Source organism: Vipera berus (genome assembly GCF_964194415.1).
Source record: "Vipera berus genome assembly, chromosome: 1".
NCBI lineage: Eukaryota > Metazoa > Chordata > Lepidosauria > Squamata > Viperidae > Vipera > Vipera berus.
In genome coordinates this window covers 158,485,227-158,629,405 of record NC_138202.1, presented here as the reverse complement: position 1 = coordinate 158,629,405, position 144,179 = coordinate 158,485,227, and the positions used below count along the sequence as shown (strand labels likewise).

Here is a 144,179-nt window from a genome sequence, read left to right as displayed (position 1 = left end):
TTCCTGCTTAGGTGAACAAATGGCAATTGACTGCATTATCAACACTTCCGAGTGAGGCCTTGTGGTGGTAGTAGGGACACTGGCACAGCACAAAAAGTACAAAAGTTGAGGCCCATCCCAGGCCCATCTTTCTTTCCTATTTCTCCGCCATCTTTTTATCCAACTATTTGAAATCAACTTTAGCTCTTAGTGTTTCCGAGATTCATTATTTATTAAAATAGCATTTATATACCAGAGGACCCCTAGTGGCACAGTGGTTAAAGTGCAATATTGCAGGCAAACTCTGCTCACAGCCTGGAGTTCGATCTGGACAGGGCTGAACATTGACTCAGCCTTCCATCCTTCCAAGATCAGTAAAATGAGGACCCAGACTATTGGGGACAATCTGCAAATAATGCTTACATTTGTAAACACAGAGGGAACAATGGAAAATATATGTCTGAAAGGACCGATGTTCATATTATGCTACAATTTAAAAAATATTTTTTATAAATGATGTACCCTTTCTATCTGATACTAGAAAAACTATCTGGAATATATAAAGGTATTTCAAATTTATGTTGGATATGTGTAAAACATGAAGGGTAATTTTATTATGGTTGCTAAAGCTTGGTTAAAAAAAGGTAAAGGTAAAATTTTGAGTTCAAATACATATAGTGGTACAAAGAATTCTAAAATTAATATTCAGCTGAAAAGAGAACTTTTCTTGTTGGGACTCGTAGACAGGGCTTTTTTTCTCATAGAACGCTCAGAACGGAGTTCCGGCACCTTTTTTGGATGGAACCTTGTAGGGTAGGCAAGGCAGGTTGTATAACATGTGTGAGTTCCGGCACCTTTTTGTTTTACAAAAAAAGTACTGCTCGTAGATAAATAGAAAGAACGTCTGCAGGACTGTTTTTGCATATTCCAATGCCAGAATTTGAAGAAATAGCAAAATTGACTTGCTTGATTAGGGGAAAAGATTATTTATTTTATTTATTTATATGCTGCCTATCTCACTATCAACTGACTCTGGGCAGCCACCTATGTTCGTGACTGGAGATCCCTTATGGAATTTTTGCTGAAAATGGGGGTGGGGGGGGAATGAACTGGTGATTTATGAGTTTGATGATTAGAAAAAGTAGAAACTGGAAAAAAAGGAGCCCTGGTGAAACCTTAGAAAGAAAAGATAAAATATAATGCCATAAAGAAGATAAGAAGCCACTCCTTGATTTTTGTCTTTCTCCTTCTTTTCTCTCTCTTTCTTTCTTTCTTTTCTTTCTTCTTTCTTTCTTTCTTTCTTTCTTTCTTTCTTTCTTTCTTTCTTTCTTCTTTCTTTCTTTCTTTCTTTCTTTCTTTCTTCTTTCTTTTTCTTTCTTTCTTTCTTATTCACTTATCATGTTTCTTTTTACTTTTCTTTACTTTTTATTTTTTATATCTCTGCTGTTTTTATACTGTAAAAATATATACTAAAAGTACAAATTAATTAAAAAAACAAAAGAGAAAGCCCAGGATAGCATATACCTAGCACTTCTTCCTTTTCTTCTTCCTGGCACTGAGTGTGTGCTTGAACCTGGTCTTTCCAGGGCCACCCCAACAACTTAATCATTATACCACACTGGTTCTCATTCACACATCTTGGCATAAGCAGGAAATTGGAAGAGAATCTCAGGAAAATGGAATCCTGGGTTTGTCTTAACTGCAAAATCAGTCCCTAGGTGTGAATCTATAGGTGGCCAAAGCAATGCTGTCTGCGCATAAAGTGGGCTGTGGGGAAGTTTGCAAACTACTATAATTTTACTGAAAAGGGATGCGGGCCAGGCTTTCTCGAAGGGAAGGGGGCAGCAAAAATTGTTTTGAGTTTGTACAACGAGATAGTAGAATCTCCCTGAACAAGCTGACAACAAAATCAGCTTTTCCCACAGTTGGTGCTATAAAGAGAAAATACAGATAAATGTGGAACAAGAAATAAGGAATTCTATCAAACCATGCAAGCCCGTCCTTCCCACCATAAATATTAAATTTAATTCTTTCATTGTTTATGTGGACCGAAGTGGTTTTATTTCATCAAACTGGGTAGTTCTATCCTTGCTTTATTGAAACAAAATGTCACGTTAAAACCTGGTGTATTTATTTCTTCCTGACTCCTAACCTTAATGAAACCATTGACAGATTAGCCATGGAGAGATTTCACACCAGTTCATTTACTATTTTAGAGGGTCATGACATTTCTAATTCCTGGTTTAAAGGAAGGAACTGCCCCCACCCCAAAGAAAACTGGGCATCAGCCACAATACTTGGAGTGTCTTTTGGGTCGGGCATACAGGTAGTCCTTGACTTCAGACCACAATTGAGCCCAAAATTTCTGTTGCTAAATGAAACATTTGTTAAGTGATTTTTGCCCCATTTTATGACCTTTCTTGCCACAGTTGCTAAGTGGAGTTGTAAAGTTAGTAACACAGTTGTTAAATGAATCTGGCTTCTTCACTGACTTTGCTTGTCAGACAGTTGCAAAAGGAGATCACATGACCCTGGGCCAATGCAGCCGTCGTGTATACATGCCAGTTGCCAAGCGTCCAAATTTTGATCACATGGCCATGGGGATGCTGCAGGGATCCTAATTGTGAAAAATGGTCCCAGTTTTTTCAGTGCCACTATAACTTTGAATGATCACTAAATGAACTATTTTAAGTTGAGGGGAAACCTTGGGCTTGAGTTAGGTTGGCTGCTTAAATATTTACAGATAGTCCCTGAGTTATGAACATAATGGTGCCTGTTTATCACAGTCATAACTTGTGATAGTTGTCCCTGTGGTCCAGTTGCCGAGTGCCTGAAGCATGGTCACATGACATGGGGGGAAGGCAATTGTCAGAACTTTGAATCTGGATCATAATTAACCCTGGGGAGACAAGTCAAGGCTTACCTGTAATTGCCTATCTCACATTATTATTAATTTGCAGCTTCCACTTCTTTCAAGGAGAAACAATGGAGAAGCTAGAATGTCTTAAAATGCTGGGTTTACCTTGTACGGGTGGCACTGAAGGAGGAGAGAGGATTAGGATACAGAGAAACTCACTTCCTGTACTGTTAAACATTATACAGGTGTGTAAGAATGACCCATCTTACACATCTGTATCAGTTGTTGAATTAGTAACATGGTTGTTAAGTGAATCTGGCTTCTCTGTTGACTTTGCTTGTCAGAAAGGGACTGATTTTACAATTTTGCAAAAGGTAATCACATGACCCCAGGACACTGCAACCGTCATAAAAATGAGTGAGTTGCCAAGGGACTGAATTCTGAGAATTCCAGTTGCAACACATTGGTATGGCATTTGGGTGGGGAAGCCTGATAAACAGGAAGCTTATCAAGAAAATAAAAGGTTGCAATGTAATGTTCTCCACCACTGGACAAGTTACAGCAGCCCTGCCCCTCTTTTCATTGATGGACGCCCAGTGTGAATTTCACCCAACTCTGCGAAGGATAGGTCACTGAAGATTTGGAGAGAGGGAATTGCTCCCCTGTAGGACTGCTGGCAGAAACTGCCCACAGTTTCATTAGGTGGCCGTTGGCGGCCTGTCCCTCCTTCACAATGTTTCCAGTTGTGCCAGCAAGGAAGCCATGAACAGTTTCTCCACGGAGCAACCCATGGGGAAGCCACCTGTGGTTTTCTCACAAGGTTGTAGCCCATGTTTCTTCATCACATCACTGCTTCTGCCTTGCCTGGTCACTTTACCACGGAGCTTGCAGAGGAACCCCTGAGGCACCCTAGGCAGGTTTATTGGGGGGCTGTCACTTCCACCCTACATCCTTTCTCTGTGGGAGAGGAAGCAGTGAAAATGGCTTTTCTCAAGGAGCAGGGGAAAGCCGGCCTGACATAAAAAAAAGGTAAAGGTAAAGGTTTCCCTTGCCAGTCATGTTTGACTCGGGGGGGAGGGGGGCCGTGGTCATCTCCATTTCCTAGCTGAGGGAACCAATGTTGTCTGAAGATGCTTCCATGGACATGTAGCCAGCATGACTATAAGCTACGGGTGTCAAACTACCAACCCACGGGCCGGTGGCATGATATGGAGGCCGTGCCCACCCCAGCTCCGGCAATGCAAAAAAAGTCACGATATGTCGCGACACGTCACGTGACATGGCGAGTTTGACACCAATATACAGAATGCTGTTATCTTCCCACCATAAATAGTGGTGCCTATTTATCTACTTGCGTTTGCATGCTTTCAAACTGCTAGGGTGGCAGTAGCTGGGGCAGGAACAGGAGCTTACCCCAACGTCAAAAAGGTTCTTTTCCTCAGCTTCCCTTCCTGCTGCTGCTGTGGCCATCTGTCATTGCCAGGTGGAAGGAGAAAAGTAGGGGACAAAAGGTTCTTTGCTGCCAATTCTCTAAACCCAGGGAGGGGAACAAATGGGTGATAGTGGTACAAACACTAAAATAAAACTAACTTGTTTAGGTTCCATGAATGTGACTAGTTACTATATATTTATTAATATTGCAATTAAAAATATATAATTTGGTAGCAACAATGAGAGGTCACCAAATGGCCGGGGAAGTGTGGTCTTGGAAGAAAAATGATTATTTATGCCTGCCTCTAATTCATTTAGATAAAAGAAAAAAAACTGTGGTCAATGAATCCTAGGTGTGGCACACAAACATTATCTTCAGTGGCTACAAAGGCTGGGGCCAGAACAAACCAGAAATGCTACAAATTTAGTAGCTGCATTTGCACAGCATGCTAAGTATCTTTCCTTGGTTGCTTAATCTGATGTTAGATCCCATCCTGGTTCATTAGTTCATGATCAAAGGTGTTGTACAAACCCAGAAAGTAATTAATCCAGTAATCAGGTTCTGTATGTTGACTGAATGTGCTTCATTCTTCACACGTCATGGCTGAGAAATTGTCTCTAAGAAAGTTGATTGAGTAATTATGTGTCATTAAGTCATATTGTAACTTTCAATAAAAACAACAACCTCTAGCCAGCCAACCAACCAACCAACCAACCAACCAACCAACCAACCAACCAGGAGAAACAAAAATAAATATTTTTACAAGCCTTTTCTGTACTGTTTGGGGAAAAAAGTGATGCCCCTTTTCAGAAAACATCAGAAATATGCTTAACAATCATTTATTAGTTTGAAATTGAAATGATGGAGTTTTTAATTGGTTTTCAGGCTTGATCTAAGGTCTAGTTTAAATACTTTTACATCTCAGTTATTTTAATAGAAGCAAATTATCTATGTTATATTATCTTCCAACTGGCCGACCTGGAATGAGGATGGTTTTTTTTAATATTGCTTTAATTTATTGGTTTTAGTAATTAATTATGGGGCTTTGTAATTTAATTCTTTTTTAATATTTGTATTACTGTTTTTTATAGCTGTTTTATTGTTGTGAGCCGCCCTGAGTCCTTCGGGAGATAGGGCGGCATATAAGTCCCATAAAATCAATCAATCAATCAATCAATCAATCAATCAATCTGCAGTAAATTGCTGCATTTCCATAGGGGATTTCACAGCTTTCTTTGAAATGAGGGAAAGTACGATTAGAGCCATGCAGAGGAATCCTCACTCCTGCACTAAATTATCTGAGAAAGAAAGAAAGAAAGAAAGAAAGAAAGAAAGAAAGAAAGAAAGAAAGAAAGAAAGAAAGAAAGAAAGAAAGAAAGGAAAGAAAGAAAGAAAGGAAAGAAAGAAAGAAAGAAAGAAAGAAAGAAAGAAAGAAAGAAAGAAAGAAAGAAAGAAAGAAAGAAAGAGAAAGAAAGAAAGAAAGAAAGAAAGAAAGAAAGAAAGAAAGAAAGAAAGAAAGAAAGAAAGAAAGGGATTTTACATCCTTACTCCCTAGATAATTCTATTGCATTTTACTGTTAAATTGTTTTAACAGTGCACAAAACCAATAAAGCTAGCACTGGCATGCACAACTACCATATATACCAAGATAGTGGTCCTGTTTGGTGCAACCTTTTAGGGAGACAAGAGCAGAATGGGGCAAAAGAGCTGGCCAGGGATAGTAGGGAATGGGTATGTGACAGTCTGAAACAGCCAATCACTGCCTCTTGGTTTCTATTTACAATACTACTAATAACCAGACTTTGATTCTGAAGTGATGGATGTTGAAGTCTGACAATTGTTTTCATATGTTGAGGCCCACCTTAGATGGGGTTGGAATAATCCCAAGAAAACAAATCAAATAAAGAGGTAGAAGTGATGAGAAAAAAAAATCAAACAACAATCAGGAGATACAGGAAACACACCCAGGGACAGACATAAAAGTCTTAAATGTTTATATACTAATGCTCAAAGCTTGGGGAACAAACAGGGTGAACTAGAAGCAATAGTACACGAGGGTGGTTATGACATAGTTGGCATTACAGAAAGCTGGTGGGACAAAACCCATGACTGGAATGGACTGATGGATGGATACAAATTGTTCAAAAGAAACAGAACTACAAAAAGAGGAGGGGGAGTTGCACTATATGTAAGAGAATACTACATATCTACAGAAATGCACTTGATTGAAGATAAAAGCCTTCCAGAATCTATATGGGTCAATATAAAAGGAAAAGCAAATGACATTGCAATAGGGGTATACTACAGGGCAGCCAACCAATAAAAATAAATAAATAAATGGACTCTTTGCCAACCAGTTAACAAATGTATGTAGAAAGTATACCACAGTAGTAATGGGAGACTTCAACTACCCAGATGTCAGCTGGGAGACAAACTCTGCAGCAAGCGGGACCAAAAGGTGGAGGAGAGAACTAGAAGTAAAGCTATACTGGACCTAATTCTTACTAATAGAGAAGAAGTGGTCAAGGGAGTTGAAGTTGCCGGAACCTTGGGGAAAAGTGACCATGTCATACTGGAATTCAATATACTGCAAACACAAACAATAGAAAATAATCCAACCAGTCTTAAACTTCAAAAGAGCTGATTTTAACAAACTCAGAGAGAACCTAGGAAAGACTCCATGGATGAAAATCCTAAAGGGGAAAACAACTCAAGAAGCATGGAGAACTCTGAAAAATGCTATCATAAAAGCCCAGTCCAGCACAATACCACCGAAAAAGAAAAACAAGAAAGGCGGGAAGAAACCAGCATGGCTGCACAAAGATCTCTCAGACAAACTGAAAGACAAAAAGGACAAGTACAAAAAATGGAAAGAGGGACACATAACTAAGGCTGATTATCAGCAGACAGCCAGAACATGCAAAGACGAAGTCAGGAAAGCAAAGGTACACAACGAACAAAGACTTGCAACAGAAATCAAGTTTCTTTAAACATATTAACAACAAGAAAAAAGGTCAATGAAACTGTAGGTCCACTAAAGAGAGAAGATGGCAAGGAAGTAACAAGAATAGGGAGAAAGCAGAGCTGCTTAACTCATTCTTTGCATCAGTCTTCACACAAAAAGAAATTATACCAAAAAAAAAAATACTGAGAAAGACAAACTAGAAACAGAAATTAAAATAAGCAAGAAAATGGTAAGAGAACCCCTATCCAACCTTGACGAATATAAATCACTGGGACCTGACAGATTATATCCCAGAGTTCTAAAGGAGCTGGCAGTTGCTATCTCAGAACCATTGCACCATATATTTCAAAAATCCTGGACCACCAGGGAAGTATCTGAGGATTGGAAAAGGGCTGATGTGGTTCCCATATTCAAAAAAGGAAAAAAGACAGACCCAGGAAATCACACACCAATCAGTCTAACATCAATACCTGGGAAGATCCTGGAAAAGATAATCAAAAAACAGATCTGCGAACAACTAGAAGCAAACAAAGTTATAACCGGTAGCCAGCATGGGTTTGTTAAAAAACAGATCATGCCAAACCAACCTTATTTCATTTTTTGATAAAGTGACCAAATTAGTAGAGCAGCCAAACGCTGTGGACATAGTATACTTAGATTTCAGTAAGGCATTCGACAAGGTAGACCACAATCTACTGCTTGGTAAGCTAGGAAAAGGTGGAATAGACAACATCACCACCAGATGGATCTGTAGCTGGCTGACAAACCGTACTCAGTGAGTAGTCCTCAATGGTACTACATCCACATGGAGAGAAGTAAGCAATAGGGTACCACAAGGCTCCGTCTTAGGCCCAGTACTCTTCAATATCTTCATTAATGACTTAGATGAGGGAATAGAAGGGGAACTCATCAAATTTGCAGATGACACTAAACTGGCAGGAACAGCCAACACGCCAGAAGACAAACTTGAACAATGGGCTAACAAAATGAGTTTTAATGTGGAGAAAAGCAAAGCTTTACATTTAGGCAGGAAAAATCAAAGGTACAAGTATAGATTGGGTGAGACCTGGCTTAAAAACAGTAACGGTGAGAGGGACCTTGGAGTCCTAGTGGACGAACACTTGACTATGAGCCAGCAGTGTACAGCCGCTGCCAAAAAAGCTAATACAATCCTGGGTTGTATAAACAGATCATGCGAAATATTAGTACTGCTTTATAAAACCCTAGTGATACTACACCTGGAATACTGCAAACAATTTTGGTCACCATGTTACAAAAAAGACCTTCGAAAAAGTTCAGAGAAGAGCAACTAAGATGATCAAAAGCCTGGAGATTAAAACATATGAAGAACAGCTGCAGAAATTGGGTTTGGCTTGTCTAAAGAAAAGAAGAAATAGGGGAGACATAATAGCAGTATTCCGGTATTTGAGGGGCTGCCATAAAGAAGAGGGGGTCACATTATTCTCCAAAACACCAGAGGGCAGGACAAGAAACAATGGTTGGAAACAGACCAAAGAGAGAAGCAACCTGAAATTAAGGAGCAACTTCCTAACATTAAGGACAATTACCGTATTTTCCGGTGTATAAGACGACTGGGCGTATAAGACGACCCCCTACATTTCCTGTTAAATTATAGGGTTTGGGCTATACTCGCCGTATAAGACTACCCCTCTTCCAACGCACACCAAATAAAAATTAAAAAACATCAGATTTGATTTTAATATGGCAATTTTAATTCAAATGCTTATGACATGCAGGTACTTAGTAGGAAAACTGTCACTTATAAACATAAGGCTGTTTGTCATCAAACATGTAAACATAAAACAGTGCAAGTGGATTAAACTTAATAATAATAATAATAATAATAATAATAATAATAATAATAATAATAATAATAATAATAATAATAATAATAATAATAATAATTTGGAAGGGACTTTGGAGGTCATCTAGTCCAACCCCCTGCTAAGGCAGCAAACCCTATACCATTTCAGACAAATGGCTGTCCAGTCTCTTCTTAAAAACTTCCAGTGTTGGAGCATTCACCACTTCTGGAGGCAGGTTGTTCCACTGGTTAATTGTTCTAACTGTCAGGAAGTTTCTCCTTAGTTCTAGGTTGCTTCTCTCCTTGACTAGTTTCCATCCATTGCTTCTTGTCCTGCTTTCAGGTGCTTTGGAGAATAGCTTGGCTCCCTCTTCTTTGTGGCAGCCTCTGAGATATTGGATCACTGCTATCATGTCACCCCTCACCCTTCTCTTCGTTAAACTAAAGGTAAAGGTAAAGGTTCCCCCGCACATGCGTGCTAGTCGTTTCCGACTCTAGGGGCCGGTGCTCATCTCCGTTTCAAAGCCGAAGAGCCAGCGCTTGTCCGAGGACGTCTCCGTGGTCATGTGGCCGGCATGACTAGACGCCAAAGGCGCACGGAACGCTGTTACCTTCCCACCGGAGTGGTCCCTATTTTTCTACTTGCATTTTTACGTGCTTTCGAACTGCTAGGTTGGCAGAAGCTGGGACGAGTAACAGGCGCTCACTCTGTTACGTGGCACTCGGGATTCGACCCGCCAAACTGCCGACCTTCCGATCGACAAGCTCAGCGTCCTAACCCACTGAGCCACCGCGTCCCTTCGTTAAACTAGACATACCCAATTCCAGCAACCGTTTCCTATTTTCCTAATTCACTTTTTCACTTTTCCTAATTCACTGTAAAGCTTTCCCTGCGCAGAGCCTTAAGTAACACCAGCTGCCTGCAATTAGTGCAGGTTCTCATCCCACCAGGCTCAAGGTTGAGTCAGCCTTCCATCCTTCCGAGGTAGGTAAAATGAGGACTCAGATTGTTGGGAGCAATAAGCTGACTTTTTAATAATGCTGCTTGTGGGGTGTGTGTGAAAGCTCTAATAAGCAGGCATATACATAGAATGAAGGCTATTGCTAAGCACATTGATTTGTGCTTTAAATTGTAAGCCGCCCTGAGTCTTCGGAGAAGGGCGGGATATAAATGGGATTAAAAAAAAAGACCAAATGGGAGATCCGCTCCAGGTTTTCCAGCCAGCCCGCCCAGTTCCTGAGTCAAATGTGTCCTTAGAGCTAAGCAGCTGCTCTGGTATTCCCCACCTGCCTTTCAAGTTGCTCTTGCAGCTTCTACTCCAATTGGTCCTGCTTTCCCTGCGCAGACTAAATGGAAGATCCGCTCCAGGTTTTCCAGCCAGCACTGTCCCTAAAGTTTCAGCACCCGGCGTATAAGACGACCCCTGACTTTTGAGAAGATTTTCATGGGTTAAAAAGTCGTCTTATACGCCGGAAACTACGGTAACCAGTGGAACAGCTTGCCTTCAGAAATCGTGGGCGCTCCATCACTGGAGGTTTTTAAAGAAGAGACTGGACAGTCATTTGTCTGAGATAGGTTCTCCTACTTGAGCTGGTGGCTGGACTAGAAGACCTCCAAGGTCCCTTCCAGCTCTATTCTATTCTAATTCTAATGAGAGAAATATTACTTCAATAGCAGCTCAGCCTCTCATGGCTTCCTTCCATCTCTCTGGTGGGCTGAAAGCAACATCATAAAATGAAAGCAATGCTATAGGGTCAAACAAATAAAAAGGATACCCCCTAAATACCTTTATGCCCTAGTCAGATGCAAGCAAGCACCAGCCTTAGACTCAGTTCTATTAAAGAATGTTCTAATTTTTTTGTTATGGATGTTTAAAAGTAGGAAGCAAATATTTGCTATCTTATTTGCTGAGTAGAACAGGCCTGGGAAAGCAGCGTCTTCAGCAGTAGTCCCTACACCGAAGTAATAAACACTATTCAACTCCACGGAAGAACCCTATAAAGCACAGCCTATTAAATCTGAAGAGAAAATTAATTCATTAATACGATACAGCAAGACGGACTCCTGCCAAACTCATTAGTATACTTTCTTCATTCTTATTCAGTGTCTGCTTATACTTATTTAAAAATTACAGCAGGCAAGCAATTTAACGTTCTCCTTTTGGGTATTAATTTTCCTCTAATAAAAAAAAAACTAACATTCATGTAATGTCACTTAATGCAACAGTACAGAATTTCCTTTAAGAATTAATTAAATGGAGCAGTTCTGAGCACCTTACAGATTGCAGAGGGCCTCAACTGCCTATTAATGAAGCAGCAACCTCTGTCCTTGTAGGCCTGAATTCAAGTACACTTGCCTTAAAAAAAAAAGAAAGAAAGAAAAAAAAGCCAGAGCTTGCTCCCTATTCTTTTGTGTGAAAGGCTCAACTGATAAAGGTTTAAGTAATCATAGCTTTCTGAGAAGAAGAAGAAAAAAAAAACTCAAGCCGCTACCGAACGAAATAAAGCAAGTGATGTGGTTCCATCTAGTGGAGCAACATTATTTTCCCCAAGTTGAAGAAATCGAAAGGAAAAAAAAAGTGCATTTAATGCCAGTGAGTGAACTGAATCAACCATAGGAAGAATCTTTGGCTCTGTGAAACAAAGGAGGTTTCTGGCCAAAAAAAGCCAGAACTGAATACTGTATGGAGTTTTCTGAAGCTTAGGTAAAGGTAAAGGTTCCCCCGCACATGTGTGCTAGTCGTTTCCAACTCTAGGGGCCGGTGCTCATCTCCGTTTCAAAGCCGAAGAGCCAGCGCTTGTCCGAGGACGTCTCCATGGTCATGTGGCCGGCATGACTAGACGCCAGAGGCGCACGGAACGCTGTTACCTTCCCACCATAGTGGTCCCTATTTTTCTACTTGCATTTTTACGTGCTTTCGAACTGCTAGGTTGGCAGAAGCTGGGACGAGTAACAGGCGCTCACTCTGTTACGTGACACTCGGATTTCAAGAATCTACAGAAAAGCAATTACAACAGTTCATTTAGTGACTGTTCAAAGTTACGACAGCACTGGAAAAAAGTGACTGATGACCATTTTTCACACTTACAACCATTGCAGCATCCCCACGGTCCTATGATCAAAATTCAGATGCCTGGCAACCGACTCATATTTATGACGGTTGCAGTGTCTCGGGGTCATGCAATCCCCTTTTGTTGACCCTCTGACAAGCAAAGTCAATGGGGAAGTCATATTCATTTAACAACCTTGTTACTAGTTTAACAACTGCAGGGATTCATTTAACAGCTGTGGCAAGAAAGATCGTAAAATTGGGGCAAAATTCACAAATTTTGGGCTCAGCTGTGGTCATTGAGGACCATCTGTATTATTATTATTATTATTATTATTATTATTATTATTATTATTATTATTATTATTATTATTATTATTATTATTATTATTATTATTATTGAAAAGCGAGTTCATTTTCCCCTTCCTGAGAAATACTAGTGTAAATTCTACTGGGTAATGATGAAGGTGAACATACTGTACATCAGGGAAAGAGCTTGCATCCTATTTATGAAATTCCCTCCCCCCATAAAATCATTTTTTGTTAAAATCTTTTTTTGTTAAAATCTTTTTTTGTTAAAATCTTTTTTTGTAAAATTATTTAATAAATAAAAAAAAAGAAATTCCCTCCCCCCAGAGGCTTAACTGACATCCACACCAGCATTGTTTTGGGACACGTGAAGACCCTTCTACTTTCCCCAGCTTTTAAAGTGGCTTTCATCATGCTTCAACGGCATTTTAATTTATATTGTTTTAGTCTTTGGCTGACCCCCTTGTGGCCGCCAAATTATAGGGTATTTTTACTTTGCATTTGGTTGTGCGTGTTTTTATTCCGACTGTATTTTTATTGAGTTTTTTTATTGTAAACTGTCAGGAGAGCTTTGTCTATTGGGCGATTTAAGTAAATAAATACAGACTTTCTATTACAGAACTTTGTGGATAGATACTGACTCTCATTACAATATATTGTGCAGCTGTTTCTAGACCTCTGTGGTTTGAAAAAAATATTCCATATTCTTGTTTTCATTCATGTCTGTTTATTCTTGAGGTTTAACTCAAGAAAGGAAAACTGGTGCCAAGGAAAGAATGAAGGCCAAAGTCACTTTCTGGAGTGACAGCTTTTCCCTCGTTGCAAAATATACGGAAAATCACCACCCTCTTATTCTTTGTGAAATTAGGTAATTCCTGGAGATGAAATGGAAAAACAGTGGTGGATGTTCTATTTATGTAGATTCTTTTCATATAGGATTAATTTCCAGCATTGGTACATTAATTCACTAACCCAGGAATTAAAGCACTGGTTTAAAAAAGATGTATATAAAAAGATGTTGAGACTCCGGAAAGAGCGCAGAGAAGAGCAACAAAGATGATTAGAGGACTGGAGGATAAAACACATGAAGAAGAGGTGCAGGAATTGGGTGTGTCTAATTTAATCAAATGAAGGACTAGGGGTGACGTGATTACAATGTTCCAATATTTGAGGGGCTGCCATAAAGAAGAGGTGGGGACAAGCTATTCACCAAAGCACCTGAAGGCAGGACAAGAAGCAGTGGATGGAAACTAATCAAGGAGAGAAGCAACCTAGAACTAAGGAGAAATTTCCTGAGAGTTAGAACAATTAACCAGTGGAACGGTTGCCCTCCAGAAGTTGTGAGTGCTCCAGTACTGGAGATTTTGAAGAAGAGACTGGACAGCCACTTGTCTGAAATGGTATAAGGTTTCCTGCCTGAGCAGGGGGTTGGACTAGAAGACCTCCAAGGTTCTTCCAACTCTGATATTCTGATTGATAATTGGATAGCTCACGAGCAGAGTAACTAAGATTCTGTTTCCATCCGGCTTCCGGTTTGCCGACAGCTGTAAATGGACGCCTGGAGGACGGCTCCTGTCTTCCACATCCAGATTTGCATCGCTGGGGGGGGGGGGTCCTAAAAGGACTGAAGAGTCGTTCAGACAGAAGGGGCTTTTGCAGAAATGCGGGGGGGGGGCAGCAACCCCCTTGTTAGTGCCTGCATTCCCTTTGTACCGGCCGACGAAAGACTGACCATAGGAATATGGCCAGCTCTTTGGCTGCAGAGAGCCGGTCAAAGCTACCATCAGGCAACATTCAAGCAGTGTGGAAGAGACGAGGGTAAGATTCCTCTCTTGTTTTTAGGAGGCCAAATAGATATTAAAATAGACAGGATGGTACTGAGACTATGAGAATGTTTTGATGAGTAGATAAAAATATTAACTAATAAAAAATAAAAAAAATAAAATACAAATGTATTAACATTGAAATATTGAGTTTTTCTAAATGATATGGGTTAAGATGTACAAATGATAGAATATAACTAATATATTTGGATGCAGAGACATGATGTTTTGAATGTTAAAATGGAACAAATTTTGGTTAATTTTTAATATGTGGAAACTATAAATGAGAAATAAGAATATCTTATTGCCCTCTTTTTCTTCTTTCCTTTTTTCTGTTTTTTTCTTTCCTCTTTTTTCCCCTCCTCCTTGTAATATGTATTTTAATGACTACTATTTTAAATATTATATAATTGTTATAGATATGGAAATGAGATAAATGAGAACTGGATTACACTACTAGATATTGAAGAGAATTGTATAAAGGAAAGAGATTTTTTAGTGATATGAAATTGAGAAATCTTAAACATTTTAATTTTAATACCAATGTAAAATTAAGCTAGAAAAAATAGAAAAGGTGTTTGATGTTTTAAAGATGGAATGTATATTTAAAGTATATGAAATGGAATGTATATTTAAAGTATATGAAATATACTAAAAGATTGCTGGATATATATTCAAAAAATAAAATAAAATAAACTATTAAATGTTTGATGGATAGCAATAAGAAATATGTTATTTTAGATAAGAGATAGTATATATCGAAGAAAAAAGAGAGAGCCATGCCTTATTTTTTTAAGAAAAGATTTTTTTATGACAAAATCTGGATCTGACACTGTGTCCTTTTCACAAGAAACAAAGTTTCCTTTCTTGTAGTCGTTCGGGTCATCTTGTCAGAACCATTGATCTTGTTAGTTCTTCTCTCTCTCTCTCTCTCTCTCTCTCTCTCTCTCTCTCTCTCTCTCTCTCTCTCTATATATATATATATATATATATATATATATATATATATATTCTGAATTACGTTGTGTTCATTTGATAAAGGGATCAGTATCACTGTTTTATATATATATATATATATATATATATATATATATATATATATATATATATATATATATATATATATATATATATATATATATATATATATATATATATATATATATATATATATATATATATATATATATATATATATATATATATATATATATATATATATATTCTGAATTACGTTGTGTTCATTTGATAAAGGGATCAGTATCACTGTTTTCTATGTGCTGCACCGGTGATAATTTTATTTAATTTCATAGAGAGGAGCTGCTGTATTCTAGGAGTTCATTTACAGATAAAGAAACTGCAAGGAACCCTGGGATAGAAATAGACCTTGGGGGAAAAAAGATGTTTAAACTTTCACACCCTTCAAGGCAAACATCCCGTCACTTGCAAACAGATGATATTTGCAGACTTTGCAGCTTCAACTCAATTCTGCTAAAGAGGTACAGCAGTTGCCACTCCACTAAACGTAGAGCCTGCAATAGCACATCTAGTGATGGTAGAGGAAGAAATACCTTGCTAGCCATTTCTGAGGACGTTTCTGATGTTTTAGAGACAGCATAGACAGTAAGAATCCTGGAGGAAGAAACAGCATCGCATTTGTAACGCCAAGCAGAATCAGAATACGCTTGATTGTTTTACATAGGCAAATGAAGCATTTGATAGGGCCTTCATGGGGTTCCTGCGTGAATATTAGACGTACACTGAAGGTTGTACATCTGGCATTTCTAATTGGATTGGCATTTCTAATTGGATGGCATTTCTAATTGGATTGTCACTGAGAAATTGATATATGTCACTTGCATTTGAAGTCAATGTGAGCTTCGAACTTTGACAACTGCAGTAGAGATTCCTCCTGCCAGAAAGAGAATTTTTGCTGCAACTGGTATCCTCCAGAAATGTACTCCTGAGTTATCTCCAATTTCTTTGGAGTAGATGACAGAGCAGAAGCAACTGTAGCAAAAGGAGAGAATCACAAAAGCTTCTTCCCATTTTGTCGGAAAAGCCATCTTGTGGAATACTACTGTCAAGGGATGCTGTTGCATTTTTTTTATCAGTGCACAGTAGTTTTTAGATGTTGTAATATATTACGAGTTGTGGCCAGAGCATATTCAATTTTTTTTTCTTCCGAGCTTGAATTACTGTAAGATAAAGTATTCTGATTATGATTACCTCCAAAATGGCAAGGATTCATCTACCAGTGTAGTCTTCATTTCAATTCTTTGAGACTGGCTGAAAAATGGCCTGAGTTGTTTTCTACAAGCTGACTCACATCCAGGTTTAATTGTGTAACACTTCTCCTTTCACCAGTGTGAATGCCCTTCTGGCACGGTTTCTGATTCATTAATTTGAACTGCATCTCTATATAAGTGAAACCAATAGTGACACATTCCTGTTTGCTGGAAATCACTTATGAAAGGTTAAACAATGTTCTGAAAACTTGCTCAATTTCCAGAGAAATTTCTGACTAGATGCAGAAAGGGGACCACAATTTTCCCCTTTCCATTCTTGAAACAGGGCATGGCAGTTGCTCCTCTATAAGTAGAGGAACTCAGAACAGTTACTTGGAGACAGTCAGAAGGGACATAGAAAATTTATCAACCCTCCTGCAATGCCAGTTCAAGATCGCAATTCCACAAATAACTAACCTGGAGGTCTTTTGAGGAAACACAAATACCATCATTTTGTTAGTAGGCAGGAAATAGCTCACAAAAAGGAAGCATACTATATCAGTTAGCATTAGATAGCCATTTACCTGTGTTTGGGAGAACACACTGTACTCATTTTCTGCTTTTCAGAGCTAATCATGATCTTGGCCACGATCTCTGCTCTCAGATGTGAGTGTGCACTACCTCTACAATTAATCCTTTTGAAAGTATCAGGAGTAACAGAAAGGCAGACTACTCTTTTTTCTTCTCCCACCATGATAGGAAACAGAGGCCGTCTCTTAAGTAATGCTTTAAAGAGACTAAGCTGTCAAGTGTTATACATGCAATTACGCATGAGAGCACAAGCAGATTCATTGAACAAACTGCTTGCCTACAGAATCTTAATATAGCCTTCCATTCATGTGAGGCTTTAAAATTAAACTTCTGGAGGGACGGTAACAACTAGGAAATCATATACATTATATGCGCTGACATGTTTAATATTTGCTTTAGAACACCAAGATTACATGAAAAGGAAAGCTATTTGTTCAACTGTATTTATTTTTAAGAGTTGTATTAATTATCTGCATTCAATTAATCTAAGGCTCCTTGCTCAGGCCCATACTGAATGATCACAGAATTGGATTTGAAGCTGAATGCTATAACATCTAATTGTCTACTTAGCTGGGCCACAATTAATAATTGAGTTTTTAACAAAATTATTATTTTCTGTAGAATTGGGAGAATCTGTGGCCTTCCAGAAATTCCTGGTGTACAGCTCCCAGCAAGGCCAACAATAAGAAATTTTGGGGGAAAAATATGTGTGCCTGTGAAATGTTTTTATTCTAAAACTGTGTTGCAATTGTTTATTTACTCCTGTTCAGTTTTAATAATTTGCTCACCGAATGCTACAAGATAAAATCCTCAGAATTTATTGCCATTATGTAAGCTCTTTCAATACAACCTGTTTTACAAAAAAAAAAGTCAAAAGCTTCATCTTCCTGTTTTTGAGCCATGCCCAACATTACGAGGTTTCCTTCTGATTTCTTCACAATGCTTTTGACAGTGGGTTTATAAAGCAAATCAGCAGTAGCTAAGTTTAGGCAAGAGCAGTAGCTCAACGGAAAGATCTGCATACAGGGCAGATTTAAAAATGAGGCTGAATTTACAAGTCAGGTTCTGAAGTTTTTAATAAAACGGCTGTAGTTTGAAGATCTTTATACTGCTAAAATGTACAACTTGGACAAAAGTAAATATTTTTACCCCTCACAATGTATTACCAAAATTCTAATTCTTGCAAAGTACCAAAAAAAAGTGTTCATATACCACAAGCGTGAATTACTTGTTCATTCTAAGAGAAGCGAATTTATGGGGGGAAAAAAGTAAGCAAGGTAGCCTACTGAAGTCAGATTACACTTTAAAAAAAAATCTTCAATTTTGGCAGCTGACACCTGCATGTCCTACCTTGATATTTCCTCTTTCTTATTCTTTTTTTAAATATAAGCAGTTCCTTCCCCTTCTCTACCCTACACCAAGCCCACGGTAAAAATCTGGACCCTTAAATCACCTTCTGTATATTTACAAAAACTCTGACAACAAAATACAAACTAACATGAAGGTAATGGTAGTTTGCATATACTGTTGTTGAATAAATATACGAATCCAATCAATCAGTTGAAGTTATGATGATTCAGACACAGCTGTATCTGTGACCAAGGGTGCTGGCTTTTCACTGAAGGGAGTTATCCCATCTCCTCTGTCTTCGGGAGACAATGCCTTAGCAGCAGGGGCACTAGAAGCCGCAGTAGTAACCATGGGGGGAGGGACGGCCGTATCCAGAATGAGTGCAGAGGTTTGTTCCACATTTACAGTTGTGCCAGGATTCGCAGGGAAGCTTGATGTGACGGGAGCAGAAGACAACAGATCTGTAGGCAGGGTGGGTATCTCACTGACCAATGGGAACTTGGCAAGGAATTCCGGTGACAGAGGAGCAATTCCAGAGAGGTTGACTGGAGGCAAGGTGGGAAATGGTGGCAATCCTAGGAACATCAGAAGACAAAAAACAAGCTTGCAGTCCACACGTGTAAGTCACCAGCCTACAGAGCTATGCTATTTGTAAACAGCCATTTTACACTGCGTGTGTGTATTACGAGGAAGATGGTGAGAATATATACAAAGAACCAAAGAGAAGAGGCTTTCCATAAGGGTCCCTACAGACGTGTACTCTGAGCAAGGTCTTTCTACGACAGAGATTAATCTCCTGGAGGTCCCCAAATTTTGCAGTTTCGTTTCCTCCTAAAATAATAAATGAATGTGTGATAACTAATATACTAATTATTTCATCAGGGTTAAGATTGGGCAAGAAATAAACTTTTAGTCATTTAATCCATCTATGATATAAAATCCTGAGAAGACCTCCCAACTTTCTTTTTTTTAAAAAAAAACCAACACAAAACATTTCACTGAAACAAACAGTAAAACAACTTTCTGGCATCAATTTGCTTTGTGTGAGCAAGAAGCAAAAAATGTATTACTTTATTAAAAAGTTCCTCATAACCCTTAAAGAATCATGGCCCATCACTAAAGGACTCCTTGTTGCCTATAGAGATGGCCAGGTGTCATATTATTCAAGAGCACAGCAAAGCTTTAAGACTGCTGTTAACTTCTTATGGCACAAGGTATTTTGTATAAGAATCCTCCCCTCCTGCTTCAGAACAATCACATTCCTTTATGCAGCTTATAGAGTCCAAATGAATAAACAACCATTAGCCAAAAAACATGCAGACAAACTAAAAGGCATATGGTTCTGTTTTCACAGTCCTCTGAATCCTGTCCCATCCAATATCTATTCATGAAGATTACAGGAAAATGACTTGAATATAAAAAATCAATTTGTACACCAGGGTTCACGGTGCTTTTTGCATTTTTAGGCCCTAAAGGTAGTACTGTACTTTACGTTTACATAGGAAGACTTTTATTTCACAGTAATATTGCACCACCGATAACAATGCCTCAAAAAGAGTTAACATTACTTTCTGTTCTCAAGTATGCCAATAAAATATGACATGATAGTTGTTCAGCTGATGTCAAATTGAGTTTTAATTTTTAGCACACAAACAGCATCCTGATTAGCAGGTGAGGTGGCACTCCCCAAAGAACAAGGAAGGAAACTAAATTTAACTTAAAACAATTTAAATTTAAATCTAACTAGCGTTAAATTAAAGAAACAGTTAATCTCCCACCTATTTATTTCCCTTCTCTTTATCAGTTATATTGTGGAAGCAACTTATGGAAGAAGCTAGGAATATAAATGGTGTAATAATGCACAATAGTGTTGGGAATGCAAGAAAAATAAGGAAAAAGCACTCTCCTCTTGCAGGATTCTCCTAGAGGGTCTCAGGGCCTTTTCTTCACCTGTGAATGGGGTCTAAATGTTATGAGACTGAATTAAACAGGGCTACAGGCAAACACAGGAAAGCCCTAATTATTATAAGATTAAGACAAATTTAGCGGTTACATAAATTCATGTGCAACAGGACTGAGCTAAAATCATTAGACTGGGTTATCAAGGGTCAGTTCAGAAATTTTTCAAAACGTACCAGGCTGCCCAATGTCTGCTAATCCAGGACCAGGAATTAAGTGTGGACCAGGTAAATTCAAGTTGGGGATGTTCCCCAGGTTGGGAAGTCCAGCCGGTAAAGTCATCAGTCCTAATAAAAATAAGATGCAAAATTTCAAAAGTTCCTATTACTTGCAGAAGCAGAAAAAAGAAAAGTGACAAAAGACATTTATTGGAGGAACACGTCCGAGTCTTTTCTAATAATCACAATATGTTGAAGAGAGAACATCAGACACACGGATATCCAGAAGATATCCTTGGTCATGTGTATCACTTCAAGGAATGGGCATAATACAGATAAGTTTAAGTTTAAGTTTGTAAACCGCCCTGAGTCCTACGGGAAAAGGGCGGTATATAAATTCAATAAACTTAAACTTAATATAGATATATGGAAATAATCCGTATGTACTTCCTTCCCTCACATAATGTAATATGAAGTTGTCTATTTACAAGACAGACAGCTATAGAGTGCCATTTTTCTATAATGCTTTGTATTATATACCTTTAAGTAAGATTTTCAGAGAACAGTTCTTCTAAGATTTTCAGAAATGTATAAGAATACTGTCCCAAATGTTACAGATAGATGAGGAGCAAAGGTTTTCTTACTCATAAATTGCAAAATATTTCTAATAGTCTTATAGTTTTAATTGCTACACCAATGCAGTTCTTTCCCTATAGGCATTCACAGTTCCCATTTTTATTTACTTTAGTCATGTTAGGGTACTAGGCCACCCCTGTCTTTTTTTGTGTGTGGAATAGTCCTCATATGAGAAGGCTTTTCAGTTATACATATTTTTCATACATATTTCTCCTTCAAATTGTAAATACTAACCTGCACTAATTTGCTGAGACCACACATTTGATTTCAAAGGCAGATACTAGATAGTATGTATTAAGACTGCACAAAGATACTCAGTCAAAAACTGTTAAAAACATCCTCATGTAGTCTGGATCACTGTGGAGGTAATCCATTCACGCAAGATCTTTAGCGCTAACCTTAAGCTAAGAGTCATTATACTTATTTTTTTAAATTGTTTTTTGTCTTGTATGAACTCATGTTTTAAACATATTAACTTCACAAAGAGCTCGAGCTGAAAAAGAGAGCGGCTATTGCAAAATTCATTTCATGTCAGATTCTCATTAGGGCTCATGCAAACAAAACATCAGCTGAATTGTCCACTGAACATAAACCAGGGAAGTTTTATTGAAATAATTCTTCAATTAAGATTATTTTGGTTCTGGTATATTCATATCATTTTTGTGTAAGTATATATGTGTGCGTGTATGTGTGCCTTCAGGTAAGTGTTGACTCCTGACAACTGCATGGATTGGTCCCTGCAATTTTCCTGGCAATATTTTTGGGCAAGTGATTTGCCACAGCCTCCTTCCTAAGGATGACAGAGAATAACTAGTTAAGGCAGGACTAGAATTCACAGTCTCCCAGTTTCTAGCCTGGTGCCTTAACCACTACACCAAACTGGCTCTCTATATTCATATAATATAAAAAGATGGTTTTCAATTAATTTAAATTGCATATTTAGCCACACATATATTAAATGAAATAAAATTAACATCATTTATTTGGGTAGCACATATAGTTCTCAGGATATTCTTACAGCGACTCCTATCTTCGGCATAAGCAAATGAACATTTACTACATCTAAAATTAATTAGCGATACGACACGATTCAACTATTTGAAAACTTCTACTCAAGTACTGTAGTGATCTGAATGAAGAAAGAAGCTTCACAGACTATTTTTTTTAGAGTGGATATAGAAAGTCTATACACACGCCCGTTAAAATGCCAAATGTGGGGGAAAAAAGTCAGATCAAGAAAAATCACTTCAGAATATTAAAGAGGAACAAGTTGTGGAGTGATTTATCTTGGTCTTAATTTTTTTTGCATCTCAAAAACCTGACATTTTACAGAAGGGTGTAGATTTTCTATATCCACTGTATTTAAAAACACTGTTTTCATTATTACACACACAAAAGTTCATCCACATTTATATCACATACCTGGTAACGGAGCTGCTGAGTTAATTGGAGGAAGAGGTTGATTTGCTTGGGGAGGCAATAACGGTACTGTAGGAACACCTAATGAAAAATCAAGCCATGTTATCTTTCAAATGCTATTTTGAACGTATCCAGAAAAATCTCTAAGCTAGCCCAACCTGTCTACCTTGAAAGATGCCTTTAGGTTTTCCAGCAAAAATCTTTATTATTAAGCACTTTCAAATTTTTTTATTTTATTCTCTATGATAAAACAATAGATGATAGATCGATAGTACTCATCCCCAAGTAATCCTTTTTTATATTCTAAGGCAGATACATAACCCTTGCTATAAAATGATTTGGCAGGAAACAGTGTTCCTCTTCTCATACTTCCTGAGATTCAAAGTGCTCAACACAAGTGGCAAAAGTGCTCATGCAAAGAGCACCAAAGACGGGCAAAATCTTATGAGCCTGAAATCTTCAGTTGTAAAACTTTGCTTCTGTGCTTGTGTGTTTTGAGAAATATCATTTTGTGGGTTCTATCTGTTCCAAGCAATGCAACTAGGCTGTTTTGTGGTTTGTTATTGCTTTGTAAGAGAAATAGGAATTTGCTATAAGCCCTTATTTCCTTGTTTTATCTTAAGGTGACAAAGATAGGTGAGATACAGCAGATGCTGGCTGCTACCGATTACCTATCATGCATAACATTTGGCCAAAGAGACGATCATTAAAATTTTCTAAAACATTAAACATTTACAAAAATATTGGATGAAAAACAAAGCATTAATTAATGTTTTGGATGCATTAGAGAACTCTAATATTTGCTCATTCATTCTTAAGGAAAAGCCCTCAGGATAAAATTACAGCAGGTTCACATGACTAGCAAAAAAAAAAGAAAAAGAATAAGAAAAAGAATCAAGTTGGCAGAATTCTACAGAAATCAAGGTTTTAACATCTGGCCTCTTCTTCAAGAACCAGACCCTTCTCCACCCAGCTCTCCAGTAATGTTCCATTTTATAGCTATACATCACCTTACTGTACATGGCATGTATCTTAAATAGACTTGTCATTCACCCCTGATATAATTACATTTAGAAAACAGAACACTGGCATTAGGATTGCACAAAAGACAAACCTGTACTGAGCACGTTAGGGACAGCAGGAGTTGTGTTAATGGAAAGCCCAGGCAAGCCTTGCTCCACTCCTGTAGGTCCAGGTGGCAATGAAGAAGGGGGATTAACTGAAGACAGCTGGACCTAATTAAAAAGAACACTCTTTTACCAAAGATCTGCTGCTTCGTAAAGTGTTGCAAGGGAATAAAATGCTTAGAAAAGAACATACGTATCGGAATAGTATGTTACAAAAGAAGGAATCTTATCCCACCAGAAGCGGTGGGGAGAGTCACAGTGTAGGCTGCAAAAGGAAAGGATGGCAACTTACTTCTGTGAAGCCATCTTTGAATGGACTAATAGGTGTACTAGACAACTGCCCGGGAAGAGAAATTTTCTTTCCCTCTTCGAAAGGACGAGTAGGTATTCGGTGCAGGTATCCGTAGCCAATGCCACAACCTAGGCTTTAAATAGAAAGAAAGAAAGAAAGAAAGAAAGAAAGAAAGAAAGAAAGAAAGAAAGAAAGAAAGAAAGAAAGAAAGAAAGAAAGAAAGAAAAAGAAAGAAAGAAAGAAAGAAAGAAAGAAAGAAAGAAAGAAAGAAAGAAAGAAAGAAAGAAAGAAAGAAATGAGATTAACCCTAAATATGTTCACGCTTACCTCATGCCGATGGATTGCCTTTGAGGAATTGTATGGACAGAATTTAAACAATATCCTTAAACAGGCACATATCATTTGTGAATGTAATAGCAGCATGGGGTAAGGTATTGAAAATAGCAATCAACTTTAATTCATTGTTAAAGATTATCCTCATTTCCAAGGATATTACACAACTTTAGAGCAATTCAAAACTGTTGCCATGAAGACAGCATTAAAGTAAGGCTGTAAAAAAATAGCTAGAGACATCTGAAAGGCTGGGCGTATAAAATCCCACGACCTAAAGTATCTAATGAACAACTCTATAGCCTTCCTTCCCTCCAAATAAAGCCTTTCGGGGACACTAGATACGGTTACGCAATTATTCTGCTTTTATTTTTCAATCTGCCTTTATAGGAAGTCCTCGACTTACGACTGTAATTGAGCCTGGAATTACAGTTGTTAAGTTGTGCCAGTTGTTAAGTGGGTGGTTGTTAAAGAAATGCCGTATTCATTAAATGAACCCATTGTTTGCTGAAACCAGAAGTAAATATTGTAAAATGGCATAAATCACAGTCATGTGATTGTGGGACTCTTCAAGTGGGCAGAAATGCAGGTTGGCTGACAAGCGCTCAAAATGTGATCACATGACCATGGATGTAGGAGGGGGGCAAGCTGTTGTTGGGACTTCAAATCCGGATCATAAATACTATTTTTGGGTCCATCGTGGTTTCTAAGTGACCAAGTGAAGGATCACCTGTATACTACAAAAAGGAATAAAATGCAGAAATTTGTTTTTCATGATATAGGGGTATATTAATACATTCTGAGCTTGAAGGGGGGGGTGTCATTAAAAACATAATTAAAAACCTACAAGTCACACAGAAAATTATACAGCCAAGAGAAAGAAAGCTGTAGCCATATAGAATTGACATTTATTTTCTAAATTAATGGAAACTTACCTGAATTATAGCATTCATCATATATAGAATTATAATATTCACCCAACACACTAAAAATTTAAAGTACTTTACATACTTAAGTGCTTGTGTTCAGTAAAAGGGAGCGAATAAAATCTTGCAGTATGGGAATTGAATTTTGATGTGAGTTTTACCCTAAGATTTACTGTAAAACAGAAACACTTAGCAAATTATTCCTCTTATATTCTGTCTGTTCAAAATGCAAATGGAGTTCATGGCTAAGCAATATCTTAAAATACTATGAAAAAGATTTAATCTAACTGTCACTGTATCTGCCCAGTCTGGTACAAATCTAATTGTGTGGGAACCACCCAGAAACAGTACTGAAAGGGTGAGTTTAATCACATTTCATATCCCTTTAAACAAAATCAGCTTACCTTCCCTCTCCACCCCACGCGGTATTTGGGGTAATAATGACTTCTCGACAATTATCCGTATCAGTGTTGTATACATAAAGTTTTAACGGCTTGCTTTCATGTGTTTCAATAAGAGAGAAGAAATCTTCAGACTAAGGAAAAAACATATTGAGTTGACACTTCAATTAATTTTAATCAACTGTATTTTGTTTTATTTTAATGTTCTGAAATTCAGAATGAGCTGAATTTCTTACTTTAGCAGATGAGAACGTTCACTGGTTTATTTCTACCGATAAGTAAACATAAAAAAGACACATATGCACGAATTGTAAAATAACCTTTCTTTATTCTTTTCACTTGTTCTTTCTGCTCACCTTTAAATTATTAATACAATTAATAATAATAAACATTAACTTCTAAGTTATGTATATCTACTCAAAAATAAAAATCAACAAGGCTTATCAAAAGCCGATTATAAATAATTATGAGCAACCTGATGAGTCTAAAATGGTCAGAATCTTGATTTTTTTAAAAAAATAGATGAAACAACATATTTACCTCATTCATGACAGTATCTGCCCCAATGATGTAGTCACTATGAGGTCTAAGACCTGCAAGTGCAGCAGGAGAATTTGGTTCAACTTCCTAATTACAAGACATAAGGTGTTTTTTTTAAAAAAAGTGAATACCTTAATCAGATCAAGAAAAGTACAAAAGACAGATAAAAAATTAAAAACTCTCTCAAATCAAGTTCAACTCTGATAACTACATGGTCACATGGACATTATAAGAAGAGATTGGACAGCCATTGTCTGAAATGGTATAGATCTCCTTTTGAGAGGGGGTTGGACTAGAAGACCTCCATGATCCCTTCCAACTCTGTTATTCTGTTATTCTTACTTTATTTGAAAAGAAGGGAGAAAAGGAATGGGGTGGGGGGGAGAAAAAGAGAGAGAAAATGAAATCCCAGGTGTCAATATAGTTAAGATTTGCTCCACACTTTTGCCATACAACCACTAAAATACCTTTCCGTTTCCTTAACAAATGAAATGTGCACTTCAGGAAAGAAAATTCACTGACTTCAAGATAGAGAGGTTGTTGAAACTGTGTATATACAGGTATGTACCAAAAAGTATTTGCACAATGACTGTTGTTTTCGAGGGAAAGGCGAAAATCCCAGATAAGTAATAATGCATTAAACCCATTAATGTGTTGGCAAATGTTATCTCTTCCTTGTTTTTAAAAAATACCCACCACAAACATATAGAAAAGCTTTATTTCTAGATATGCAACAAACTCTATAATAGCCATCACACTGTTTACATTGACACAGATTTTAATTTAATGAAGAAAGTGCAGTAAAGGAAATATATGCAACTAACTGAATTTTTTTCTATGCCACTTGGTAAAAATAAGTGGTGAATTCCTATGGGAAGCATAACTGCTAAAAGGCAGTTAAAGCCAGAAGATTCTACGCGCAGAATGATTTTCTTCTCTTAAAAAAAGATGGAGCTTCTACTTACCAGCACGTGCCACACGTTCTCATTGGCGCCATCAAAGCTGCAAAACCGAATGCTCACGCCCAGCAATCCCTGCCCACCCCACATGTTGCTGGGGGTTACGGATGTCTCTCGGAGCTCCAAGGTTTTGCTGCTATAGACCAGCATCTTAACAGGCTTTTCCACGTTGGCTTTCAACAGATCCTTCAACGTGTCATTGTCTTTATTCTAAGAAAGGTATAAAGATAAAAAAAATCGCTAAGTTCATTTGCAGTTATGCACACACTATAGCAATGTATCAGCATTTCCAAATATTCGATAGAAGAACATTTTGGATAGGACATTTTGGGCTTTCCTAGCAGTAAACTTATGCCTTTCCTAATGTGCCCACTTTTCACTATCTTACAACAAAATGGGCAGAAGCATGCTCTTATAATTTTAATCGTTCTCTCTTCTTCTAACAATTATTTGTTCCTCGTAACAAACCATATACCACGTACTAACTTTCCCTCAGCATTTGCATAATGACTAGACAGCACCAATCGACAATAAATTAACATTACCCCAACTAACCTCCCGACCCCCAGACCCAGAAAATCAGCCAGTTTTTTTAAAACTCTCTGAAAAACCAGGGTGGGTTTTTTTTGCAAGTTACATTTAATATGTACCTCAACTACCCATATACATTTCACAGATGGAGAAGCCAGGGATTTCACACATTATTTCAAAAGAGATGAAAAACCCACCTATCATAATCTTGTCCTCTTTGTACTCATATAACCAGGATAATGTTGCAGGATCTAATCTAGTCAGTCATCAGGACCAGAGGTTTAGTCTTCCGAGCTTTCGGACTTGTCCCGGAGTCCAAAAGCTTGGAAGACTAAATCTCTGGTCCTGGTAACTGACTGAGATTTGATCCTGCAACACTTTCCTGGGACACAATATATTGGCCTTCATTCATCACGTATTCAATCTATATAACGGGTGTACCAAGGTAGGAATTAAACCAAACTTAAAGAAACAGCCTATTTCTTCTTTCATCAACAATCCATCAGCAGGAATTTTGTATCTCAGGAATCTATGCCTGGAACAATCTGTTTCCTTTTACCAACTAAAGTTTCCAGAGGAAACAGATTTGCTCGTGCAAACAGGTCTCAAGTTATTTTTTATGAGTCAAAAGCTCTTTTCAACTGGGAAAAGATTATTACCTCCCCTCTCCAGGCATAAGTCCATAACATTGGATTGTGAAGTTATACATCTGGATTTATGTTTTCAGGTACCCACCCATAACTTTTAATTTGGGGATTCACTTACCAGCCTGGAACCATTAATAGAAACAATAAAATCAAAAAATGGCTCCAATCCAGCTCTATGTCCTGGTGAATTTTCTTGCACCTAGAACATAAACATTACATGGAAAATCAGACAGACCACGCAACAGGTTTGATAATAATCAAAAGCAGCAACAGCAACACTACGATTCCCAGCATGGAAAACCTTAATAAAAACATAAATGCTGTCATTAATTAAAGCCAACAGTACACTACGAACTTTTAGGGAGTCAAACCAATTTAAAAAGACACACATGTCACCTCTTGGAAATAACAGTTAACAAGCCCTGCTATCAGCTGTGGACAATAACTGTGGACATATCTTAGGAAATCCAGTTGTCACATTGGCAATTGCAATTTAAGGGCTGCAGCCTTTGAAATGAGGTTTCAATAACTTTCCAAAGTTTGTGATTGTGTGAGCCTTTGCTCAAACTATACAAACCAATCTCTGCCCAAAAAGGTCTGTTATTATGAATTCATCTACGAATTTGTTTTGAACACAGCTATATTACACGTGGTAAGAAGCATTAGTTATTCCCTTTTTTAAAATAAGAACAAAATTATGGCTATGAAATAAGCAACTACTGCTAGTACAGAAAGCTAGAGTTCCTGATAAAATAGTAAAATGTAATAAAAAGAAAGATAAATGCTAAAGATGTAGATCATATTTTAAATACCACGGTTGGAGTAATAATAGCTCAAAAGGAAATTCCATTAACAGGTTGGCTAAACAGTTTAGAACCAAACTAAGATTGACAGAACAAAAACAAATTTACGGGCATCAGGACTGGAGTTTTTGGATTTGAGGCAAAAATGTGTTCCAGAGCATACAGATGAGAAGGGAGGATCTTCCTGTGACTCATTAAATTGGTCCCATCTTGCATCAGGATTGTATGGCTGCCTTGCACAGCTACACTACAATCATCAGTTAAAAAAACTGTTGAGAAAAACAAATGGCTGCTTTCTTCCTTTTCGGCTAATCACGAGGAAAGCTTGAGACCTCTGATAACTAAAATGTTTTTAGGTTATCAATTAATAATATCCATATATAGCTGTCTACTGATATCATTTAGTCTCTTTTGTGGTTATTTTGCTGGAACAGTATTCCATCACAATCATAAAGCCATAGAACCCAACACAATCGAACTACAAGTAGTGTAATGACTTATGACTATAATGGAGCCCAAAATCTCCGTTGCTGTTAAGTAGTAGAGCCCATTTTATGATCTTTTGTCTGTACACATTACAGGTGGTGCTTGACTTACAGACGTTGGTTTAGTGACTGTTAAAAGGTACAATAGCACTGAATTTTTCCCCCACACTTACAACTGTTGCAGTATCCCCATGGTCACATGATCAAAATTCGGACATTTGATAACTGGTATGTATGGGAAGCCCATTTCACTAAACAACTGTGTTACTAGCGTAACAACTTAAGTGGTTTGCTTAACAACTGTGGCAAGAAAAATCAGGAAATGGTGCAAAACTCACTTAACCACTGTCTTGCTTAGCAACGGAAATTTTGGGCTCAATTGTTACCATAAGTCAAGGACTAACGTATACCTCTCCTCTGCAAGCTGCATTGGTTGCCAGTCTGCTTCTGGGACCAATTCCAGGTGCTGGCTTTGATCTTTTAAGCCCTTCATGGCATGGAATCGGGTTATCTGAGAGACTGCCTTTCCCAGATTACATCTGCCTGTCCCATCAGGTCTAACAAAGAGGCCGTGCTGCAGGTCCCGTCTGCCAGGGAACTTCATCTAGTGGATGAAGTCCCAGGAGGCGGGCCTTCTTTGCCACATTGCCCACCTTGTGGTATCTTCTCCTCCTGGGAGATTAGTTCCATCCCTCTCAACATTCTCCAAGTCCCTCAAGACCTGTTGCAGCATTCCTATGGTCACATAATCAAAATTCAGACACTTGGCAACCGATTCATGTTTATAATGGTTGCAGTGTCCCGGGGTCATGTGATCATCTTTTGCAGCCCTCTGACAAGCAGATTCAATGGGGAAATTTAACAATGGTGCTTCTAACTTAATAACTGCAGTGATTCACTTAACAACTGTGGCAAGAAAGGTCGTATGCGGGGCAAAACTCACTTAACACCTGCCTCGCTTAGCGGCAGAAATTTTGGGATCAATTATAGCCATAGGTTGAGGACTATCTGTACTAAACAGGAGGACTATCGTCGTGCTCCACTCAAAGTTTTGGAAAGTTAACTTTCTCATCTTCTAAAACTGCTGTCTTGTATAGCACATAGTAAATAAAATTTGATTTAATATACAATTTCTAGCATTACTTCAACCACAAATATGTGAGCTGATGGTTTGTAATTATAAGAACGCATGAGAGGCAGGAATCTGGACATATTTGGTCTTCATCTGATAAATTCTAGTTGGCAGAATAGTGATGCAAGAACTGACCTGGATCTATAAGAAGTGATAGGGAAGTTTTACAAATTTCATAGATGCCACTAATAACTTACAGACTGATTCAAATAGATTCATCTGATTTATTGGTAAGTCAGTTCTAAAGTTATTTTCTTAAGTTTAGAAATTTTAAAATTCCCTAAGCACCTAACATTTAAACTATTGTGGATATCATCTTCAATCCAAAACATTTAAGAAGAGCTTTTGATAAGAAGGCCTGCAAAAGTGGCAAACAGCTTATCAACTACAAAATGCTGAAGGCAGAATTTTTTTGATAGTTCAGCAGAGAGATAATGTAATAAAACATTTTAACATACAGTCTGCATTAAAGGCTACGCTTCAGTTCCCTCCATTAAAATTGACTGAGTTTCTTTTTAATTGGCTACCACAAGATTCCACTGAACTATTCAGAAACAACTTTCTTTTTCAGAGAAAAAGCTCTAAGTAAATTGATCCAACTGTTACAAGAAAATAAATCATCTATACACTGAGGAGTCTCACAACTACACAGCTACCTATAGTCGATTGTTTTAGGGTACTGCACTATCATTCATTCTACCAGAGTTATAACCAAACAATAATCTTGATGGTCTTATTGCCAAAATTCAATATTAAAGTTATTTAACATGCAAATAATTTTAGGTAACAATACTTTCCTACTGTAATATGGTAAGTTCAAAACAGAGTGCATAATTATTATTACTACATGAACCATGACAATCTCAGTTTGCTTTCCAATTATATTTGCAGAAATTTAATTTAATTTTAATTTAATTTAAATTTAATTTAATTTTTAAATTATTATTAAATTAGAAATGTGCATAATTAGTCTATTCTGTAGTTAAATGTCACATAAAGCCATACAGTAATGCAAATACACCTTTTTCTGCTTTTACCTCACACAATTAAAAACACTGCCATATCCAAGTTCGCGCCTTAGACAACCTCTAGTTATCTATGAGAAGAAAGGTAAGTTTCATCACTTTGTTCAGAAGGAAACAAGGGAGACAGAATGTGCTACCAAGGACCTTAACAAGGACAGCAAATGCTTACAATTTTTATTTTTTAAAAAATCCCTTATATGTCTCTGGTTTAGTTCTCCATTAACATAACTGCTATTAGATATACTAAAGAGTTCAAATTTCCCTGAGGTTATGTGTCTCTTTGGGGTCTTAAAACACACAGAATTTATTCTAAATCACGGCCTGAGGCAAAAAGTATCTTTAAAAAACACTAACATGCAAGTTATCGTGGAAAAATTAAAACTGACAAAAATGTTAACAAAAATTAGTTTTAACAGGCACACAGGCAAAGAACTAGTAGATTCTATATAAAAGCTTATAAAGAAAATTATTTAACCAATCTCGCATTTTTATTTTGGTCATAGATTAGTTACCAGACTTTTTCAAAACATATGTGGGAAGGAACTACATTTTATTTTATTTAGCTGATGTATCTTTAGCATGATTTTCCCTTTTATATTCTTAATCTAACATTTACTTAATTCACATCTCTCTGACAGATACTTATATATACACCCGATAATACTGTTTTATGTATAAACCTGATGCAATGCTGTTTTCTCTTGCATATTGTAGTATATTCTTGTATCCAACATATATATTCATGTATATTTTCCTCAATAAATCTACATAGGTGAAACACTGACAGATATTCCAGATTTTGAAGTATCTGCTTTTTGAATTTTTCTGTCACATTCTGGAGATCTGCATATCTATACGTCAAATAAGGAATGTATGAGTCTGACATTCCTCTTTTTATGGGTCCTTCCTGGCTACAAGTTCCACTGATCTGAAGTCACTAGATCCAGAGTCAGATTTAGGATAAGTAATGTCAAATGTTTCATATTCCACCAGTTATTTTCGTTCTACTATCCCTTTTGTTTCACTGGCCTGTAACTTAAGTATTTTTCCTGATTTTTAAAAAATATTTAATTCCCTAATATTCCGATACCAATTTAACTGTGCAGATGGTGCTTCCTCTGTCACATGCCTTCTTAGTGATAGCAGGAATGTCATAAGCCATATTCAGGCATTTGCTTGGAAGCAAAGCACTTAAGCTGGATACTTGACGGGACTGCACGCAGTACCTCGTCTTTGCTTTTCCCTATCTCCTTGGACTGACTCAAGGGGCCCAAAGGGAAACTGTACTGTATCTGAGTTTACCTGGACCAGATAGCTTCTATCCATGGCATTCAAGATACTGTTTATTTGACCCCAGGTTGTATGAACACTTTTAAACCTGCCTTCAAATAAGCACAAAATACAGCTTCCCTTGCAAGAAAGACCTAAACAGACTGGGAAAGAAAGATTATGCTGAATGGAAGACGTGGTCAATTCTATCTGGTTCTGGGCCTTATGCGAAGAACTGTGATGTCTTGTCAGATTTGAAACACAGCAGAATCTCCTAGCTTTCTTACTAAATGCAGCTAGTAAAGAATACTTCTGTTTAATGTTATGACTAGCATGCAAAACAAACAAACCAGAAAAAAGGACTGAATTCTATGTCTCCCAATTTATAATAGCAATTTGCTATGCTTAACCTAGGAGTGTCAATGTATCAGACTTGAAGTTATTGAACTAAGTTGGAGAAAAATGGGATAATGCAGTGAAGTGATGGCAACTCATACCCCATTTAGCCACTATCTCACTCAGCAGTACAATAATTTAACCAAGAAGGAATCTACAAATGCTCTTTTACTATATCATAGGATTTTACTGCCTGCTAGAAAAGTATCTTTTAATTATGATATAGCAGGTGTGTCACATTAGGGTTGTGGTTGATCTTGGGGGCGCTGGAGGGGGGCAAAGTGGGGGTGGGCGTGGCCAGGATGGGCATGGCCAGCTCAACGTCGCTCGTATCGGGGGGTGCCTGTAATGGCCCAGGCGGGTCTGGGGGGGGGGATACACTGTCTCCAGCTGAGGAAGGCGAGACCAGGGCAAACACTATACCCTTGTCCACCAGAGGAGTCTTGCTGTCCCTCTCTGGCCATGCAGAGGACCCCCAGTGATGCAGGATGCCCGGAGCCCTGGGCAGTGGAGCGCAAGCGCCCGGTCCAGCCTTTCCCAAGGGGGCACACAGCTGTGCTTACCTCCTCAAGGCTGCTGCTGATTGGTTTGCTCTTCTTGGCCAAGTTGCTCATGGTGTGTGTAGGAGAGCAAAGTGTATGGATCAGTGGGAGGCCTACTCTCTCTCCCCACGAGGAGACCCGGTTTTGTAACCAAAGCATCCTCAGCAATAGGATGGGAGACCACCAGGAGAGGTCAGGCGGAGGGGACAAGACGATGGCTCATGGCCATGTGCTAAGGCAGGACTCCTCTCAGACCCTTCCTCCCTCTCATTATAACCTTCCTTCCTTCCTTCCTTCCTTCCTTCCTTCCTTCCTTCCTTCCTTCCTTCCCTCCTCCCACCCACCTTCCCTTCCTCTCACGCAGGTGGGGCTGGTCCTGGTGAAAGAGAAGCCTAGTGACTGGGAGGTTAGGTCAGCGAGTGGGCCATGGAAGTGCTGGTGGGGGGTGGTGGTACTGATCTACAACCTGGTTGCATTCATCAAAGCCAGAATGCGCTGAGCCTTAGATCCACAGGGCAGCCCTGGAATCAGTGAGGAGCTGTCCTGCTGCCTAGGCCCCTCCCCCTGGGTGTGAGCACAGGAGACGACCAGCGCCGGCATCCTGGGTGAAGTCAGCCTGCGGGGCAAGACAGCCAGCAGGGATGCTGAACTCCACCTGCTCACCGCCTCTTGCGTGCGTGCCAAGGGGGTGGGGTGGGGGCACCCGTTGCTGGTTCCAGAGCTGCCCTGTGGATCTAAGGCTGAGCATGCTCTGGCTTTGATGGCTGGCACCAGGTTGTATATCAATGCCTGGTCGGCCTGGGCCAGGCCGAGGTGCTGTGGGCCGGTCCTTCGCTGTTTCCAGAGCAGGTCCCCAGGCCAGACAGAACCACATGGCCTTGTGTTTGACATGCCTGTATTACAGCATTTCATGCTGGGGAAACCTAGGAAAAGTATCTTCCTTTACTATCAATTCCTGTGAAAAATGAATGACTAAGGAAATCACAGAGAAAGGAGGAAGAGGGGGAAGAAGACAAGTCAAATTGCCATAAATCCAATGCCTTTATATCTGAGAGACCTTAATACATATCTAGTGTTTTTATTCTGTAAGAACTGCCTTATATCTGCCTAAGGAGTCTATATCAATAGCTAACTTCCTAATCAATGGATATACAAAATACTGTACCCTACACTCTTCATAACTCCCCAGTGTTAAATTGCTTGATCATCAAAAAATTGAACTCCCTGAAATAGCTAACTTCAAAATTAGGAGTGTTGAATAAAGTTGACAAATTACAGGCTTTGAGAAACATACATTTTCAAACCAGCATGTAAAAGATAAACTCACGCTTGACCATACTGAAAATTTATTCAATTTACCATATATGCTCCCCATCCCACCTAAAAAAATTACTTTTACCACCTAAGTAAATATTCTGTGTATTAAATACAATACTTTGTTGTTTTAGTGTATTCTACTATACTGTTTAGCATTTTTTTCATTACTTTCTATATACTTTATGTTTTGAGGGTATCAGAAAAAGGGTGATATATAAATGGCCTAAAAGAAATACAATTAATAGTTTCTCTGACACAGAGGCATTACTTTTCATTTGTGTCACCTTTTATTTCTTCTTCAACAGTTAAAATACCAAGAGTATAAATTATTTTCTATCTTGGAGTCATCTGGTGTAGTGATTAAGGGAGACTGTGAGATCTAGTCCCACTTTAGGCACAAAGCCAGCTGGGCGACTTTGCATTATTGATTTTCTCTTAGCCCTAGGAAGGAGGCAATGGCACTTCTGAAAAACCCTGCCAATAAAACTGTGGGGACCTGTCTAGGCAGTCTCCAACAATTGGGCATGACTGAATGAAAGAAAAAAAAAGAGAGAGCTGTATATCAATATAGAAATGTAGAATAAAATGTTAAGGAAGCACTACTACACAAATCCAATTTCCAATTATGAAGCTGACACAAATTTCCTCTAGGGCTACTGTTAAGTTTGGAATCAATCCAACTTGTAATTGACAACATGATTAGTCTTTCTGATATTTATCAGATCTTGAACAAAGTATTCCATATCTCTTGCCTAGAAATCCTTCAAATAGCAAATTACTGAAAATCTTTGTCTCTTGATGTCTATTTATATTGGGGGAAAAATATTTGAACCAACTGAAGTTGTAATAACTCTGGAATCAGATGATGATGAAAGAAATGAGCAAATCTCACTAATGTGAAAGTTTTGACATCTTGACAAGCTGCCGTTTACTATTGTATTTTTGTGGAATTCTCTTGAAGAAAGTGCAACAAAATTGCTCAAACTGCATCATACACTTGCTTTTAAAAACATCAGGTATATTACTCAAAGTAAAAATACTTCCACCAACATGTAACAGAAATAATGTGAACCTTAGAGTGTAGGGAAGATCACAGAAATTGTAAGTTTTAGGGTATGTAAAAGTTAAGACAATGGAGATCAATTTTCCTCTTGCATCTGGTAACAGGCTTCAATACCCTAATGGGTTAACACGCATCAGTTAACTGCCAACATGGCTTATTTCGCCACTCTATGGGGTTAGTTTATTAGCTGATTATGTTTTGAAAGTTCATCTTACGTTTTTAAATTAAACAATTGCTTCTCCCCAAACGGGAAAGACAGAATAGATTTCATAGTGCAGAACTGACAAGATCCCGGATTCTCCCCAGAAGAGATTCATATATTCTACATCAGCACATCTTTTGACTTATCAGCTTTTTAACAAGCAGGTTGATCGAGAAGTAGTAATATAACTGTCACCCGGGATGGCTTGTTCTAGCTAGCATATAAAATCAATAACGTACTCAAAAAACAAACAAACCCAAGGTCAGGAAGAGCATCACGAGATAGTAAGCTCGTGAAACAGATCGTGCACGAAGTGATGATGGGTGCCACTGGATCTTAAGCGAGATTTACTACTGGCTGAAACATTCTCCGAAGTCACCCAGCCCCCAGAGCTGTTATCCCATCTCCTCCATAACGAACACAAACGGGCACTTACTTCCTCCTCGCTTTCTACCTTCTCCGCTTAAGAGAAGCGCTAAGTAGCCAAACTAATTTCTGGCACGGATTAATTTTTTTTTGGCGGGGGGGGGGAAAGGGAAAAGGAAGAGCAGAGATCCCCACGACTAGGGATTTCCCAAGTGGCGACCCGAGGAAGGCTGAACTGATCCTCCGAGTCATCACCCACCCTCCTCCTCCTCCTCCTCCTCCACGGCAGGGCTCGTACACTCCAGCAATCTGGGAAGTCACCCGTGGGACGTAGCCGTAGGGCGCCAGGCAAAGCTCAGTCCCGGCATTCGCGCATTCCTGCACGCTTCGCCTGCCGGGAGCCCCCAACCGCAGCCGCCGAATGCCTCCGTGCCGCCTCCGTGCACGGCCTTCCCACGTGCGCTCGCCCCCCCTTCCCCGGGTCGTCCTCTCCTCTTACTCGCAAGACGTGGTAGCCTTCGGTGCCCCCGCCAGGGATCTCCACGCTCTGCGACGAGCCCATGGCTCAGGCCCAGCGGCGGACGACCAGGGCGCCGAGCGCTGGCAGCGGCTTCTCCGGGGCGCGCAAAAGGACGCGCGGCGCACCCGCCCCTCCCGCGCCAGCCAGCCAGCCAGCCAGCCGCCGTTGCCGCCGCACCAAAGACGTGGCACTCCGTCGGGCCGGGACGCTCGCTGCGCAGGACGCTGGGATACGCAGGCCTCCGTGGCGGCGGCGGCGGCTCCCCGACAGCGCCTCCTGCTGGACCCAAGGAGCGTGAGCGAAAGGGCGAGCCGGTCGAAAGCGCTGCGGCGCATGCGTGCCGCCAGGACGCTCAGGAAAGTTATTTCCCCGCCCGCCCCCCCCTCCCGCTTGCTCGCAGTGCCTTCTGGGATATATAGAGAAAAGACGGAAGGAGAATCAGCATAAACGTGAGACCTGCCTCCTAAGTGGTTCAACGGAGGCCCGTGAGGCACTAAACTGGTGATAACCCGTCGTTATTGCGGTATCGCTTCGGGGCGCCTCGTGCTGCTCTCTGGCGGTGAAAAAGGGAAAGGACTTGTTCGGCAATCGGTCTCTGCCCACGGCGCGCGTTTTTGTGAGCCGCGTTCAAAGCTCCACGCCTAAGGCGACCTTGCTTGCACGGCTTGGAGCCTAAACAGGGGTGTTTTTTTTATTTTAATTCCATTTATATCCCGCCCTTCTCCGAAGACTCAGGGCGGCTTACAAGCTTAGCAGTAGCCTTCATTCTATGTATATGCCTGCTTATTAGGGCTTTCACCCCCCCCCCAAGCGGCATTATTATAAAGTCAGCTTAATTGCCCCCAACAATCTGGGTCCTCATTTTACCTACCTCGGAAGTATGGAAGGCTGAGTCAACCTTGAGCCTGGCGGGACTCGAACCTGCACTAATTGCAGGCAGCTGGTGTTACTTAAGGAGGCATTAGCCCACTGCTCCACCAGTTGGGGGGGCCATTAGGAAATCCCAGGCTATAGGCTAGACCAGGGGTAGGCAACCTTGGCTCTTTTATGACTCATGGACTTCAACTCCCAGAATTCCTGAGACAGCATAGCTCAGCTAGGCTAGACTGAGATTGCTGGGGGGAAAAAAAACTTCTCAGGAAAGTAAAGCAACCTCCGTAGGGTGGCTAAGAAAACCTCATGGAAACCACAGCTGGGTCTGAAGTTTTATTGGGAAAGCTGCTTGGCTTTCCCACTGCAGGGTCGCGTGGTCGCACAGAGAGACGGACACTGGAGCTGGGTAGTACTTCTTTTTATTCGGATCAGGAATGAATCTGGGACAAAGGGGTTTACCTGGTGTTTCTTATACCTGCCCAGGTGAATGATGACCAATAGATTTGAACCTGGGCTTCCCGCCAGTGCGTGTGGCCAATAGGTTTAAACCCTGGCTTCCCGCCAGGGCTGACCACGCCTGGAGCTGTCAGACTTGCTCCATCCGGCTTTTCCCGCCTTAGCGGTTATTGCCTGGAGCTGTCCAGCTCCCTGCTGCGCTGGCATTTCCTGTGTATGCTAGCAGCATACACTACACCCCTTCCCCCATAGTGAGGACTTTCCTCTGTCAAACCATCTCCAACTATATACACATATTTACAAAACATGGTTACATGGATACACTTAGTTGTTCAGTTGCCCCCCCTATGAGCGTACATAGTCAGCGAGGTAGCTTGGCGCTTTGTGTGGCCTACTTGACCTTCTTGGTACAGGTTCTCCAGGAGGTATGGTGGCATGGCTATTCTCTCCTTCCTGAAGCTCCTGTTGAGGAAGTTTGCTGGGTGTCTGTGTGTGTGATTTGCTGATTCCTGGTGACTGCCTGGTTTCTCTGTCGGACTCCTGCCTGTGCAGGGGTTGCCATTGATCCCCCCCTGCCATCCTCCTTGGTGAATGTGTTTGTATTGGCTCTTGTGTTGGGTCTTCCTCCTCATCCCCCAGTGTGTCCTCTGCCACCCTTTCAGGAGACCTTTTCCTCAGTTGGTCCAGATGCCTTTTCCACAGGAGTCCCCCCTCCCCCCTTACTCTGTAGGAAAGGGGCCCTGTTTGCTCTAAAATTTCCCCTGGCACCCATGGATGACCCGTGCTGTAGTTCCTGGTCCATATGAGGTCCCCTGAGGTAAAGTGTGTCTTGATGCTGGGGTTCCTAGTGTCTGCGGCTACCCTGTCTGGATGGAGCCTGTCTAACGTTGTAATGAGGCGTCTCCCCCATCTGAGTTCCGCTGGGCTTTTGCCTGTGGCAGTGCAAGGTGTTGCGTGTTAGTGAAGGAGGAATGTGGCTAGTCTTTGCTTCCAATCTCCCTGTACTATGCGCTTGAGTGCATCTTTTGTTGTTCTCACGAATCGTTCTGCCAATCCATTACTGGCAGGGTGGAAGGGGGCCGAGGTGACGTGTCTAATCCCCAAGGTCCTCAGGAACACCTGGAAATCCGAGGAAGTAAATTTTATTTATTTATTTATTTATTAATTTAATTTGTATACCGCCCTAATCCCTAGGGACTCAGGGCGGTGAATTGCGTTCCATTATCTGACACGATTACATCCGGCAACCCATGTGTAGCAAATATCCCCCTCAATGCTTGGATAGTCCCTGCTGATGTCATGCTGCTTACAGGTACCACCTCAAGCCATTTTGAATGACTATCCACAACTACCAGGAATGTGTGACCTTGGAATGGGCCAGCGTAGTCTATATGCACCCTGGACCAGGGTGAGTGTGTTTCCTCCCACTTATGGACTGGTGCATGTGGTTGTTCTGGCCGTGTCCTCTGGCATGTGTAACACCCCGCTACCTGTGCTTCTATTTCCTTGTCCAACCCTGGCCACCATAGGTAACTCCTTGCTAGAGCCTTCATTCTTACTATCCCAGGGTGTCCATCATGTAGTGATTGGAGAACTCTTTCCCTGAGTCTTGTGGGAATTATGACTCTGTTCCCCCACAAAAGGCACCCTTTGTGTGTAGACAGTTCATGCCTTCTTGAGAAGTAAGCAGTGAACTCCTGCCCTGGTGATTTGTCTTGCCACCCACTACTCACCCACGAATGTACCCTGCTCAGAACCTTGTCTTTTGGTGTCTCTGTGGCTATGTCCCTCGCATTGAGGGGGCATTCTGGCAGTTCCTGAATTGCCAGGATTTGGGCTGCCGGTGCTGGGTCCGGCTCCCTGTCCATTAGGGGCAGTCTGCTGAGACCATCAGCATGCCCCATCTCTTTCCCTGGTCTGTGTATCAATTTACAAGAATATGCTGAGAGAAATATTGACCACCTTAACATTCTGGGTGACAATATCTGTGGTGTTTGCTTCTCTGTTGTGAATAGTCCTAATAAAGGTTTATGGTCTGTGAAGATTGTGAAATCTCTGCCATATAGGTAATCATGAAATTTCTTTACTCCAGCAACCACTGCTAGTGCCTCCTTGTCTATCTGGGCATAGTTCCGCTCTGCAGCTGACAGGGTTCTGGAGTAATAGGCGATGGGAGCCTGAGTTCCATCCTCCTTGAGATGGCTGAGCACTGCTCCAATCCCATAAGGGGATGCATCACACGCAAGACAGATTGGCTGATCCTCCCTAAAATGGGTGACTGTAGCATTGCTTGCTAACATGTTTTTTAGTGTTTGAAAAGCTTTTGCATGTTTGTCAGTCCAGTCCCAAGGTGCTTGCTTGTCAAGCAGCCTGTGTAGGGGTTCTGCAATTGTGGCTTTGTGAGGCAGGAATGCGTGGTAGAAGTTGAGGAGCCCCAAGAATGCCTGCAATTCAGGCTTGTTTTTGGGGGCAGGGGCTTCCTTGATTGCCCTCACCTTTGATGTAGATGGGTGGATGCCTTGAGCATCTATCCTGAACCCCAGGAATTCTGTCTCTGTGACCCCAATCTTGCACTTCTCCCTTTTGAGTTTGAGACCTGCCCCCCTGAACCTCTCAAGGACCGTCCTTAAACGGGTTGCCAGCACGTCAGGGGAGCTGGCTGCGATCAGGACGTCATCAAAATAAGGGCAAACCCCTGGTATTCCCTTAAGTGTCCTTTCCATCACCTCCTGAAAAATCCCAGGCGCTACGCTAACCCCAAACTGCAACCGGTCTACCCGGAACGCTCCCTTGTGAGTTATGATCGTTTGCGCTCTAGCAGCCCCTGGGTCTACCGGCAGTTGCTGATAAGCTTGGGCGAGGTCCAATTTAGCAAACACCGACCCGCCTTGAAGGGACGCTAAGATGCTGCTGACTGCAGGGACCGGATAGGAATGGGCACTTAAAGCTCGGTTTATGGTCCCCTTATAGTCAGCGCAGATACGAATTTCCCCATTTGCTTTAATTGGTGTTACGATGGGAGTTTCCCAATCTGCTCCATCTACTGGTGTTAACACCCCCTGGTCTACCAGCTTATCCAATTCCCGCTCTATCTTTTGCTTTAACGCGAATGGAACACGCCTCGCCTTCATTCTTATGGGTTGCACCTGGGGATCTAGCCTAAATGAGATTGGGGGACCCGTGTACTTTCCCAACTGCCCATCGAACACGTCTGCGAATTCCTCGCAGACTGCTTCTAAGGGCAAATGGCTCCTTGTCTGGTTAATCCCTGTGATTTTGATGCCCAAAGCGTTAAACCACCCTAACCCCAAAAGGCTAGTCCGCTGGCCTTCGACGACCATCACACTTAATTTACCCTTGAATCCCTTGTACTGCACCCACACCAACGCCTCCCCCTGGACTTTAATCGGTGAATTTTGAAAGTCAGAGAGGGTCAGTCTGGATGACCTCAAGGGAACCCGTTGGCCGCTCCGCTTGCAAATGTCTAAAAACGTTCTGGAGGAGATGATGGATATGGCTGACCCTGAGTCCAGCTCCATCGTGCAGGGGACCCCTTGCAGCTTCACCCTCAGTTTTATTTTTTGGGCTAGTGCCGCAGGAGCCCCTGTTTTGAAAATGCCCGGCCGTCCCATCGTGTGACTCACAGTCAGTCCCAGCGACCGCTTCCCAGTACCTGTGGCATACTGGAACTCAGCTTCCATCTCGTGTATGCTGTCCCGCTGCTTGCTTCTGCAGACCGCCGCGATGTGCCCCGTTTTCCCGCACGACCGACACTTTGCCGACTTGAAACGGCAGGTAGACCGGGGATGCTGTCCTCCGCAACTCGCACAACGGGTAGACCGGGAGCCGTTCGCGCCGCAGCCGGAGCACTGGGTAGACCGGGGCTGTCCGTAGCCGCTGTTCTGGGTAGACCGGGAGTTGCAGCCGCATTGCTGGGTAGACCGAGGGCGATTCGCGCTGTGGCCATGAGGCTGGGTAGACCGGGGTCCGCTCGCTCCGCATCCGCACTCCTGGTCTCGCCTGCCGAGGTTGGTCTCGGGTCTTTTCTGTTGTCTCGGTTGGGGTTGAAGGATCGCTGAGGCCGGTTGATGGCATCCACCTCCAGCTCTGCCCCGTCTGCGTCGGTGCCTCGTCTCACCTGGTGGATGGATCCGCCTTCCCTCGCCTCGGACTCCTCAGCTGCATCCCAGGCTAGGAGTTCATCTTGGACGTCCCTCAGGGTCAGTTTCTGCTTGGCAAAAAGTTTCTGGCGCAACCTTCTGTCCCTCACCCCACAAACGAGCCGATCCCGCAGCCTAATTTCAAGATTTTTGAAATTGCAGAGGCGAGCTGCCTGCCTCAGAGCTGCCATGTACTGTTTGGCAGACTCACCTGGTCGCTGATCCCGTTTTTCGAAACGATACCGCCAGGCGATCTCAGACGTCTCGGGCTTGAAGTGTTCAGACAGCTTCGCCAGCAATTCGTTGTAGCCGACGGAGTGGATGTCATCGGGAGCGCAGAGTCCGACTGCCAGCTGGTAGGTTTCTGTGCCGCAGCTGCAGAGCAGTACCGCCGCTCTCTGCCGGTCCTCCTTCACCCCGTTTGCCCGCAGGTAGCATTCTATCTGCCCCACAAAGGCTTCCCACTCCTCGGGGCGGCCGCTATTGAAAAGGGGATACTGACCCAGTTGTGTCATCTCGTCGTCTCGGTTGTCCTGCGTCTGGATCCGGGGCTGCCGATTGGGTTTCGACCGCGGCTAGCGTTGTCCGGTGCAGGATCCCACCTTCGTCGCCAATGCAGGGTCGCGTGGTCGCACGGAGAGACGGACACTGGAGCTGGGTAGTACTTCTTTTTATTCGGATCAGGAATGAATCTGGGACAAAGGGGTTTACCTGGTGTTTCTTATACCTGCCCAGGTGAATGATGACCAATAGATTTGAACCTGGGCTTCCCGCCAGTGCGTGTGGCCAATAGGTTTAAACCCTGGCTTCCCGCCAGGGCTGACCACGCCTGGAGCTGTCAGACTTGCTCCATCCGGCTTTTCCCGCCTTAGCGGTTATTGCCTGGAGCTGTCCAGCTCCCTGCTGCGCTGGCATTTCCTGTGTATGCTAGCAGCATACACTACACCCACTGTGAAGGATAAAGGTTATTCTTTTAAAAATTGTATAAAATGTAATACCAATGAATTGTAACACCAGTGTGTGAGGTTATCTGTTTCCTGCCCAGGCAAAGTGACTTGCAAAAGGTGAAAATTACAAGTAAACATCTTCTAGGGATGTGAAACAACTTCAAAAGAATGACTTAAGCTTCTTAGGGTTGGCGTGTATCGTGAAAGAATATAAAATGCCTAGTGTGAAACTTGCTCAGGGCGCTCTTTGAATCCAATCCAATTTGGGAAGGGTCTAAGAGGCCGCGTTTGCAAACGCTCCCATATTTTTTTTATTATTTTCAATTTTCTTTTCAATAAATCTTTGTTTTTGTCAACCAGACTTGTCTTCGAGTTGTGAGTGTCAAATTTTGGGTTTTTAAATCATACACGTCAAGCTGCAAGTGGGTTTTAATGTTTTGAGGACTCAGCCAAAGTGTTGAGCAAACTACCGTATGTGGCAGAGGGTGTCTTGAAAACCCTGAACGATTCAGTGTATCGACATGAACCTTAAGACGTGCCTGTCTAGGGCAGGGGTCAGCAACCTGAAACAGAGCATGCGGCTCTTTCAGCTGTCTCCTGCGGCTCCCAGTCCTCTGCCATGTGCAGTCCAAAAAAAAAGTGGGACTAAAAAAGTTCAGCCAATCAATTCAACTATGCAGGGTAGGTGCGTATCTCACCTTGGCTCCACTCTTCAGTCAAACCCTGTTCTGCGCATGTGCGCATGTATGCGCATGCGCACACATTTTTTGCGGCTCCCAGTTTTTCCTTTTGTGAGGGAACCGGTTCCGAGTGGCTCTTTCACTGTTTCAGGTTGCTGACCCCTGGCCTAGGGAACCACCATGTCTTGCTTAGAATCCCCCCTGGTTTTTAAGATCTGCAAAGACTTTTTGAAGACGTGGAATTTCCTGTTGAATAAAACAGCAAGCAGGCCAGGTACAGTACACTACATGGTTTGTCAATACTCTCCTTGTTTTCTTTTAAGAGAAAGTGAAGGACTGGCAAAGGCTTCCTAATTCCCTACAGGCCCACAATGTGCCTCCTTTTTGAGGGGATCTTGGTGCTTTCTGAGTTTGGTTGAGCAAACTAGAATGTAAATTGAGAGCAAACCCCACACCTTACTAGCACTGAGGCTGTTACCTAGTTTAGGTAATGAAACGTCTTCAAGAAAGAAAAAGCTCAGGGCACCAAGGACCCCTCATTTCAACTCTCACCTTCAACTATTCTCCTTTATCGCTTCTTCTTTTTCCTTGGCAGCTGCCTTTGGATCTGATCCAGGTCCACATCAGTAGACTTTAGGCTCCTCTTAAACGTGTATGGTAGTGTTGAGCAAACTACCGTATGTGGCAGAGGGTGTCTTGAAAACCCTCTCAGTCATCCAGGTCATAGTTATCCCAAAGATGCTTTTTGACGAAGCAACTGGATTTTCTTGTTTTTCTTTGAAGATGTTTCTCTTCTCACCCAAGAAGCTTCTTCAGCTCTGACTGGGTGGTGGAGGAATGGAAGGACCATCCAGTCAGAGCTGAAGAAGCTTCTTGGATGAGAAGTGAAACGGCTTCAAAGAAAAAAAAAAGTCCAGTTGCCTTGTGAAAAACATCTTTGGGCTCTTCTTAAACCTTCACCTGTGTAGCACTGCCACCTTGTCCAGCTTAGGATCATCAGCCACCAGCACTGCTCTTATTAAAACCAAGAACAAATCAAAACAGTTAACGCTGTTTAGTTCCAACTGTGGTAGCCAGCCTATACATCTCATAGTTGTCTCTTCTTGTATGAGAGAATTGTTCCTACAGGAAGTGGTGTCTTCTCTACTGTCAGGCTCTACAAAAAAATCTGCTGCTTGTTTGAGGACGATAGATTGTTTGAGATGATACATTCACAGCATATCATGGACTCATTTTTCCTAGGGCTTTGCATTCTGATTTAGAGAACTAAGATCAGCTATACATGGAATAAATATTCAACAAATTGTAGATAAGTATTTCCTTTTCAGCCTAGCTTGTTGTATAATGCCAAAGATATTTTTGCCCTTAAGAAGAATTATAAAAGCAAGCAATATTCATAAGAATACATTTTCTAGATTTCTATCATGTAATTATTGATAGTTGACTTATTGATAGTGTATTCAATTAATTACATTTTCTGAGTTTGCAGGACACAACCATGAATTTAGCATACAGCTGGGGTTCACACAAGAGACTAGTTCAGGGGTCTTCAAACTTGGCCCTTTTATGACTTGTGGACTTCAACTCCCAGAATTCCTCAGCCAGGTATGCTGGCTGAGGAATTCTGGGAGTTGAAGTCCACAAGTCATAAAAGGGCCAAGTTTGAAGACTCCTGCACTAGATAAATGTGGTTGTTAGTTCACTGAGTTGTGTGATGAGACCTTTTGTATTTGTTGTTAGCTGCGAAGTCATGTCCGACCCATCACGACCCCATAGACAACATTCTTCCAGGCCTTCTTGTCCTGTACCATCTTCTGGAGTCCATTTAAGCTCACGCCTACTGCTTCAATGACTCCATCCAGCCACCTCATTCTCTGTCGTTCCTTTCTTCTCTTGCCCTCAACCTTCCCCAGTATTAGGCTCTTCTCCAGTGAGTCCTTCCTTCTCATTAGGTGGCCAAAGTATTTGAGTTTCAACTTCAGGATCTGGCTTTCTAAAGAGCAGTCAGGGTTGATCTCCTCTAGGACTGACCGGTTTGATCGCCTTGCAGTCCAAAGGACCCACAGGAGTCTTCTCCAGCACCATAGTTCAAAGGCCTCAATTCTTTGGCCCTCAGCCTTTCTTATGGTCCAACTTTCACTGCCATACATTGCAACTAGGAAGACCATAGCCTTGACTATATGCACTTTTGTTGACAGAGTGGTCTCTGCTTTTTAGTGTGCTGTCTAGATTTGCCATGGCTTTCCTCCCCAGGAGCAAGCATCTTTTAATTTCTTGGCTATAGTCCTCATCTGCAGTGATCTTGGAGCCCAGGAAAATAAAATCTGTCACTACCTCCATTTCTCCCCCATCTATTTGCCAGGAATTGAGAGGGCCAGATGGCATGATCTTGGTTTTCTTAATGTTAAGTTTCAACCCAACTTTTACTGTACACTCTCCTTCTTCACCCACAACAAGAGGCTCTTTCTGCCATAAGAGTGGTATCATCTGCATATCTTAGGTTGTTAATATTTCTCCCGGCAATCTTAATTCCAACTTTTGATTCATCTAGCCCTGCCTTTCTCATGATGTGCTCTGCATATAAGTTAAATAGGCAGGGTGACAGTAGACAGCCTTGCCGGACTCCTTTCCCAATTTTGAACCAATCAGTGGTTCTGTGTCCAGTTCTCACTGTTGCTTCTTGGCCCACATATAGGTTTCTCAAGAGACAAATAAGATGGTCTGGTACTCCCATCTCTTTAAGAACTTGCCACAGTTTGTTATGATCCACAAAATCAAAGGCTTTAGCATAGTCAATGAAGCAGAAGTAGATGTTTTTCTGGAACTCCCTAGCTTTCTCCATGATCCAACGTATTTTGGCAATTTGATCTCTAGTTCCTCTGCCTCTTCGAAATCCTCCCTGTACTTCTGGTAGTTGTCGATCCACATACTGCTGAAGTCTAGCTTGTAGGATTGTAAGCATAACTTTACTAGCATATGAAATGAGTGCAATGGTGCAATAGTTTGAACATTCTTTGGCACTGCCTTTCTTTGGAATTGAAATGTAAACTGATCTTTTCCAATCCTGTGGCCACTGTTGAGTTTTCCAAATTTGCTGGCAAATTGAGTGTAGCACTTTTACTGCATCATCTTTTAAGATTTTGAATAGCTCAGCTGGAATACTGTCACCTCCACTAGCTTTGTTGTTGCTCAGCTTTTCTAAGGCCCATTTCACTTCACATTCTAGGATGTCTGGCTCGTGGTCAGTGACCACCTCATCGTGATTATCAGGGAAGTTAAGCTCATTCTTGTATAGTTCTTCTGTGTAATTTTGCCACCTCTTCTTAATCTCTTCTGCCTCTGTTAGGTCCCTGCCATTTTGGACCTTTATCATTCCCATTTTTGCATGAAACGTTCCCTTCATCTCTCCAATTTTCTTGAAGAGATCTCTGGTCCTCCCTATTCTCTTGTTTTCTTCTATTTCTTTGCACTGTTCATTTAAGAAGGCATTCTTATCTCTTCTAGCTATTCTCTGGAATTCTACATTCAATTGGGCGTATCTTTCTTTTTCTCCCTTGCCTTTCGCTTCCCTCCTTTCAGCTATTTGCAAAGTTTCCTCAGACAGCCATTTTGCTTTCTTGCATGTCTTTTTCTTTGGGATGGTTTTAGTTGCTACCTCTTGTACAATGTTGTGAACCTCTGTCCATAGTTCTTCAGGCACTCTGTCTATCAGATCTAACTCCTTAAATCTATTTGTCACCTCTACTGTATATTCAACAGGGATATGATTTAATTCATACCTGAGTGGCCTAGTGCTTTTCCCTACTTTCTTCAGTTTAAGCCTAAACTTTGCAACGAGAAGCTCATGGTCTGAGCCACAGTCAGCTCCTGGTCTTGTTTTTACTGACTGTATAGAGCTTCTCCATCTTTGGCTGCAGAGCACATAGTCAATCTGATTTCTGTGTTGACCGTCTGGTGATGTTCATGTGTAGAGCCGTCTCTTGGGTTGTTGGAAAAGAGTGTTTGCTATGACCATCGTATTCTCTTGACAAAATTCTATCAGCCTGTGCCCTGCTTCATTTTGTACTCCGAGGCCAAACTTGCCTGTTATTCCGGTTATCTTTTGGCTTCCTACTTTAGCATTCCAATCCCCCATGATGATAAGGACATCTTTTTTTGGTGTTAGTTCTATAAGGTGCTGTAGGGCTTCATAGAACCGGTCAATTTCATCCTCTTCAGCACTGGTGGTTGGGGCATAGACTTGGACTACTGTGATATTGAATTGTTTGCCTTGGATTCGAACTGAGATCATTCTGTCATTTTGGGGATTGTATCCCAGTATTGCTTTTCCTACTCTTTTATTGACTATGAAGGCTACTTCATTTCTTCTGAGTAGTAGTATACCTGATGGTCATCTAAATTAAATTCACCCATTCCTGTCCATTTTAGTTCGCTGATTCCTAAGATGTCGTTGTTCAGTCTTGTCATCTTTTGTTCGACTACATCCAGCTTGCCTTGATTCATGGATCTTACATTCCAGGTTCCTATGGAGAAAAAATCTTTACAGCATCAGACTTTCCTTTCACCACCAGATACATCCACAGCTGAGCGTCCTTTCGGCTTTAGCCCAGTCGGTTCATTCTTTCTGGCGCTACTAGTACTAGCCCTCTGCTCTTCCCCAGTAGCATACTGGACGCCTTCTGACCTGAGGGGCTCATCTTCCAGCGTCATATCATTTTGCCTTTTGGTACTGTCCATAGGGTTTTCATGGCAAAGATGCTGGAGTGGGTTGCTATTTCTTTCTCCAGTGGATCATGTTTTGTCAGAACTCTCTGCTATGACCTGTCCGTCTTGGGTGGCCCTGCACGGCATAGCTCATAGCTTCATTGAATTACGCAAGCCCCTTCGCCACGACAAGGCAGTAATCCATGAAGGGGACCTTTTGTATATTTAATCTCGAAAAAAGTTTCTCATCATAACAAACTTATCCTTGCCATACCTATTCAAAAGTCAGATTACTGAATACTGTTTTTGCTCTCATTGTACCAGGGCTTAAATACAGCAATATTTAGATACATGGCTGCTGACCCAACTTCAAAAGGGCAGTGGATCTGGATGGAATTGAGGATAGGGTCTCTGTATGCTTTCATGGTACACAAAAGAACATTTCAAAGGATCCTGCAGGAGTAAACAATGGGTGGGGGCAGCAAGTTTGCAGTTTTTCTGAGCCATAAACCACAACCTTCAAAACTCTGGGGGCATAAGAGATGCATAACTAAAACATGCTTTCACATGTATTTTTTGACCACAGGATGGCATAAATGTATTCACAGCTTATCAACTAGAGAGTCTTAGAGCCTTGGTGGAGCAGTGGGCTAATGCCTCCTTAAGTAACACCAGCTGCCTGCAATTAGTGCAGGTTCGCATCCCACCAGGCTCAAGGTTGACTCAGCCTTCCATCCTTCCGAGGTAGGTAAAATGAGGACCCAGATTGTTGGGGGCAATTAAGCTGACTTTGTAATAATGCCACTGGGGTGTGTGTGAAAGCCCTAATAAGCAGGCATATACATAGAATGAAGGCTACTGCTAAGCTTGTAAGCCGCCCTGAGTCTTCGGAGAAGGGCGGGATATAAATGGAATTAAAATAAAAAATACAAAAAAAATAATAATACAGGAAATGAGGCTGGAAGGTGAAAGATTAATTAAACCCTCCTCACTCCTCATACAACTTGGGTGAGGCCACTATGTAAGAGTGGACGAGCAAATATAGTAGGGGAAAGGCAAACCTCATAATGCTTTTTTTGAAAGAGATGACTGGTATTTCCCCTTTCTAGCCTACAGCTTTAAGAAAAATCTTGGTGTAGAGGAGAATTGCTGACTGACCATAATCATGTATAATCAAGTCAAGTCGATGCAAGGAATGGATGAAGCTGTCATAACCAGTGGCATCTGCAGCAAACCATGATGTTGCCCATATGATGCACATGTACATACTCATGTCACAGCATCTCATCTAAGTATCCAAGTGACAGCATTGGTACGGTAACGGCATCACACAATTAAACATTGAAAAAGTTGTTACTAGATTCCTGATCATCAAACAAATGTAGTCATTTATTATCCGTCCTATTACCCATGCCAGCTTGGACCTGATTCTACAAGGGTCAAGGCACGTGAGATAGCAGAAATGTAGCGCCCTGTACACTTATTTTCAATCCCTTCATACAGGCAGATATTGTTCATATTGGAATCTTCTATACAGCTTACCCATAGTTCAAGAAAATAGAAGAGCAGCCTTATTTTTTATTCATCAGATCTTTAAATATTGGAGTAGAAAAGAAAGGATTGCCCTATTAGTCTTTGTCATTCTGGCATATTGTCTGCTATTTCTGTTTTATTTTTATTGCTCTATATTTTTATTTGAATCATCTGCTCTGACAGGCTCAGCTGAAAAATGGCTAATAAAGAATTGAAATTAACGCTTGCTTATTTTTGGTAGGATATTCAATTAGTGATGGGGCTGTTCACAGAGTGATAGTATAGATGTTGCTGTAGTAAAAGTTGTTATACTGAATGATATAAAGGCTATGCAGTATATAAACATCTGTAGCTGATAAGGCAATAAAAATGCATATGCAAATTAGTAGAAAAATTAGCATGGCCTATTCTTAAAAATATATGTGGATTAACTCCCCTTTAACATAACTACAAACAAAGTACCAATAACAATATCCCACTAAAATCTACTCATAAGCTAAATGGAACTTTTTAGTCCCATATTTGTTCTGAATATAATTCATCCATCTCCTCCAAAGTGAAATATATCTTTCCTGTGAACATTATGAATTTGGTTAATTGTATATTATGCATAATTTTTATTTAGAATATGATTATTGTAACTATAATCCTGTATTTAGCTCTGGGAAGTGGGTGGGTTTGGGGTCGGAGGGATTTGGGGATATATTGTAAAATTTTGTTTTTGTAAAACTCTTTAATAAAAAAATATATATGTGGATTAAAGATAATATGTGGAAATCTGATGCAGACTCACTTGAATAGAATTTTTCTTTTTGTTGCTGTGGAAAACCTATTTTTTTAAATCAAAGGTTTATAAAAATATTTGGTCGGCTTACAGTGAATATTAAAACCCAAAGTTAATAATACATAAAATGCACAGACAACAGGGAATCTGTAAGAAATGCAATCTTATTGTAAAGTAATAGTTCTGAATTACTGCACTGGACTCTACATGGGGCTGCTCTTGAAGAATGTTCAGAAACTTCAACTGGTGCAGAATGCATGTGCACGGGTAATACCAATTGTGTTGGTTATTCAACACATGTAACATTACTGCTACATGAACTGCAATGGCTGCCAGTGGGTGAAATTCCCACTGCTGGTTATTGTTATGGGTGTTATTCCACATGAAACAATTATCACCTTTAAAGTCCTTCATAGCTTGGGATCAGATTACCTGTCTTCTCCCAGTGGTCTCTCCCCCATCCAATTTGGTCCAGCAGGTTGGGCATTTATGGGTCCTATCAGTCAAGGAATGTTGGCTGAAGGGGACTAGGAGATTTGCCTTCTGTGCTGTAGTCCTGCCTCTGGAACATTCTCCATTCAGAGATTAGGATGATCCTGACCACGTTAACCATTTGGTAAGGCCGTGAAGTAGTTACTATGTGTCTAGGCCTGGGACTGCCACTGTGTTAAAGACCCCATTTCTGGGCTATATTAACATCCATGGCAAGACTTTTACTTGGCAATCATATACATTTATTTGTATTGTTTTAATTGTTTTTATGACATACTTGCCTAGAGTCACTTGTTGAGATGGGCAGTGATATGGATGATGGATGGATAGACGGACGGACGGACAAACAGACTGCTGCATTCTGCAGAAGATAAGATCAGATAACCCAGCAGCCTTTCCAAAGATAAGTGTAAGCAGCAAGAGGGCTAAAGCAGCATTGCCCTTTATTTTTCAGAAAGGAAAATCATATGACATATGGATTGGTATATTTTTTATCCTAATTATCGATTAGTTTTATATCTGATAAAATCAACCAAACTGACTATTTCATTTTATTGGTTTTTTTTTCCAATCAAAACTGGGCTAATTTGATTTTGGAGTTTGGACTGTCTAATGCATTTAACATGAAGACAATAAATCCTTTCATTTTCCTATATTTCAGGAGTGCTTTTTGCTTTTAGCAAAAAAACTGAACACTGCTTGCTGGAGGATAGGGGAAAAGAGTGAGGAAACATGGAATAATAATCATATTAAAGAGGAAAATATCCAATGCTGTCCAGTTCTCAAAGAGTGATTTTAAAAGGAGGAATTAATAAATACAGACCTATGTACATGTATCTGAGCAGCTGCATTTCAGGAATAATTAAAGTTAATCAGCAGTCGTATTTGGTGGAACCATTAAACCTTAATTGCTGTAATTAGTTTTGAATGGGCAGGTGCATTTACTGGAGTAACAGCAAGGCATCATCCGATAAGAATAATAATTAATTTCACAAATAGTTCCCTTTAAAAATGTTAATAAAATAATTAAATGGAAAACATTTCTATGCAAATAAAGAGTTAGTTTAAAAATTACACATGATCTGTCTAATAAGACAGATGGTGGAAGAGCCTTCTTGAATGCTGAGCAACGGTTATTTTCTGAAAGGAACCTATCTGCAGATCTTGTTGAAAAAGATCTGCTATAGACAGAGGTAGTTCCTTTAAGGAATCCACTCATTAACTTTAAAGACTTTTTAAAGTAGTGGCCCCCTTTTCAAGCTTCTGAGGAAAAAAAAAACCTAGCAGAATGGGGCTACACTTGCATGACATTGGAAATATTTCTTCCAAAACATTTTTTGAAGAATGCTCTACTTAAGGTGACCCAATAATAGTTAATTAGAAATAAAGGCCAATAGACCCTCCTATGAGAGTATGCACGGGACTGCAACTCAGCTTTCAAAAATAAAATTAAAAGCAGTGGGGAATAAGCAGACCCTCATTTCTTCTGAGCACTTCGTGAAATGTTAATGCAGCGCCAGCAGGAATAAGGATGGAAGAAAAATCATGTGCAATTAAAAAGCAAGATCACTTGCCGCACTATTTGACAAATGACCTGTTTGAGTTACAGAGCTCAGGAATGAAGAAAGCCATAACTTGAGGATTAATTATGGCAGGGTAAGGGACGTGGTGGCTCAGTGGGTTAATGTTCTGAACCAGCCCTCTTCTGGCCTTGTAATAAGGCAAACCCCTATTCAGAAAGAAGAGACTGGAGAGCGTCCAAGGCTAAAAGGCATCTGCCAAGATTTATTACGCAGTTAACAAAAACACTAGAGCTTGTCTTCTCAAGCGGAAAAGTTGCTTTCAGCAACCAGCCCCTCCCCAAACACTCCTTTTATAGAGAGCTCAGGGCGTGGTCTCCCTGTGCCTCCTCCCGAGGAGTCCCGCAGTCTTTCTTTGTTTGTTCCTGCTCGACTGCCTCCTGCGTCGGGCGTCCTTGAACAGGGCCAGCTGTGGGTCATCTTCCTCCGCACTCTCGGGCTCACGCAGCTGAGAAGAGGTTCCCGGCTGAGGGCTCTGCAAAGCCTCCAAACCATCATCAGCCGGTTCGTTTCCCTCCTCCCCCTCATCTGAGTCATCCGATACATCGGAGCCGGCTGTCGGACCCACAGGCTGGCCCTGAGTCACAACAGTTAAGATGCTGAGCTTGTCGATCAGAAGGTCGGCAGTTTGGCGGGTCAAATCCCGAGTGCTGTGTAACAGAGTGAGCGCCTGTTACTGGTCCCACCTTCTGCCAACCTAACAGTTCGAAAGCACGTAAAAAATGCAAGTAGAAAAATAGGGACCACTACGGTGGGAAGGTAACAGCGTTCTGTGCGCCTTTGGCATCTAGTCATGCCGGCCACATGACCATGGAGACGTCCTCGGACAAGCGCTGGCTCTTCGGCTTTGAAACGGAGATGAGCACCGGCCCCTAGAGTTGGAAATGACTAGCACGCATGTGCGGGGGAACCTTTACCTTTACCTTTATTAAACACGTCATAAAAAGGGGGACATTACAGAGCCTTGGTCTCTGGGATTCCTGAGGCGAAACAGGGTGCTGACAACATGCTCAGGAACACCCTTCTTTTGTGAAAGTTTGGGAAGCCTATAATGAAGGACATACATCATTGCCCCTGAACAGTTCTGGAACAAAGTATTGTGTAGTGGGTCCGACGCAAGAGAGACGCCAGCCGGTGTGTGAGTTCAGCTCTTTATTGGAAGGGGAAGTGAACTGAGGAATGAGGGCTACCTGGCCTCCTTATATACCTGGCCAGGTAAGCTAACAGCCAATAGGGTTGGCCCTAGGTTTCCCGCCGAAACTGTCCAGGCCAACGCCCCCTGATGGCTGTTGCTATGCAGATGCCTGCATACATAACACCCCTCCCCCCTTAGAGAAGACCCACATAACAACAACAACATGCAACTACTATAACTATGAGTATATATATAAAAAAACCAGTGGTGTCCTTGTGTGAGGGTCACTTGCACACATAGTCCGACAGGTAGGCTGGTGTCCTGTGTGGACGGGTAGATCGTCTGGGTGTGCTTGGCCCCTGGGCTTGGACCGTGGGTTCCTGAGGCCTTTGTGCAGGGCTGCAAGGAGCCGGCATCAGGAAGTCCTCCTCCTCTGGTCCCTGCCCTGTGACGTCCTCAGCTGGGTTGACCCCTCCTGGAGTGTGGTCCTCCTGTTGATCGTGTGCGTTGAGTTCAGGGACGTGTGTGACGCACTCAGGGGCATGTGTGACGTGCTCAGGGACTCTTCCTCTGAGCTGATCGATGTGTCGCCTTATGCGTCTGTCCCCCTCCACCCCTACAATGTACGAAAGGGGTCATGTTTTCCCGACCACTGTCCCCGGAACCCAAGGATGTCCAGCCCCATAGTTCCTTGCCCAGACCAGGTCCCCCAGGTTGAGGACCCTGTGTGTGGGTGATGATGGCAATGGTGATGGTAGTGATGCTGGTGGTGATGGTGATGATGGTGATGATGGTGATGTTGCCCTACCGGTTTCGGCTGCTACCCGGTCTGGGTGTAGGCGGTCCAGCTTGGTGATGAGGCGCCGTCCCCATCGCAGTTCTGCTGGGCTCTTGCCGGTAGCCACGCATGGTGTTGTGTGTTGGGTTAGTAAAAATTTGGCCAGTCTGTGGTGCCAGTCCCCGCTGATGATGCGCCGGAGTGCGTCTTTGGTCGTCCTTACCATCCGTTCGGCCTGCCCGTTGGTAGATGGATGGAAAGGTGTGGAGGTGGCGTGCCTAATCCAGTTCGCCTTCAAGAACGCCTGGAAATCAGCAGCAGTAAACTGAGGCCCATTATCAGACACAATTACGTCGGGGAGGCCGTGTGTGGCAAAGAGAGCTCTGAGCACTTGGATTGTTCTCCCCGAGGTCATGTTGGGGACAGGGACTACCTCTAACCACTTGGAGTGACTGTCCACCACTACTAAAAATAGTTGACCCTGGAATGGCCCCGCATAGTCAATGTGAATGCGGGACCATGGCGTGTGTGTGGCCTCCCACCGGTGTACTGGTGCATGTGGCACTTCTGGCCTGGATCTCTGGCACGTATAACAGGCCTTGACCCGATCCTCAACCTCCTTGTCCAACCCGGGCCACCAGAGGTAGCTCCTGGCCAGTGCCTTCATCCTGACCACCCCCGGGTGCCCTTCGTGTAAGGAGTCCAATACCCTGGCGCGTAGTGCGGGTGGAATGATGACCCTGCTACCCCAAAGGAGGCACCCTTTGTGTGTGGAGATTTCATCGCGTCTAATGAAATAGGCCTGAAACTCTGGTCCCGGGGATTTGTCCTGCCACCCTGTGCAAACCCATGAGTGCACCCTGCCCATGATGTTGTCTGTGGCTGTGTGGCTGGCAATGTCCTTGGCAAGAACTGGGCACTCAGGTAGTTCCTGCAGGGCTAGGATCTGTGTGGCTGGTGCTGGGTCTGGGTCGTGTGTGTCTAGGGGGAGCCTACTTAGACCGTCTGCGTGACCCATCTCCTTCCCTGGCTTGTGTACCAGCTTGCAATTGTATGCTGCAAGGAAGATGGACCACCGGAGCATTCTGGGGGACAGAATCTGGGGGGTTTGCCTGTCTGTGGTGAACAGGCCCAGGAGTGGTTTGTGGTCCGTGAAGACAGTGAACTCCCTGCCATATAAGTAATCATGGAATTTCTTGATTCCTGCCACGATTGCCAGGGCTTCTTTGTCTATTTGGGCGTAGTTTCTTTCTGCTCCAGACAGTGTCCTAGAATAGTATGCTATGGGGACTTGTGCCCCGTTGGGCTCAAGGTGGCTTAGGACAGCGCCCACACCATAAGGGGATGCATTGCAGGCGATACAAATGGGCTTGGACTCGATGAAATGGGTTACTGTGGACTTGTCCGACAGCAATGCCTTCAGGGCCTTGAAGCTCTGATCATGGGTGGCCGTCCAGGCCCATGTTGCCTGTTTGTCTAGCAGCCTGTGGAGCGGTTCAGCGATGGCTGCCTTGTGTGGGAGGAATGTATGGTAGAAATTCAGCAGACCCAGGAATGCCTGAAGCTCTGCTTTGTTCTTGGGTGTGGGTGCTAGTTTGATGGCCCTCACCTTGGATTCTGTGGGGTGGATTCCCCTGGCGTCTACTCTGAACCCCAAAAATTCTGTGGAAGGAACGCCTATGCTGCATTTTTCCTTTTTGAGTTTGAGGCCAGCTGTGCGCAGCCTTGCCAGCACTTCCCTAAGCCTCCCTGCCAGTTCCTCTGCTGATGCTCCTGCGATCAGGATGTCATCAAAATAGGGGCAGACTCCTGGAATGCCCTTGAGTGTCTTTTCCATAACCTCCTGGAAAATGCCGGGAGCAACGCTGACTCCAAACTGCAGCCTGTTCACCCGGAACGCCCCCCTATGGGTTACTATGGTTTGGATGTCAGCTGTTTCCCTAGTGACCGTGAGTTGCTGGTACGCCTGTGCAAGATCGAGCCTTGCAAAAATGGCGCCGCCTTGGAGGGAAGCGAGAACGTGGCTGACCACGGGAACCGGGTAAGCGTGCGGGTTTAGGGCGCGGTTCACCGAGCACTTATAGTCGGCGCAGATCCTTATTTCCCCGTTGGATTTGAGGGGGGTCACGATGGGGGTTTCCCACTCCCCTCCATCTACTGGCTCTAAGATTCCCTGGGCCACCAACTTGTCTAGTTCGCGCTCGATTTTGTGTTTGAGCGCAAACGGGACTCGCCGCGGCCGGACCCTAACGGGGGAGACGTTCGAGTTAAGCTTGAACGATATGGGGGCCCCGGTGTACTTGCCTAATGACCCGTCGAAGACGTCGGCGAACTCCCGGCAAACGGCCTCAACGGAGTCCCCCTGGATCCGATGGATCCCGGATACTGAGATTCCCAGGGCCTCAAACCAGTCCAGCCCGACCAGGCTGGCTCTGCGGCCCTCTACCACTACAACGTCCAGGTGCCCTTCGCGACCCTTAAACCCCACTGAAATGGTGGCCTCCCCCTTCACCTTGACCGGCGAATTCTGAAAATCGGTCAGGGTTAATTTAGTAGGCCGTAATTTAATCCGTTGCTTGCTCCGGCTAATTATGTGGTTAAGGGTCTCGTCCGAAATAATCGAGACCGCTGATCCGGAGTCAAGCTCCATGCTGCAAGGGACACCTTGCAAACGGATTGTTAATCTAATTTTGGGTTTGAGCAGCCGGCGGCTACCCGTGTGGTTAATGGCCAGCCGGCTCTCGACATAGCCAATTTTTGTTTTGGTGGGGGCCCCAGTACCTTCGAACGGCGGTTCCTCCGGATGCAGCTCGTGGATCTCCTCTCGGGGGCGGCCGCTACGGCAGACGGCGGCTATGTGGCCTGTTTTCTTGCAGGCCCGGCACGTGGCGGACCGGAACTTGCAGAGGCTGCGCATGTGGTTCCCACCACACCCTGCGCACCTCTGGGGAACGGCAGTGTTGCTGGGAGGCCTGGGCCTGACTGGGCGTCTGGCTCGCTGGCCGGGGGTCGACTTCCACTGGAGGAGGTCGATGCTCAGGTTGTCTTCCTCTGTGGCCCCTTACCGGTGGACGCTGGTTGCCTGGTTGCCGGGCCGGGTTCCCTGGCAGGCTTGGACGGCCTCGCAGGCCGCTTCGTGGGCTAGGATGGCGTCCTCAGCTTCCTGGAGAGAGACCTCCTCTCTTTCGAACAGGCGCTCCTGCAACCGCCTGTCGCGTAGGCCGCAAATCAGCCGGTCCCGTAGTCGCTCCTCCAAATTTGTGAACCTGCAAGCGACGGCAGCTTCCCGTAGGGCAGCGAGGAAGTCGGCGCCGGTCTTGTCGGGGCGCTGGTCCCTTTTCTCGAATTGTGACCGTGCGGCCACCTTGGAGTGCCGGGGCCTGAAATGTGCGTTGAGCCTGGCCACGAGGTCTCGGTACGCGACGGTGTTGATGGCCTCCTGGGGGAACAGGTTCGTGGCGACTTCCAGCAGCGCTGGTCCCCCAAGGCAGAGCAGGGCGGCCGCCTTTGCACCGTCCTCCGATATCTGATTGAACCGCATGTACAGTTCAACGTGAGCCAGGTAACGGGTCCAGGTTTCGGGGCGGCGGGTCTCGAATTCGCGGGGTTGTCCGGCTCTAGCCATGGCGGCAGTTGGTCGTGGATGTGGCGCTTGGCGTTGCCGGTTCGGCTGGCGGTCGTGGGGGGAAGAAGGAAAAATGCCTTTCCCTTCAGCTCGCGGAGCGTTTCCCCAGTGACTTCAGCTCTTGGTCGGCAGCAATCCCATCCTCGTCGCCACTATTGTGTAGTGGGTCCGACGCAAGAGAGACGCCAGCCGGTGTGTGAGTTCAGCTCTTTATTGGAAGGGGAAGTGAACTGAGGAATGAGGGCTACCTGGCCTCCTTATATACCTGGCCAGGTAAGCTAACAGCCAATAGGGTTGGCCCTAGGTTTCCCGCCGAAACTGTCCAGGCCAACGCCCCCTGATGGCTGTTGCTATGCAGATGCCTGCATACATAACACAAAGGGAGATTGTTTAGTGTCTAACTGTTGCCTTCTTCCTGCTTTTTGTAATCAGCTTCTGCACCAGAGAAATTTCATGCAAGTGTGGGAAACATGTACACGGATGGGATTACTGAAGGAGGGAATAAGGGAAAGTACAGGAATGATTGATGTCTTCTTTATGATGTAATGGCTCTGTTGTCTGATTTTCATTAGCTAACAAAGTTCATAAAGCAATGCTACCAACTTTCTAATGGGTGGCACTTCTGGACGTAACTCTGCCGGAGTTCCAGATTGTTGGCCACCCAGCTGCTTCATTTGATCGCATAAAGTGCTGCTTGATCAAGAAGTCACCGCTTGGGTGATCTGATTAGACTGATATGGTATCTCAAGTTTTAAGTAAGGGACTGGGACCTTACACCCCAAATCGCCAAACGCAGAAATGCTGGGAAATAAAGGGTAGGCTTAGGCTTGGATATTTTTCCGCTAAGCCATAAACTTAAGCTTTTGAAACTACAGTGATGGATTCATGCCTCATTCTACATTAAAATGAATCCGATCGTATTGTGGTTTAGCATAATCTGTGAACCTAGGCAGTCAGAGGCAGAATTTCCAAGAAATCACAGCTGATCAAAATCAACGAAAGAGGCAAACTGTGCCTTAATGCATGCTGCAATAGCACTGGAGTTGTTTTTAAACAAGAGCAGAATCTAGTCGAACTAAATAATATAGTTAGCAAAGATCACTGGTTTAAGAACAGTGTTTCTCAACCCGGGGTGACTTTAGCATCTCTGGACTTGCAACTCCCAGAATTCCCCAGCCAGTCACGGGGAATTCAATTTTAATTTTTGGAATTCCCAATCAGTGTAGTCATTGCTAAGAACTCAGCACATTGAAGTCCACGTACGTTTGGAAAGCATCATGATTGGGAAAAGCATTCCAGGGCTTGACTAGGATTCTGATAAAGCTCATCTTATTTTTCCGGTCATGATTTGATGAGAATTCCTTATGGAATACATTGAGCAAAAACGAATTCTTAAGGGATTGAATGACAAACTCTTCTTTCAGATCACATTACCTGAGGTAGACATTATGGTTTGTCAGGATAAAAAGTATATAAATTGAAGAGGAGATTAGTTTATGTAACTGGCTATCAAAGAAAAATTAGAAAAATGATGCTGAAGAAGCTGAAAACTTTTAAGTTAGCCTGTGTCTCTATAAGCCTTACCAGCTGGCTTCCAACAAGCAAAGTCAATGGGGGAAGCCGTTCAACTCACCTCAAACCGCAAGATGGGCAGCCTATAAATTTAATAAATAAGTAAATAAATTAACTTATCTGATTAAATGGAACAATACATTTAGCATGTTAAGTGTAGAGAAATCTGCCTCAGTGCCAAGCATTACAGTGAGTGTCCTGGCTACATTGATTTTTTTTTAAATTCCACCCTGAAAAGGAGTTTCTGGTTTTGAAATTTAGATATTTACCAGTATTTTATTGACAAACGAATCTACTTCTGGTTACTGGCTTTAGAATTCTAGGAAGAATTCCAGCTAAAAACACTAATGATTAAGTGGGGGAAATATATAGTATGTTAACACAGAATAAAAGCTGATTGGCTAAATATTTACTAAACAGGATTTTTTTTTTACATATAAGAATTGTATGCATGGTATTTTTTTCAAAAGACGTAACGTTTAAAGCCATATATACTACCGAGTATGGCTTTACTACAACAACAGTGTGCCTAAGAACCCATTTTCTGTATAAATTAGCACAGGACTAAAGAAATAGCTCCTTAAAGGGAACCCTGCCAGGATTAATTGTGGAGGCTATTCAATAGACAAGAGAAATTAGAACTGGATTAATATAGTGATTATTATCTGAGCTGCAGCTGGCCTGGACCATCTCAAGACGCCATGTCCAAAAGGTTGAATGTAAAAGGGGTTGAATGAAGCTTTTACTCACATTGTTCAAAATCATGCTGTGTTTTTTTTACTGTGCCTGTCTTTGAAGGAAATCTCAGCTGGAGGCTTTGGATTCACATGTTTAATAGACCAACTCCTACAGCAAAAGATTCTAGATCAGATTTGGGGAAAGATATACTGTAGGTACCTTTTCATACAATATGACGAAACTAGTTTGAATCTTGAGTTCTCATATCAATTAGAAGCTGGAAAATTGTGAAAAGCGGATGTCTATTTGCAGGCAGCTCCTCTTTCCTTTATTTGGTGCACTGATTCTGCCATATTTTTAAAGCAAAGTACCAGATGAGTTTTGTTTTTCCTTTTAAGAAGAGAAACTTACAAATTCGGTAGCTAGCGATGACAAATGTTCTGGGAGATGACAAGCCGTGTCCTAAAGACCTGGTTATTCCAACAAGCGGGCCTGGACTGATCATAGTTTTTAAATTTGGTTTTTTATTGGTTTAAATTGTTCTTATTTCTTATATTGTTTAATCCTCTTTTAATTTTTGTATTTATATCTTTTAACTTTTTATTGTTGTGAGCCGCCCTGAGTCCTCAGGGAGAAGGACGGCATATAAATTTAATAAACCTTAAACCTTAAGGTAGAAAAAACAAGTGCTCGTTCTAACAGCCTGTGTTCCCCCTCAGCTGTATCACAGCTGATTTGCAAAATATTAACTATAAAAATGCCATAAAAATATTATTTTATTTATTTTATTACATTTATATCCCGCCCTTCTCCGAAGACTCAGGGCGGCTTACAAGCTTAGCAGTAGCCTTCATTCTATGTATATGCCTGCTTATTAGGGCTTTCATACACCCCCCAAGCGGCATTATTACAAAGTCAGCTTATTGCCCCCAACAATCTGGGTCCTCATTTTACCTACCTCGGAAGGATGGAAGGCTGAGTGCACAGAAACACAACAAATCCATTAGCATAAAAATAGTAATGCAATATAAACTCAGAACTATGAAACTGACCTATCACTGCTTTGAGGTCATATTTACTTTTAATTGATTGATTGATTATATCCTTGCACCAACATGTTGTCAGTGGATTCCTGGCTGGGTGAAGCATAAAACATACTGTAAAGCGCAAAATAAACATTACACGGTAATCTCTTAAATTACCAGACTTACAATACTATAGGCATCTCCCAGTAATAAGATTTACCTCTTGAAAACTCTCTTGAACAGTTCCATTTTCACTTCCTTCCTAAATATTGGGAGGGACGGCATCACATGGTTCTCTCCACAGAGGCTGTTCCAGAGAGAAAGGACAGCACTCATTCCCAATCAGAATCAATTCAGCACCCTCCTCACAACCCAGGAAGCCCCAATCTCTCCATGACCTTCCTCATACAGATGGTCCTCTTGTTACAACGGTTCATTTAGTGACTCTTCAAAGTTACAACAGCACTGAAAAAGTGGCTCATGATTGTTTTTCAAAGTTACGAAAAACTGCCACATCCCCATGGTCACGTGATTTACATTCGGATGCTTGACAACTGGTTCATATTTATGACGGTAGCAGTGTCCCGGGGTCATGTGATCACCTTTTGCAACCTCCTGACAAGCAAAGTCAATGGGGAAGCCAGATTCACTTAACAACCGTCTTACTAACTTAAGAACTGCTGTGATCCGCTTAACGGTTGTGGCAAGAAAAGTCGTAAAGTGGGGTAAAATTTACTTAGCAAATGTCTTGGTTAGCAATGGAAATCTTGGACCCAGTTGTGGTCATAAGTCGAGGACTACCTGTACAAAGAATGAAGAAGAAAAATAATACCACAATAATTGCTTTTGTGGACCCCCTAAAAAATAGTGGGGAGAAAATGTGTTTCCATCGCAGTGTTTTCAGTCTTCTAAAAATCTTCGGACAAACCATTGCAAAGACCCTCATCCTTGTAAGCACCAAGACAGAAGTCTTAGCTCAACTGGAACAATTTTATTTAGCCTCTGGGAAAGCTCTTTTCATCCAGGCTTCCATTTTCTGGATGAGGTTTATCTGTGACATGGCCCCTGAAAGATTTCTTCACTGTGCATTTTCGAAGTGTTTCCCGTCTGCATTTTCTTGAGGGAAGAAATAAATCACAGCCCTTAACTTTCTTTTTGTCTAATATTGTTGGCTTTGTGAAACCTGTGGTGATTAATTCTGTTCTGTCTTACTGGCTGAGATAGCTTCCCCGCCCACCCCTTCTAGACCTGAAGGGGAAGGATCCCTTTATCGTCTCCTACAAGGGTGGCTATTTATTCTCTTATTAAAAAACAGACTATTTGACATTTCACTGATCATCATCACATCCCTCTAAGGCAGCATTGCCTCTTCTGGAAATTGCTATAGCATCTTTTTCATGCTCCAAAGAGTGCTTTTTCCTCCCACCTGTCAAACAAACAATGAACCAGGAGTCTAAAATTCATGGCCTGTTTTCAAGGTGCGATTTAGGACTGCATAACAGAATCAGCGTTTCCCCCCGTTAAACCCCAATTTTCAAATTGCAATTCATAATGTGAATTTTGGCTATTCAGCCCTGCCTTCATTTTCTTTCTGATATAACTAAAAACCCCAATAATTATTGTGTCTGGCTGTATACTTACTTTTCTAAACAAGACCACTCTTCTCTGTTCTCTAATAAAATGATGGAGAAGCAGGAGGAGAAGCGGAAGAAGCAGAAGCAGAAGAAGCAGAAGAAGCAGAAGCAGAAGCAGAAAAAGAAGAAGAATGTAATGTAGTGGGTCCGACGCAAGGAAGAGACGCCAGCCGGAGTACGTGTTCAGCTCTTTATTGGAAGGGGGTAGCGTACTGAGGAATGAGGGTTACCTGGCCACCTTAAATACCTAGCCAGGTAAGCGGACAGCCAATGGGGTTGGCCCTAGGTTTCCTGCCGAAACTGGGTTTCCCGCCAAAACCGTTCAGGCCAACGCCCCCTGGTGGCTGTTGCTATGCAGGTGCCTGCATACATAACAAAGAAGAAGAAGAAGAAGAAGAAGAAGAAGAAGAAGAAGAAGAAGAAGAAGAAGAAGAAGAAGAAGAAGAAGAAGAAGAAGAAGAAGAAGAAGAAGAAGAAGAAGAAATTCATTCAGTCTTTTTATAAACTTGCTGCATAAGTTTTTATCACATCAACGTGCTGTGATTTCTCTTTTGAGATTCTTTGTACTGATGTTAACTTTGGGGCTTCTGCAAGCTTGCTCATATTTCCTCTTTGCATAGATGGGGCACTATCTTTCCGTATACAGACAGCAGCGCTTGCTATCTGAACACTAAAAACAGAAGAAATGAAACCAGATCAAACAGCAACAAGGGCAGTGTCAAGTTTCCAGCGTATGGGAAAATGTCAGAATCAATTGAAGTAAAGCAATGAAATAGCAATAAAAGGGCCAGAAGCGGAAATCTATGTAAGGATAGTTTCTTAATACATAAGAGTCCATATCACTGTGCTAAAAAGCGACAGCTTCTAAAACAGATGGGAGAAAATGCTGTGCATATTTTTTTTAGCTAAGCTGTTCCATATTACAGGGCACTCCCACCAAAGCAGCTATTTCCCTAGTCCCTGTCAACTGTGGTAGAAATAATTTTTAAAAGTGCTTTAAGTATCCAAGAACCGTCCATAAATGTTAAGCATGATTATTAAAGTGTTCCAATGCAGAGAGACTAATGCCTTGTTCTGATTCCAGGAACCCATTTTTTTCTTCCCAACAAACTGTGGAGCTTGATAATATTTCATTAAGGGTAATTGCTGACATTGTGAATATAAGTTTCCATCAGACTTTAGAAGAAGGAAAATTGCCACAATTACTTGTCTATTGATTCCTCCTGTACTGCAGATGTATTCAGATGAGGGTAATTTGGTAAAGGGCTTTGAATTTATTGTAACCTAAATGGGTCACAAGAGAGAAATCCAGGGGGGAAGAAAATCAGGCAAAGACAATAGTCTCCCTCTGAATGTGAATAAACATATATTATTGCAATCTCAGATAGATCTTGCAGGAACAGAAATAATTTTTCACGAGCATCTGAAGCAACAAACATGATTTTACATTTTTCAGGTTAACTTGGTAAGAGCAAACAGCTTGCAAAACATAATCAAGTAGTCATTAAGTATTTATATAACTGTTTGGGGGGGAAAAAGCCTTTTGTATTCCAAATGAAATTCAAACAGAATTCACTTTAGGGAACTGAGGTTAGGTGGGGAAGAATACTGTACAGTACATACAGGTACAGCCTGAAATATCAAATGACTGCTCAGCCTGATATAGTTAACATTCTTTTTTTTTTTTGAAGAATCAGAAAGAAGCAACTGGGAACAAGGAATCAATTTGAGTGCTGTAAATGTTAGAAGGTCCTCTGTGTTCCTTTTAAAACTGAGAATCAGGCAAAAATAAAAGTTTTGAGGGGGTTTTGGTGTTTTTTTGGGGGGAGGGTTACTTTGTTTTTTGATGCAGTGGTGAGCCTAATGCAGACATGTCAAACACAAGGCCCGGGGGCCGGATCCGGCCCGCGAAGTGGTTTCATGTGGCCCATGAAGCCATCCTGGAAACAGTGAGGGAACGGCCCCCACTGCCTTGGCCCTGGCCCAGAGACCCTCCTTCTGCCAGAGACCCTCAGATCTGTCCCACTCCTGCCCAGGCCCTCATAGGCACCCTTGATGTGAACGATGTAGAGCTGGCCATGCCCACCCAGTAGGCCATACGCACTCTAGCCACGCCCACCCATTAGGCCACGCCCACTCTGGCCATACCCACCCGGCCCCTTGAGGGCAACCGCAATGCTGATGCGGCCCTCAATGAAATTGAGTTTGACACCCCTGCCCTAATGGCAATAGCAACCTGTACAAAGAGGAATATGTGTCTTGGGCATGATAGAATTGTGTGATTCATTTCATTGGATGAATGCCAATGGGATAGAAAGAGTTGATGGGAGAGAGGGATGTTTTAGCAGTCTGTACCTTTGTGCATCTCTGCATGCAAAAGAGATAGTTTGATCTTGGAGGGGCTTTGAATCTTTACCTTTCTCTCTAAAAATGGCACACTGGAACTGGAACTGGCTTGTGTCTAAGAAAAAACCAGGCATCTTTGAAAAGTGGCCTTCCATTATATCAGAAAAATATGTTTCATATTTAAAAAAAAATTGGAGAATTCTCTCCTGCTGATATGACAACAAAATTTGCAGATAGAAGTAGAAGTAGAGAAATAGAGATAGAGATGAAACAGAGGAGATATGGACACACACACACACACACACACACACACACCAGTCTAAAGGACTGAAATAACTTGATTTTTTTTTCCTTTTGGATAGTCTTTGGAATAAGACAAGAAGAGGGCCATGTTCTCAAATATACTTCAAGGAGTGAAGCAACTAGAACTAAGGAGAAACTTCCTGACAGTTAGAACAATTAACCAGTGGAACAACCTGCCTCCAGAAGCTGTGAATGCTCCAACACTGGAGGTTTTTAAGAAGAGACTGGGCAGCCATTTGTCTGAAATGGTATAACGTTTCCTGCCTGAACAGGGGGTTGGACTAGATGACCTCCAAGGTCCCTTCCAACATTATTATTATTATTATTATTATTATTATTATTATTATTATTATTGTTGTTGTTGTTGTTGTTGTTGTTGTTGTTTGTTGTTGTTTGTTGTTGTTTTGTTGTTATTGCTGCTGCTGCTGTTGTTGTTGATGTTGTTGTTGTTGTTGTTGTTATTATTATTATTATTATTATTATTATTATTATTATTATTATAATATAGGATCCAGGTTTTTTTAAAAAAATCTTTTCGTGATCATCCTGCTGGGGCTTTGGGATATAACTAAAGACATTTGTTGTCAGCAAGTCCCATCAATCTGCACTAAAGCTCTCAGAGTAGAGATATAGTTTTATTTATGTCAGGGGTCTTCAAACGTGGCCCTTTTATGATTTGTGGACTTCAGTTCCCAGAATTCCTCAGCCAGCGTGCCTGGGAGTTGAAGTCCACAAGTCATAAAAGGGCCAGGTTTGAAGACCCCTGATTTACGTCATGCTGCTTGTAAAATAAATTCTGCCCATCCAGGAGGGACGGTGGAAGTCATATAAAACCGTATACATGGAGAATAAGATCTATACCTCTGCTTTGAGAACTTAAGGGAAGACTGGCTCCCTGTGCCATCTACAGTAAATGTCCCTTATTGCTCCCAATAGTTGTCACTTAGTGAGCATGTGTTCACACTGAGTTACAATGTCAGTCCCAGGTGCTGTTAAGTGAATCACCCACAGTCATTAAATGTGATAACACATGACAGTGACTTCCTGCTGGATTCCTTATTAACTTTTCATGTCAGAAGCTGGTTGTGAAACTCGCAAATGGTGATCAAGCGATTGCAGGATGTTGCAATAACTGCATCTTTGGGGACCAGTTGGAAATCTTTTTTCCCCAGTGCTGTTGTAACTTCAATCACTGAATGAGTGGTTGGTAAGTGAGGACTACCTGTATAATCATCAAAAGCATGAAGGTCTGTGAGTTCAATTCCCAGTAGAGGGTTTGAACCTTGTAGAACAACATCTAGCTAGCTGCATCTGAAGAATCCCAATTAAGAACAAAACTGGCTGTATGGCGCCTCCTGGTGGTCAATGTAACTGAAAAGTATTATCAGTTATCTTAATAAAACTTAACAATGGTACATTAATTTAGAGCCGGCCCACGGGCCGGACGCATCATCCGGAAGCCGCACCCATCCCATTGCCGGCAATGGCAAAACAGTTTGGATACGTCTTGCGATGTCAAGTGACGTCACAAGTTTGACATCTCTGATTTAGAGTATTCAGAGTGCCTCACAAACATTTTCACAGTAGCGATGTATAGCTTCTATAGGTGTGTTCCAGATCAATACTTTAGGAGTGAACTTAGGTGTGTGTAATGCTCTAGGCAGACCAGTCTCAAAAATATAAGAGATCATTCGCTGGATTTCTTATCTTGCTCTTGACAAGCTTTTACCCTGTCAAGACAACCAAAAATTCATATATGCCAGTTTCATGATTTGGAATTGTGGCCATTTTGACAAATGTCAAATGTGCAGCTGCCAGGGGGTTTCAAAGCAAATGACTCACAAAAATTGTTTTGTCTATTTCTTAACCTTCATAAGTTACACCCTAGGTTAAAACAAAAAAGCAGGGTTTTTCTGTCACTGTAATTTGTTGCTTCCTTTTTACAAAATTATCCAAATTCCCCACCAAAATCCCTGCTGTATAATGCTTAGGGCAGCCTTGTCAAACTGCTGGCCCACAGGCCGGTTTCATCATACCAAAGCTGCGCCCACCCCATTGCCAGCAATGCAAAAGGAGTCACGATACGTCCCGCCACGTCACGTGGTGCGGTGTGGCAAATTTGACCCCTGTGGCTTAAGGGAAGTTGTGGGTTAATAATACCTTTTTGGTCCACTGCAGCCCCTATAGTTTGGAAGGGCTGGACTTTGGGGAAGGACTTTTGACAGAATTCTTTGCAACAAGAATTTAGACAGTTCATAAGCCTTTGTGTGTCACTTCAGTTCTTTGCAGTGCAGCTACTGTGTTCAGGGGATGATAGCAGAATTTACAGAGAGCTGAAAGACCAACAGGAACTTAACTGCTCTGATAAGCAAACACTCACTCACTGACACCCAGAGCAGATTCTCAGGTTTGTTTTTTTTACATATGGTTGTCCTTTGACCCCTTGAGGAGTTTGGTACAGTACTGTCTCCTATAGTTTCCATATCTCCTGAAGCCAACAAGATAGCCCTGAACACAAACAAGCTCTCATCTAAACTTTCCATGGGACCCAAACATTTGCTATGATAGCAGCTGTGATAGCTAGATGCTTGACCAAACTTTGAAGATTGACGTTCTCATGATATTAACAGGGAGCCGGTTGGTATAGTACATGGGTAGGCAACCTTAGCTATGCTGACTCAGAAATTCTGGGAGTTGAAGTCCACGAGTCATAAAAGAGCCAAGGTTGTCTACCCCTGGTATAGTAGATAAGATCTGCCTTGAAAACTGGGAGATCATGAGTTCCAGTCCTCCCCTGGGCACCAAAGATGGCATGGTGACATTGTGCAAAGGCAGAATTTAACTCTAATAATAATTTAAAAATTACTGAGGAGCCATTTCTCACCTGCATTGTCAGCCATTATATATAGATTTAAATTTCATAACAAGAGTTTAACAACCAGGAAAAAGTATTGCTGATTCTACTGCAGAGCTGGGTTGTTTATCACAATAGTGAAATTTTGGGCACTTTTTGGATGAGGTGCTGAGAAATCACATTGTATGTGAAGTTTATGATGCTCTGTGGAGATTTTGGTCTGAATCAAAATAGACGTTGGCAGTGAAGCTGCACCAGGATAGTCCAGGATAATGAAGATTCCAGCTGTATCATATTCAGAATGTGTAAGAAGAATTGCTTACAACATTTGGTTTAAAACACAGCAACCCCTCAACACAACAATTCATATCACAACATTTTCACCCATGTGTTTCATGTTACGAGTAATGGAAAGGGAAAAAAAATCTTAGATACCTTAGTTCAAAGAATATTTAGCTAGTTCTCACACCTTGGCAGCCCTTAAAAGTAATCATACATTTGCATTTTCAGCGTAAGGGATCCACAATATGGAACTAAAACCATAACATCTGGAAGGAATAAATAGAAATCCAAATGAGAGAAAACAGGAAAGAAGCTCATGTGGGACTTTTTTTAAAATTGGAAAATTAAAATGTCATCCCATCTATCATTTTAAAAGTTTTTTGTTCGCAAAATGTAGATTTCTGTATTTTGAGTCTATTTTACCATATTTGTCAGAATTCAATTTATGACTGATGTGGAAAAGGCTAGTGCAGGGGTAGGCAACCTTGGCTCTTTTATGACTCATGGACTTCAACTCCCAGAATTCCTGAGCCAGCCGGCTCAGGAATTCTGGGAGTTGAAGTCCATGAGTCATAAAAGAGCCAAGGTTGCCTACCCCTGGGCTAGTGCTTTTATCATTCAGGTTATGCTCTCTTCCCACAGGAAAAGGTGATCTAGGCTTTTCTCAAGAACCGCTCAGTGAGGCAAGAGCAACATTTGGGACAGCTGCTTCAAACTCCATTGTGCTGCCTCATGTTATCTCCTTTTCTAAAACAGCCAAAGAAGCAAAATAAGTGCAGATAAATGAATGTGTTCAGAATGGCCCCTCTGTATCTGAATTACTTTGAATTTGCTCTTCTCTTTAGTAGTTCGGTGTTGCACAATTATTAGTACCACTGATGTTTAGTTTAGCACAATTAGTTTAATAGCACAATTGTTAGCACAATTGATGATCAGGCACTCAGCGGCCTTGCCAAATTTCTTAGGCAAGGTAGGATGGTGGCAGAGCGTAAGGGAAAAGAAATTGATAGAAATTCACTCCCGAGAAAGACTTCCACTTTCATTTCATGATGGAAAAAAAATGTATCCTGAGTCCTAAAACAGGGCTTTTCAACCTTTTCACCCATTGTACCACTTTTAGGATATGGCAACATCCGAGTACCACCAGTCACCTAGCAAGGTGTCAAAAACTTGATGACCAACAAAAAAAGAAAAGAAAAAAGTGATGAAGTACAGGTAGTCCTCGACTTACAACAGTGACTGTTCAAAGTTCCAATGGCTCTGAAAAAATGAATCAGTTGCCAAACATCTGGATGTAAATCACAAGACCCTGGAGATGCTGCAATATTCCAGCTGATCGGTGCTTCTTCTGGGCTCAGCATTGAGCTCCAGCTGGAGCCTGGTGCTGATCCTGGCGCTTCCACTGAGCCCTGACAGCCCTGCAGCTCCAGCCATCTCTCACTCAGGCTTGTGCGGTGCTGCCACCGGTTCAGCTCATTCCCCTCCCCCACTACCACTTTTCTAGGATGGTCGCGTACCACCTGCCAGGTGCCAGTGTACCACAGGTGGTACCCGTACCACTGGTTGAAAAGCCCTGTCCTAAAATATACTTAATTTAGATTACCACCCTGCCTCTTTAATTTACCAGGCAACAGGGAATTCTTTGGTTGGTTTCTGCCCCTTCTCTTCTTACACTGGCTGCTCCTGGGGGTGGGGTGGGGGCTCAAACAAATGTTGTACTTATTTGCATGGCCCCATTTTATAGGCAGTACATACAAGAGGTTTGCTATTCATGGCTCTGTTGAAAAATAATTTCTTCTGTCTTATCTTTCATTAAAAAAATTTATGGTGTAGAATAAGATTAAGAAAGCCTTTTCTATAGTGGAAAATAATTCAGTTGCAGTTGGTTCCTCTCAACCTAGATTTCTCATTTAAGACACAAACAACCAGGCTCAAATGATCCTACTTTAGACACATTATGCAAAGACTTAGATATTTGGGAAGAGTTCTAAAGCTGAGAAAAGTGGAAGGAACGATAAGGAAGGATGACAAGCGGTGATGTGAATGCGCTCAGTTACTGTGGTGATGGGTCCATCACTGGAATATCTGAAGCACCAAGTTAGAGACAGATCATCATGGAGAAAGTCTATTGATGCGATCACTAGGAATTGACACTGCCTTCATGGCACATAGTCAATCAATGCCATTACAGTCTATAATATCCAGATATTTATGTATGTGAAAAGCTGTTCTGCTCATATGAATCTGCCAACAGATTCTGATGCTAGCTTTATAAAATCACCAAAAAAAAGAAAGAAGAAGAAGGTGGGAATACAGTATAAGCCAGGGCCTTTTCTGTGATGTCACTCCAACGATTGAACTTAAAATACAGTAGTCCCCACACTTGACAAATTTCAGGTGGAAAAGCATTTTTTGTTCTGTGTGGTTGCTAATGTCTGTTAGTATGATGCCTATATTTTTTTAAAAAAAATCTGCTTTTTTGTGTTTGAGGGTAATGTCTGCCTTTTATTTTAGTACATCGTTTAATTTTTTAGAGGCTTTATATATTTTGTTAGGAAAAGTATTTCATCTGTTTTGGGTATCTTTCTGAGACTGAGCAGCTGTCAGAAATACTTTTAGAAATAATACCAGATCAGCTACATCCTAGACCTAAATGCAATCTAGATATGCTTTGTGCATATGAGAAATATATTCATACGAAGAGCAATGGGATTGCCTTGTGTAGAGAGGTCATATTCCAGATAAACTCTTAAGGGAAAGATAAGAAATTTGGTTGAGAAATATATACGGGTATAGGTATGTAGGTCGTATTCGGGTCTTTTCCCGTGTAGGATTGAGGGTGTCTTGGCGACGTTTTGACGAGGTCCCACTTGTCAACTTCAGGCTGGTGTATATATGGTGTGTGTGTGTGTGTATATATATATATATATATATATATATATATATATATATATATATATATGTATGTATGTATGTATGTATGTATGTATGTATTTGTATTTGTACACACACACACACACACACACACATACACATATACACATTGCCTTGACCAATTTTTGGAATGGTGATTCTTCCCCACCTGTGTATGAGCGAGTGTTGTCATATAACCACCCAGAATACCAAAAGAGAAATTAATGCCATCACAAACATTGAGTGCTGGTGAGGTGAGGGCTTGGCATTTAAATCTCCTACAATTCCCTGTTGCGACAGTGTGATAAATTATTGCAGGTTCGCATCCCACCAGGCTCAAGGTTGACTCAGCCTTCCATCCTTCCGAGGTAGGTAAAATGAGGACCCAGATTGTTGGGGGCAATTAAGCTGACTTAATAATGTAATAATGCCGCTTGGGGTGCGTGTGAAAGCCCTAATAAGCAGGCATATAATACATAGAATGAAGGCTACTGCTAAGCTTGTAAGCCGCCCTGAGTCTTCGGAGAAGGGCGGGATATAAATGGAATTAAAATTAAAAAAATAAAAAAATAAATTGAAAACATTCATTCATAACTGCTCACTTCTGCCCACCTCACCCCAGGAGCAGCCAATGTAGGAAGAGAGGTCTTCCCACTCAGCCTTGGTGCGCCACACACGCAAGAAGATGATCTGCCCACAAATATAATGGTGAAGCCAGCAGTAAACATGAGTTGCTCTGTGGATAAAGTAACACCTAGAACAGTCTTGGGTAGGGGCCTCCCTGATGATCCTGTTTTCCCTGATGAGAATTAGCTGTAAGAAACAAAGAGACTAATGAGCAGACTCTTACCAGCTCACTGTTGGCAAATAAAACTCTTTAATTTACCAGGCAACAGGGAATTCTTTGGTTGGTTTCTGCCCCTTCCTTGAAGAAACCATTGTCCCTGGGGCAGAAATATTTACAAAGGGAGTCAAAGCCCGCAGCCCTCACACACAGGAAAGGAAGTCTAGCTGGAGTAAGAGGGACAGCTTCTGCATAGGCAAGATTTTGTTTAGATTAAAAGGCACGTTGGCCCTGAGGAGGGAACAGTTCAAACCCAGGAAAGAGTCTTGAAATTCAGGCTGCATCCTCTGAGGCTGTCGCTCCAACTCTTTGGAGACAAATGGATGCTGAAAGCCCAAAGGATGGACAGTGTTCCAGGTTGGAGTGGTGCCTGTGGTTCTGGGGCGATTTATGACATCTTCAGAGCTTAAGAAAAAATCCAAAAACATTGCAGATTTTTTTTAATTAAAAAATATATTTAAAACTTAAAAAAAATGTATTGGCCACTTTACTGCAAACCAAGATCTACTGTAATTGGGGCACAGATGGCTGGGTGGGTAGGAAAATAGAATAGAATAGAGCTGGAAGGGACCTTGGAGGTCTTCTAGTCCAGCCCTCTGCTCAAGCAGGAGGACCTATACCATTTCTGACAAGTGACCGTCTAGCCTCATTTTAAAAATCTCCAGTGCTGGAGCGCCCACGATTTCTGAGAGCAAAGCTGTTCCACTGGTTGGTTGTCCTCACTGTCAGGAAGTTTCTCCTTAATTCTAGGTTGCTTCTCTCTTTGATCAGTTTCCAACCATTGTTTCTTGTCCTGCCCTCTGGTGCTTTGGAGAATAGTTTGACTCCCTCTTCTTTGTGGCAGCCTCTCAAATACTGGAATGCTGCTATCATGTCTCCTGTTATGTCCACGTGCCGTGACAGATGACTCGGAGACAGGGTTAGGGTAACTCTGCTTTATTGCAATCCACGTGGCCGAACTGGCCTTCCTTGCCCAGGTTGCCCTTAAATCCCCGAGGCTCTACCAAGCGCTAGCCAACCCGCTGGCCCCATTCTCCCGCCTTGCAGGTGTCACCCAACCCGGTGCTCAAGAATTCCCGCCGGCCAGGTGGACCAATCAGGTGGCTGGACAGGTGCCTGCAGTACATCTCCCCTATTTCTTCTTTTCTTTAGACTAGCCAAACCCAAGTCCCGCAGCCGTTCTTTGTATGTTTTAGTCTCCAGACCGCTGGTCATCTTAGTTGCTCTTCTCTGAATTTTTTTCAAACTCTCAACATCTTTTTTGTGGTAAGATGACCAAAACTGGCTGCAGTATACTAGGTGAGGTCTTACTAGGGTTTTATAAAGTGGTAATAATACTTCACATGATCTTGATTCTATGCCTCTGTTTATACAACCCAGGATTGTATTAGCTTTTTTGGCGGCTGCTGCACACTGCTGGCTCATAGTCAAGTGATCCTCCACTTGCACTTACTTTTGAATCAGCTGTTTAAAAGGACCGTTGTTAATTGTAATTGGAAGTAAGTCCTCCATGTATGAAAAATAGCAATCTTTGGCCAAAAGAAAAAAAAAAGATAAACAGCCTCAAATAATTCTCAGCTTTTTAAAAACATTAATATCGTTGGAATAATTCAGAAACAAGTTAGTTCTTCCACTATTTTTTTTAAAAAGCCAGTTCTGTGAAAACGGTGACATAAAAATTTTAAAAAATGTGTTATTTTTTTCTCATTCCATCCTTTCTTTAGTAGCTTAGAATAACTACTCCTACAGTTTAAGCTAGTGTGCAATTCTCCCAGCATCACCTGACCAGCTTCATAGCTGACAGTTGGTTTTGGCCTCAGTGAAATGTGACATTCTAGTTTCTCATCAGTGATCTTTGGATCACTATTAATGTTTCTGTTTGGCGACCTCAGCAATTATAGAGCAAGTAATTGGTGGGAAGACCTTTGCTATGCTGCTTGATTTGCTAGCGAGCGAGCTGTCTTAATTTGGATGCCCTAATGAGATTGAAAAAGTAAGCTGACATTTACAAGGTGGTATTCATGAAATAGTTATCAGCTTTGGGATGATATTTTGTCCATGGAATCATCCATTGCTGATATTAAGTAATCAGTTGATTGGATACTAGTGCCAAGTATGGAAGGAAGGAAAGGAATGCCTGAGGATTTTACTCTGCTAGTAATTGTGCATGGTCCATGACCACAAAAGATATTTAAACCGGGGGGTCTGTGATGAAGAAAAGGTTGAGAATCACTGGGGTAGTACTTCTGACTTAGAAAGTCCTAGACCACTGCAATCATGGAAATTCCAGAGGAGGGGGAACCTACCATCCCTCCAGATGTTGCTGTATTAAAATTCTCAACACTCCCAGCCCGCATATGCAATATTTAAACGTATGTCTAGCAACATCAGGAGCCTCAGCCACATGGCCTCAGCTAACGCTATGTGACCAACTGGCAACATAGCCTTATCTAAAGCTGGGATTCTAGAGCACAGCCTTGTGCCCAGAAATAACAGGAATCTCAGATGGATCTTAGTTCTCCATTTCTAAATTGCGATCAGAGTGATCAGTCAACAAAGAGAGGCTAGTCTTGTTCCTATGGCCTTGAATCAATTTTATAGAACGAATCATTTACTAAAACAAGTGGTTTGGAGCCTGGGAGGGACTGAAGGCTATGCAAAGAAAGATGTTTCTAGGCTGGGGGGCGGGGGGGGGGGAAAAGAAAGGCCCATGTCATAGTACATTTATAAAAATACAGATGTCACTCATTTTTTTATTTCCAAGAAAATGCTTCAGTATTTGAACATCAGTTATAGATGGCAGATGTTAGACTCTTCTGAGCAGCTTCTCAATTGTTCCATCCACACAATGGTAAAATACCATATGGATACTTAATACATTGAAAATAGTTTAGTCACAGCACAATTCCAGAAGGGGTCATCACTTCAATACAAAAGAAAGAGCAAGTGAGTGAAGGGGACAGTAATATCAAGATAAAATCAGGTGGATTCTTAAAATAGACTCATTTCACACTTGGAAAAACCCTGGAACCAAAAGATGAAAAGCTACACCAACATTCATTATAATAAAACCCAGGCAATAAAGAACATATATGGTTACCTGGGTTACAATTCTCTCTGATGTACACACATTCTATTTATCTCAGCGGACATGTGTGCAAATATGCATTAACTTAAAGTTTATTATGCATGAGAAATATAAAGCATTAAATGGAAGCTAAACAGCCACTGCAGGAAATTTAGGCTTTAGGTCAGCAGATGTCATTGGTTGGGGATCTTGCCACAGGATTCCTATAAACCAATGGCTGTGGATTATTCTGACATAGAGGGTCCTTTGCTTAAACATTCATGAATCGCTTAAAATGCATTCAGTGTGTAGTCAGATTGCCATATAATTAATAAAGTGACTTTTTTTATTAAAGTGAAAGGAGTTCATTCGGCTTAAATCTAGATTAGATAGAGTATAGTATTAGAATGTAGTACTAGAATTTGATAAAGTAAAATTATCTGCTAAATTATTGTTTTAAGGGTGTATTATATAAATGTGCCAACTAATTTTTAATCTTCTCTTTGGCTCATAACTACACTGAATTACTAATAAACATTATTTAGAACTTTGATAATTATATAAATAGGCTACAATACAAATGGAAGAAAATACAAGACAGCTCTTCAGCATGGTAAATTCTTTGCATATAAAGAAGCAAATAGCACATATACCTAGAAATGAACAGTTATTTTGCTGGAAAACTATTACATTTAATTCCTTTCCCACCCCCATCCCATTTAACAGTAATGTACACAATCTACACAAGTGAATTTCTAAAAAATACATCAATATTATAATCTACTACAACAACTCAGCTACTACTATTCCCCTGATATGACAGCTAAAGAGGTATACATACAGGTAAATTACTTATTTGGATTTGCTTTCTTCTTTCTTTTTCATATATTAGAGAAGCATCAATAAATATTTTTTAAATAACATTCACCATTTACTGTCATTCCTAAGAATCTACATTTTAAAAATGTTTTCTTCACCAGCAATACCAGGGATCTTTATCACCCGTAAACTGGTTGTTACGTTACTTACTTTTTGATAGAAAATACTTACTTCTTGATAGAAAGAATAGGCCTCTTACACTCCAGTCTGAAAAAAAACGCGAGAATCTAACATGCTGGGTAAGTTTATACTGATTTCAGTGGGACTTAAAAATATATCATATGGGGATGGCCATGTCCATTCAAATTAATACAGAGTAGAGATACAGACTCCAGTATTACTGTTGATGATATTTGAATAAAATCAGTAGAATCAATGCTTCAGTACTATACCTGAAATGGGAATGTCGGTCTATCATCTACCAAAGAGTGATCTAGTGAAGCCTCTTTGATATTAATAGAGCTTCAGAAGAGCAGTCCATGATAGGAAACACCTGGAATGCCTGCCATTGTTTATTTATATATTTTATTTATATACATATAAAGTGTTTGTTGTGTGTTTGTTCCGTTAAAATATGTCTACAAACACCATACATTATCACACTGTACATATAGTGCAGATTTCTTAGTTAGCTATCTTAATATAATTTGCTTTCAGGCAAACTAGAGTTACCAGGCCTAAACAGCTGAATGATAAATTTCAAAATAATACCGGTATGTTTATCCTTTGGTAAAATAATATATATCAGTTCCTATATAGTTTTCAATAATCTATGGAAGCGGGCACTATTGTTTTTAAAGAGAGGGTCTCAGAAGAATCAAACACTTAAAAAGCAATCATCTTAAAATGTATTCTACAGAACTGGTTAAAAAACAGCCAGTACTGGAAAAGAGTGTTTTAGAGAAAAACTGTGGTTCAACTCTTGCGGATTACAGATCTTGCCCCAATCGTTCTATTTCCTCAATCAAGAAGTCAATATCCGACTTGGAGGCCGCAGGATTTGAAATCACCATTCTGAAGAAGTTGACTTTCTCTCCCTGAGGCTGATATCCAACCATTGTGGTGCCTGTTTCCATCATCAGAGCTTTGATCTTGGGTGCCACCTTTAGATTCAGACAAGAAAGAAAAGAGGTTTGGGACTCAGGTCTTCCTGTGAGGGAGAAGACTAGCACATCAGCAATGAAGCAAGGCTTGATGTAGAGCAAATGCAGAATGGATGAAGAAGGCATCAGTATATCTGACGGGCAGTCTTTCAATGTTCTCCCGAAATTCTGGTATTTGCGGGGCCAACAGAACGGGAGAGCGCCAAGATATGGAAGACAGCGCTGATGGCACTTTGTTGCTTTTAATTTTTAATGTTTCTATAAAATATAACCAAGTTACGAAGCTACACAAAACCATGTTGGACCATGTCACATTATTTCCTCTCCTGACAAAAATCAGAATCAAGGAGGACCTCACCTCAAACACTGAGAGTGTAAGATATTTTGGTACCTGGGATGGAAAATCTACCTAGCAGATTGGGTGGCGGTAAAAGTACATAAATAAATAAAAACAGCAATTTGCTGGTTTTTAATGGGTCTGACAAAAGCCTTGGCTATAAAACTAAGAAAATAGAGTCAGGGCAAAATAAGCAGACTCTCATCGCTAATATAGGTGAAATAGAGTAATTATTGGTTTGTAATTACAGATCTAACTTTGTAATATCCATCCATTCTGTTTCTTAGTTATTTTTTTAAAAACAATATGTTGCATTTGGAGTTACATCTGAGGCATATTTAAAGCCAAGTAGAAAGAGATAGCTGAGGGGGGTCTCTGATCAGGATCTGTAAATCAACAAAGAAAACCAAGCCAACAGCACTGAGAGTTTGCAAAAGGGCAGAATCAGGAGGGGGGAAAAGAGAGGATCTTGCCACCCTGTCATTTCTTCAAGGTACTCGAGACAAGTAACCAATACCATGAGTACTATCTTTATTGCAAGGTTATAGTAAGAAAATCTTTCAAGTTTGAAAGCAGTTCTCCCCTCCCTTGCCTTCACTTTCCAGAAAACTAGACAAGTCGTTAACGGGTGTTATGTTTACAGCACCCAGTGCGTTCTTTTGTGTGAACCGCATTGGTGGTACTCCAAGTGAAACACAAGGTTCCTTCCATGGTACTTCCTTAGCCTTCATTCCTTCTGTGGGCTGATATATCTCTCTGGTCCGATCATTGGCCTGCCTGTGATTCTTCCATCTCCATTCTCCCAAGGTTATTCTCACAAATGATTACACGTCCCACAAACTCCAGGGCTTGTAAATGAACGAAGGGTGTTCCTATGTTATGAAGTTACAAGACAGTGGGAGGACATTTGGAAGGTGGGAAAAGTCTGGAAAAGTTCAGAAAAATCAGGAAATATGAATTTGAGAAGGAGGCGCAGGCTTGCCTCTGAATTGCTCAACTCACTTCCATATTTATTTATTTATTTATTTATTTAGTTATATTTATATACCGCCCTTTCCCTGAGGACTCAGGGCGGTTTACAGGGAATTAAAAAATCCAACATACAAAAGTTAAAACCGAATTAAAAAATATTAAATTGACCCTGTACACAATTAAAACCCCAATTAAAATTTCTCCTCAGCCTTGGCCCGAGAGCTCAAAGAGCCAGGTCTTCAGGCCCCGGCGGAATGATCGGAGGTCGGAGACTTTCAATCTTTTTTTTCCCCCTAGGTACTGTACTGTAAGGGATCTTAGTTTATATTTTCTGTTTTTGGAGCAATTATTATCTCACTTTGTTTTAGCTTTTTAATGTACATTGACTCAGAAAATCTTTTCGTAAGCGGTTTTACAAAAATAAATAAATTACCCTATGTAGTTTTTCTCTTCTTTCCTCAGAGTCTGGCATCCCTCTGAGACTTGGTGGAATGTACCAGAAACAAACATTTGTGTGTTCAGGCTATATATCATAAAACAAAATAAAGATTTATTTAAAAAAAATCACAAAGACAGTTCATTAATATATTCATCCAAAGGATTAATTTCCCTTGCTTACACAGTTACTTTGTTTGCTATGCCTTCTGATTTTGTCCTTCAAAGCTTAGAAGAATGGAGCAAAATGCAAGTGAATGTGCCCGAAAGCACTTAGGACATCACTCACAGACAGCAATTTGCACAGGAACAAATAGAGATGTTTTCCAATTCATCACCACCGCTTCACCTTTTTCTCCAGATTATTCTCATAATAAAAAAATTCTTGGGAAATATAAACAGCCCATTTGGAATGCCACCTTTTAATTGACAATCCTGTTCATGCCTGACCATAACCTCAAGACAGGGATCTCAAAATCCTGCAGAGGCTCAATCAAGCAGAAAGCCATTTCGGCTAGGATTCAAACCGTTGAACAGCATGTTTTCCTTTACTTAAATAACAAATAATAAGCAGGCCGCTAGAGTGGAACAAAATACATTTCAAGGCTGTAGTGATAACACCTTTTTAAGGGTTATGAATCAACTGAATTTCAGCATTATGTACCTCACTGATTTCAAATGATTTCATATTCTTCACCTGTCTACCAGAGATCAAAAAGATAAAATAACAGTAACAGGGCTGGATGGAAAAATTTTCTATTGCATAAATGTATAATTTAATGGAAAGTGTTTTACGGTCTACAACTTACCTCTCCTTCAAAAACCATCTCAAACTCTTGCCTGTTTTTAATTTTATTATAGAGGTATTCTGCCAATTCAAGACATTTGTTGATCTGACTTTCGAATCCCACTGTACCCTGTTTTGAAAAGAGGGGGGAAGAAGTAATTCACTGTCATATTCTTTCTGCATCCTCTAAATAGTTTGGAGAGTAAATCTTTGAAATTTGGAGTCAGTCTATGTATTTCTTTTGTTAACCAAAGCTGAACAGCAGTGGAAATATGGAATATTTGTAAATGTCGTAAGCATGGAACAACTTCCTTTTAATGTTTTATTGTTGTCCATATTTTAAAAAGAAGTAGTTTGGCCTTTATGTGAGCAAAGTACCATTTTGCTACTCGTTAAAATATCCCTTTTTTGTAGGCTTTTGCATGCGCCCAGAAAAAGATATGGCAGGTAAAAATAGAGTTAAGGAATTATACATCAAATATTGGTAGAATAGGAATTAGGGCCCAAATTTCATGAATTGTTTTGCTTAGATATTTTGAAAACTGATTTCCCCTTTCTCCAAGCTTTTTCACCTGGGAGATATCAATATTTAAATCAACCATACGCGTATATGTTTTCTAAGAATTTAAAGCCGTGTTGAAAGGGTGGGAATTGATTTCTGGTTAAGCTTCTGCAGAAATGTTCTGCATGTTGCTGATCATTTACCTTAGCTTTCCACATCAGCCAGAATTTGAATATATCCACATGGCGTCCACATTGTATTGCTTTATCTCCAGTGTCATAGGTGATGTCATATTGCTTATCTTGTTGAAACAGATATCCTGCACACATCTGGTTGCAACCTTGAAGTATACCCTGTTGTAAAAAAAACATGCCTGTTGAACATACGTTAAACAAGAGATAAATGTAGTGCTGCATGCATTAAACATTAGTGCATATGTGTCTTACTTAAGCTTCTAAAATTGGTGTTACCATTAAATCCTCTTATTTTTCTGAGTCAGTAGAAAGTCCCGGAGACAACAGACTCCACCCTGCAGCCCCATTTTTTTTCTCTCTGCTTCTTCTAGCAGAAAAAGAGATTCTGATTCTAATCAATCCCAGAGAAGCTCACAGCATGAAAAAAAAATCCAGCTGGGAAACACAGATGTCAGTTAGCCATTTGATATTTTACTCAGACCCCAAAATCTGCCATATAGTACTGAGAACATATCCATGGCCCCTTATTTCAGTCCACGCGTGTGGTAAGGGAACACTTCATGGTCAAATGCTAAAGACCCAACAGCTAAGAATGAAGACTAGAGGAACAACATTAATCTTTTCAGAATCTTTGCTACCCTCAAGATTGTGGACACAAACATCTACCTACCAGGAACCTCAGTTCCACTCACTGTAATTGACACTCAGGAGTGTCCCAACAGGAAAGGAATTTTTGCAGCTCATATATGGTAGATGTACTACTAAAAGAAATAGAGAGAGCGAGCATTCCATTTATGAAACAAACCTTTTCCCGAAGAAGAATGGCAGAACACTGCAGTAGGACTCCCATCATCTTGTGCGGATTCCATGTGACGGAGTTGGCTCTGCAAAAGAAAGGAACGTGTTTAGAAGCCATGGAATCCGAGGTGATGAATTCTTATATCTGGCACCAGTGAGATCAGGGTAACCTCCCCACCCATAATGGAGATTATCCCATAGCTCAAATAGGTCAACCATGATCAAATTGACCAATTAAAATTCAATAACCCCATAATTAACACATTTGATAAGGTTAGATAACAGCCTCCTAAGCAGACCAAACAGAAAACATAACAAAATGAATTAATCCTACTTTATTGTAAGGCTATGGTTCGAAAGCATGCAAATGCAAGTAGATAAATAGGTACCACTTTGGTGGAAAGGTAACAGCATTCTGTGTGCCTTTGGCCTATAGTCATATTGGCCATATAACCATAGAAAATTTCTTCAGACAACACTGGCTCCCTTGGCCAAGAAACAGAGATGAGCACCTTGCCCCAGAGTCAGACATGACTGGACAGGGAAACCTTTACCTTACAGTAACAAAATCTTGCAAGTCTAAAAGGACAAATCTTCCATTATCCCCTACTACTATCTGATAAGTTAGAAAGAAGTTTCTTTCTCTGCCTGTTATTCAGCTGCACACTTCCCCCTTTTATCTGATCATTCCTTGGGCAGCATCTTTTTCCAATTTCTCAAGATTATTTACAATAGTTGCATCATCATGTAACCTTCTGAGGGTCATTTGAGACCTTCCTAGCTCAGGCATGTCAAACTGCCGGCCCATGGGCCGGATGCATCACGGCAAAACCGTGCCCACCCCATTGCCGGCAATGGGGAAAAAGTCGTGATACGTTGCGCAACATCACGTGACATTGCGAGTTTGACATGCTTGTCCTAGCTGGCTTCCAACAAGCAAAGTCAATGGAGAAGCCAGCAGTGAAAGCTGCAAGTCGCTGTGACATGAGGTTTTTGCTTAACAATTGCAGCAAAAAGGGTTATGAAATCAGGCGCTCAATTAATGACCATACTGCCTAATGAGAAATGTATTGATCCCCATTGTGGTTGTAAGTTGAAGAGTACCTATATGAATAGGGGAAATATTCCAGGGGTAGGCAACCTTGGCTCTTTTATGACTCGTGGACTTCAACTCCCAGAATTCCTGAGCCAGCCATGCTGGCTCATGAATTCTGGGACTTGAAGTCCACGAGTCATAAAAGAACCAAGGTTTCCTACCCCTGCCTTAGACCTTCTTTGGGACTATCTGTCAACACTTCTATTAATTCTGGAGGATGAATATAGATAGTTGATATAAATGGGGTTTTCCCCCCAAGATTCAGCTGGAGGAACTACAGAATCAAAAGATGATTCCTTAGATTTTTCAAGAGGGAACTGTTGTGGATGCATTTCTAAATTTGGATATATTGTTTGCAAGAGATTCTGTGTGAAAATACAAGAACTGAAAAGCTAGGAGATAACACATTTACTGGCACTGTATCTTATAAGAATCTCGTTTAGGTATTTCTTAATAGTATAATGATTAAATATCACTTTGATCAGCTGGTGCTTTCAAGAAATGAAAATTGCCACACTGCTATTAGAATTGTGTCCATAAGAGGGCTCTCTCAAGAATTAAATTAGTACATCAGCTTACCAGCAGAAAGCTGACAGTAATTAATTGGCATTCATTACACCAACAGCTTATCATTATTGTCTTTTAAATAGCAAAATTAATCCTAAAAGAACAGCTGCCCTGCTTGTATTTCCATCCTTTGGGCAGCTTCTCATATTGCTTCCCCCACAAAATAAAACTATTTTAAGCCTCTGCCACTTTATAGGCAATCCTATTTTGTTCATTTGTCAACATTTTGGTCTTAGTCCTGCAGCAACCTAGCACCAAGTAGGTTCCCAAATAGTTCCAGATAATTAGGACCTAGTGCAGATTAAAGACATTCTCGCAGCCCATTTTTGCCAAGGTATGGATATCCCATTAAAATCATGGTTCACTGCACAATAGGCCATTGCACAATATTCACAATTACTGTAGATTTTGCAAAGCAGATGTAGCTGAATTATAACTTCCAGCACTAAAAAGGTGGCTGAGAGGGGCAGGGCGGGGCTGGGAGTTGTAATTCTAACAACATCTGGGAACTCTCTTCTTCCATCCTTGTTGGGGGAGAGGATACTTATGCTGATATATTTATGAAATGTCATTTTTTCCCTGTAGAATTTTTAAATGATGTACCTTTCTATACCGTTCAGCTTGTGACGATGCTTTCTAGACATTAGTAACCCACCTCCCCAGGCAGCCTGGAAAAGATGAGAAAAATTGGTAAAGTCTTGGGAACTGGGAATTTTTTTAAAAAAAGATACTTCATTTCAGCAGAAAACTCACTGTAATAATTCTCCCGAAAGAAGGAAGGTGTTAGACATGCAACTGGCAGAGCAACACAATAATTTATTTGCATTATAATGCTCTAACCAAGACATCACTACTCAAAAGCCTATCTCATTGGCTGAATTCTCATGACATATCTGATTTATGGGTAAATGACTTACATGATGATCCTGCAAGCAATCTAGGAAAATATAGTTTCCCTGGTCATACAGGTTAACTGCCTTAGACATCACTTTTTGCAGTGATTGGTAGTTTTTTTTTACATTTCCTGCTTTTTAAAAAAAAATAAAAATAAACATGAGGGCAGTAACTGTTGTTGTTTTAATTTGGTAGGGTCACTAGAAAGCTTAGCTTCCTCTCAACTGCCTTGTTTAAGCATGGCACACACCCAACATGAGTTAAAAGAAAAAAACAACACTGAGATATAATCTGACTGGCACAGACTTATTTGCAGAGCTGTTCTAGCCTCTCGTCTCTGTCTAGGGGTGTCAAACTCAATTTCATTGAGGGCCGCAACAGTATTGCGGTTGCCCTCAGGGGGCTGGGTGGGTGTGGCCAGGGTGGGCGTGGCCTACTGGGTGGGCGTGGCTAGAGTGCGTATGGCCTACTGGGTGGGCATGGCCAGCTCTACGTCGTTCGCATCAAGGGTGCCTATGGGGGCCTGGGCAGGAGTGGGACAGATCTGAGGGTCTCTGGCAGAAGGAGGGTCTCTGGGCCAGGGCCAAGGCAGTGGGGGCCGTTCCCTCACTGTTTCCAGGATGGCTTCGCGGGCCACATGAAACCACTTCGCGGGCCGGATCCGGCCCCCGGGCCTTGTGTTTGACATGTCTGGTCTAGAAGCTGACAGGGGAGTTTAAGTTGCTGAATAGTTAACACTGGCTAGTTTGGATATGATCCTATCTTGAAATAATTGGAACCTAACTTTGCACAATACAACTGATTTTGCTAAGAATGTCATGCGGCCATAGCCATTGACTTTAATGGGGTTTATTCCAAGTAAAATGGGAAATTGGGATTATGCAGCCCTGGTTACTTACATCCACATGGAGCCAAAGATTATACTTATCACAGATGTCTGCTATCTCCTGAATAGGATCAAAGGCTCCATAAACTGTTGTACCTGCAGTTGCAGCCACATAAAGGGGAACGTATCCCTGTAAAGAAAAACAGAGTAGAAGCTCTAATGTGAAATACATTTTTTTTCAGATGAGATTTACACTAATTTAAAGTACAACTGATCTCAAGTTCTTTTTAACTGCTGCATGTTCTTCCTTTGACTTCTCCAAAAAAAAACAACAACAACACACTAAAGCAGGCGATGGGGAAATACCTAGTAATTAACAATCAATTGTAAAAGCACTAATGCTCTGGAAACACACTGAACAATTGCAAGCACTGAAGAAAACTTTTCAGAGAATACATGTTATCATCCTTTTGGCAGAACACAAGATCTCCCTGCATTTGCTTCAAATTAAAACATACAAAGGTTTGTTACTTAACTCGAGTCTCTCTCAACTCCCTAGCTTCTTTTATATGACCCTTGCTCCTCTCCACCATTTTAGCATAAGAACATGAGAATTAAACGTAGCCATTTTAAGGCTACACAAGATGGGGAAAAATGCATTGGTAGGGAAGGAATCATCTGGGGGAAAAATTGATGGGTTGAACAAAAATTTGGAGGTTGGGCTTTACTTTGGATGACACAGCCTTTTATTTTTACCATATAGAGATAGTTCTTGGCTTACATCCATTTATTTAGGGACTGTTCGAAGTTACAACAGCAGTGAAAAATAGTGACGTATGACTGATTTTTACACTTATGACCATTGCAGCATCCCCAAAGTCACGTGGTCATAATTTGGACACTTGGCAATCAGCACGTATTTATGATTAGTTGCACTGATCATTTTTAATCTTCCCAGTTGACTTCCAACAAGCAAAGTTGATAATGATGATGATATTGATTTGCTACCCATCTCATTTCGAAGCAACTCTGAGCGGCTTCCAGAAGTCAATGGGGGAAGCCAGATTTGTTTAACAACCCCATGATTCAGTTAACAATTGCAGTGTTTCACTTAAAAACTTTGGCAAAAAAGGGTATAAAATGGGACAAAACTCACTTAGCAATGGCTTGCTTAGCAATGGAAGTTTGGGGCTGAACTGTGGTCCTTAATAGAGGACTCCCTGTATTTATCTTGTTTACTACACAATCCAGAATATCTGAATGTGACTTGCAATCCAATGTGTGCACTCAGGATGTAAAGCCGAGGAGTGCAACTTGTATCAACAGAGGGATCATACAGTATTTTTTTTTAATCCCATTTATATCCCGCCCTTCTCCGAAGACTCAGGGCGGCTTACAATCTAAGCACAAATCAATGTGCTTAGCAATAGCCTTCATTCTATGTATATCCCTGCTTATTAGGGCTTTCGGGGTCCCCCCAAGCGGCATTTTTACAAAGTCAGCTTATTGCCCCCAGCAATCTGGGTCCTCATTTTACCTACCTCGGAAGGATGGAAGGCTGAGTCAACCTTGAGCCTGGTGGGACTCGAACCTGCACTAATTGCAGGCAGCTGGTGTTACTTAAGGAGGCATTAGCCCACTGTTCCACCAAGGTTTCACATGGTGTTATATCAAAGACCCTGGGCTTGAGGCGGTTCAAGGGCACATCTAAAGGCTTCCAGCAGGACACAAGTGAGCCCTGACTACATTTTTGACACTCCTGAAGTAAATTGTAACCTTAAGAATGAGTTTGAGACCTATAGTAAATGCAGCTGCTCCTTTTTTTAAAACAACAACAACAACAACAACTAAAATTGGTGATGAATCTTAGTGGAAGTTAGAAGTATTCAAGAGTTACTCTTGTGAATCTCACTATGAGACAACTGTAATAATGATACAACTGGCAAAGAGAAAATAATCACACAAAACCAATGAAATATGCAAAGGAAAGGACATTACTTTGAGAACTCTTATCTTAGTTTAACAGTATTTTCCTAGGGCGAATTGGCAAAAAAAATATTAGAGGTTCTAATCTTCAATGGTATGTAACAAAATTTCAAGAACCGCACGAGAACTTTGCTGAGGGATCAGGAGAATCTTTTCTAGAATTTGACTTCTAGCATGGAATAAGTTTCCCCTGGAACTTCCCATGTGGAAGGTGGAGAGGGCCATTTATGCTGCTTAGTGTCTACGGTCAATCATCCAGGTCATGATTGTCCAAAAGGTGCTTTTTCCAAAAGGCAGCTGGACTGTCTTGTTTTCTTTTCCCTTGAAAACATTTCACTTCTCAACCAAGAAGCTTCATCAGTTCTAACTTATACTGTTGAGCCTATTAGTTTTTATTAACCTGCCTTTGAATAATGCAAACTGATACACATTTATTTAGAAGTAAGTGCTACTGTGTCCAAATGGTAAGCATATTCTAAATAAAATAAGAAAATTAAGTAAGAGATCTTTTCCTCTCTCTCTCTCTCTTTTTTTTTTTTTAAAATACCTTTTGTTTGGCATCCAGGATTTTGGCTTCTAGATCAGCAGGTATTATTTTGCCCCTGCAATCAAAGTGAAATGTGAAAGCCAAATCTGACATACAAGAAAAAAGAATGAAAAAAGGACTAAACAGGAATGAAACAAGCCAAAACAGTAGGGCATTCACTGATGCTGTTATTAATGTCCTTATCATTGTTCCAGCCTAAATATAAACACAAAGACACCCAGGTAAAGATGTATAAATATCTCACCTTTCATCGCACTTTATTAAAATCACATTTTCAGTACCAAATCCAAGTGCAGCTCCAGCTTTCTTTATTGAATAGTGACTCTGAAACAACAATCAACAGATAATTAACCTCAGTTTGCTATGATTGTCTTTGAATTCCAAAATGCTAAGGAGAAAGAAGGGAAATGAATCAAAATAGACATAGTCTCTCCAGAACAAGGCTGATGACAAAAATCACAATATCCAGTAATTAAAATCATGATAATTGAACTTATCGAGCTCACATGTTCTGAGGTAAAAAGGACCAGTTTAGGCACTGCAGCCATGCCTTTGGTTTTGACTTCTGGGAAATATTTATAGCGGGCAGCCATGATGCTATACATATTGGATACAGCGCCACCTATAATGAGAGGACCCAACAATAAAGTATTAGAAAAGTGAAAATAAGAAATCTGACACAGTAATATGACAAAGGCATTCATGAAATATGGTGCGAATGTAGCCAAAAAAGCATAAATATCCAATGAACCAATAGATAAAGGTTAATGATAATCACCTCTGTTTTACTCAAGGCTAACTCCAATTTTATGAATATTACCTTTTCTTAAGGTGGTTTGCAAAAATTCCTTCAAATTCAACCATGTTCTTCAGGAAGGGATGAACTAGATATGATTTCCTGAAATCTCTGCTTAGATATTGAGACCCAGAAATTCTATTGGGCCCAATAATTTTGCGTTGGTTTGGATATCATCACGGTTACATGCAAGCAAAATATATGTTTGCATTTCTGTTAAAAGAGAAGCCTACTAAGATTTTAGCTAATGTGGTATTTTTAGACTACCTTAAGCCACGTAGTCAGGAAAGTTTAGGAAAGTTAACTTTGCTAATATTGAGGACTGCAATAATTAAAATGAGCAATATTAAAGCATGGAAAATCCATCACCATAAATGTTAGCCCCGTTCAACACAAGTAAGAAGGTGAAAAACCTAAAATTTATGTAAATTCTAAAATAGGAGAATGTTCTTTGTTTGGCCTCTGAAGGAAAGCAATTTAGAGACTATAGCTCAAATCAAAAGGATCTAGTAACACCTTTTCAGAGTAACCAAGCTGAATCAAAAAGCATCACCTTTTGTGAACTAAAGTCCGCTTGAATTGATACCGTGGAGTGCTTCTCTAGAAAAAAAGGCTTCCAAAGCACATTCTGAAGATCTGCCCAGCCTTTCAGGAATGGGCTTCTAGTTTTGTTTTTTTCCTTTCATTTTCTGCCCTATCGTTTCCTCTCTAAATGATGGCTTTTAGTGTTCCGCAGAGAGCCATTCCTACAGTTCCTTCACAATCATCATGGAGCTTAGCTGTTCTAGGCACCAACACATGAGACAGGCAGATAGTGTTCTGGATTCATTACTTCGGCCATTCTCCAGACAGTTCTGTAAAGATGGGCAGGACTTTATCTCACACTACACTACAAGTCTGAATCAATGGGTGAGTGATGTGGTTAAGAGCACCTGCTGAGTTTTTGTTAGAAGTGACATTCGAATCCAGAAAGAAGTACTGGAAGGAAAAACGGCATATTTGGCCCTCTGTAGTTTTTCTTCTAACATTAGTGACCACTCATTGTCTTCCATATTAACAGAAATACTAGCAAAAGAAAAGGACCTATTTTTTTTTATCTGAACACTAAGATTTTCATATTCTTTCTGGATTGTATCTAATGAAGGTAATTTCATTCACAGCACTTTTGAGTTGCATTTATGCCCAAACTAAATACTTTCTCCAAAGTTGGAAAATAGTTCCCCAAATTCCCATGATGACTGAGAACTCTTGGTTTGAAATCCAACACAGTCTGGGGAAGGCTACTTAAAAGTAACTCTTTGCATTCAACAGAACAAAATAATAAAAATTGAAAATCTCACAGGAATGTTTGTGATATAGATTACTTGGCACATAACATTCAGTCTGTTAGAGAAATATTATTTAGAGGGAGCACTGTAGGTACAAAAAAAACCCCACCCCACCCCCATTTCTGCCCACAATTCAGAAAATCAAGTTGGTTTTATTTATATATTTATTTGCAAAAATGATTTCTTAATTATATTTTTCTTTGAGATTGCAGGACTGCCTGTGAATCTGCTGCAGTAAATGTGATATTCAGCTTGACTGATTCAAAGAAATCAATTATCATAAGGCTTAATCATAGGGAATATCTTTGATTATGGAAGCAGTGGCTGATTGGATCTTTGGTGGAGGAGCTTGAACATTTATGTGAAGGAAGCCATTTGAGTAGAAGACATCAAAAGTAAAAAAGAAAATATTTACTTTATATGTTACTTGAGGTCAGCACCATTTTCGACAGTCTGAATTCTCAGTAAGTTCAATCTGAGAACACCTTGGCTATTCAGTAATTAGCTCAAACATAAATTTGGTTCCCATAGAACTCTCAGTTTCCCACTCTGGCGTGTTACATGGATCTAGAAGCCATCTTATTTTATTTATTTATTTTATTTAATCCCATTTATATCCCGCCCTTCTCCGAAGACTCAGGGCAGCTTACAATTTAAGCACAAACCAATGTGCTTAGCAATAGCCTTCATTCTATGTATATGCCTGCTTATTAGGGCTTTCGCCCCCCCCCCCCAAGCGGCATTATTACAAAGTCAGCTTATTGCCCCCAACAATCTTGCACTAATGTTGGCTGTTACTTCTGAATGCTTGCCAAAGTTCTCCATTTGAAAGGATTCAACTACGAGTCCCAGAAACTGCTGGCCTGAACTTTTTTTGTTTTTGCTGAGCTCATGCGCCCTTTGTGAAAAACAGTGAAAAGGAAGATTGTGCCACTTACTCACTTCTCCATCAGCCTCTGAGTGGAAGTATGGACTAGACCCCTGAGGACATGAGGTGGTTGCAAAAGAAAGTAAGAGACGGTCCACTCAGGAAAACAGGCCCATTAAGGCCATCTTGCTCCAAGGCTCCCTTAAACCTCTAGCTAGCACTGCTCTTAACTATAATGCAACCATAATTTCAACTACAGGTAAAAAATTTTTTTAAAAAATGCATTCTCTAAGACAGGGCTTTTCAACCAGTGTACATTGGCACCTGGCAGGTGGTACGCGACCATCCTAGAAAAGTGGTAGCGGGGGAGGGGAATGAGCTGAACCAGTGGCAGCACCGCACAAGCCTGAGCGAGAGATGGCTGGAGCTGCAGGGCTGTCAGGGCTCAGCGGAAGCGCCAGGATCAGGGCCAGGCTCCAGCTGGAGCTCAATGCTGATCCTGGCACTTCTGCTGAGCCCAAAAGAAGCGCCAATCAGCTGGAATGTTGCAGCATCTCCAGGGTCTTGTGATTTACATTCAAATGTTTGGCAACTGATTCATATTTATGACGGTCAGTGTCCCAGGGTCATGTGAAGTGACCAAAACCTGCTGCAACCACCCAGCAGATGGGGGGAATAAAAACCAAACACCCCCCACCCCAACCCCACTGCCAATCCTCAACAGAAATTCTCACAACAATGAAAACCTCGGACAGGAGGAAGAGCACCAACGGGCAGGCATTCATGCATTTATAATCACTATCAAAAAGACCCTTTTTTCTTTTCTTTTTCTGTTTTTTTTCTTACATTCACTATCCTTTTGAATTCCTTTGTTTGTTTCCTAATATTTGTCTTGGCTTTATTTCTTCAATAAAAATTATATATACATACATATATATATATATATATATATATATATATATATATATATATATATATATATATATATATATATATATATATATATATATATATATATATATATATATATATATATATATATATATATATATATATATATATATATATATGTATATATATATATATACATACATACATATACGTGTGTGTGTGTGTGTGTGTGTCTGTGTGTGTGTGTAATGAAACCTACCAGGTGAGAATATTCCATCTCCATCTTTATTAGACCATCCAATAATCTCTCTCATTTTTCGAAGTGTTAATTGCTCCATGAGTACAAAAACAGGTGCAATTTCATATGTAAACCTGTGTAAACAAACATAAATAAATATGTAATTATGAACAAATACCTAACACATATCTCACAACAATGCATATAAACTGGATAAACTTTCAATAGGTACTTTTGAGGTTAGTCTCATATGAGACCTCCAGTTATACTCTTACACTAATCTTGGAATAAGCCTTCAATGGGCCTTATTTCTGGTTTACATGTAGAACATGTAGAATCATATTACAGCTAGAATACCAGTCTATTCCAGCAAGACAGGGGGGAAAAGAGAGTTGTGGAACCATTACTAAGAAATATCCAATAGCAGTAACAGATCTTTCCTTACAATACTGATTATATTCAGATATGTGCAGATTATATCTGCATTGACTGGATGCCATGACTGCACAGTGGGCAGGCAATTGTTTCTAAATGGCCCATTCACCCTCAAAGCAATATCACAGCGTGTTTTTCTGTTCCAGTTCCAAAATAGCAATAGCACTTATATGCCGCTTCACAGTGTTTTACAGCCCTCTCTAAGCAGTTTACTGAGTCAGCATATTGCCCCCAACAATCTGGGTCCTCATTTTACCGACCTCGGAAGGATGGAAGGCTGAGTCAACCTTGAGCCTCATTAGGATTGAACTCCTAGCAGTCGGCAGAATTAGCCTGCAATACTGCATTCTAACCACTGTGCCACCACAGCTCTCAAAATATATATTTCCATATTATATTACTTTAAATGCTCCTATCTGTTTGGGACAAGTACTTCAGTTTGTTGCAAGCTAACTTCAGCAGCTCATTTGCTAGTTTGCAGAGGATAAAACACCCCTTCAACTGAGACTTTACTTACTATAGACTATAATTTCATTTAGACATACCCTGTCCATGAGTGCTACAATAGCACTCTCGCTAGAAATCTTTCCTTGCAAATATAAAATTGCTTATTTGAAACCTGGAAGAATTTATTTTAATTACTGTTTTTCTTTCTTTGGACATCCTGCTTTTCCTTAGGCTTTTAAAACATTTTATTTCCAAATAATCAAGCCATTTGAAAACTGGGGGGGGAGGGATAAAGCCAGTGGTGGGATTCAGCCAGTTCACACCACTTCAGCAGAACCGGTAGCTAATTTTTTGTTGTCCAGGCCCAGAATGGACTTCCAGAAGCAGCATCCACACGGAGAACCAGTTGTTCACATATTTGAACCCCACCACTGGGTAAAGCCTCAGATAACTGGCAAAATGGTAAAATATTTTGGTTGTTGTCTTAAGCAAGGGGAAAAATAGAAAAAATCAAGGAAATGAAATTATTAATTTTAAGAATTTACTATTGGATTTCAAGCTATCTGCCTTCTATTTGAAAGCAAGAGTTAAAGCCTTTGCACTATTGTAGCAATCATAGTAAAGTAGCACTCAAGAGTCATTAGAAAGAAACAGGACAGTAAGAAAAAAAGTTTCAAAAGCAGCTTGTAGTGCCTACGGAATAACACAACATAGTTGGAAGGGACCTTGGAAGTCTTCTAGTTCAACTCCTTGGCCAAACAGAAGACCCTACACCATTCCAGACAAATGGCTGTCCAGTCTCTTCTTAAAAAAACCTCCAGTGTTGGAGCACCCACAACTTCTGGAAGCAAATTGTTCCACTGGTTAATTGTTCTAACTGTCAGGACTTTCTCCTTAGTTCTAGGTTGCTTCTCTCCTGAATTAGTTTCCATCCGTTGCTTCTTGTCCTGCCTTCTGGTGCTTTGGAAGATAAATTGAACCCCTTTTCTTTGTGGCAGCCCCTCAAATATTAGAACACTGCTATCATGTCTCCCCTGGTCCTTCTTTTCACTAGACTAGACATACCCAATTCCTGCAAACGTTCTTCATATGTCTTAATCTCCAGCCTCCTATCATCTTTGTTGCTCTTCTCTGTACTCTTTCCAGAGTCTCAACATATTTTTTAAATTGTGGTGACCAGAACTGGATGCAGTATTCCAAGTGTAGTCTTACCAAGGTATTATAAAGCGGTATTAACACTTCACGTGATCTTGATTCTATTCCTCTGTTAATGCAGCCTAGAATTGCATTGGCTTTTTTGGCAGCTGCAACATATGGATATGTATTTTGATACTTTAATGTGTAAGTGTGTATTCAATTAAACTTCATGTATATTATTCCAGACGGATAGGAGAGCACAGAAGGAGGAGAATTGTCCAAGAGCAGGACATGGTATTCTGCTGTCAAGAATGAATATACAAGGTATTGCCAAAGTGTCTTAGCTCAGACAAGATTTTCTTAAGTCTGCTTAGACTCAAACAAGCATGAGCCTAAGATGGAGCATCTTAAAAAAAGCAAATATCTCTATGCCATAAGAGTAAATCTTTAATATTATAGCTGTACTGTATTGCTACTCAGTCCCAGGAAATAATAGACAATAAATATTTTTACTTGGCAAACTGCTGGCTTTCTGTTTCCCAAACAAAATTATTACCTAACTTAGAGAGTTAGGAAAACAGCATCCTAACATCATCGAAAGGCTACTCAGAAAGAAAATTAGAAATACTAACCCTGCGCTTTAAAAAAAAAGTCATAGTTTACAGAGATGTATTTGACTTAAACTCTTCAAAGAGAGCTAATTATAAACACCACGCTATCAATACCTCTCAGCAGTAATTAAAAAGGGTGATATTCTAATCACCAATTACAGGTAACAAAAGGGCAATTCACTGTTTTGTCCATTTATTGTCTATTTCCCGCCCCCCATGTACCAACATTCCCATATAAGCCATTTTGTTCTCTTTGAGGAACAAGAAAAGGCTGAAGAAGAATTACTTTGGATATCGAGTGGAAAGTTCTCTTTCATTAAGGTTGCAGCAGAAGGCTATTACATCTCACTTAAACTACACTGGAAATAAACCAAAGAGAAGCTAATTGCGGTAATATAATTCTTCCACTCTATTGGGTAACAAAGATCGCAACTAAGTCCTGTCAGCTGTTACGGCAGGACAGTAGATGATTATGCCTCAACAATTAAAACAGTATGCTACATGAGCTGCCAGATTTCAAGGCTCATAACATTGGAAGAGACCATTTAAGGCATGCAGTTCAACACTTACTTGCAGCCAGAATATAAACAAGAACACTTCCAAAGAGGATGCTCATGAACCTACGGATACAACTCATTCTGAATGTACATCGACAGGCCAATCACAACTTTCTGGGCAAATGTATTTGATACGGTTTCTATGAAATACAAAACATTGTGCATTCCTATGGTATTAACACATTGGATTTACATTAATGTTCAATAATGAATCGGTTAATTGCCTTCTTTCCGCTTACCCCAAAGCAAGCAACCATTGCAACAATAAAGCAATAAAAGGAACACACTGCTGTGGCACATCTGATGATTTCAAAAGTCAGCAGTTGTAAGTAAGCAACATAATATGAAAAGGTAGAGTGAAGCAGGCGGAACGAATCCTGAAAATCCAGCAAGGTGGCCCTCCTGATACTGCAACCTCCAGAAAAAGGGCGGGATTTATTCTGTGTTGGGCATCTACCATTAGTAACACAATGCTAGGACAGATGCCGTGTTTCCCCAAAGGTAAGACTTACCCCAAAAATAAGCCTTAGGTTGATTTTGGGGGATGGGCCTAAAATAAGCCATACCCCAAAACTATGCCCTAGTTTTAGGGCAAGGCACACACCTAAAAATCAAGCTAGGGCGGGGGTAAGGGGGGGTGAAGCTGCCCCCACGTGCCCTGGACCCATTTACCTTCCAGCCAGGCCTCTCCTTGCTGGCCCACTTCTGCAGTGTCCCCAGGCCTGCATTTCGCAGTCAGGCCTTTCCAGAAGGCCTCTGCAGCCAAGAACTAAGCTATGGATTCAATCCATAGCTCGGTTCTCAGCTGCATAGGCCTTCCGGAAAGGACTTTGACTGCAAAATGCAGGGCGGAGCTCCATTCTGAGCTGCAAAATGAAGCTGCTCCTTCAGCCACAGAAGAAGGGGGCAGGCTGGGTGGGAATGTCGGTGCTGGAGGTGAGTGAAAAAGACACCCACCCCCCAAAATAAGACCTGGTGCTTCTTTTGGAGGCAATAAATAATTAAGACCCGGTCTTATTTTCGGGGAAAGTATAAGGCCTTGGAAATCAATGCTGAAAATCCTGCATATTTTGGACTTCATTCAACAATATCTGGTGCATTTTCTATTCCCTTGGCATTTCATTTACTTAGGGATCCTTCCCCCCTCCCCCTGCCTGCTTTGGATGGTTTTTCTTTTTTCTGTTTCTTTTTCCATTCTCCATGGTTACTGCAAAAGCCGAGCAGACATCAACAGCTCCTCCCAGTGGGCACCATTTTAACTTTCCCAGAAAGCTCTGCAAAATGTTTGCTAGTACCAAAAAAAAAAATGGTCAGGTTTGGTGAATGAGTTGGTTCAGCTTCCATTCTGCAAAAGTAGAAGGGAGGAACTAACAGCCACCAAAGAGAGTTAACATAGCAATAGCACTTAGATTTATATACGGCTTCACAGTGCTTTACAGCTCTCTCTAAGCGGTTTACCGAATCAGCATATTCCCCCCAACAATCTGGGTCCTCATTTTACCGACCTCAGAAGGATGGAAGGCTAAGTCAACCTTGATCCTGTCAGGATCGAACTGCCGAACTGCTGGCAGCCGGCAGTCAGCAGAAGTAGCCTGCAGTACTGCATTATAACCACTGCGCCACCGGATCAATATAACCCCCCTCCTTTTTCTTGGGGCAGTGGGGGGGGGTACAGAAGTTCTTTTCACTAGCAGTGACAAGGAAATGCACTTGACGGTTTCTCCTGTTCATTTCCCAAGCTCATCCCTACCATTGCATTGTTTGGAGATGTTCCAAGGGAGGGAAAGAGATGGGTAGAATGCAGTTGCCAGTAACAGCTGCCATTTTTATTCTTATTCCTTGGATAACAGTGAAATGGTTGGGGCTGGCCTTAGGGGGCAGATGTGGCAAGCAGTGAATGGCAGCCCCCAGGCTGTCAGAAGAAAGAGTGACATACTCCAGACAAATCATCCTGGGACCTCTGAAGTTGCCTGTCCTGGCAGGGATGGTACGGGGCCTTGTTCCACCTTTGTCTTGAGCCTGCCCTGATTTTCTTTTCCAGCCATATGCTGGAATTATGTAATGTTTATCTAGGAAGAAAACAGGAGCCACAAAACAGTCTGCTAATGTTTGTTCCGCTGCTGCCGTCACTGCAGGCAACAGGGAATAAGAATAAAAAGCAGGACCACAAAGGGAGAAACGCTCTCCAAAGAAAACCAAGTACTGAATAGCCTTTTCACAAAGAAATGAAGCTTCCAGCAAAAAGCAAATTAAATTTATCAAGGGAACCAACATCGTTTCAAAGAACAAACATGTCCATTCTATTATATACGCCAAGTGTATCGTGTTTCTAAAAGGCCATGGTAGAACGTTTAACTTATTTAATAACGGGCTGGTTCCAGAAACGCCCTTCTATAATCAGCAGGCTTTTTCTCTGGGCAAAAGGTCAGATTTGCATACAATACATTCCAGGAATGAATGAAGAATTAACAGAAAAGCACAAAATGGCAAGCTATGGCATCCAGAAGGCTACCTGGCCAATATTATGGCAATATTATGTGCATTTACGTTTTGCTAAAGTGCACAAACTTTGCTGAAGTGCTACAATAGGTAATACACAATTTCAGGTAGGTAAATGTTAAATAAAGGAATTAATGCCTGGGGGAGCCTGGGGTGGGGGTAGGAATTGACAAGTAATAAAATAGGCACTGCAATGCAAGGTATGCTTGTTAGCAATTGTGTTGCAAGGTCACACATAAGCATGGAACTGGCAGCGCTTGTTAGAGATGGCATAGTGCATTAGGAATTTCTTGCCTATTCTGTGCCATACCCCACCATACTACGGTCAGCTGTTTAGATGCACTACACATAGCTCTAGCAATCTTCCAGAGGAGCTCTCGCCCTATCTAGAACAATACCACAGGAGCAGTGACAAAAAGTGGGTTGGGTGATGTGGCAGGAATGTCCATAATGCTGCACTGCAAATGTCTGTCAGCTGTTCAGCTAGGCCATTTTTACACATCCTGGAGCAATTTTTGGTAGGCGACAAAGTTCCCGGTTTAGATATTTATGAGAAGTTTGCAAGCTGCTTCCCTCCATAAGGAGAGCGATTGGTGATGTTTTCTCTCCCCCCCCTCCCCGGTGAAATTTAGTGGAAGGAGAAGAAAAAAAATTCCTTTCCTCCATGTGTCTGTTTGCAGTAAAGAAGGACGGTACCATTTGCTGACAGCATGGCTTTGGCAGAGTAGGAATTGGCAAAGGAAACAAGAAATGTCATGTTAATTTGGTTTTCTGGTAGGTCAGTGATGGGAAAGTCACCCTTTAACTTGGTCATGTGGAGAAGCCTTAAGAAATAAATCTTTAATGCACGTTTCAGTCATTCTTGTGGGGAAAAAAATAGGAATGTTATGTGTACCACCTTGAGCTCCTGAATGAAACACAGGCAATAAATCTAATAAATAATTAGACATACATTTCACTGGAGGATAATGGTAAAAAATACTTCATCTCACTGAATTCCATGGAATATAAATTTTAATAACTTTGTCTGGACTGGGTACTTCTACCAATTTTTCTAGGATACTGTGGAACATAAATCAGTTTAACTAAAAATAGGTCCCTTTGCTGCTTTGAATAGTAGCATTGAATGGAAAAATCAAAAGCGGAAGAAATAATATACAGACTATTGGACACTAAAGTAGAAGAGGAAGCTTCTGTCAGGTCAAAGATCTTGCAGTATTCAACAGAAGGACATACATGTATATGGCAATTCATCAAGCATTATGGCTCAATAGAACCTCCTTAGTGGAAAATTAGACATTTCCTTTTCAATTTGCAAGTGAAATGCCACAATCTTATAACAGACAACTTTTCTGTCTTGTTGCATTTTCAACCACTTACGAATACAGCCATCCTAGCATGTATAGACATACAGGGACACAAAATATATTAAAACAAGATTCTAAATTCACTTTTTTTTTATTGAAAAGTTTTATCATACATTTTATCTTTAACAAACCCCCCTCCCCCTCCCCTATCCCTCCCTCCTTACCCCTCCCCCCCTCCCCCCCCCCCGACTTCCCAGAGCTAAGTACAAGGTATAAAAAACAAAAAAAAAGAATCATAAACAACCATATGCTAACAACCGTAAACTCTAAAATCTATCACTCTCTAGCTCATATAGGATAACTACAAACACTATTAATATAAAATATATAAAAAAAGAGGAAAAAAAAAGAGAAAAGAAGGGAAGACTTATTCAAATGCTACATGAAACTTTTTAGTCCCATATTTGTTCTGGATATACTCAATCCATTTTCTCCACTCCATAATATAACGTTCTTGCGAATGATCTTTCAAATAGGCCGATATCTTTGCCATCTCTGCCAGGTCAGAAACCTTTAAAGTCCATTCTCCTATAGTCGGCAGTTCCTCCTTCTTCCAATACTGACCTATTAAGAGTCTTGCTGCGGTAATTAAATTCAACATCAACTTAGTGTCCACAACTGTAGCATCTGTAATTATTCCCAACAAAAAAAGTTGCGGACAAAACTTTATCCTCTGTTTAAAAATCTTCTGCATGCTCCACCAGACTTTTATCCAAAAAGCCTTAACCTTTTTACAAGTCCACCATATGTGAAAATATGTTGCGTCTTCGTCACCGCACCTCCAACATTTAGGCTGATAGATTCTAAATTCACTTTTGACTGGGATAAATGCAGCCCTATCATTCTTTCTAAAGGTCTTGCAGATCACTCCAGAGTCCCCATCTCCCATTAGGCTGTGCCTAATGAGAATGAGAATAGGCAGAATCTGGCCCTTTGTAGAATTTTTTTTTGCCAACCTCTGCTCTGGTTGGTTGCTTTGTACACTGAGAGCCTATGCACTGGAGAGAAATTCCTTGTGCGTCCAACCATACTTGGCCAATAAAGTATTCTATTCTATTCTATTCTATTCTATTCTATTCTATTCTATTCTATTCTATTCTATTCTATTCTATTCTATTCTATTCTATTCTATTCTATTCTATTCTATTCTATTCTGTTCTATTCTATTCCTATTCCTATTCCTATTCCTATTCCTATTCCTATTCCTATTCCATTGAGGGTGAAGTTTTGTTCTCCAAGCTTGTGGGTTGGTTTCCGAACGTTTCATTACCAGGCTGGGTAATATCTTCAGCGGAGTTTAGGGGGTGTCAGTTAGAACACTGACATTGAGATCCCCTAAACTCTGCTGAAGATGTTACCCAGTCTGGTAACGAAATGTTCGGAAACCGACCCGCAAGCCCGGAGAACGAACCTTCACCTTCATCCTACATCCGAGCTACAAATATTTGCCACGATTGCATTCCATTTCATTCTTTGGCTGTTTCTCCTTTCCTCTGACATACAAACCCATAAATGCCCCCCCATAAATGCCACAGGACAACATAGCCCCAGAGCTGCCTTAGTGTTTCCAATATTTCCTAGTTACAATTGTACCCTAACCTGTACTGAATTCATCTAAGCATATGTCATTATCTCTCTGCCTATAAGAGAGGAGCTTGGACACAGGTGAAAGCAAGTAAAGAGAGCTAAGGAAACAGATTTCCTTCTCTTCTTGTTCACGCTTTTGTAAAATTCACATCGACGTAAGTCTGAAGGTTTACTGCTTGTTTAAAAAGATTTGACTGCTGGCATTTAATTGCCTTGGAGCTTAGCAATTCTCCTTAACTAGGGCTTTCCTGAAGGGCTGGCATACAACTCAACTTTGCCCACCATCCCCTCGGATTTGAATCTGAATTCTGGGTAACAAAGAAAAGCAAGACTGCGCTTACATGTTTGTATTAGCTGTAGATGTCAGCCATTCTCCAGCCAAGCCAATGATATCAAGCCCTGTAGAAAGCTGGTTGAAAAAGCGAGGATGACCTAGAAAAAAAAATACAGCTGCTTGAATATCATAGCTATCAGTCCATCCATATTTATATCCGTTATAGAGAAAATAGAGAAGGGAAAGGAGGGAAGGGACAAATAATTCTACATATTTATCAGCAACATTGTAGAGAAATTATGAGTTCAGAGGACCTTCCTTCTTAACTTTACGACTAGGGGAAAAAATACAGTAATTTTTGTATTTTTTTTAGTAGAACCATTCGTTTAGCAACCGTTCAAAATGATAATGGCACTGAAAAAGTGACTTACAGTTAATCCTTGCACTTAACAACCATTCCATCCCCATGGTCACGTGTGATGAAACTTTAGGCACTTGGCAACTGGCATGTATTTACTGCAGTTGCACTAACCCCAGGGCCATGTCATTTGTAACCTTCCCGGCTGGCTTCAACAAGCAAAGTCAATGGAGGAAGCTGGATTCACTTAATAACGTGTGACTCACTTTACAACTGCAGCGATTCACTTAATCGTGGCAAGAGTCGCAAAACTGGATGGAATTCACTTAATCGCCTTGTTTAGTAATGGCAGTTCTGATCCCAATTGTGATCCTATACTGTATGTGTGTGTACACACACACACACACACACACACATTCTGTTCACTTTTGGTGTCTTACAAATGGCATTTCATTCCTAGAATTCCACAGCCCACATGGCACAGCACAGCATGCTGGGTTGGAGAATGGCAGGTTGGTGATACCTAATCTAGACAATAAATTAGAAAGTTGGAGGCATAGCTTTGAAACATCCTATCTTTCATTTGAAGGTGACTGAAAGGGAAATAATTCTGTCACAACTGTCGGAGAATGTATTCAGCATCAGTAATGACATTTTGTTTTAACTTCGAGCCCTTCCATTTGAGCTGACTGATTATGTATATGTATAGCAAGTTTTTAGATGAGAGCCAATCCCACGCACATTATATAGAAAATCCTTTAAAAATATGTTTCCTTGTTTCTTCAAGCTACACCAGACTGATCCATCAAAACAATCTCTGGAGAGTTGGGGAAGTTCTGACAGCAATAGAGACCACCAACCACCTCATATCCAGATGGGAACATCCCACAGTTGCTGTTTTGGCGTAGTGTTCTATTGTCTGCTGCCTGCTACTCATTCTGATTTTCCCGTATTAGCTATCATCGGCAGCATTACAGGACGAGCAGTAGATCTCTCTATTTAATGAATATAGTTCTTAAAAATACATTTTTATCTACGTATTTCACGACTCTAATGCAGAATTTATCCATGTACATATAAAATGATTGGTTGCCAAATATGTACCGTACTGTATTTAGTCATGCAATATGAACAGTTTATATTATTGTTTCAGTGGTTGCTTTTATAGTGATTTGCCCGTTAAAGGCATAACCCAACCTGGATTTCACATGATAGCCCTTGCCTGCTACTAATGCGAATCTTATTCTCTTTGTCATTTGGAGATGCCAGGAACTGCCCTTAGCAGCAGGGAGAAAAGAAATCCATCCTTCCTTCCTTCCTTCCTTCCTTCCTTCCTTCCTTCCTTCCTTCCTTCTGCCTTCCTTCCTTCCTTCCTTCCTTCCTTCAGCCTTCCTTCCTTCCTTCCTTCCTTCCTTCCTTCCTTCCTTCCTTCCTTCCTTCAGCCTTCCTTCCTTCCTTCCTTCCTTCCTTCCTTCCTTCAGCCAGCCTTCCTTCCTTCCTTCCTTCCTTCCTTCCTTCCTTCCTTCCTTCCTTCCTTCAGCCAGCCTTCCTTCCTTCCTTCCTTCCTTCCTTCCTTCCTTCCTTCCGCCTTCCTTCCTTCCTTCCTTCCTTCCTTCCTTCCTTCCTTCCTTCCGCCAGCCTTCCTTCCTTCCCTCCCTCCCTCCCTCCCTCCCTCCCTCCCTCCCTCCCTCCCTTCCTTCCTTCCTTCCTTCCTTCCTTCCTTCCTTCCTTCCATCTTTTGTCATCTTATTTTGAAAACAAAACATAATCCATTCAAACTTATTTTGACAACAAAACATAATCCATTCAAACTTAGTCATACCTAACTTCCATTGAAATAATGTGGAGAATGAAGTCAAACTGATATGTATGAAGAAAAGTCTGTTTTGGTATTTGTGCCAGAACAATTATATTAAAACAGTTTATCATACTGAAGACTTCATCCCTATGCACATCTACTAGTAGTAAGCACTTTTGAGACTTAATTCTAAAATAAATTATAGATTGCCCTGTAAATGTGAAATAAGCATGTTATTTGTTTTAAAGTGTTTTGGGGTTTTAAGGATTGATATCAAATACTATCTCGTTATTTTAAATGAAAGAAACATATCTTAGCTTCAACGTTAGAAAACAGATTTAACTTACAGAGGGATCTAGCTCTGGAGGAAGACAGTAGATCCTTTTCTCATGAAAGTAGTAGTGCCATTTGCCTATATCTTTCTGTTGTTTTGGCGACTGAACAATCTTTTCCAATCTGCTAGATCTCAACTCAAAATAGTCAAAATACCACACTGGCTGGAGTTCATCCAACACCTCTGCAAAACACCAGATTAAGTAAGGCTGATTCCAAAGATGATATTTGTAGGCAAAGAGCATATTTAGGATCAGCCTTACTTAAGCTGGCATTTTTCAGAGGTGTAGGACTAAGTCCCATAATCTGTAGAAGAAGCATATTTTGCCACTTTTTATCTGTATATCTGCTAGTTCCTACATTCCAAGGCAGGAACAACGCTAGGAGTGACATATACTGATTTAGTTTTAGTAGCATTTTACACTGTATACCCTTTCTAGCTACTATACTTAGTACAGTAGCCAAATGTTCGGTGAGTAGCTAGTTGTACAGAATCAGGACGTGCTTGATAAACACTCCTCTCTTATGACATCTCATGTTCACATTTATCATGCCAAATTCCGACTATCTTGTCGTGCTGCAGCAATACATATGACCAAACTTGGAGAATGATGAAAAGTGATCTCCAATCCAAAGGTTATATTTGTGTTTGTTGTGCCTTGCAGACACTGATTTTTTCTGACAATGATTCAAAGCCCTAGGCAGCAACTCGGCTGCATTTTTCAACATGCCCAAGAATGACATTTGCTTTTTTCCAGCAGACCTCATATGAACAGGGTTTTTAAAGGCAAGCTTCTGAAGTAAAGTAGTACATTACAGTTTTGCCACCTTCCAGATGTGGATTTACACAGGAACATCTCATCAGAAGATCTATTTGTAGGCCACACTCCAAAGCCCAAAACCTACATACTTGAGAATTCAATCTACCTCAGTTGGAATGTCCCATTCCTACTGCAATCCCAGCAGCAGTAATTACATGGTTAACACTGACACTTTACTAGAGTCCAGAATGGGACCTGGGCTAACGCCATTACATTCTTCAGGAAGAAGGAAGCTGTACAAATTTAAGAATCTTGCTAATGAAGAAGCAATCTTTAAGTGTAATCGAAATCAGGGTCCCTTAAAAATATTGGACACATTGCGAAAAACCTCCATGGCTTTTTCCTAGTCCCTAGGAGAGCCCCCTTGGTCTTCATACTTTACAATGCTGGACAGTTCCCTTGAAAATCAGGGCCATGTCTCCTACTTTCATCAAACCACCACAGAACTTCGCTGGTCTCTTTGGATGGCCAATTTACCATTCTCTGAGATTGAAAAGCAGGATTATTGGTCCGAGGCAAATTAGAGAGTAAACCAACCAAATATGAGAACCCTTTTCTCTTGCACAAAGGAAAATGTTCTGCTCACAGATAGGAATTTCCCCATTATGCAGTAAGGAATCTCCCTGCTTATAAAGGAATAAGTAAAGGTAAAGGTTCCCCCGCACATGCGTGCTAGTCGTCTCCAACTCTAGGGGCCGGTGCTCATCTTCGTTTCAAAGCCGAAGAGCCAGAGCTTGTCTGAGGACGTCTCTGTGGGCATGTGGCCGGCATGACTAGACGCCAAAGGCGCACGGAACGCTGTTACCTTCCCACCGTAGTGGTCCCTATTTTTCTACTTGCATTTTTACGTGCTTTCAAACTGCTAGGTTGGCAGAAGCTGGGACGAATAACAGGCGCTCACTCTGTTATGCGGCACTCGGGATTTGACCCGCCAAACTGCCGACCTTCTGATCAACAAGCTCAGCGTCCTAAAGGCTACTGCATGGCAATTAGCAGGGTTTTTTAAAAATAAAAATACCATGGCTTTCCTAATGATGTAAAAGTACATCCTTGATTTGCTTTTTTAACCCCCAAACATTTCTTCTGCACAAAGTCCCCCAAAAGAGGCCAAGCTATAGAGATTTCTATAATTGCAGGGGTAGGAGACCTGGATTGTGTATTTCCAACCTTTGTCCCAAGGCAGCTCTTTTAATGAAGCATCCCATACCTATGTGGCAAATTCTTTTTTTTTCCTTCTCTCCTGTTCTTGCGGGATCAGACTAAAGGTCCATTTCACCCATTCTTTTCGTGAATGGCCAAAGATGCTTCTGGAAGCTTAGAAGGAGGACATAATGGCCACAGTCTTTCTCTGTGGTTTGCCCTCGCCACTTGGTATCCTGAGAGATTACTGCTGAATAGGGAAGATCCTTCATTAGGATTTTTCCTGCATAACTATCCAGAGGAAGAGAGCATTTATTAAATGGAGGAAATGTGTGTCATGCCCCCGAAGGGTGAACTTAACAATGGCTTAAATAGGCACTGTCAGTTGGGCAGATTTGGCTGCCTCTCCTCCACTTGGATTTACTGATAATTGAATTTGGATGAAAAAGATCTGCCAAGAATTTCTAGCTCCCCATTGGATTAATACCTTACTGAAATAATATTCAGTAACCCTAGCTCACCACCCCAATTCTTTCGTATAGGAAAAGGAGGAGGTGACTGCTCTCTTAACTGCTAATCTTTGTAAAAAAAAAATAAGTTCCTCTCCAGAGTTTATTAGTAGTTGATTTCTGTTCCCCTTGCAATGTGGATTAAAAGCATTTCAAGCAATCACTTCCCCTTTGAAACAGATTGTTCTTCAAATACTCTAATTTCTTAAAGAAATCTGAAGTCATTCAAAAATGACTGGAAGCAAGAAATTTCCCTGTGGTAGGATACGTTATAGTTATAGGTAAAGTTGGAAGTATTAATGACTGAAGAATCCACACCCCGCTTCTTCCCTCCCCACCCCTCTTTTTTGTATGAAATGTCTATGGAATATAAAGACAAAAAAGGACAAATTCATTTATGCCCTCATTTACCTAATGATATTGTTCCCTTGGGACACAAGCATCTTGCATTTCATCGGGTAAAAGCAATTAGGATTTTTCATTGTGCCTTTATGTAAGCTGGCTATAGCCAGTGTTGTAAAATGCAAAATATGAGTGACAAATGAATCAGCCAGCAGTCTCCCTATGATAGCAACAAGCAAGGAGCCTTAGCATATGTGTGTACACAGAATACATGCACTGCAAGGTGACTGGCTGGAGTAATAAGTCAGTTCTTTAAATGAGAAGAAGGAAATTGAATTTAAAATAAATTTCCTGCTCATGCTTTTTCATATAGGTCTTAAATAAAAGGTCCAAACCTAACCTCTAAATCCATATGATTTACAATTAAATAGAGTCTTATTTACACCAGTTATTTCTTACTTACAACCAGGTTCTTATAAACACATTTTATATTACAATAGGCCAAATTGATTGGTTGTACTATATTTTTAAAAATATAAAAGATATGCCTTTACAATATTTCCAGTCAGGGTCTGTCTAATGGCCAATTTCCATGAGGTTTTGTAAAGTCAAATATGGGTGTAGAGGCACATAGTTGCCTTCTATTCTTTGTCCAACATCCTTTTCACCTTCACTCTCTATTGATCCCACCCATTCTCAAACAGAAATGAGATGCCTACTATCAAAATCAGGTCACTGGTGGATAAACAAGAACAATTCATCTTCATAAAATAGTGAAAATGTTATACTGTACTTAACAGTCTGAAGTATAAATAACCAATTAGGCCACTACCAAAGATGAGAGAGCTTTATTTAATTTAGCAATGATTTCCCCACCATTATGCTAAATTTAAGCCATATTGTGATCTCTTTGGATCTGGTTTAGTCTGTAGGGTAAACTTAACCAATTATGGTTAATTCAATAAACTCTGTTTAAATAAAGTGTGGATTGCATTGGTTGATGTATGTCTGTGCAGCTGGAAAATTTATTGAAAGATTAATTGTAGGGCCCAAACAATAATACTGAGATGCTATCCTATTAACCTATACATTTTTTTTCATAAAAACACCAAATGGTATTGGCCTTTGCTACTAAAGAATTCAGACAGAGAATTATACATAAAGAAATCTTTTGTTGCTGTTATTTTTGGAAGTAGGAAGAGATTCCTTGAGCCAAGATCAGAGGAAACACGTTCCCTATCACTCTTCTCCCTTCTGTACTATCAGGCTGAGTGGTCAAACTTGACAGACTTATGAGAACAAAAAAAAGTATTTGGGGGAGATTTAATAGACTATTCTGAATCTAATGTAATGAAAATAATATGGTGGCAGAATATGCCAATTTGTTGGCACTAGGAAATCTCTTTTCCCATCGAGCTGTGTGGCTACAGATGTCCAGATTCAGAACCCTTATCTGGATGCTAGGCTGTATTCTGTCATACCAGATTCTTCAGCTGTAAAGATATACTTACAGTTCTTTTTCCATCAAGAAATAAATTAGTTTCTGAAGTAGTCTCCCTACTAGGTATTGACCAGACTGAAACTTGCTTAGGCTGTAATAAAGTTTGTGCATCAGGTACATTCACAAACAGGCAGATAACAAAACTTCTCAACAATCTAATCCATGGTTTCTCAACCTTGGTAGCTTGAAGGTGTGTGGATCTCAATTCCCAAAATTCATACTGGCTGAGGAATTCTGGGAGTTGAAGTCCACACATCTTCAAGTTCTCAAGGTTGAGAAACGCTGCTCTATATTCTTTACTTCATGAATAACCCAACACAGTCTCTCTCACCTGTCCTCACTCCATATTTCAGAGTGTCTCTGCAGTCCACTAGAATCTGTTCAAGGGATTCTGGATTGTCGGAGAGTTCAAGGTTGAAGCCTTCCATGCCTTCCAGTAACTGATGAGGGTGATGGAAATCCAGCACTTTGGTGGACCTATCAAAGGTCTTCTTCACATAGGTCAGGAGAATATCCACCACTTCCAGAAGGAACTGAACTGTTTGCTCCTCACCATTCTTGGCTGGCAGTAGATCTGAACAAGGGAAGAATAAATAACTAACCCAGTTACGGATGGAAAAGAGTCTCCCAGCTCCTCATCTACACTTTATACTCCAATGATAAAATACCCTTCAAAGTAAAATTCTAATTCAAGAAGATGATAAGTCCCACAGATGATGCATAGGTGACATATGGATGACATATCCTTCCCAAGAATTTAATCCTTTCTTTTCCTGTAAGCCCCAATATAATATTTAATGGTTTTAGTTTTCCATGACCATCACCATCACCTTAGGCAAAGAGATGAACCACTCAAAATCTATGACAAACATTATGAGGCTTGTTGTTAATTATATGCATGTATGATATTTATTACTTTTTAAAACAAATCTAAAAAATATTTTCTGCTATTTTTGGTGCACCCTAAAATAATAACAGTTTGGTAGACCAAACTTTCCCTGACTCTTGTTGAATTCCATTCCTGGTCTTAGGTATCGATTCATTTGTTAAGTAAGTTTTTTGTTCTGCTTTCCCCCAAAATAACAAAAAATAGTAACCCATCCAGTTACTGCCAGAATATGCTTGGAAAACAATTAAGGCTGAAACTGTCAGCATGGTCTATAATCATCCAGTGAATTTTTTTTGACCACATAAGAATTTGAAGCTGAATAGCTTCAGTCCATCATTTAATCAATGCTCAGCAGTGCCTCTCCTATATACCCATAAATTAATCCAGCAAAATTACTGTAATTTTCATTACCCAATATTCCTATTCTGAACATTAAATATAGATTAGTTAAGCTTCATGCCGCTTAGCTCACACCAGGGGAAATGTGTGGCCCTTTAGATGTTGTTGGATTACAGTCTTTATCATTGGCTATTCTGACATGAAATGCTGGATATGGAATTTAGGAATATCTGATGAGCAGCTCTATTTAAAAGCCTGCTCTCTCTGTTTGGAAGTGAAAGTTGGACTCTAAAGAAGTAAGACAGAAAGAGTATTGATACTTTTGGACTTTGGCACTGGATAAGACTCCTGAGAACACCATAGCTAGCCAAGAAGACAAGCAAATGGAAAAATCAAGAAATGGCAAGGTTCAAATTATCCTTCTTCCCTGAAATCAAATGTTGCTTGCTAAAGTGTTGCTTTTGGCAAAATTACTAATTTGGCAAGAGGTGACAGCAACACCATTTTCTACAGTAGGAAAGTACCAAGTAGACTTTTCCCCTTGAAATAAGATTCCCTGGTTCACTATTTTCCTCACTATACTCAGCCAAAGATAGCCTAGAATCCTGGAGTTGGAAGAACAGAATTTCTGTCACTGAGTGACTCTGCACTCTGCGGGCATCCAAATTAACCCTTCCTGCACAGATGCTATCTGGCTTCTGCTTGAACAAAACAGCCCTTGATCTGTTGCCAGGCAGTTGGTTCTACCATCAGATGGTTCTTATGGTTAGGAACTTAGGAGCATTTGATGCAAAATGGCCCATGAAGCTTAGATTGCAATGGATCTGTTTGTTTCTAAAGGTACCAGATCAGATTTGTCCTAAATTGGGTATTTAGAATAGAATAGAATAGAATAGAATAGAATAGAATAGAATAGAATAGAATAGAATAGAATAGAATAGAATAGAGTAGAGTAGAGTAGAGTAGAGTAGAGTAGAGTAGAGTAGAGTAGAGTAGAGTAGAGTAGAGTGGGGTTGGGTAGGGTAGGGTAGGGTAGGGTAGAGTAGAGTAGAGTAGAGTAGAGTAGAGTAGAGTAGAGTAGAGCTGGAAGGGACCTTGGAGGTCTTCTGCTCAAGCAGGAGAACCTATACCATCCCAGACAGTGAATGTCTAGTCTCTTCTTAAAAACCTCCAGTGATGGAGTGCCCACGATTTCTGAAGGCAAGCTGTTCCATTGGTTGATTGTCCTCACTGTCAGGAAGTTTCTCCTTAATTCCAGGTTGCTTCTCTCTTTGATCAGTTTCTTTGACAGGCATATACTTTTGACCATATACCGTGTTCCATTCACAACTAACTCCCTTTTCCAAAACAAATCACTTCCTTCTATTTAATACACGCAGTCAATGAAGTTTATTAACTTTAGATATAATATAATTTGTTCACTGCAGAATCTATATGGTGGCTACAGTCCATTCTGGTTGACTCCACCAAGGAGAAGCCTTATACCAATGCAGGCTGAGCAGTGCAAGCCCAGAGCTCTTCCTAGTGCAAATCATTTGCAGCCGTTCATCTGGATCCATCCTTAGGTGAATTAAAACAATTTCCTCAATCCAGTGCCCTCGAGTTGTGTTGAGCTGCCAATTTCCATAATCTCCTACCATCATCAAGGTTCAAATCTCAGCTTGGAAAAGAGAAGACTAAACTAATAGTAGCATGTCCTTCCAATTTTCTCCTGGATTCTTGGAGCTGTTCTACTCTATATGGGCATCCAGAATCTGGGGATAATCTGCATCTCACTTGGCCTCACCAAGAAGCTACGTCTTAGGTGAGAAACCTCATCTCTAGAAATGACAGAAAATATTTATAGCTTGGGTGGTAGATGTTGGTGGCGGTTTGTTCTTCGAGCTTGCTATTTAGCTTCTGAACACTTTGTCACTAGGTTAGGTGACATCCTCAGCAGGATTTCGGTTGAAGCTGGTCTGACTGTTTGTATTGGTTTATGTTTTCACTGTGTGTTATATATCAACGTTTGATATATAAACACAACCTGTTTTCCTTGTCACCTTCTGGGAGGAGGCTTCGTGGTATCCATAGCAGAACATCCAGATTCAGCCATAGTTTCATTCCATACAGCATTAACCTTGTGAACTCTCAGGCTTCCTTCTTCCGTTATATATTCAAGATGGACAGTATTTAATATTTATTTGTTATGTATATTTAGGGGTGTGGGTCCATATGTATGTTGTATTTAGTATGTTTAGGTGTGTGTCATGTATGTGTTTCACTTTGAGAGCGGGCAACCAGATTTCATTTTTGATGTGTGCCATTGTGCCCACAGTAAAAAAAACAAACGACAATCAAGGTTATCTTATCTTATCTTATTTTATCCCTGTTAGGCATATTATATCACCCAGCAAAGGGCCGAGTGAGAAGCAGATAATCTTTTTCCCTTTCCCTTCTGCATCGGAAGCAGGCTCCAAAGATTTCAGCCTGGCTGCCTCTAAGGAAAAAGATACGGCCCAGTCTTCCCCATTTAGGATAATTCACATTATTTCCAGGCAGTGCCTCATTAACTGAGGATAATGGAGGTTATCACACCACAGAGTGAGAAGGCATCTCCCAAACTATCATATAAGCAATCGTATAACTAACTGGCTAAAGCCAAAGAGATTTGATTTACAGCTCTTCCCCAGGACTCAGTGAAAAATGTTCTCCACCAGGCATCTGTAGTGGACACGCTGACCCTGTGGCCAGTTCCGTTTGCCTCCCTTCTAGGTTGAAGAAGCCGGAGGCTGATCTCATATCCCTTGGAGGGAAGGCTGCCTTCCCCTTTCCTTTCCCCACATCAGCAGCTGATGGGAGAACCATCTGCCAATCCCAGGAGGGCCATTATTGGTCCTGATGTATGGCTAGGATTGAACTACAGTATCTGTCTGAACTCGTCCCTCCTCAGCTGCCAGCTCTCCAAGCCTGCAGATCTGTTGCCGAGGTTGAAAAAGACAGGAGGCAAAGGAAGAGAAGAGATTCTTTACCGTCCAGGCCTTTGAGCTGATCCTCTGCTTGAGGATCTAGATGAGCCCAAGAGATGACAGCCTGAATCATAGCTGACAGATCGGAGAGAGGCACTGTGTGAGCCATCTCTCCCCCCCCACCCCTCTCAGAATGCAAGATGTCAATTTTTGTTTCAGGTACTTTTGAACATGGGTTTATTCCATTCATGGAACATAGTAAATTTGAGTTCAAAAGCAGCTCCACCCTCACAACCGCCCACGCGTGTGCAGGGCTTGCTTTATCATACAGACCCACAGCTGGCAGGTGCAATAGGAGAGGATTGTACCATGAAATAGCAAATCTCTCTCTCTGTTGCCCCCTCCCCTGCTCCTTATCCCTCTCTCTCTCCCTCCCTCCCTCTCTCTCCCTTTCCCTCTCTCTCTCTCTTCCTCCCTCCTTTCCCCTCCCTCTGCCTCTCTTTCTCTCCCTCCCTCCCTTTCCCTCTCTCCCTCTCTCCCCCTCTCCCTCCCTCCCTTTCCCTCTCTCTCTCCCTCTCTCTCTCCCTCCCTTTCTCTCCCTCCCTCTCCCTCCCTTTCCCTCTCTCCCTCTCTCCCCCTCTCCCTCCCTCTCTTTCTCTCCCCTCCCTCTCCCTCTCTTTCTCTCTCTTGCCCTCCCTTTCCCCCTCCCTCCCTCCCTCCCTCTCTCCCCTCCTTCTACTTTATTATACAGGCTACCACCCATACACACAGAGCTGGGAATAGGCAATCTTGGCAATGGCAATGACAGCCTGGTTTCAAAGAATGGCCCTCCCGTTGCCCAAAGCCGAATAGTCCTAGGGGGATGCTGTGCAGGGACCAGAGAGGGAGATGCCCTGTGGGTGCTGGGCTGATCCTCCTGCCTTGGGAATCATCCGACTTCACCATGGACCAATGGTTGGTGAAATGTCTCAGGGCGAACCCATTTGTGCAGGCATCCACAGCTAGCCACAATGGTGCCCAAATGATGGGATCTGCTTTGTGATATCACAGGCAAGCTCCAGCCTTTCCAAGGTGCGCTACAACATTGCACTCCTAAAAGGAGGCGTTGGCAATACCTATTTCATCACTTGCCCTCCTCCTTTCTCCATGGACACCTATGCCCATCTGGTGTGACTTCAGCTAACTGTTTGCTTAAAGGAAAAGAAGAGCCAATTTAACAAAATAACTGCTAAGGGTCATTTTAAACAGCTCTGGAGTTGGGGGGAACAGAAAGAATGCAAGGTTGGGATTCCCTAATTAAAAAGAAAGTGGGGAACAGTCTTCAGGGATCCGTCTCAATCATTGCTGGTTAGTCTCCGAAAGATTGAAACGAAACAGGCTTCTAACGAAGATGCTGTGCAAAACCACAGCAGCGACAACAACTGAATTAAAAAGACCCTCACCAATTGGTCTTGAATAGGAAAGGATAATCAAAATACCACAGACCGACTAAGTCAGGGACTAAACAACCTGACGATTTTTCAGCTCTTTTGGACTCAGCTCCAGGCAAGATGGGGAAAGGACAGACAACGTGGGAGCTGCAGTGCTAAACACCTGTGCTAATTAAAGCCAATGGAAAAGTGAGAGAGGGCGAAAGATTTATACGATCTGAAGAGAAACCAGAGTAGCAGCACGGTTACTGGTGGGACAATATTGGAAGAAGGATAGTTTGCCCACTATAGAAGAATGGGTGTTTAAAGTTTCGAATCTTGCAGAAATGTCTAAGATTTCTGCTTACTTGAAAGATCATTCACAGGAAAGATATATTTCAGTTTGGAGGAGATGGATAGATTATATTCAGAACAAATATGGGACCAAAAAGTTCCATTTAGCTTATGAGTAGATTTTAAAGGGATATTGTTATTGGTACTTTGTATGTAGTTATGTTAAAGGGGAGTTAAAGCACATTATGAATTTGGTTAATTGTATATTATGCATAATTTTTATTTAGAATATGATTATTATAACTATAATCCTGTATTTAGCTCTGGGAAGTGGGGGGGGGGAAGTGGGCGGGTTTGGGGTGGGGGATTTGGGGATATATTGTAAAATCTTGTTTTTGTAAAACTCTTTAATAAAAAAAAAGAAAAGAAAAGTGAGAGAGGAGTTAGCAGAAGCTCTTTGGCTGAGGCTGAGGCAAGCGGAGCGTATCGAGCACTTTAGCGCAGGCGGGAGAGAAGTCTGCCAGAAGAATGGCACGCCCCAAACCCGGGATTACCTCCCCAGTCCGGCACAAGACATCCTGACCAGGGACAGCTCATAAATCAAGCAGGGGAGTGATAAATAACTTGTTGCTTGTTGGATCCTAACAGCTGCACGTAAACCGAGAAGCCGGGAGAGGGAAAGGAAGGGGGGCCGGTCACAAAAGTCTAGTGTTATTATCTCCTGAAGATTAAGAGGATGAGCCTAAAATTAAGCACGGCGAATGTTTGCTCACCAAATGTACGAATCTTTTTTTTTAAAGAGAGAGAATCCGAACAACAGAGCATTTCCCCCACTTTGATATTTCACTTATGAGAGTGGACAGCTAGAAGCCCATAAAGAAGAAGTGAGTCACCCAGAAAACCCCAGAATGGGTGGGGTCTCAGGTTCCCTGTGGTCAGGGCTGGACTTGTGGAAGGAATTTGGGGAATTTTGTTTTGTCTTGAAATTGCACCAGAGGCTGATTATCGTTTTCATGTGTTTCTGCCCATAAAAGGAGGGAGAGCTGGGCAATTAGTTTTCAAGCATCAGGATTGGCCTGGCATCCTTTGATTCTATATCTGTTTGGGGGTTTTGTTGTTGTTGTTGTTTAAAAAAAGCTCAAGTTGCATGTCTCCCTGGGACCCTCCTTTTGCGCCGGGCATTTAAAGGTATACTGCTTCTGTAAATGAAGGTTCCATTTAGCTGCAGTGACCAATCCAGGGGTAGGCAACCTCGGCTCTTTTACGACTCATGGACTTCGACTCCGGGAGTTGAAGTCCATGAGTCATAAAAGAGCCGAGGTTGCCTACCCCCGGACTAATCCTTTAGGAGCATTGGAATAACTCTCTCCAGTGTAAAGCCCAATTGCGGCATAAGCCCTACCCGCTTCCCTTTGCTTGTCCCGGATAACATCCCTTTCGGGCTTCTGAACGGCGAGACACCCTCACCGGACTATCCCACTAGAGATGACCCAAACTGCACCTATGTTCGGGCTTTGCATAACAGGAGAAGCATTTGGCTAGCTTGCAGGTGGCGTGCCCGGGGACAACCCTGAAATGACCCCCAGATGCCAGCAGCAGCAGCAGCAGCAGCAGAGGGACCTCCCAGGACAAGGAAAGCCTCTTCCAGCTGCCTGGCGCCGGGCAAAGCATTACCCCTCCCCCAGAGCCCCCACCCCGCCCCTTTCCTAGGAAGGGAAGCCTTGGCGGGTCCGGGGCTTTTGCGAGCGAAGGAAGGGAACGTGGGGACGGGGCAGCGGGCGAGGGCCAGAGCGAGAGGATCGGGACTTTACCCCGGGCGTAGAGGTTGGAGAAGTCGGTCTCGGTCTTCTGGAAGCGGCCTTCCTTCTCGCTGTTCTCGCAAGCCAGCAGGTTCCGGGTGCTCTGCCTTTCCTTGAGCGCGCTCACCAGCCGGCTCTTGTCTTCCAGGCTGTTGTTCCTTTGCAGGAAGCCTGCAGGGTTAGGACAAGAGGGGCAGGTCAGCGGAGACGCCTCGATCGCGCTTCCCATGGTCGACCCGAGCCAGCCCCTGCTCCCCTTGGAAAGGGAGAGCCGAGCCGCTCCCTCGGGCGCCCAGCTCTGCCCCGCGCGCCTCTCGCTCCCCGCCGTCCTGGAGGTGGATTTATAGGGGGAGAGAAGGCGCCCGCAGGCAGGAGAACACAAGAGACCCCCCCCCGACTGCAGAAAGGCAAGGGGCGGGGGGGGAGAGGGGAAGGGAGGACAGCGGAGGATCGCCCATCCCTTCTCGCCTTTGGCTTGGGGGTCATCTTTGGTCACCAAAGGGCACCTTCGGGACGAGGCAGGATGGCTTTTCGCCCCACAGACTGAAATGGGGAGGGGGTGTGTGTGTGTGTGTGTGTGTGCCTTCCGGGCAGTTTTCGAGGAGGGGCAGTCATCAGAACAAACGCTTTGGGAAAATAAGAACGACGCCTCCTCCAAGCCCCCCCTCTCCCCCCCCGCCGGGAGGATTGGGAAGGGCGCAGAACCCAAGACTAATACACGCAGGGTGGGCAGCCTCCTCCAGATGTTGCTGAACTACACAGTCCCAGAAGTCCAGCATTGGATTTGTAGTTCGGTCACGTCGGAAAGCCACCGGTGACTCGTCCCTCTTTCAAAGAAAGTGCAGAACGCCTCTACACATCTGAGGTCTTAACGGATGCCCACCGTTCTGTGTTTTGAGTGACGTAATCCCAAACATCAGTCTGCAGCCGCGGTCCCCAAACATATGAGACTACTGCGGTTTGTACTCTGTCCTATGATAATGATTCATCACAATCACACACACACACACGTTAAGCCGAACTGAATACAGTGTCCCAGGCTGAAAGCAAAGAGAAAGCACGTCGAAAAACGCCAACTTCGAAGTAAGGAAGGAAGAAAAAAACACCTCAAAAAAAGGCTTGAGAAAATTAAAATCGAAATATAACTCGCTTTGCATACTTGTTTTCTATCCCCGATCATTCACCAGACCTCGATGAAGCCACGGGAGAAAGTGGGGGAAGGAAGTAAACAGTTCAAAGTTAGACGCACCTTGACCCGGGAGCGTCTTCCTAAAAGCAGCATAACGGAGTTGGAAGGCTTCTTGGAGGTCTTCTAGTCCAACCCCCTGCTCAGGCAGGAAACCCTATACCAGGGGTCTTCAAACGTGGCCCTTTTATGACTTGTGGACTTCAACTCCCAGAATTCCTCAGCCAGGACCTCTGCGAGTTGAGGTCCACAAGTCATAAAAGGGCCAAGTTTGAAGACCTGCCTTATACCATTTCGGACAAATGGTTGTCCAGTCTCTTCTTTAAAACGCCCAGTGTTGGGGCACTCGCAACGTCTGGAGGCAAGACGTTCCACTGATCAATTGTTCTAACTGTTGGGAAATCTCTCCTGGGTTCTAGGTTGCTTCTTTCATAGAAGACCACGACATTGTACAGTGGAAGGAAGGATGGTAGATTTGTAGAGTTGGAAGGTACCATAAGGCAGGGGTCTGCAACCTTGACAACTTTAAGACTTGTGGACTTCAGCTATGCTGGCTGAGGAATTCTGGGAGCTGAAGTTCACAAGTCTTAAAGTTGTCAAGGTTGCAGACCCTTGCCATAAGGCTATCTGGCCCAACCCAGGGCAACAACGTGCAGGAAAACCAATCAAATCACACACGAGAGTTCGTTGTCCAGCCTCTTTTTAAAAGCCCCAAGAGGTGGAGGGTCCCACAACCGCCATACCGAGGCCGTTTCTCCTGTTGGACAAATCCTATAGTGAGGAAGATTATTTTCCCCTTACTTAATTTCCCTGGGACCCGCTCTAGCCAGGAAGGCCGGAGAGAGGGAAGAGCCAAGTGGGGAAATGCATTTATTTAGGCGGAGTATTTGTGTGTGTGTGTGTGTGTGTGTGTGTGTGTGTGTGTCCCAATCGTCACTGTCTTTAAATCGTTGCCTGACAGCAAGAACTGAACTCCGACATCTCGACCTCTTCTGGCAAGGCTTTCGATAGGGATCGTTTCCTTTCCTTTCCGGAGAAATAAGTGCCCCATTTAGCACAAAGGGGCCCACCCCTCCCTCTCGGGCACAGCCTTATCCAGTCTGGCCGCGTTTATTTTTCCCAAGCCTGGAAGGACCGGGAAGATCGAGAGCAAGCGGGACCATGTACAGAAAGCAAGTCGGCCTTTACAGATTGGGGTTTTCCTACGCTCTTTTGGAGATGGGACTGGGAGCTTCCAAAGGTTAAGCAGAAGACCGATCTTAGGGTTTTCCTTTGAATAAAGCCATTCACTGCCTGGCTGAGAAGACGCTTTCCCTAGAGGAGAGCATCTATTAGCATGGGGAGATGGGGGAGGAGGGAGGGAGGGAGGGAGGGAGGAAGGAAGGAAGGAAGGAAGGAAGGAAGGAATGAATCCCCTTTGAATCAGCGTGGAACTGTTGATTTTCGTTTTCGTTTTGTTTGTTTCTTTCCTTCTTTCTTTTTTCTTTCTTTCTTCTTTCTTTCCTTTCTTCTTTCGTTCTTTCCTCTTCTTTCTTTCTTTCCTTTCTTTTCTTCTTTCACCTTCAAATCAGTGTTGACCTCTGTCTCCCTCTCTCTGTCTTTCACCTTTGAATCATTGTTGATCCTTCCTTCCTTCTGAATCATCCATCTTTCTTTCTTTCTTTCTTTCTTTCTTTCTTTCTTTCTTTCTTTCTTTCTTTCTTTCTTTCTTTCTTTCTCTTTGACCTCTCTCTCTTTCTCTCTCTCTTTTTCTTCTTAGAATCACTGTTGATTCCTAGCAACTGCCTGGACAAGGCCCTGCAATTTTCTTGATAAGGTTTTTCTGAAGTGATCTGCCGCTGCCTCCTTCTTAGGATCGAGTGTGAGTTTCTGGCCCAAGGCAACCCAGATAGCCTCATGCTTAAGGAGGACCCAAACAGAGAAGCCGCTGCTTTTCTTGGGATAAGTTCAAGTCTCCTTCTCCAACCGGGTGCCCTTCGGATATACTGTACTGAATCTTCAAAGCCAGCAAGGCCTTTGGCCAGGAACTGCAATTCCAACACAGTCGAGAAAGGCTGATTTGGCAGGTCTGGAAAAGAAATCCACTAGACACGAAGTCTGTCTTAACCTACTACGGAAAACGATGGCAACCACGTGGAAGATACTTTAAAGCGTTTGAAATTGCGGGTGTTGCGGGACAGAGTCTTTGAAATGCCAAATGAAGCCAGGTCTTGGAGATGGAACTGCTTCTCACCTGGATGCGAAGCAATTGACCGAAGTAATATGGGAGAAATGAAAGGAGGGAGGAAGGGAGGAATCCAATAGATGAACCCCGCCCCCGCGCAAGGGAGATAAAGTGTCGGAGGAAGGGAGGCGCCTCTGCTCACTCTTTCGCCCACCGCGAAGCTTTTCCTGGGGGAGGAAGTGAAAGGAAGGAGAGGCTGGTCCTTAGAAGCGCTCCCGTCGGCGCTAAGCTCGGCTGCCCACAACAGCAACTCCTGTTCTGAATCAGGTTTTTTTTTCCCCTCCCCCTCTGTGGTGACGCTTTTCTACCAGCTGGGGCAGCTGATGTAGGAGAAGCGCAGGCCGAGCTGAGAGGCGGAGTTAAGCCTGCCATCAGTTTAGAGCCGTTTTGAGTTCTGTTGACCCTTATCTGGTGCCAATTTAGCATCGAACTTTACTTGAGCAGATTCTTGCGCATTAGGCTTAAATAAATTTTCTATGCTGCAATCTTATGAATGGCTCTGATTCTTTGCACCTGACAGCTAGGCTGGCAATATTGTGGCCATTATCCAGGTGTGGGTTTTTTTTTGTTTTTTGTTTTTAAAAAGGTCCAAGTTAAACTATCACTGCAAAGTCCAGAGTTTTGCTTATTTGAAACGCTGGCCTTTCCCCAAGGTACTAAGGACACCTGGTTCAGTTCTTGTCTATTTAAGTGATTCTGTGCCACCATCCAAGTAAGAGCTTGTGAGGTGGACCAGGTTGGGAAGGAGTGGCCAGGTTTTTCAATCCCTGACTGGTTCAGAATCCTTTCAATTACATTTCATGGTTGATGAGATCTGTAGCTCTTCATCCTTTAGTGGGCAAAATTAAGGCTAACCAGACCAAATTCTCTCAACTGTGGGATTCAGACATTCCAGGCTATAATTTTATCATCTGGCTTTAGCCTACCTCAATATGTGAAGCCAGTCAATTGTACCTTACTTATGGACAACCATATAACCAAGGCAGTAAGGCCTAGCAGTTAAGGTGCTGAGATAAAGAGATCACATTGTACTCTGTCTTGAATTTCTAAGTAAAAGGTGGAATATCAATCTGATGGCATAAAATAAACAAAAATTGGAATTGGTGTAATGTGTGAAATTAGTTAATAGCTAGGCTCAGACTACGGTATAAGCTTAATCAAAATTAAGCTGGCTTGTTTGGGGTTTGTGTGCTCTCTGAACTTAGCCAGCCCTGATTTATTCAGTAAAACATGGTTATGAAAGCTTGGTGTAGCATATTGAGTTAACACGACCATTGAATAAGAAGACCAAACTGGACCTTTTCTATTTTCTGTACTAAGCATTAAACACAAAATTTAGCTTATTATTTAGTTAAAAGATGTACAAATTCAGGTGCCATTGTTCAGAATATCAATACAGCCATATCTCCGTATGCCAGGTTAGAGATTTATGTTTTATGCCAGGTTAGAGATTATCCTCTTCTGGAATTAAAACAGACCTTCATTAGATGTGAAGGAAAAGCTAAGCAGGTCTCCATCTTGAAGCAAAATCTCCCCAACGGATGTTAGAATAGGATATGAATTAAACAATAACTAAGCTTTTAAACTTGTTTAAAACATCAACTTATGGGACTTGCCATTGCCCACCTCTTCTTCTCTGGAGTTGCAAATCCCATCAGCTTTAGCCAAGAGGGCCTTTGGCCATGGCTACTGGGATTAATGTCAAGGAAACAATACACAGTCTAGCCCTGGGGTAGGCAACCTCGGCTCTTTTATGACTTGTGGACTTGGAGCCAACTCCCAGAATTCCTGAGCCAGCCATGCTGAAGTTGAAGTCCATGAGTCATAAAAGAGCCGAGGTTGCCTACCCCTGGGCTTGCCCAGAGTTAAGCAGGTCTGCACTGAACTTTAGAAAGCAAATCACTCTTGCTGCCTTCCACTCTTCAACAAACACCTGACTCCACGAGGCTAACCTTGCCTTGGCTCAGAAGTTAAGCAACTTGAACCTGGTTATTACTTGGATGACCACTAGGAAAAGCCAGACTTGAAGACAAGACACGGATATCAAAAAAACAACTACAAAACAACAACAACAACAACAACATCCTAGAAGATAGCAGTGGGCAACCACTTCAACGCTGTGTGTGTGTGAACCCTACATGGATGAGTGATTTGAAAGAGATTTTATCTCTTTTTATCTTCTAGGAATGGGAGATATGCAAGTGACCAAAATATGAGGCTACTTAATTTGGGTTTTCTATCTTTCTTGGCCAGGCTAATTGAAAACCATCACTGAGCTATCTGGTAATTATTTCTTTTCTTCAATGCAACCAGAAAAAAACAGATTTTAAAATAAAACTGAATTAAACCAAACCTAGAGATTTTGCCCACAGCCAGTTAGGGCTGCCCTCTACTCCTTGTTTAAAGGGGAACCTACTTATTGTCATTCTAGAAACTAAGCCAGGCTTCTATGAAGATGAAACATCAGGAAATCTTCCACTAATACATTAACCAAGTGGCTGCATCTTCATGAGGTTAAAGTAATAAGTACAGATTAGGCAATTACTTTACAATAGATTGTCTATCTATCCCTTTCCTTTCCTGGAGGGTAATGAGATTTGATTGGCTTTGTCTCTGTAAAACTCTTTTTTTTAAAAAAAAACACATGAGGGAAAGCAATTTTATTCAAAGCAGGTTTTAAAGGACTTGGAGCCAAGGAGGAAATAATATTAGCTAATGAGATGCATATTTATAAAATGGCAACTTCTCTCCATGTATAAACTGAGACAGAAAGGGAGAAATCCTGTGTGCATGGCTCATTTGTTTTAGCTTCAAATGCTGAGCCCTATGAATTAAAAAGGGGGAGAAAATTGTCCATGATTAAAAAGGAGGTTTTCAATTTGAAACACGAGACAATGCCTCTTTTGGATTATAGAGTCGGATTGCTGAGAAGGCTGGAATAGAACACAGGAAAGAAAAAGGACTTCCTGGCTTCAGTTGATGGCATAGAGATCCTTTTACTCAAATATATTTTGGGGTTCTCTCTGAGACAGCCAATACTTTGTACGCTGAATGAAAAGTAGGTTTTCTTAAAGCCTGTGGAATGAATTTCTGAATCACCATCCTCAAACCACAGTTAGACAATATTTTTAATAGGCCACCCGGTTTACAAAAGAATCACAAGCATTTGAGTTTCCAAGAGCTCATGGGGAAAAAAAGTCAGAAGAGGAGGCTGTACTAGCAATCTGCATCTGCACCAAAGTAAAATCTTAGCTGGATTGCTGGGAAAGTCTGCAAATAAATAATTTGGATTTCTTGGAGGGTTTCACACAAAGTGCTAAATCAAAAACCCGGATTTTAACATACAGTTGCCGCACTCATGAAGGTTACATCAGAACAAATAAACAGGCCATATTATGACAAATGATTCACAGAAAATGTTAGGTATAGATAGTGGCTGGGGTCCCAAAGCCTGTGAAACCATAAACTACTCATTCCTGTTTTCACTTAGTCTAGTAGTTAGTATATCATGCAAACCTAAAGTATAATGCATAGAGTTTTCTACTGTTTTCCTTATTAGCGATTGAGAACACTCCTTCTGTTCATTACTTTGGGGCCAGGATTTTCCCAAAGACCCATCACTCAGCAGGGGTAATGCCAAGACTCAAGTTTTGAAAACTATATATCACAGAACAGAATTTCTGAGCAGACGCAAAATATTTTCACCTCATCACTACTATATAATCATAGATGCCAATGAGACAAGTTTAGAACAAGAGCACTGATCTCTGATCAAGTCTCTGACAGATTAGATTTGGCCCGCTCATTTTATAAATTAAACCTCCATTTTGAGAAATCTGACAAATATAGCTTCTTTCTACCATGATCCCACACATACTTTCTTGTTCAATTTCTTTTTCCAAATAGCTTGAATTTATGTCGGATGATTTCATCTTGATTTATTGCAGAAGACCTGAGGTCAATTGCATTCTAAGAGTCAAGGTAAATGTTAGAAACCTCAGGGAGCTACCCAGAAGCCTAAATTTCCTTTTCTTTGAAAACTTGTATAGAATTTTGGGATACTCTCTAAAACTTCATTGGAGAAAGCCTTGTGCTACCTAAGGGAGAGCATGGCCAATTAGGAAAGCTATGTAGATGATGTACACTTGATTACTTTCTAATTGGCCAGGCAGGGATATTTGTCGACTACAAATCAAGAAATGTGTTTCTTGACTCTGGGTTCCTTGGATGGAGATGTAAATGCAAGAGGGAGGGAGGGAGGGAGGGAAGAAGGAAAGAAGGGAGAGAGAGAGGGGTTGTAGTGGTGATGGAGGAGAAGATGGTATTTGGTTATGCTTGGGGAAGGCATCATGAGCATAAATTACACCTCAACTCTTGCTTATCTCAAGCAAAGAGAGTCTTTCCTAATCACTGACACATCTGAACAGAAATCAAAATGGACATTATTTTTGTTGTTGGTTTTGTTGTTGGTGTGGAGAAAAAAATTCCTAGTAGGGGAGATTGGTTCTTTTTCTTTCTGGGAAGAACAAAAAAAGGGGTCAAACAGAAAACTGAAGCATCTGAGCCCGTGGTGGATAATACCATTCACATCAAAGGAGGGACATTAAACCGTTGTGTTTCTTCATGCTGATAATTACCTGTTCTTTCCTGGTTTCTTAGGGAGGTGATATTTAATCACTCAAGGGAAACTAGCCTGTTAGTACAATTTGAAACCTATTTCATTTGGGTTTATTTGCATTTTGAACATCCTCCCTCAATTTTATGTTACCTGAAACAATCCCAAAGACATTTGCGTAATAGATTTGTTTTTAGGATCGAGCTTGGATTAGTTTTTATTACTGAGTTCGATTATGATGTTTCAAGTGATTTAAACCTCCCCTGAACCACAGAACTCATAGCCTTTGTCAGTTATCATCCAGTTAAAATATTGCTCGGCCTCCTGGGGTTGATATGTGAGACAAGAAACAATTTCCTTGCTCCTTATTTTGGGGAAGGAGGGGGCACAGAATAATTCCTAACTCTGCTTTCTTTGTGCATTTCTTTAATGTATAAGTAAATCCAGCATGTTTCCTCCCTAAAAATCCAGAGAGGCTCGATGTATCTAGATAGTCAGCTTGTTCAAAAAAGTAAATTGGATTATTCCCAGCAACGTTTTCTTTCAACAGAATGTGCTTGTACTTGGATACAACCATCTCAGTCCTAGAAATAGCTACTCAAAAACTACCCCGCTGAAGTCAATTACAGCTCAGCGAACAAGTTTGCATCCAAAGTGACTCGCAGCCCCCAAGGGGACCTGCCTTCCTGCTTGTTGAGTCCAAGACCCAGAAGGCTGAAATCCACCGAGATGAAGGGCACTTGCACAGCTAGAATTCCCCTTGCCTTTTCCAGACGTTCTCTCTCTCTCTCTCTCTCTCTCTCTCTCTCTCTCTCTCTCTCTCTCTCTCTCTCTCTCTCTCTCTCTTCCTACTGGAGAACAATAATCTGCCAAGCTTCTAGTTCTCAAGACAGAAATTATTTATGTATCAATAACTTGGAAACCTAACCCGAAAGCTGAAAAACAAGGGTAATATTCTGATAGTACTCTAAGTTCGTCAGAGTTCATCGAACATTGGTTTTAAGCGATTGGTTTTAAGTGACCTTCACAGACAGAAAAATGGCAATCAATCACTGCAGTAAATTAAAAACAACAACAACAACAATAAGCACTCACTCAGATTACTGAACGGGATAGCATTTATCTCCCCCTCCCTCTTCCAAAACGAAAAGGGGGAAAAAAGAAAAGGGAAAAAAAATAACGGCGTTGAATATTTCTTAAATTAAAAGTTTTGGTTCCTCCCTGAGCACATTTTTTTTGGTAGTCCGGCCTGCGTTTTCCCAGAATTGCCTCTATGACATAGTTCAGTCCTGGGCGCCTTCAGAATCGGAGCGAGGTTTTTGCAAAGCCGAAGACCAAGAGTGCAGCTCCGGGACTTGGGGGTTGTTTTTCCTCGTGGAAGCCGCCCCGCGCTTCGCTTGCCTTGAGATGCCGCCCTTCAGGCAGGCTGTCCGGCCCACCGATGGGGCTGGAACGGCGCGCTCCTTCGGTTCTGACTTGGGAAGGCAGGACTCAACCCACTGAAAAATCACCCACCTCCGCGTCTCAGCTGCTTGAAGCTTAGGCGGGCCTTTAGGGGGCAAGTTGCAGTGTCCCTTCCCACAGCCCCGAGGAGCCCATCTTCCTCTGCGTGGGCAGGGGGTGGCCTGCCGCTCTCATTTTGGAAAGCGGCCTCAGGGCGGGAAGCAAAGCAAATCCAGTCCCGAGTCGCCCGAGGACCGTCCAGGGATCTGGCGGAGGCACAAGGGAATCGGAAGAGAGCTGGAAGGTACCTTGGAGGTCTTCTAGTCCAGCCCCCTGCTCTGGATTGGGCGCCCTCGTTTCATTTTTTTTAAAAAAACGCGGCTTTGTTTGTCGTGAGAAGTGGCCACTTTCCGCCGGGGATGGACGCCCAGCTTTCCAGCGAGACAGCAGGCCGATGCGCCCCGCCTCGCTCCGAGAGTCCCCGGGGCCCCTTCAAGCAGAGCCCCCCCCCTCCCCCACAGCTCGCTCCCCAGAAGCACCGGAAAGACATCCTTCCCAAGTCAGACGAGTTGGTCGTCCGGTTGTTGAGACGGGTAATAATTTATTTTATTTTATTTTAATTCCATTTATATCCCGCCCTTCTCCGAAGACTCAGGGCGGCTTACAAGCTTAGCAGTAGCCTTCATTCTATGTATAGGGCTGCTTATTAGGGCTTTCACACACACACACCCCCAAGCGGGATTATTACAAAGTCAGCTTAATTGCCCCCATAATCCAGATTGAAAGAAGCTCCTGGTGCCGCCGCCTCGACGGCACTTGTAATTCTTTCATCCAGCTGTGCCCCTTCCCAAGCAGGCAGCGCGCGCGCCTAAGTGGGAGTCCAGCTTCTTGGGCTCGGAGAAGGCACCGCTGGTTTGGAAACTCTTGTAAGCGTAGCAATCCGAATCAGCGGGATCAATGGAATCTCCCTTCATCTGTTCTGCCGAGCTGGATTAAAATATGGGGAAATGCTGGGCGGCGGCCTGTGTCTGTGTGTGTGTGTGTGTGGTGGGGGGGGGAACCCTCTAGCTAGCACTCTTCAGCCATTGAAGGGACTGGCCGGAAAACGATCTAAACTAAAGCCTACAAAAGGCTATTGGTGAAAGAGAAAGAGGCTGAAGGGCCCCAAGGCAACTTGGACCGATTCCAAATGAGCTCTGTGGGGTTTCTTCGCCCCCTTTCTAACCTACCGAAACTACTTAGGAAGGGAACCTCGATGGCTGCGCTGATGCTTAGGAGTCTTGAAACCTCTCGGTTTGCCCAGAAACAAATCCGGCCCAAGCTGGAAGGCAAATTTATGTACCGGTAAGTATCCGAAGGAGAACCGGGCCTAGTCTGGTGAGTTTGGCCCCACCACACGCAGGAAGGTTTCATTCCGAGCAGATACCGGGATGGCCCAGAAGGGCTTCGTAATTTACATCCTTAAACGAAGACACCTGGGGGGGGGGGTGTCTCTCTCGCTTTGGCCCGTCCCCCTCTGCAATGGCGGGAAGGAGGCGTCGGAGCGAAATTTCAGCCCGGGCAGAGAAAGACGCCACGCAACCCTCTCCGGAATGAATCTCCTGCCTGGAGCGGATGCAATCTGACGGCATTCATATATTCCGCTCCCTTTCCTTTCTCCTCCCGGGCGGCCGGGACGCGGAGTGGCTGCCAGTCCCTATCTCCAGGCGCAGCAGCCTGACGAATGGCCCTTTAATCAGGCCCTCGTTAATCTTCCTCCCTCAGGAGGTCTGTATTTTCCGGGCCGATAAGGTGGAAAACGCTTCAGACAGAGCGCTGCGCCGCAGGGCCCCGCCGCCCGGGCACTTCCAGCCAGGCTCTCCTCCGCCTCTGCCACGCTCCCCATTCCCAGCTGGCGGAGGGCCATCGGCGGCGCGGGGGCTTCCTGGCGGGGACGGGACCTCGCGAGTTGCCTTGACAAACAAGCAACAGGAGCCGGGAATGACTCCTGGGGGGGGGGATATATCCAGCCCTGTGAAGCCAAACCAGCAGGGCAGCTGCTCGCGCCCCTTAAGGCGCGCACACGCCCCTTTCTGCCCCCAACCCAGTTTCTCCACTTGTTCCATCCACCTGGCCCCTCTTTCTGTTTCAAAGACGATTCCCATTTCTATGCTGCGCATAAGCGCCTCCCGCACTCCCCGACTTCCTGCCCATCATCCTCCCCTCGCCATCTTAGCAACTTCTGGGTCGAAAAACTTGTCTGTCTGTCTCCCTTTCTCTCGCGCGCGCGCCTGCCCCCTCTCTCTCCCTCCCTCCCCCTCCCTCTCTCCCCCCCTCCTCTGGCTGCCATGAAAGCCTCTTTGCAAGTCAATCTCGCTCGAATCGATTGTATATAGGAAAATCGGCGGGCCCGCCCGCGGTGTCCACCTTTTTTTTGGCTCACGTTGACCAGTAGGTGGCGCAAGAGTCTACATCACAGCTCCCGATTCCTACCGATGAGGAAAAGCAAAAGGGATTCTCCCTCCTGTTCCTCCCCCCTACCCCCCCCCCCACCGCGCGCGCACACACACAAACAGACACCCTTCTCTTCTAAAAGAAGAGGCTACCTAGCGGCTGCCTTGTTAAACTTCTACGTGGGAGGAAAAAGGAGGAGCACCTTTTGGCAGCTTCATTCCGCCTCTGCCTTGTCTGAAGATAAAAGAGGCAGTCTACTTTCTTTGCCAGCCAACCTAGTTCCTTCAGGCCTCCCGGGCGAACCCCCCCCCCCCACCCACAACCGTGCTTTTATGAAAGATTAACAGCTGCGTGAGTGATTGCAGACTCAAGACAATGCGTAAGGGAGGAAGCGGTGTGTCTTGTTCTGTGTATGTAGGTGTGTGTGAGAGAGAGACTTGGGCAAGAAAAGTGTGAATATCCTCTCTCTTTTTTGCCTCTTTTCACTTACCGCATATCTTGAGTCCGATTTTCTTCGTGCAGCCATGAGCTACACCACACCAGGTATCATAGGCTAAAGGGAATAGAAACCAAAAAAAATTACTTCCTACAGAAGCGAATGGGTACCTCACAGTGCTGTATTGCAATTCCTACCTGGCAAATCAGCAAAATCTACATGCGAGATTTCACAAAACCAACACAATGTTTAGGTGTGGAAAAAAGTCTAATTCAACCTAGAAATCTTTCTTTCTTTCTTTCTTTCTTTCTTTCTTTCTTTCTTTCTTTCTTTCTTTCTTTCTTTCTTTCTTTCTTTCTTTCTTTCTTTCTTTCTTTCTTTCTTTCTTTCTTCTCCTTTCCTTTCCTTATTTCATTTCATTTCATTTCATTTCTCTTTTTGATGTAGTGGACACCAAGGGCATACAAATCGATCTCTATCTCTGCCTCCCCCATCCCCCCACCATGAATTAAGACGATTTTAATCAACCATAAATGGAGCTCTAATAGCTCCATTATACGGTGTCCTGGGATTGAGGCTATGTAAGGCATCAGAGCTTGGTGTGACTTGTGTGGGAGAGCAGCTGTTTGTTTTTCTCTTTTCCAGTTTATTTCTTTGCAATCCTGGAATCATAGCAGAGGAGACAGGAAACGGGAGACTTGATTGACAGGACGCACGTGTGGACAAGCGGGAGTCTGGTGACTTCAAGGCTCAGTGGCAAAAGAGGTCCTATCAGGAAGAAACAGGCAGCTGGGAGAGATCCGATCTCCTAATAATTTGCTGGCAGGCTTCCATGAAAGTGGCAGCTTAAAATAAACTAGCATGAAATGGGGTCAGGGAAGAGTTCAAGAATTAATTGGGTGAACAATAGTATTTGAGTAGATGATCAGACTTGCATGACTAGGCTGCAGCCGACTGACGAGTCAGGGTGCACATTAAAAGGCTTCTCACGTCCGCTTGGTCCCCCCTTTTTCGAGACACCTCTTTTCATCTGGCTTGCTCTCTTCGCCCCCTCCCACCGACCTCCTTCCTCTGCCCCACTCCAGGCGGTTGAAGCGCGCGTTGCGCTGTCCATTCCTGGAGGTGCTGAAAGCAAGGGAGGAGGTGATAGCCTTCGTGCAGCCCACTTGTTCTTTTTTTTCCTTTTTTTAAAATGAGAATCACGACTTTGCCAGAAATGTGGGCTACACACAACAGCAAGTGTAGCTTATCCAGCAGAAAAATGAAAAGACTTTTTCTGCTAGGAATGGATGCCTCCTCCTACTTTCAATTTTCCAGTACCTCACAGGGCCCAGGATAAGAAGTGAAGGAAAAATAGCAAGAGGATGATAAGTAAACGACCTAAACTGGATTAAAGAAAGAAATATATAAAGAACATGCAACTGGTATAAGAAAAACAAATTACTGATGCCTTGGAAACTCCACTGGACCAAAAAAGTGCCCAATAAATAAAAATATTAAAAGGCCACTAAAACGAGGTTAGTGAGATGCTACTTTCATTGAACCCATTTGGCAGGAGGCTTTCGGATGAGCACTTCTGATTTTGTGAAAGGGACCACAGAGCAGGATCCTAAAAGGAAGAGGATGATGTGATTAAAATATACAGTATTAGTTTATTACACCACTTAAGATTTGAAGAGAGACCCAGATAGGTCTTGCATGACACTGGGAAGTTTTCCCCAAATAAATTTAAGGCGAGATCCATTTAAAATATCATTGCAAAGGCCTCATGGAAGAATTCTAAATACGTTTGACATTTGTAACTCAATCATAACCTACCCTAGTCTTGAAGGATTTCAGGCATTTTGAGAGTAGTTACTAAATGACAGTATTGGCTCATATTTCCCTGTAAATCTGATAGATTCCACAATTCCAAAACAGCATTTAAGAAGATAGGAACAGCCAAGGACTAAAAGGCTACTTATCATTGCTTCTTGGGAAATGAACAGAAAGAGGCAGGGCTCTGAAGGGAAGGTCCTGGACTTTGGCTCCACCCACCCTCCGCCTTCAGTCCCCGCTCTTGCTTTCAATCCCCCGCAAGCTTTTCCTGTTCTTTGGATCACCTATAGGGGCAGCACCGGATGGGCAAAGACAAAGAGCCGCCTGTTGCAGTCTTCTCCAACCTGGGCCCGCCAGATGTATTGGACTCCAACATCTGGATTCCCAGGCTGGGAACTGAACTTCATCAAGGAGGCATCCTCTCTGGACAGAATGATCTAGATTCTAGACAATTGATGGCTAGCAGAAAAAGAGTGTGGCTGGAAGAGGGAGGTCTTCTGAAAACTAGAGAGAGGATAGAAAAATAAAGAGGAGAAAGGAAGGGCAGAGGAAACAAGCCAGGCCGGAAAGAAAGGGAAGCAGTGTGTGTGTGTGTTTGTGTGTTTGTGTGTAACCCATATCCAATTTGGACAGTTGGGTGATATAGCAGACTCGACACTGAATCACGATAAACAAACTAGGGTTGCTGACTAAGAGAGCCGTGAAGGGGCTGTCGACCAAAGGCAATGAGGGGGGCTGCCTCAAGTGAAAGGAGGGGCCAAGAAGGACACCGGGAGGGCGGGGAAGGGAGCCAAAGGGAAGTGCGGGCAAAAGAATGGCAGGCGATGAAAACCCCTCTGACAGGACTCCAAAACAGCCTCGCTCCCCGCCCGAGGCAGCCAGAGAGGCGAAGTGGAGCACGGCAGGGAGAGGAGGGCAATCAAACAAGCCCCGCTCCCACCCACGCGCAGCACCCTCCGCGCGCCTCCCCGCCGGACCTCGGAGGCAGCCGAGGAAGCGCCCGCGAGCCGTCGGGAAACAATAGGAAACGGCTGCGGGAGCGCGGGCGGGAATTGCGCGCCCGGCACAATTGCCAGCCGGGGGCGCCTGGCAGGAGGCGCATTCCTTTGAATGGCGGGCAGGAGGCGGGCAGGCTTGCCGACGGGAACACGCGAGCGCGCGCGCGCACACACACACACACAGACACACACACTGACACACACACCCTCTTCCTTTTGTCAAGTCCAGAAAGAAAGCCAAGCAATGCACAGTATGAACGAGCATCCCTAACCCGGTGTGTCATTTGACAAATTTGGGAGTTAGGCAGCTTTGCAGTCGGGAGGGGTGGGGTGGGGAAGAAAAGACAGAAAACTCTTGTCCATCGTAAAGGAAGGATTTTTGTTTGGTTCCCCCCCTTCCTCCTCCTCCTCCTCCTCCCCCATTCCACTCTTTCCTTGCAATCGCCGGCTATTCACAGCGACGTCTGGGTGTTCATGCTTCATAACCCCGAAAGCCCTTCTAGGGCAAATACCATTCCCTGCTTGGCGGGGTTCGCCAGGCTTCGTTTCCTTCCCTTTCGATCACCCTCCCCCTCCTCGCTTTGTCTCTGGCGATTATGTCAAGCAGCCTGATTCCACCTCGGTTTCTTCTATGGGAGCTGGATGGCTGTCTGAACGCGCTATGGCAAATCCTTCCTTCCTTCCTTCCTTCCTTCCTTCCTTCCTTCCTTCCTTCCTTCCTTCCTTCCTTCCTTCCTTCCTTCCCGCCACCTGCAGCATCACTCGCTTGGTCATTGGCACCTGCCGATGTCCTCGCCAATTCGGGCCAGCGAGCTTTTCCGCGGGGCTGCTTTTCCGGGCGCCCTCAGGAAGGGCTGCTGAAGCGGAAGAAACGGGGAAGGACGCTTTGAGACCCGAGGCGTCCACCAAGGGCCATGAGCGCTTGCAGAACCTTCCGCCCTTTCCTCTAGCATCAAGTCAATGGCGGGAGGGGGTGGGGGTGGGTGGGAGGTGGCGGCAAGACCAGATCTTCCACCTTCCCTTCCTCGCCTTTCGCTAGGAACAGCATCAGGTTTCTTTGTTTTCAAGCAGAAAGAAAAACTACGCACTACCACCCTCCCAGCTTCTTTTTCGTCACCCTCTCGGTTTTAGCGGAGGTAGAGGAGGGGGATCCAAGAAGGCTTCCATGTTGGTCTTTTTTTGGGGGGGGGAAAGTGGGGTTTGTGCGTCTCGACTGTTTTTCTCGAAGCCCCTGCTTTCAAGGAGGACGCATGCACGGGCGAGGTTTGCAAAACGAAAACCCGAGACCTACTTGTGGGTCGTAAATTAGTTGGATTGGGATCCTGAGCGGTGTTGGAGGAGGAGGGATCCGAGGTGGCCATGAGGTTCAGAGGCGCAGCCCTTGGGTCCCAGGAGTCTTCTTTCGGTCTTTCTCCGACTGCCCCCGCCGAAAGGACGGGCTGCAATGGAAGAGAAAAGCGGGTTTAGAAACCTGTTCCTCGGAAGAGCCTGGATCGCGGTCTCCCTCTCCCACTTTCTTCGGGGAACTGGGAGGCGATCCAGAAGCGAGTCTGCAGCCAACAATAAGCTATTAAACTCCTCAGGAAGTAGCTGTTGTCGGAGGAGGGGTGGGGATGGCGCGCGGGTGTCTGTGTGTGCAGAGAGAAGCCTGCACAAAAGGAAGGTGTGGGTACACACCGCGGACAAGAAGAGGAGTCCTTATTCCCGCTTCCCGAAGCCCCGCAGCGACCGCGGCGATCTTGCTCTCAGACAAAGCGAGTTGGAGGGAGAAATGGCTGGAGGTGACGACACCTAGTCGGATTTTAGAAGGCAGCGCTGGCTGCTAAGCGAGACGAGGGGGAAGGTGTATGGACGGGGCTCAGAAACTGAAAAAGCCATTCCTTTGGCTCCTGGCAGGGATGGGGGGAAATAACTGGCGTGTCGCCGGCGGTGGAGAGAAGGACGGATCCAGCTGACCGGAACGTCTAGGGCAGCTCTATTAAAGGCCGATGAGGAGGCTAATTATGATTCACGCCAAATGGGGAACCAACTTCCAGTAAGCATGCTCAGAACACACACACACACACACACAGAGAGAGAGAGAGAGAGAGAGAGAGAGAGAGAGAGAGAGAGAGAGAGAGAGAGAGATTGTAACAGTCTGAAAGACCTAACAATCTTAGGTATGCGATTTTTGCGGCAATCTCCTTCCTTCCGATCTTATTTCCGTTTCAGATAAAATAATATAGAAAGCAATGCCGTTTGCTTAGTTGTGGAAAAAGCAATGCGGCCAAAAGAAACCGCTAAGCCTACATATTCGGCCGGCACAGCAATTTGCAGGCGCGAACATCCAAAGGCTTTGGGGAAGGCAAATACAGGTGCGCCACAGAGCGGTGATAACTACTCGCCCTTCGAGACCAATGGCCTTAAAATGGGCAAAATTCGGCTTTGTAATTTCATAAACATAACCCGGCGTTCGGTTGAGGGGAGCTGCTCGGCCTTTGCACTGCTCTGCCAAGATTTTTCATTCGATCTCCGGGTTCCAAGATTCCTGGGATGGGGACCTGCGGATCAACCCATTTCCCCCTTTTCTTCCTTCCACTGGCCGTGTCGGAATTGTTAATTTAATTGCTAATTTGAATTTAAAAAAAAATCAAGCTGGCAACAAATGTACAAAGGGTTTTTATCTCGATGGAAACCACCTCTGTCAGGGTTGCCTTTTTCAATAACGAAAGTTTTTGTTCAAGCATTCATTCTTGCCAAATATAAAGACAGACGGCTGGATTTTTTTTAAAAAAAATCCGTACCAAATCAAATTCCCATGTACACCCGCGACCTCAAATCTTGAACTCCGGGAGCCGAGAATGACGGCTGCCCTGAGCCGAGCTTGGAAGTGAAGTAACAGGTTATGACCAACGCCATCCACTCCCAAATATTTCCCCAATATCCTTTATTCGAATTGATTAAGAGGAAGACATAGAAACCGTGTTATGGAGAGAGAACGATATCAAATTCCAGCTGAACAAAAAAAACCCGAGATGGGCAGAGGTGGCAATAAAGGAAATACGAAAAACAAATAGCAAACACTTACCAATGAGAAACAGAGGACGCGAGAATAAAGTCCGAGAGTCCAAAAAGCATCGGATCGAGAAATCCGAGTTTTAGAAGGACTTGGTCCTTTATAAGGTTCCCCACAAACGACGGCGGAATATCAATGGCGCTCTGGAATTTAATTCGAACTGACCTCCCCTCCCGGGCTGCAAAGTGCCTGGGCTTTGCTTTTTTAAAAACGAGAAGCCTCAACTGATTTGTTGCAAACGCTGACAGAAGTCACCACGCTTCTTCCAGCCCAGCGGAGGGGGAGGAAGGCGTGAGGATGTTAACTGGGGCGGGGGAGGGGGGGTGTTGAATCACGCGCGTTATCAAGCTAATGTGATTGACTTGCAGGTGTTCTGGCTTCCAAAAGGAGGACCGTAGGGGAAGGGCACGTGACGGCTGTTTTGAACCCATTCGGAGCCAGATCACGACAGGGGTTCATCTTGCAAATAACGGAGCGCTCCTTCACAGCGCATTTAGGAAAGCTCCTTCCCAGTTATTCAGACTAAGCTTCCAAAACTCCAAACCTTAGGAATTCAGGCCAGATTACCTCTTTTTGCAATATAAGCGTTTGTAGAATAGAAGGAGAGTTGTCGTGTTCTGCTCATCTCATCTAAGTTCCGTTCTTCAACTTAGTTCCGTTCTTCAAAAGACCCCTACAATCCTAGTTTCAGGGCTCTCCTTGTCTTTCTCGGATAAAAATCGTGTGAGTGGCTATTTATATTATTAAATAATCGTTTTAAGGAGAAAAGCTTCCTTTTTCTGAAGGCGCGTCTAGGTTTTTCAAAGTGGGAAACTCGAATGCCATATGGCCACTAGGTGGCGCCGACGAATAAAAAATGAGATGTTTTCCCAAAGTCTGCTTACAAAAATAGGACACTTAATCGTTTGGACTCGGCTCTACCCACACGCATTAAATTTGCATTTCTTAACTCTTTTTTTTCTCTCCCTTTGGCAAAGGGACAGGAAAAGAGATACCGAATTTTAAAAAAATGCTCTTCCGTGTTGCCAATTTATGTTTTGTTAGCTCGGACCCTGGTAATATCAGATTAATATAAATACTTCTCCAAGGGGAAAAGGGGAGCTTTGTAACCTAATTAGGGGAGGAGGAAAGGAGAAGTTGCATTAGGAAAGGCTGAAGAGGAGAATCAGGCAGCACCCGCGAAGACTCTGCCTGTCCTTCATTGAAGGACTTCCGTAAAATAACTTATCAACCCCGTCAGAGAGTAGTAGGCAGTAAATACCTGACTACCCACCAAAACGACCATTTTGCTCTGCGTAAGAAATGATAACTCACCTGCTTCTCCATCCCAAGCAGAGGCTATTTTTAAGAGCGTTAAAAAGATTTGCCGGCATACTAACCATTATTCACTATTTGGAAAACAATAAAATAAAACCAAACAGATTCAGACTCAGACTCCGGGGCCCTGCTTGAATGATAAGAAAACAATGCTACCCACGGTGCGACACGCAGGGACAGATTTAGCATTAAGCTGCTCTGTTAACCATTCGATTGCTTAGCTTTTTTGGGGGGGAGGGGGGTAAAATCGTTTTTTTAAAAATGAACTTGACTTGCACAGACTAAAAAATATTGTTGTATCGAGTACTTCTGCAAAGACAAAAAAAAGATAAATAACACATCACTTAAGGCTAGTTCAGGGCTGCTCCTGCAAAGACCCTGTTCAAAGGCTGCAATGAGAGACGGTGGGCGGTACAAGGGGCACGAGTCTATTGTGTTACAATCGATTTCAGCACCATGGAGAGCAGCAACGGGCAGGAAGATAATTAGGGTGATTAAAAAGGCTGTTCTCGCTAAAGCAAAGTCAGAAATGGAATTCCGCGGCGAAAAAGGAAGCGGGGGGGGGGCTAGATTGTGTAACCATTTCCAGACCTGCTATTTATTAACTCGAGCCCCTTTCTCTCCAAATACTCATTGCTTAGCGACGAACATGTACCTAGGCCTTTGGGGTATGCCAAGTATTGTCAGAATAAAAATGACACACTTGGCCCTCCACCGTAAACAGAATCAAGATAAGATAGAAACAAGCAGATCATGGTTATCAAAATATTGCTGATATTCTCAGAAGGACAAATAATTACATATACCTACTGATGGGTGGGGGGAACCCCAGGAATTAGATCTACAGCAAGGTGAACAAATTTTAGTCTAGGCAAAGTCTTTCTCTAGAACTCAAACATCTGTCCAACAGAGGAGAATGTTTGACCACATACTCGGCCCAGAAATGTATGTTTAGCGTAGAGATCTGAACCAATTTTTCATAAATTCTATACTTTCCCCCAAGTTTACTGAATTTCAGCAGTCTAATTTAGGAGGTTTTTGTGTTTGAATATCGCTGATCTACTGAAAATCACATAAAGATGTATGAATCGATTGAGATCTGTCATTTTTCTGCTTCTGGCCTACAGTACTATATAATATGACAGTAGTTCTCAACCTTTTCTTCACCACCGACCCCCTTTTAATACCTTTTGTGACCACAGACCATGACCAGGGACCCCCAAGATTTAACTCAAGATTTAAATCATAACATTTCTTTGAGCTTTCATGCACCCCCTATGATGATCCTACGGGGTCCAAAGACCACTGGTTAAGAAGCACTGTAATATGAGATGTCATAGCACCCAAATGTATTGAATTTCCTTCAACTATAAGCTGCAATTTGCCTGTAGCTTTAGCTTTATTTTTTAAGGGACGCGGTGGCTCAGTGGGTTAGGACGCTGAGCTTGTCGATCGGAAGGTCGGCAGTTTGGCGGGTCGAATCCCGAGTGCCGCGTAGCAGAGTGAGCGCCTGTTACTCGTCCCAGCTTCTGCCAACCTAGCAGTTCGAAAGCACGTAAAAATGCAAGTAGAAAAATAGGGACCACTGCGGTGGGAAGGTAACAGCGTTCCGTGTGCCTTTGGCGTCTAGTCATGCCGGCCACATGACCACGGAGACGTCCTCGGACAAGCGCTGGCTCTTCGGCTTTGAAACGGAGATGAGCACCGGCCCCTAGAGTTGGAAACAACTAGCACGCATGTGCGGGGGAAACTTTACCTTTACTTTTAGCTTTATTTTACCAATGAGGACAATGAAGCAATCAAAGCACTTCAACTTGTAAAAACAACACTAATAAATGTTGCTTTATCTTCAGTGGTAACAAACACCTGCAGGCTTAAGTTTTAACAAACAGCAACCAACTGTCTGTGATTTTTCAGATTAATGAACATTTTTGACTGCACAATTTATAAAAGCCCAGCTGCAAGTGCAGGCAAAATATATTCAGTCTGGATCCCCCTTAACTGGCAATTATTATGAAAACAAGACTTCCAGAATTGCCATTACCAGTCCCACTTTAAAGCAAAGGGCTTTTAAAAAGCAAGCAATTATGAACAAATCACATAATGAAAAAGGAGACCTAACTCCCTTATTATAGAACTTTTTTGTTGTTTTTTAAAGAAAAATCTAAACTAAGGAGTTTTCTCTCAAGTGGCACTGTATCTCAATCTCACATTCTGAATGTTCCATTTTTCTGACTTTAAAGTTGATTTCAATTACTGTTTCTGAAACTTGCTAGATGAAAAGGTCCATCATTTCAAAACTATTAATTTCTTGAATAGTCTGCTATCTACCTGACAATCGTCATGGCTTTTTTTATTTAAGGGGAACCTGTCAGCAAGGAAAGAATACTGGTGCTAAGCATCAAGTCTTTGACTTGTGAATTATTTGAATATTTCATATGTCAGTGTAAAATTTGATATTTTTCTCTAGTATGGCATGTAATGTCCAGAGCAGCGCATTGGCCTAGAGGTGAAGATGCTCACCTCACACTCAGGAGATTGAGAGTTCGGTCCTGGGCAGCGACAGATGTTTCTTTACCAGGGTGCAAAGAGAAAATATTTGCTGTAAAATCCTGATAGGCATTAGGAAGGGCATCCAGCCAGTAATCACTCAGCTCTATTCAGTCGCTTCTACTCCACCCCCCAAAAAATAGCATGTAATATCTGTTCAGTTACCATCCTTTGCAAACAACAAAACAAAAAGCACAAGCTGAATTTGTGGATCCAGCGGGTTCCATTAATTTAAACTTCTGGCTGGTTGTTGGTTATACCAAAACAATGTCAGTGGCCTTCGTTAGCATATTGGAACCAGCTGGAGCCTGAATTCCACATTTGGTAACTCCTAGTGCAAATGGCACTCTAGGTCAGGGGTCCCCAACCCCTGGTCCGTGGACCGGTACCGGGCTGCAGCATGCCAGCAACCGGTCCGCAGAAACAAGCAAAGCCCCATCCGTGGGATGCAGGCAGCACACAAAACCACGCACTCTCTGCTCCGCGGAAAAACGTTTCTCCACGGAACCGGTCCCTGGTGCCCAAAAGGTTGGGGACCTCTACTCTAGGTGAAGGCAGAAACTACTTCAAGCATATTATTATTAATGATTTAACATTCATTAATAATAGCACTCAACATTCTTTGAGACTTTCATCTAAGTGGAGTATGGTGGATAAAGTCTTACTGTATAACCCTTTAAGCACCTTGTATTATATTTTCTCATTGCGAAGGAATATTATTTCAACCCTGATTTAGAGAAGCCCTTTTTTCTCCTTTTGTTCCTTCTGGGTATATTGCATTTAGACTGTTTCATTTGTTTAATTCGACTTTACCTGATTCAGTGCTCCCTTGTTCTTTCTTGTCAACCACTAATTTAGATTTCTCACAGTAGAGCATGTATTAAGGCACCTGGATTTCTGAATATCTGTGGTGCAAAACCTAAGCACACCTCTCCATAAAATGTATACTACTTTTTTCTTCTTCTGCTTCCTTCTTGTAAAAAAAAATAAATCCTTTCCTTGTCTTTGTTTTGTTGCCGTGCATCTCTACCTTCGCTTTTCCCAATCTAATTTCTTCAGGCTTTTGCTTACCTTTTTCTAAGGTGAATCAACTGCTTTGTTTACTCCTCCCAGCCTTTTTTTATTTTCTCTTAATCAACTGTGCATTTTTCCCTTATTTCTGTGATGACACTTCTTCAGCCAGCTTTACTGCTTATGCCACTTATGCTACTTCTTTCTCCCTCTTGGATCAATTAAAAGTCTGACATTTTTTTCTAGGTGGCTACACTGTATTTATCATCAAACGTCATGGCTTTCCATGTTTACTATGTCAATTTTATCTGTTCAACCAAGTGTATTTTGATTTACACGTAGGGATTAGTAAAAGTGTTCAACCAATCCCACTTTGGAGACACGGTAAAACTGCAGAAATATTAGCTTGAGATCTTTGCCAATATGGGTTTAAATCCAGATTTCATAAGGGCTCAAACATGATCACATTGGTAGATGATCAGTACTGGAAGAGAGACAGGAGACGAGGGTCCTTGGTGCTCTCTGAGCTTGGTTGTTTTCTTGCAGGTTTCATTACCCAAACTAGGTAACATCATCAGTGCTGGTAAAGAGTGGGATTTGTTCTCTGTTTATGTTCTAATACAGGGGTCTTCAAACTTGGCCCTTTTATGACTTGTGGACTTCAACTTTGCTGGCTGAGGAATTCTGGGAGTTGAAGTCCACAAGTCATAAAAGGGCCAAGTTTGAAGACCCCTGTTCTAATAGCTTGCCCTGTCAGTGTTGGTGGGAGAGGTCTTAGAGATTCTTTGTTTGGACTGTTTATTGTTGACTTCTTTGGCAGTTTCTTGACTGGGGTCTTGTTTACTTGATTGTTGGTCTGATCTTAATCTTGGAGTTAATCTATGCTCATCCGGGTGTTGATTGCTGGTGGGGACTGGGGAGGTGTTTTGGTCTTTTTGTTCTCTGTTTTGCCTTCTTCTCTCTTTCGCATAGTAAATAGATATTGTTTATGTCTATAGGTCTATTGATGGCTAACTTGTCAGAGTGCCAGGCTTCTGGAAATTCCCTAGCGTTTTTGGGCTTGGCAATTGAAACTGTGGTTAAATCTGTCCATATGATGTGAAATTAAAGTTTTCATCATGTCTTCTGACTGCTAGTTGGTGTTCATGAATGCATTTTGCCAGTCTTCTGCCTGTCCTACATAGTGGTTGTGGCAGTCATTACACTGTGTGTTGTGGATATCTCCTGTTTTTCTTCTGGGGCTGCTGGGTCTTTTGGTTTATTTATTTTATTTATTTTTATTTTTTATTTTAATCCCATTTATATCCCGCCCTTCTCCGAAGACTCAGGGCGGCTTACACTCTAAACACAAACCAATGTGCTTAGCAGTAGCCTTCATTCTATGTATATGCCTGCTTATTAGGGCTTTCACACACACCCCAAGTGGCATTATTACAAAATCAGCTTATTGCCCCCAACAGTTTTGAAGATCACATGGGAACCGTGGCTAGGGGGGCATTTGCCCAGATTCGTCTTATATACCAATTACGCCCCTTTTTGGACCGAGATGCCCTACGTACAGTCACCCACGCACTCGTTACCTCCCGTATTGATTACTGTAATGCTCTCTACATGGGGCTGCCCTTAAAGACCACCCGGAGGCTTCAGCTGGTGCAGAATGCAGCTGCGCGGGTTGTGATGGGAGCTTCCCGATACTCCCATATTACACCCCTCCTGCGGGAGCTGCATTGGCTACCAGTTGCCCTCCGGGTGAGATTTAAGGTGCTGGTACTTACCTTTAAAGCCCTACATGGCTTAGGTCCGGGATACTTGCAGGACCATCTGCTGCCGGGAACAAATTCCCATCGTCCAGTACGCTCACACAGAGAAGGCCTCCTCAGGGTACCGTCAGCTAGGCAATGTCGGCTGGCGACCCCCAGGGGGAGGGCCTTCTCTGTGGGAGCACCAACCCTATGGAATCAGCTCCCCCCTGAGCTTCGGATAGCCCAAAACCTCCAATCCTTTCGCCGCGGCCTCAAAACACACCTGTTCCACCAAGCTGACCTAGACTGACAGGCATCTTAATTAATTTATATTTAGTATTTTTAATTCATTTTTAAATTCTCTAATTTTTTATTGCACTGATGTTCTCAATTTCATTTATCTTGATTTATGCACTTATTATATGTTTTATTGTGAGCCGCCCTGAGTCCTTCAGGAGATAGGGCGGGATATAAATCCCATCAATAAATAAATAAATAAACAATCTGGGTCCTCATTTTACCTACCTCGGAAGGATGGAAGGCTGAGTCAACCTTGAGCCTGGTGGGATGCGAACCTGCACTAATTGCAGGCAGCTGGTGTTACTTAAGGAGGCTTGTATACTACACTGATTCCATGCAGTTGTAGTAGTCTGTTGGTGGTTTCCGAGATGTGCTTAATGTATGGCAGTGTTATTCTTTTTAGGGCTTGTGCTGGCTGTGCTGTGTTAGGTTGTGTGATCAGGCACTTTTTGATAAAGTTGTGTGGATATCCATTTTGTTGGAATATGTTACAGAGCCATGGTGGCACAATGATTAGAATGCAGTATTGCAGTCTGACTCTGCCCACTGCCGGGAGTTCGATTCTGACCTTAGTCAAGATTGACTCAGTCTTCCATTCTTCCAAGGTCAAGCTTAGTAAAATGAAGACCAAGATTGTTGGGGGCAATATGCTGACTCTGTAAACTGTTTAGAGAGTGATATAAAGCACTATGAAGCAGTATGTAACCCTAAGTAAGTGCTAAGGGCTATGTTGTATAGATGCTCTGTTTTCTTTTTCACTGTTCAAGGTTGCTGCAGTGAGTTTGTGCTCATCTAAGTAAAGTTTTTAGCAGCTTCTCTTGTGGGAAGTTGGTTTGTTGCTTTGGTAGAGGAGTCCTTGGTTGCTGTGGGTAGTAAATGGATACAGAGGTACAAGAGGCATCATCCTATTGGTATTCCTATATCTCTTATGGCTCTTGATATCAAGGTCTATGGTAGCCAGGTGGCAGTGCTTAAAGCAGTTTTGTAGTGGTTGACTCTGATAAGGTTGTTTTGTCTGATACAGATAAGAGACAAAGATTTTGCTGCCCCCCCAAAAAGGTCTTTTATTTTACAAAATTAAAAGTCCTAATTCTTATAATTCTATGTTTTCCATTCTCAAACTTAAGATCTTCCTAAATAAAATCCTAGAGTGACTTCCTATTACTATAAGCTAACAACTACTTTTGTTTAATATCTGGATTTATATCCTGTGTTCTATGTTCAGGTTCCTAGCATTGTTAGTAACACTGCTTTCCTATCTTAACCATTTCCTAGCATTTTCAATCTGGTTTTCTGCAAGGTCTTCAGCTCTTGCAATCAAACTGAGTCCACTGCACTTGAGAATCCTTCTCACCTCTGCAGACTTGCAAACGGGGCTTTCCTTTGCCCCCAGCACTCACGGTCCTCTCTCCCTCTGGAGCTGGTTTGGGGAGCTGTGTGCCCGGGATGTAGCACAGAGGGGGCTTGTTTTGGTTGCTTCTTTTGCAGATTCTGATCAGGGTTTCTGACACCTCCCCCAACCCAATCTTTGCTCCTCAGCAGGTCTTGCAACTCCACAGCTTGCCTCCCCCCCATCTTTTAACTTTGTTGTGGCAGTTTTTCTCCCACCTATCTGCTGTCTTTTTGATTTAACTCCTTCTTCCTTCTACCCACCCACATGCTTGACTTGTTGTCCATTTTATGTGACGTGCTCTGTACTGAAGGAGAGGGTGAGACATCCTTAATCCTCTTTCCCAGGCTGTAACACGAGTTCTGGATCCCAGGGGGAAGGAGAATTGTCTGATCACCCTGAGTTTTGAGTTCATTCTCCCATGCACTCTTCCCAGACAGTGGTGTTAGGAGACAATTACTCTGCTCCTTGAGAAATATCACATGGATGCAAGGTAGCTCTCATATTATATAATGCCTACGTGAATGTCAACATCCAGCTGGAGAATCCAAATAAAACTCTAGGTGCATTCCGCCTCTGAAAATCTTACAAAATCTTTATTGAATACACCACAAAGCCTGAACCCAGTTAAAGGTGCTCACAAGCCTTGCACAATTTAGGCTCAGGTTATCTGCAGAATGCATCCTCCTACCTTTCTGAGGTTACTTAGGTTATTAGCAGGACATTTTCAAAAATAAATAAATAAATAAATCCTGCAATGATACATTAACATAATTCCCTTTCTACGGAAGGGCAATTATGATAAAACAACTTGCTTCTGGAATTGATTCAAGACTCTTCTCTATTAGAGTTCAGTAAGGGGATCAAATCTTTTCAAATACATATTTTGGAGTTCTGCACTTTTAAAGGATTTTATTAATTTGTTTGAAGGTGTACTGTAAACTCATCAGAGCCTGTGGGGTTGAGTGGCATGAACAAGTATGAATTTCCACAAGATTAGAAATACTCTGTCTTATCTCTCTGGGTCAATTGTTGGCTTTGGAGTTCTTCCTTTGCCTTTCAGTACTTAGAAACATTCCAGAAAGTCAGGGTTCATTCAGCATTCTAACCCTGAGTTTCCCCCCCCCTAGATTTTCCGCTGCAGCTACTGCTACTAAGCAAGAGATAAAACATCTAATTGTAGCTGGAACTAAAACATAATTGGAGCTGAAAAACAGATTAAGCACAACCATACCTTAGAATTCTTGAACTAGCTTCAGAAACTGTATCAGTGGGGGGGGGGGAAAGGAAATTCTTATAGCAAAACTATCGTGAAACATCAGTAACTGAAAAGTAGATAATACTACACAGCATTGCCGAGAGGATACCCATTTGAAAATGGGGAAAATATTCTCACAATCTCTCAGCCTTCTTTAATGTACTGTGTGGGATTTTAGCTTACATCATTCACAGCTAATCTAACTGCAGATCAGACCAGCTGGGGATTAAGGAGATTGTAGTCCCA

At 42.2% G+C, this 144,179-nt stretch overlaps 2 protein-coding genes across 2 annotated transcripts; both read right to left on the bottom strand.

Annotated features, from left to right (window-relative positions):
- Nucleotides 1–17,854: 17,854 nt before the first annotated feature.
- GORASP2 (golgi reassembly stacking protein 2) lies at nt 17,855–37,732 on the bottom strand. The gene is made up of 10 exons (XM_081312709.1): nt 37,434–37,732; nt 28,453–28,533; nt 27,163–27,366; nt 26,198–26,284; nt 25,661–25,791; nt 24,001–24,133; nt 23,696–23,816; nt 22,585–22,662; nt 20,545–20,655; nt 17,855–18,984 (listed from the first exon to the last, which is right to left on the bottom strand). The coding sequence occupies exons 1-10, from the start codon at nt 37,494–37,496 to the stop codon at nt 18,626–18,628; spliced, it is 1,368 nt and encodes a 455-aa protein (XP_081168835.1). The 5' UTR covers nt 37,497–37,732; the 3' UTR covers nt 17,855–18,625.
- Nucleotides 37,733–78,527: 40,795 nt separating this feature from the next.
- Nucleotides 78,528–132,692, bottom strand: GAD1 (glutamate decarboxylase 1; the record flags this gene model as incomplete). Its single annotated transcript, XM_081314593.1, has 16 exons — nt 132,602–132,692; nt 128,549–128,611; nt 116,170–116,328; nt 108,811–109,053; nt 101,745–101,835; nt 92,785–92,897; nt 89,149–89,264; nt 88,887–88,966; nt 88,643–88,697; nt 86,183–86,299; nt 84,993–85,057; nt 82,734–82,812; nt 81,938–82,087; nt 81,255–81,362; nt 80,444–80,533; nt 78,528–78,701 (listed from the first exon to the last, which is right to left on the bottom strand). Exons 1-16 carry the CDS (start codon nt 132,669–132,671, stop codon nt 78,528–78,530), a joined length of 1,773 nt encoding a protein of 590 aa, XP_081170719.1. The 5' UTR covers nt 132,672–132,692.
- Between the last annotated feature and the right edge of the window lie 11,487 nt (nt 132,693–144,179).

Excerpts from the sequence above, each read along its gene's own strand:
- GORASP2 (XM_081312709.1), bottom strand. The coding sequence starts at position 37,496 with ATGGGCTCGTCGCAGAGCGTGGAGATCCCTGGCGGGGGCACCGAAGGC. Across the intron at positions 26,285-27,162 it reads AGAACGTGTGGCACGTGCTG|GAAGTTGAACCAAATTCTCC; the intron begins GTAAGTAGAAGC and ends TCTTGTAATTAG. Across the intron at positions 24,134-25,660 it reads GCGTGGGGTGGAGAGGGAAG|CCTAGGTTGTGGCATTGGCT; the intron begins GTAAGCTGATTT and ends TTCTATTTAAAG.